Source organism: Nannobrachium achirus, assembly GCF_963921795.1.
Source record: "Nannobrachium achirus genome assembly, chromosome: 19".
NCBI lineage: Eukaryota > Metazoa > Chordata > Actinopteri > Myctophiformes > Myctophidae > Nannobrachium > Nannobrachium achirus.
The window spans coordinates 4,126,439-4,254,084 of NC_137826.1; the positions used below are offsets into that span (position 1 = coordinate 4,126,439).

Genomic DNA, 127,646 nt, shown 5'->3' on the forward strand with positions numbered 1-127,646 from the left:
GAGGGCTCGCCTAATGGGACGCATAAACCCCCGTATTGTGCGAAGTCGAGGCCCATCCGTAAAATGAAAGCGCTATGGAAGGTCAGTGATCCCTCACTGCGATCCACCGTCCTCTTCTGTCGGGACGCGAGAACGAGTTCCATCTCGTCTGTCAGCCACCCCGAGGACTGTGTGCGCTAAGGAAGTAGAGGCCACATCCAGTCTATAGAAACTGACAAAGGTTGTCGAAGACGCCCAGTCAGCTGCTAAACATACGTCCTGGATCGAGGTGCCCCTACAAAGACCCCATGACGTCGACATACCTCTGGTGGAGTGAGCCCTTAGCCCTTCGGGCGGGGTCAAGCCTATCCCAGAGTAAGCCAACCGTATAGTCTCTACAATCCACTGGGAGAGCCTCACCTTGGTGACTGGCTTCCCCATGCCCCTGGAGCTCCAAGAGACGAACATCTGTTCAGCCTGTCTAGTTGCTCGAGTCCTGTCCATATAAGCCCTAAGAGCTCGGACCGGACACAGGCAATGAAGCCTCCTGTCCTCCTCTGACGCAAAAGGGGGCGGATGGAACGAAAGAAGTTCCACCGGGTTACACTCAGACAGCAGGTTCTTGGGTACAAACGCCGGGTTTGGTCTAAGAACCACCCTAGATTCACCAAAACGTGCACACTCTGGGCTCACAGAAAGAGCGTGAATGTCGCTGACACGTTTTGCTGTCACGAGGGCTATTAACATAGCTGCTTTAAGGGACAGGTGCTTCAAAGTCACTGACTCCAAGGGTTCAAACGGGGGCAAACATAAGGCGTCTAACACCACCACCAGATCCCAAGGTGGTACCAGGGACCTTTGGACTGGTCGGATACGCCTAACCCCACTCATAAACCTGGAGATCCAACCATGTTGGCCCACAGGTTTTCCTTCCACACCAACATGACATGCTGATATGGCTGCACGATACACCTTAAGTGTTGAGTATGCCAGGCCCTTATCCAACAATTCCTGTAGGAAATTTACAATTTCCGTAACAGGAGCCTGGAAAGGGACAACACCCTTTGGGGCGCACCACTTTTCGAAGGCCTGCCACCGAGAGTCATATTGTGACCTGGTGGATGTAGCCCTCGCCTCCTGCATCGTGGCAATGACCCCTGCCGATAGCCCGAGAGCCTCCAGATTCATCCGCTCACGGGCCAGGCCCAAAGGTCTAGCCGCTCGGGATGGGGGTGCAGTATCTCCCCCCCTGCCTGAGATAGCAGATTCCTGCGTATTGGCAATTTCCATGGAGAGTCGAACAACAGAGGGGCTATGTCCGACCTCCAAACGCTCCAGGCCGGGGCAATCAGAAGTACTCTCAGACCCTGAGTCCTCACTCTGTGAATGGTGTGCGGGATCAGATCTAGTGGGGGAAAAGCGTAAAGTAGCTCCTTGGGCCAACTGTGCGCTAATGCGTCTATCCCCAGTGGAGTCGGTTCCCTGTCCGCAAAGAAGAGGGGTAATTTTGTGTTTTCCTCTGACGCAAACAGGTCCACCCGGGGCCAGCCGAACCTTTCCCACAGCTCCCGAGCCACCGCCGGATGTAGGGACCAGTTCGCGTACCTGGGCCCTCCCCTCGACAGTAGATCCGCTCCTCTGTTCAAAACACCCGGGATGTGGACTGCTCTGATTGATGCCAGGCGTGTATGGCACCACAGAGTCACCTCTCGCGCCAGGGCATGCAGTTTCAAGGACCTCAGTCCCCCTTGCTTGTTTATATAAAACATTGTCGTCGTGTTGTCGGTTCTGATTAACACATGTTGGTCCCTGATGAGGTGTTCGAAACGCTGCAGTGCTAGGAACACCGCCATCAGCTCCAAATAATTGATGTGTGATGTCTTGAGATGGGGGCTCCACACCCCCATGGCGGACTTGCCATTGTGTGTTGCGCCCCACCCCGACAGACTGGCATCTGTCGTGATTACTTTCCAGGAGGAGACGAGCCCCGCCTTCACTCCTTCTGATAAGATCTCTCTGTTCGACCACCATCTCAGAGCGTCGACACACTGTTTGGTTATCACCACTCGCCGTGACATACTTGTGCACGGGATGCCCAGCGCTCGCACCCACCTCTGAAAAGGTTTCATGTACAATTTTCCCAATTTCGTGAGATGGATGGCTGAAGCTATGAGTCCCTGCATTCTCATGCACGTTCGAAAAGGGAGAACAACCCCTTCCTTGAATAACCTCGTGCAAGCCAAAAACGTTTCCACTCTGTCTTGACAGAGGTGGGCCGTTAACGTCACTGAATTGAGTGTTAATCCCACATAATCTATCACTTGTGTCGGGACTAACGTGCTCTTTTCCAAGTTTATGGTGAAACCCAGGGCTCGCATATGTTCTAGAAAATATGCTGTGTGCTGAGCGGCCTCCCGTGGCGAACTCGTGCATATCAGATAATCGTCTATATATGCGGCCACGCGCAGCCCCTTCTCTCTCAGTGGAGAAATCGCTGCTTTCACGCATTTGACAAACACTCTCGGTGACAGTGACATCCCGAAAGGGAGAACCAGGTATTCGTAGATTCTCCCTTTGAACCCGAATCTGAGAAACTTCCGATGGGGCGGGTACACTGCCACATGTTGATAAGCGTCGGTGAGATCCACACTTGTATAGAACTCGTCCTGGCGTAGCATACGCATTAACGAGGCTGGTGTGAGCATTTTGAATTTGAAAGATTTCATGTACTTGTTCAGGGCACGCAAATCCAATATCGGACGCACACCCCCACCTTTCTTTTTCACTAAGAAGTACCGGGAATAAAAACCGAGACGGCATTGATCCCTCTGTACCTCCCGAATGGCATTCTTTCTCAGCAGAGAACGTATCTCTGTCTGGAGAATTGCTGCGGCTTTCCCAGACGCGTTGGAAAAAATCACTTCTTTTCCCAACGGGGGCTTGCTCGTAAATTGCAATTTGTACCCCCTTGTGATTGTCTTTATGACCCACGGGGGGGCGCCACAGTTCTTCCAAACCTGGAGACAGCGGGATAACGGGCCTAACCCCTGCCCGCTCTTCTCCAGCTGTGGAATAGCGGCCTCTAGCGGATTGATAAAGATTTTGCCAGGAATCGTTTGGTTTGTGATAGAGTCGAGAATTGAACACGTTGTGTGTTTTCTCGTCTTTAACACAGTGCTTAGCTTTACAACATAATCGTCCCCTCTTTTTCTTTTCATGTCTATGGGTGTTATGTCGCAGTCCATGGCCATGCGCCGCTTTTGAGCTTCGTATGGCCGTGGATACTTCACCCCCTTTCTTAGCTTTCTTTTTGCAGACAGTGGAGGCAGAAAAGACACAAGTGTACTGTTTTCGTGCGTGACCGCACCAACCTTTATTGAACACATGTTTAAATCGACATTCTCTTGGGCAGTGCCTCTTGTGCAATGTTCGACTTTTAATCTTTTTCTCGCCGGGCTCCCCTGTCTGGGAGGCGAGGGGCGGGGGAGATGTGCATTCTCCATTTCCCCCAAGCCCCTCAGACCGTGTCATTTTCCCCGGCGCCCGGCTCCTCTCCCCGCATCTCTACCGCCACGCTTTGCGCGAGATGAGGAGAAAGAAGTGTATCCGCGCCCTCGGCGGTTGTTACCTCTTGACTGTTCAGAACGGTCCTGGCTCGAGGACTGACGAAAGTGAGGTTTTTTCCGCTCCGCTGAGAATGAACCACCACCCTGGTAATGAGAAAAGCGAGGCGGGGGTGGTGGTGGGGCTGAGGACGGGCGAGAAGAAAACAGTGGCATGCTAGCTTCGAGTGCCTCCGCCTCCCTTCGCTGATCCTCAAAACCACTTGTTAATAGCTGTAAAGCGTCTGCAAACAAGCCGTTAGGGTTAATGTGTTGATTCAGAACGATATTGCGAGTGTCAACCTTAATCCCTGCTCTGCTGAGCCACCTGGCCCTTTCTAGGACTGCTAGTTGTGCCATAGCCCTGCCCGTCTCTTTGGCAGAGGCTTCGTTGAGGAGCATGGTCTCCTGGTGCCAGTCAGCCAGCTCTTTCAACTGTTCAGGCGAAGGGGTATTATCCGCAGACTGCAGTACTTTAGCCATAGCTGCCTGTAAAATGCAGGAAGCATTGAGTGCTTTGAGCGTGTGTCCCAAACTTACATACGTCTGTTTAACAAGAGTGGAACATTCCTTATCGCCAGCACGTGAAATGAGGAGTTTATCGGCTAGTTTAGACCTGTTATGCTCCCTGTTCATATAGTCTGCCACCGCTTTGTCCACGGGGGGCAGGGAGTCCCAGCCTTTGTCTTTTGCGTGGACAGTACCAAGCCCGCGAAAAACTTTTCGGTCCTCAGCGGATGGATTAAAGTCCCTAGGCTTCTTCCATGACTCTGAAATTAGGTCGTGGAAACCTTCAGCCTCGGGTATAAAGCGTTTCTTTGTGCCCACCTTTTTATTAAGAAACTTGCGGTACAGTGAACCGCCTGGCTGTGGCTCCTCTTGGTCCGACGGCCAAGCTATGTCACACTGCTCCGCTGCCGTTTTCATCAGCCGAAACCTGCTAAAACCGGCAGTATTTTGGGGGGACGTTTCCGCTGCCTCGCTGGGCTGCTGGGCTGACTCGAGCCCGGTGTCCATAGAGGCCTCGCTGGAGGAACTTGAACAGCAAGACGAGCAAGAAGATGATGATGACCCTTCATCCCCGCCGCTGTCTTCTCCGTCGGCGCCGCCCTGTAGTAGAAGCTGAGGCTCCGGTCCTAACTCCTGCCAGGAGGACGCCGAATCATTTCCCTCTCCCCCGTCTGGTGAGACCGAAGCCCGGTGCCTTGAGTGGGGAGGGGACCTGTTTGCCACGTGCCGTGGCGAAGCTGCCGAGGAGCCCGCTCTAGAGCTGTGCCTCGGTGGAGGGTCTCCCTGGTCTGGGTCTCGGTCCCTAGACCCTCGGTTGTGTCTGGTGGGGGAGCGAGGACGTCTGCTTCTCGTCCCCTCCCGCATGGCGGCTTCTCTCTCCACTTTTAGCTTCTCCTCCCTCGCTTCAAGGCGGTCAAGCCGAGTCCTCTTGTACTCCGTCGACATTTTAGCGCAGACGGCACAAGCACCCTTGCGTGTGGGATGGAAAACTGCGTCATACGCATGTCCATAACCCAAGCAAGCTAGGCAGGCGAAATGGTGGTCCCGAAGGGACATGGACACTTCACAAGCCAGGCAGCGCTTTATCTTGGGTCTGTCGGTACGAGACGCCATAATAAAGTGGGGGGAGGGGAAAGCCTTGCAGAGTGAGCCGGTAACCCGGAATTGGGTCGAGGTAGTCGGCGTATCTAGTGGAGAGCACCGCTGACTCTCGAGAGGCCTCGGAGACCAGGTGGGGGCTGTAAACAGCGTGCACCCGTCGCGTTAGCCTCTCTTGGTGTTTTAGAAGTCCTTCTTCTGAAACTGACGGGCTGCTAGGGAGCCATGTCCCCGAGGTCCCGTCGTAGAATTCCTGTTGCTTCTCTCGTCGCCGGGGGAAGCAGCTCGAAGTCCTGAACTGCTATGGAGCTGGCCTCTTGTGGCCGGCAAACCCCGGTGACCACGCTTCAGAAAGAAAACGTGGTAACAAGAAAAACAACGAGCTGAAAAACACTGGGAAGTAAGCCTAGTGGAAATTAATCCTAGCCTAGACTTTGTAAACTCTTGCCTAACTGTGTCTACCAACGAGAAGAAAGGAAGAGGTCGCTCTGCTGTTGGGCTCAGGTATTTATAGACTCCGCAGGGGGCGGAGCATGGAGCAGCAGCAGAGCAGATAGGGCCCAGGTGTATCTCATTCCTTGATTCACTGGGATCATATGTGAATTCTTCTGTCTTCCAACCTCAAGGTCGGAATCCCATTAGGCGAGCCCTCTCGCTAAGGTGTTAAAATAACTTGACTGTATGAGACTTGGGTGAAATAAGAACCTTTATTATCAATTTAAAAGCAATACTATACACCAGTGTAACCACCTGACAGCATATGATTAATGCCTTTGTTCGTAGCATCTGGCACTCCACAGGAACACCTGCAAGTACAATATATGGTTCAATTTGTCAGTGAGTAGTGATTATTATATATTTCATAAATGGACCCTAACACGGGTAATTTTCAAATTGTAGGCAAAAAAAAAATAGAAAAAAGGTTAACATCTTCAACCAGAAAAAATTCTCACGTCTCCCCAATTCTCCGCTCCCTCCACTGGCTCCTGCTTGCGGTCCGCACTGAATACAAAACACTGATGCTGGCCTTCAAAGCAGCCAAAGGTACGGCTCCTCCATACCTCCAAAACCTGATCAACCCCTACAACCCCACCCGTTCGATCAGATCAGCCAACACAGGGATGCTGACAGAACCCTCGCTAAATACCCCAGGACAAAAATCCACTCGTCCTAGACAATTTGCCCTCCTGGCCCCCAAACTGTGGAATAAACTCCCTGTCGCACTCCACCTAAACCCATAGCACTACTGTAACACTCATTGACCATACATGAAGCTAGTTAGCATTTTGAGCCGCTTCCAATGAGTGGCTTTGTGTGTCCCACGCCCATATATGGTCATTTCAGTCCAGAATGAACAGGTTTTTTCAAAAACAAAATGTGTTTTTCATGTCCATATATGGTCATTTCAGTCCAGAATGAACAGGCATTCTCAAAAACAAAATGTCTGTCACCTCATGTCCATATATGGTCATTTCAGTCCAGAATGAACAGGTTTTATCTGTCCTGTACGTCCAGAATATCAGTCCAGAATGAATAGGCTTTTTCAAAAAGCAAAATTTGTGAATATGTATGTAGTGTCCGTCCCGGTCTGATGATTGGATACTTTGAGGATTGGTCAAGCTTCACATGACAATTCGGCCCTCCAGATAAAATCATTCATTCATTCAGAATATAAAGAATGTACAGATCACAGAGTTCATAACTCTAAACACATAGAATAACAGTTCACCGCTTCACTTCGAACCGAGGTTTGATTTTTTTAGGTCTTAGAAACATTTTTTACTGATTAGGTGCATGGTCTACCTATGTTCTTGTTTTTCTAGAATGATATTCCTATGCATTTGTTATATTGTTGTTGATGTACTGACATATTATCTTGCTTATTATAGTGATGTATTACTTGCTTATTGTAAATCGCTTAGGATTAAACGCGTCTGCTAAATGCTTAAACAGTAAACTGTAAACTGTAACATACTGTAGCATGTACATCCGAAAGATAAGATCCCAGATGTTGGACAGAAGAACACATTGAAATAGAAAAGTAGAGTTTGCACACTGGATTGTGTTCCCATAGTGCATTTATTCAGTTATCAAAGGTGATATTTTGGATGTTTTTCTCAGAACCCTTCCAAACCTGAGGAAGAGCCAAGACGCTCGAAAAACATCATGAATTCACTATGCAAGCATGATCCAGTGTGCAGACATTGATTTAAGTTGTTTTAACACAACTACTGCCTCTTAATCTGAAGGTTGCTTGTTGCCTTGGTGCCGCGTCGTTTCCTCCGTCGGCCGCCGCTATTATTTTGAAGGGCCGGAAGGGGGTTATTTTTGTTTTTTTGGATTATCACTTGACGGCAACGATTACGTCATCTAGTCACATGACAGTGTGAGCCCAGAAGACAAACATGGCTGCGCCCTGCCGTGTGTATTGTTGACATTAGATCTGGCTCAAAATGGCTCAAAATGTCTCTTTTGGAGTAAATGAAGTCTCTTTATGGGCCTCTCCATTGACTTAACATGGAGGAGCTTCACTTCGCGTGCACGCCCAACGTGCGTTTTAAACAAATCGCGGACATTACCGGTGCGACCGGAGCGACATTAAAGTTGTACTATGTAACTTTTTTAATAAAACAAATCTTAAAATTCTCCTAACTATTAAATCACAAAAGTTTTAGAAGATCCGCGCCGTGAATTTCAGCCTGTAAAGCCTTCTCTATATGTAAACTGAGATCCTTGCCGTGGACCGGATCTCGCGCCAAAATTGCGTCATCACACTACCGGCCAATCACAGCGAGGGTTATACAACTGCCGGCCAATCACAGCGCATCTTGAAGTGGGGTCGCTATGGCAGCCATATTTGTTGTCGCCCGTTTGTACCATCCCTTCTCTAGGTAATTTCGCCTACCAGGCAGGGTGAAGGAGTCCGTATCTCTGGAATTACTGAACGCACAGGAACAAGGGACCCCTTAAAAGATAGATCTCAGCGAGGTGGAGGCAGACGCGGGGGTCTGAAGGTACGAAAAACGGACGAAAGACGCGGACGCGACCGCGGTTTGCTATAGGGCTAATGACCACTAGTTGGGCAACTTACACAGTATGGCTTTAAGTAAGTATTAATACATTTACTGTAAATACAGTAAGATTGACGGTGAGCGCTGTCAACGGCGTCATGTAGTAGATTTGAATGACGGTGAGGATCGTCAACAGCAGCAGAACAGTTAATATGGCCTTTAATATAATGGACCTCAACTGAGATGTTTGTAGGGGTATGATTCAGCCATGAAAGCCATAATGAATATAGATGAGTAATTAAGTGCAGCGTCTATGGTCTGGATTATCAGTCTAATATTTGATTCTCATTGTTGGTTTAACTTACAGGGCCCCTACTTTCAGGAAACTGCTCCAAGGATCCTGATAACGTACTGTTAAACAAAGTCTACATGGAAATTATTTCTAAGGGCATGTCGGGAAGCATTATGCATTATCACATCTTTCAAAGCTGTTTGTTTAACATGGAAGCGCATAATTGAGGCAATAGGCTATAGGATACAAATACAGAATGTCTCTGCATATGTAATGTAGTGAAACTTGTCTGCATCTTTAGCGAAAGCATGAAAGCCCATAATGGTTGTGTCAGGTAGAGCTAACCGAACGTGTTCAGGGACTTGTTGTAATATCCATTTTCTGAAGATAAAACAGGGTTTATGGTTTGCCAAAAGCACAAGCATGTGGTCCATCAATTCGTCTGGTTTGGCCTCACACCAGGTCCAGGCATGATATTGGAATTTGTCACGCATGCTTGGACTCTGTTAACAAAAACATCTCCCAGAGATAAGCCAAGTGAGATCTCTCACTTTGCTCAGTGTGTGCCTGGCTAGCCGCCTACTTAATGTGTTGGTTAAATATGTTTTCTGTGGGGCTACACTTCGATTTGTCAAATCTCAATGAAACATGTGAATGGGGGATGAAAACCACCTTAAACCCTACAGCAGGGTTCCCCGATAGGCGGCCCGCGGCCTATTTGCGGCCCGTGGGGGGCTACTGTCTGGCCCCCACCAACCCCAGTAATAATGGTGGTATAAGAGCAGCAACAACACTAGTATATCGTTGTTGTCGGGTGGAAACCTCGTATCTCCAAATTGGTATGTTCTTTCGCAAAGTAAAGCCTTGCTTCTTCATGCAAGGCCGTCGCACAAAAGTAGTGAAAACAGCAGATCTACAAGCACACAGCGCCTCGCACCGCGAGGCGCTGTGTGCTTGTAGATCGGTTGTTTTCACTAGTTTAAATCATTTTTTAAATGATAAATGCAAAACGAACGGTTTTGGACATACAAGATTTTCACCCGACAACGACGATATCTGAACTGTTACTGGAGTAGCGGGAACGCCACCATGGAACGCCACCATCGCCCCCTGCAATGTTGTGGCCCTCGGCTTGGTACCCTAGACATAATTCGGCCCTTGAGTAAAAACTAATTGAGGAACCCTGCCCTACAGTATATACTTTGATGACCGGGGTTCCCCAGGGCTCTATACCACAGTAGGTCTGCTTATATATTGTTTTCCTCTTCAAAAGTAGCAGATCTACAAGTTCACAAGAAGGCGTTGTTGTGCTGCGATGCGTTGTGAGTGAGCTTGTAGATCCGTTACATCTGTTCATGCAAGAACAAGGATTCTATGGTTCATGTGGTTAAAACAACGGTTCGTTCTAATCAGACAAAGCAACTATCAATGGGAAAGGGCCTGTGGTCGCTCCCAGGGGCGTCAATTGGGTATGGCAGGGGTATGCAGCTGCCATACCCTGGGTCCGGGGGGAAAATAAAAGTTACTTTTAAATATACATCCATGAATGTCTCTTTGTCTATCTGTGCTGGTTATTATGTTGTTAAATGACAGTAAAATAACCACAAGTGCAAAATGTAACAAAATGGTCACTTTAACAAGGTATTATAATTATATTCTCCACACTTGTATTCTCCCCATCTTGACAAAATGCTATATTCCCAGGTTCCGCAGGGTTTTTTTTCCCCCCAAAGTAAAAGTCAGGAATTAACTCTTTGCGTGCCAGCGCCCTCTAGGGGCCAAAGAATGCCAGCGCATCTCTCATAGGCGAGCGCTTTAGCTTCCAGGACTTCAGCTTCCAGGACCTGACGTGCTCACGTTGATGCACAGCATGGAAATGTCCCGGATGAAGATGCTAACAGAATGGCTATTCCCATTTTGTCATCTAAAAGATCATTTTTGGGCGATTTCGCCGTAAATAAACCTCGCGCCGCTTTCCTAAAACACAAAAAAGAGATATAAGCCTTTAAAGATGCGGTCTTTCATTGGATTAGGCGGAGATTGGCGATTGCGTTCGCAAATTACGGCCGGCCGGGACGTTGTTAGCTTTCGGCTAGTAGCTACAAAAATCAAGCCAGGCTTCAGAAGGCCTCTTATCATTTTATTCATTTAATTAAATAAAGCCGAACTACTTCGGGATCGGCACACTCGTGTACTCATCGGAAGCGGCGCCGAACATCGGGTGAACATTGGGGAGCTCAAAAATGTATTTTAAACCATTTTTAATGGAATATATCGTCGGACAGAGTAGAACGGCTAGCTGGCTAGCGGCTAGCGAGCCAGGACCACCCACGACTCTACAAGCAGCTCGGGGTAAGTGAATTAATAAAAAAAAGATTGTATTGGATTGAAATAAAGCCGAACTAGTTCGGGATCGGCACCAGATGAGTTAAAAATGTACTTGAGTAAAAGTACAAAAGTATTGGTGTCAAAATCAAAAGTAGTCCATATGCAGAATGTCCTGTTTCACAAGTTTTCAAATCTTTTGAAAATAGCAGATCATGATCTGCTATTTGTAACTGTGAGCTTGTAGATCGGCTATTTTCAAATGGCCAAAACACATAGACCTACATGGCTGAAGTGGCTAATGTATTTTTGAGCGGTGGTCACAACGCTCCTATACGTGGCCGTGTGTGTGGGTCTGTCTGTCTGTTTGTCTGTTTGTCTGTCTGTCTGTCTGTCTGTCTGTCTGTCTGTCTGTCTGTCTCCGGGTATGTAGCCTGCAGTAACCTTTTCTGACCACACATGTTAAGGGAGGGGCGCTGTTGTTCAGGATAGGCCAGGCATAGGCCAGGCACACTCACACACAAACACACACACACACACAGGGGGCACACACACACACAGGGGCACACACACACACACACACACACACACACACACACACACACACACACACACACACACACACACACACACACACACACACACCACCGCTCAGTTCACACGAGTGTGATTTTTAGTAATACAAATCTAAATCTACAACGTAACTAGCAATTAAAGTTGTCAATTAAATATAGTGGGGTAAAAGTACAATATTTGGATCCGAGATGTAGTGGAGTAGAGGTAAAAGTATTGGAAATTGGAAATACTCCAGTAAAGTACAAATACCTCAAAATTGTATAAGTACAGTAAATGTACTTAGTTACTTTCCAACACTGAAAATGGCACCATGTTGGGTTGTGATCGTGCCTTGGGAACCCACTGGCTGATGTTGTGGATGCTGTGCAAATAATTGATTTTCTAGCAGTTTGCTTTCAGGCTGTGCTATTGGTGTGTGGTGGACATCTGAATAACAGATAACAAGGATCAAATAGATGCTGACAGGAATCCAGATCCATGGTAAATATTGAATACAGCCAACGTGCCTTAGGAAGATGGGGAAATTGTGCTATTTCCATAATTTGAGCGTTCGGGTTGTCAGGCGGTGGGGGAAAGTCTAATCCTGGATTGTAGCTGTTCAAATATACCAACGCTAGAAGTTGTGAGGTTATTGATCTTTCTCACACATGCATGTATACGCAAGCGCACACATTTACACCTATGCCTACAGACAATATTTAAACTATTATGCCTCATATGTCTGTGGCATTGCATTCCTGGCGAACTACGAGGGTCCTGTCCTGTCAGCTATTGATCTTCACAAACACTTAAACAGAAAATAGGCAGCCTGTATACTTGGACCCATTTAGGATCGTCATGTGTGAAAAGCTCTATACAATATTTGTTTTAATCCAATTGGATCATTGGTAACTTTTCTCACATTAGTGACAATACAGTGCTTACACACAGAAAAATAATGGTTCTTAAATGGTTCTTTAAAAGGCTATATGGTTCTTTGAAGAACCATCACCTACTAAAGAACCATTTTATTTAACAAATGGTTCTTCAGATTCCTCATATGGTTCTTTGGCATTTAAAAGGTTCTTAGGCCTATGGGAGGATGGTTCTTTGGGATTTAAAAGGTTTTAGGCCTATGTGGAGGTTACAGTATGTGTTTTGCAACTGTAAATTATAACCTACATAAAACAATTACAATTTTCAATGTGTGGAAAGATTTATAAAAAAACAATATCCTATATAAAAATTAGCTCTGATGTCACTGACTCAGCCATAACCATGCAACTATGTGCATACAAATCAGTCTGCTCCATATATGGGTACAAAAGGTGGCATGCCCATGGAGATATACTGATGGCATCAGGGATATAAAAGGGATAAGAACTGACAGATAGATCTCCATATAATGGGATATCAGTTGGCTTGGTGGCGCAACAATAGTGTGAGTGGTGGCCATTTTGCTGTCATAAAGACTTCTGAAAATATGCATATAAATTATTATAAACCTGGAACCAAGACATCCAGTCCTGGTGAATCATTACCATAAAACATCTTATTCTGTCAAAACATATTTGAAAAACACCAAAAATGGCCTATTTATTAAATACCCTAACCCTAACCCTATTAAATATTTTATATATAATTTTTATCATGACCAAGCTAGGTGACTGCTTTAAGAGCATGGCATTACATGTATAGCTAGAATTGTTATTGCGCGCTCTCTCTGTCTCTCTCTCTCTCTCTCTCTCTCTCTCTCTCTCTCTGGCATGCGCACGCACGCACACGCACACGCACACACACGCGCGCGCGCACACACACACACACACACACACACACACACACACACACACACACGCCCGGCATTATGTCGGCCCCGCCCACTTTTTCCGTCTCTCTGAATAATTGCTGCGTCACATCTCCTCCTCTCCTGAAAATGGAAGTTGTTAGTTTGTCACTGGTTTGTCATCTCCATTCTTCAACATTTCCTTCATTCTGGAAGTAAGGTAAGGTTTTTTCGACTTTAACATGTTTTAGTTGATGTTAGAATGTTCCACTGCCATGCAGAACGAGCAGTAGTTACATTTGTTTGTTGTGACAGCCAGGGCAGAGGGAGACTGGATATACCATTACTGTTGATTAGCTGTTAGCTGCAGCTGCTAATTCAATTGACTGTTAGCTGAAAGCTAAGAAGGCATGTAGTTGAACTTTTGATGTAAACTAGCATAAAAGTCAAGTTTAGTTGTTGAAGGCATTTTTAGTGGTGTGTGTCCTTTTATATATACTCTATGTGTGTGTCCTGTGTTATTTAAATGACAGGTCAATGTGTTTAAAAAGAGGGGGAAATTGACTCTGTATTTCCTTACAGAACGTGTAAAGGGATTTGCTGGCAGCGAATGAAGACGAGATGGGCTGTGAAAGCAAAGTAAGTTATCCTGTGGAAACTGTGTGTGTGTGTGTGTGTGTGTGTGTGTGTCACATCCACAACTCAAGATAATGGCACAAAATAATTAAATGTCAGTAGGCCTACTATGTAAAATTCTGTTTTTAGATTATATGTCAATGTTGAAATCGATGTTTGACAAGTATTGGACTAATGTTAAATATAAACATTTTGCTGACCCTACTGTACATTAAAGGAGAACTTCACCACTTTTCAACCTAACTTCATTTAATTGGTCCTCACTAATGTTCATGATAAAATAACAAAAATCATAGAACTCCGTCCGTCTACCAGTGACATCCTCGATAGGGAATCAAAACAAATAGAAACTAGGCTTTCTATTCTTGAATTTCTATTCTTGAAAAGTTGCAATGTTATAATGGAAGGCATTGTTCTCACTATAATAAAAATATAAATACTTGAAAAAAGAATCTTCCAAAATCTAAATATTTAAAAAAAGAATCTTCCAAACAATGATGTCATTGGTAGATGGATTTCTGAACTGTTCACAGCCCTCCTATGAGACACAGAGTAGAAACAAAATTGTGAACATTCATGACGATGGGTTGAAAAGTGGTCATCATCAAAAGTCGTAAGGTTTATGCAGTATAAGATGACTTAAAAGGTTTGCAGTATATGCAATTCCAAAGTCAATTTAATTTACATTTTAAAAGAATACTGAAATGAACACAGCATTTATTTTTTATTTTTATCATTTCAAGAGTAGCTGCCGCTGCCAGGAAGGGTTCAGAGGTCAGCACTGTAAGCTGGGTAGCAGTGACCCTGTGGAACCAGAAAGGCAGTCGTCCCTGCTGAGCACGAGAGCTGGGAGGATATCAGAGAAAACATCCTCGACTACAACGTTCTGCATACAAAAGGTATTGGCATAAAAGTACCATTTTCAGAATCATATAAAGTATTTGTATCATGGCATTGGATGTTGGATAAGGGACACAGACCCAAAAAGGGCTGAGAAATGTACTAGATGCATTGAAATCAGATTGGAGCAATCTGTTTCCTCAATTGTAATTCTAAATGTAAACAGGATAATAGATGCACTAATTGTGCATGCATGCACACATGAATCACATACAAGGTTCATTTTAGTATTGATGTCAACTCAGAAATGTTAACTCAAGCCTAGAAAGACCGCTTTGTGGCCCCAGAAAGAGAAAGTGAACATTTAGAACAGTAAGACTAGGAGGTGCTGTTATTCCTAGCGTCTCCACACAAACTTACTGCTAACCATTTTCCATTTTGTATGAAAAGGATAGAATTAACTATCTTAAATGTGACTAACTGAACCTCCCCCTTCTTCAGAACGCGTACGACATCAGAGCAGAAGCGTCCCCTGTGCTCCAGCCTGTCCCAGTCGTCCACTCAAGTCCTCCCATGGCTCCTAGGAGGATGTGCACCCGGCTGGCTTCTCCTGCAGCAGCTCGGGCGCCCCGTACCTCATTCCCCACCACCATCAACACACGGCAAACAGCAGCTGCACTAGTAGTGACGCTGCTTACGACGCCAACGGAACCGGCCACGGCACGAGCGGGGACGTGAACGACGCCCGCTACGCGGATGTCGCCCAGGCAGGACGGCAGTCCCACGTCGACTTCAAGAGCTACATGCCGCGCACTGCTTCAGCAGTGTTGGGATTGGAAGTCTCATCAGGCTCATTTTAAGAACTTGCTGTTGATGAGAAGCTCTGGAAGAGTAAACGCATTCTTTTGAACTCTGTCAAATATGCGGCTGGAGCCTGTATGAGGTGGACTTGCTTTGGATTCTTCTTTTTTACTTGCACAGCACTTAAGAGTTTTAAATATATTTAAATGTTTTGAAACTGTTGTACTGATGTTGAATTTTGATTAAATGATGATTTGATTAAATTCAATGAGTTATAACTAATTGTGTTCATCTTTTCCAACAAATCTGATATATTTTAAAGTGTAATGAAACATTTATTACCCTAAGAAACACTTTTTTAGCTGAAAGAATATTTTTTAGCTGAAGAACCATTTTTTAGCTGAAGAACCATTATAAATTTTCCTTTTCCAAAAGGTTCTTCAGAGAACCTTTTTTTGACATGGTTCTTTGAGGAACCAGAAACGGTTCCTCAAAGAACCATTTTTTGATGGTTCTTTGAAGCACCTTTAATGGTTCTTTATCGAACCATTCGAATAAATGGTTCTTTAAAGAACCTTGGTGAAAAAGGTTCTTTGTGGAACCAAAAATGGTTCTTCTATGGAATCACTCTGAAGAACCATTTTTGGTTCCAGTTGGAACCTTTTTTTTTCTGTGTGTAGTTGACCCCCAGGGGTCTACGTATACTAATCCCCTCCTTTTCCCCCTTACACTAAATATCTTCAGCAAAAATAGACAATCTGCAAGCACATCTACAAGCACACACTATGCGTTACAACAATGCGCTGTGAGCTTGCAGATCTGCTATATTTGGCCAAATGTTTGCCCCTGAATAGGGATCAAGGGATGCTAGGGTATGTTCTTTGTATTTGAGTTTGCTATTGCACATCCCATATTGTTCTTGTCAAACAGTTGAAACCTGTTTCTCTACTGGCTAGCAGCTAGTCAGCTAGACGCTAGCTGGCCCCATTTATTGCCATAAGCATTGCTACTAACCTCGCCTACTCGTTCACAATAGGCTGTTTGGTTTCGCGCGGAAACCACTAGAAGAAGTGGCGTTGCGTTGTTTTGGTTCCCCCCGTTTGTTTCCCCAATCCCTATTAAAATGCTCCAGTAGCCTATAGTGTAGTCTTTCCAGTCGCTAGTTGGACTAAAAGATGCATATACCAAACTAATTTTTCGAAAACAAAACTACTCCGCATCAAGGAGTTTATTAGGTAGGCCCCTAAAAGTATGTCCTTGAGCGCAGGGGAATTATTTTAGGTTAAAACTGTTTCCGGTGGATAGTTCCGGCCAAATTGTCTTTGAGTACACCAACATGACGTGTTGTGGTTTCCGCTCCAGACCAGTTACAAGACCAAAAAGTGAAGTGATCCCAGACTACATTGTAGCTGAACTACAAGCTCACAACACAGTGCGAAGCGACACGTTATGAGCTTGTTGATCTGCTGTTTTCACTAGTTTGGATCCCGGGGAAATGTCTATAATTTCTCTTTTGGGTCTTGAGCTAAAAAGTTTGGGAATCACTGTTATAGAGGCACATTTCGGGTGGACATTTCTCAGAAACTGCATAGTGCTGTAGTGCGTTAAAACAGTTTTCTAATTTGACAAGATCTTTGAGAGATACACCCCTCTTGCACAACAGTATTCGGATGTGCCTTGTGTATGCATTGGAGAGGTTATTTGAGGTTATAAGAAAGGGTTGAAGCCTTCAAGTCATTAAATAAAGGGTGAGTATTTGAAGCTCCTTGGCGTAATGATCCCTGGCAACTCTTAGTGTTCAAAGTAAATTAGCCTGGGGGGAAAAAAGCTTTCTGCCACTGAGAAAAATAGAGGAAATCAGCCAGCTATGTTTAATAGAATTTTCACCAGTGCTCAACTAGTCTCTCAAATGAGTTATCTAAGATAATGGCTCCAAGGGTTCATTACCCCCTTTTCAAATTAAATTTCTCTTTCTCCTCAAGGCAGATGGGAGAGTCGTTAGACTCGTTACAGATCTAACCAAAAGAAGGCAATCTCTCTCTCTCTCTCTCTCTCTCTCTCTCTCTCTCTCTCTCTCTCTCTCTCTCTCTCTCTCATGAATAGAGAAAGGGACATAATAAAAGGAAAATTAGTCTAATTCGTCTCAAGGCTTTTGTTGAAGCATTGCTAATTCACCTCACAAAAAAGACAAGGATAGTCATTTAATGAGGCATTCATTGTTTGTTATTTTATTTCACTTTAATTTTTTTCACTTTAAGGATTTTGAACTTTTCTTATTACACAGGTTGTACCTGCCTATAAAAAGTTTAATAGGTCCCAGGTTTGGGAATTAAAGTTATTCATGTGAATGTACAATTAGAAAATGTCAAGTAGAGTAATGAAAAAGTGCACATGCAGACACAGTAATGCCTAGAAATAGCATTACTAAAATGTGGTCCGGTTGCAAGGCTCATTGAGCTTCAATAAACATTATGGAAAAGAAATGGAAATATACTGTAATTCCCAGGTGGGTCTTGTTACGCTGGATATGAGCATTTCTAAGTGTGCTGTTCATCTCTTACTATCATAATACTGTCAAAAGTAAACTGAATAACGGTGGACAAATCTCAGACAGATCTGGGAGTTTGGGAATATTTCTCTGAGATATGTGATTCCAGTTTTATTATGAAAAGAGAAATAGCCTGAATACTCCATCCATATAACTGAAGGTCTCTTTCTTTTTTTTTCATTCTGGTAGATTTTTACTTGCGGATTGTGTTTTGTTCAGATTTCATCTTATTTCAAAGACTCGAGTCAGTTGCGGGCCATGATCTCATACTTGCTCGCATTATTACTGCGAAAGTGTGGGTCGTGCGGGGTGCACATTCATCTGGACTCCCTTCTAAACAGCGAGCGGCAGTTACACAGAGGGTGAAGGTTACGCGAAATAAGCTATTAGCCTGAAGGATATAGAGATGTGGGATTTGGCTCGTTTAAATGCATCACCTGCCGGGAAAGTGTAGTTACTGGGAGTGGATGAGAGAAATGCTGCCATTCACCTCCTCTCACCTCCTTCCACAAGTGTATTTGATGCAGTGAGCCAGACACTTGAACTCCACCATGTTGTGATGGAACTGCTCATGTGCACACAATGGTAGACTATAATAGACTATGCCAGCATGGTTCTCAACCTGTGGGTGGCTGGTGATTAGCTTAATGTGCAACTTTGTTTTCTCACTCAACAGTAAACAAACCAACATACCGTGTATAAGTATATACAGGGTATTCGTAGCCTGACACTCAGCCTGAATTGGCATTTCGTTTCACTCCATTATTCAGTCTGAAAGTGCTTCCATCTATACAGCAGTTCCTGGGATGGGCGTTGCCAAAGGGCAGTCTTCTGCGGTTGGTTCACCGCCTGGCCAATCACAACAGTAACAAAGCAGACGACGTAGTTTTTATTGGTGTTGTTATGTGGCATGTCTGCTACTGATGTTTCATAGCGAGAGTGCGGCGGGCGACGCGATATTTATGTTTGGGAATGTAAGGTGGGAATCTCAAATGAGTTCTGGGAAAACCCCTGCACCCACGCTGCTCACAGGCCCCAACGTCATCGAGTTGAAAGCTACGCTGATTTGCTCGGTCGGAATTTCAACCGAGGAAAACCTCTTCAATGAGAGCGTCACCAGATGAATCGAAAAAACATATATTCTTAAAGGGGCGTGGCTAGCGATTCAGGGTCTGGAACCAGGCTAGGGTATCCGCACATTTCTAAAGTGACCATTTAGGGCCAAACTATACAATGAAATAATATTACAACGCCTCACAACTTCACATCATTTATAGGTATAGGCCCAGGGGCGCTGGAAGTGCTGAGGGAGCTGCAGCTCCCCTGGTGGTGGGGAGGAGAAAAAATCATTTTTCGATTGAGGAAAAAAAAATCATTTTTTTTTTCTTTTTTTTTCTCTATTTTTTATATAGGCCTATATATACACACACACACAGAGCTATATTAATTATCACATGGTCACCTTGCCACCTCCGGTCAGAAGGGAAGTCGAATTTAAATAAATCCCGCTTTGATGGCACACCAAAGTCTATTTATTTGAGAACTAGAAACTGTCTGTAGGCTCATTATTGCAAACTAACACTGTTGTATATGGGGAATAAAAAACTGTAGAAAACTGTTACAAAAATAATACCCGATTTTGTAGTATGTGCGTGAGTGACTGTGTGTGTGTGTGTGCGTGCGTGCTGTGTGTTGCACTGTGTGCTAAAATAACTAGTAACTATACAGCTCCTTGTTACACCGTTGTGCGGGGAATAAGCACCCGGAACCGTAATACAAATAACCCAATACCGGATAAAAAACGTGAATTTTCGGCCGCACGCATGAACTCCTCCAAGCTCAGCTCCCCTTGGGATTTGGTAGTTCCAGCGCCCCTGTATAGGCCTATGTGTAACGAGTCAAACTAAATGCAATGCCTCAATTCCAAGTGCTTGTCAGGGTCTGGGGTCCCCTGTTCACATTAGTATTAGTCAGGCCATAAACAAATGTAAATCCCTGCAGGCTTCCTTTAAAACGGCATGAAAAGCACACATGTAGATCTACAAGATCACTATGTATTGCGATGCAACGCGTCATGGATTGTTAAACTGATCTTTATGCTATTTTTATCTGGGGAGCCCCTGGAACCCACTCAAGGACCCCTGGGGGTGATAACCACTGGTCTATGATGATGTAGTATAGCCGATACTGCTGAATGGCACAGACAACATCCGCTAAGCTGGCTGGGGAGCACTCGAATTAGCCTGGGAATCAAATGTTGTGAAATTAGATGCAGATACCATTAATCATTGGAACATGCATGCATGAACACACACACACACACACACACACACGCACGCACGCACGCACGCACGCACGCGCACACACACACACACACACACACACACACACACACACACACACACACACACACACACACACACACACACACACACAAACAATGGTCTCTGGCGACATCTGGTGGCATTCTAGGGGAAGAGCCGTGAATGGACGAGGGGATGAGGGATCGTTCATTGATCACAAAATGGGAGAAATCATGAAGATACAAGTATGGCTTTTCTGTCTGCAAAGTTGAAGCTATCGTGAAAGAAAGTTTATAACCACTGATTTCACTCATACCTGGTCGGGTGTCGTGATGGATTAGAATGTAGAAAGGGGTTTGACTTGTATGTTGATGTTGAAAATAATTATATATTAAATGTACACGTTTTGCATGAATGTGATAGATGATCATTCTGTTTGAATTTTATTGGAGTTATGCAAATAGGGCGTGATATCATTACAAAATACGAACTCTGCAGCAGCACGCCTCTTTGATCGCATTGACAATCCCACCCCAGACCCCACCATGATCAGATCGCCTCGTTGTCCAATAGCAAACAACAACAAACCTTTCGTGATGAGGAAGGAACGATTTCACTGGCGGTGAGCTGTGCTACGTAGAGGGGACGTACGTGTCCATTGGCTGGGAGGTATATGACGTAGGGACTAGGGAGGCGTTCCGTGCTATGGTTACATGTCTCTCTGTGGGTCTCCTGTCTGTGTGTGCCTTTTGGATAAGCATTCATTACATTAACAATTCAGGCTTCAAGCTCCTGCGCAGGTACAGTGAAATACAGTTATGTGAGCTATAGCGTTATAATATCACAACACAGCTTACCTTATGTTGATGTTTAATTATCTAAATGTCAATTACTCAGGGCTATCTGATCAATAATGACAACACTATTGGTGTTATAACACTGGGAATAACTGTTCAACGACATGCCTTTGTTATACTGTACTTTTATATCAAGTATAGTTGATAGCCTCAGAAATCTGCGTATATGGAATTAAATACATTTGTGACTATTATGTCGCTGTGCAGGAAGGCTACACTCCTTTTTTGTAGTACAGATGAATAATTTAACTTAAGAGGGTGCATTCATTTATTTGGTTACATTTGTAGGCTACTCTTGTCAGAGTTAGAAGTGGATACATTAATCTTGTGTACTATGTAGCAATTGAAGCAAATGTCATCCTGGCTGAGCATGAACATGTTTTCATTTATAGCTCCAATTTAGGAGAAATGTTGATTGTAACTTGTATGTATAGCTGACATTTCTGTCTTGTGAGAATGACCTATTTAACATGTCACATTTCTTATGAAAACTAATATTTAAGCTCCCATGCTTACAGTTGTTTCATGTAGTTGGGTGGTGAGTAGTAGTGACAGTGAGCACAGACCAGCAGCTGTTGCCTCTAATATTGCTTGCTTGACAATCTTTGGCTGATCTTAAAGGTATATTTCACTTTAAAACACTTCTGTTGTTGGGTTAACGTCCGGGCTTTTGTGTACACCCCAGATAGTTTGTTTTAACTTGCTTGACTCAATATTTAGATGATCAATCAAATGATCAATATTCATTTGATCAGACACGCCCCCTGCCTATATACAGTAAACCCAGTGAACTTCAGACTCTATTTTAACCCTGGTTCTGTTGGGTGATATTGTCATTCTAATGCTTGAGGGGGCAGTGTTTTTCTTCTTTTCTTATATAAATTATTTTGAAAATGAGAAACACTGGCTGTTATGCAAAATAAACTGTGCCACTCTTAGCAATATGATTTGCTGTAGATGCACATATTTACATCATACATTATAACTTGTCTTGGCTACACTACCTGGATAGTTTGCCGACAATTGCAAAGCCTTACTGTGAGGAGATGATGAGCACGTTTTGTGTTTGTTTTGACTAAACCCAGGCAAGTTACAGGTTGTCGCTCGGGGCATGCAAACATCACCTATCCACAAGCTCACAAGTTCACACATCACATCGCAAAAGCATAACAATTGGCCTTCAGTAGTTAGGAAACACATTTATATATTGTCCCTTTGCATACTGTGTGGGGAAATTCTAAATGCTATTCTTCCAATGAAGCTGCAATGGAATTAGACATCAGAAAAAGCACAGAAGAGGCTGTTGTTATAATTTCCATTTGCTTCTAAGTGATATTCGTGACTTTGACCTTTTCGTTCTCTCTCGTCTCTCGCTGTCCTATGAATTCCAGATTCAGCCATGGATCTCGTGCTGGATGTTGCTGACCATTACGTGCTCACCCCGTACGTGTACCCGGCATCGTGGCCCGAGGATGGGGCGCTGCGGCAGATCCTCAGCCTGTTGGTGGTCACCAACCTGGGCGCTGCCATCCTCTACCTGGGCCTGGGCGCCATCAGCTACTACTTCATCTTTGACCACAATCTCATGAAACACCCCCACTTTCTAGAGGTACAGCATCTTGCATGAAAATAACAGCCGAATACTAGGGATGGGACGATATGAAAATGATTATTATTGTGACCAAAGAAATTACGATTTACGATAGTATCGCGATGATCAAATCATCCCCAAAATCCATTATCCTTGGGAGGAACATTTGCCAAAAAATAGCCGATCTACATGCTCACAACGCGTCGTGAGCTTGTAGATCGGCTATTTTTTGGAAAAGAGATTTGGTAGAGAGCGGGGGAAAAAAGTAAAGTATCAAGTACTTTACTTCCAGGTCCGTTTGACCAATTATAGAGGGTTTAAATGGTACCGGATATGAGGCTCGGGAAAAATAAAAGGCGAATTAATCCCAGTGCATGACGGAGGATAATTTTACGATAAATGTCAATCTCCACAATATGATTATCGCGAGTGTTATGTGTTTTTTTTTATCACGATAGACGATAATAGCGATTATCGTCCCATCCCTATTGAATACCATAATCAAATCAAAAATATAAACACAAAGAATATACCATGATTTCTCTGATATTTGTCTATATTGCCTCAGAACCAGGTACAAAGGGAGATCAAATACGCCATGACATCTCTACCGGTGATCAGCATTCCTACAGTGGCCTTGTTTTTCTATGAGGTCAGAGGGTACAGCAAACTCTACAACAACGTCAGCGACTCTCCCATGGGTAAGAGAAGCTTCTCCTCACCAGGCTGCCACCCTGGCCACAGTATGCGCTGGGCGTTGTTCTAACGGAAGTGGCGGAAGTGCTGCGTTTAATGGAAGTTACGTCATGCAGTGCGGGTTTGTTTACATCCCCCAGCGAAACAAAACACAAATAGATTGTAGCTCTTAACTCGCTCTTAATAGGTGCAACTTTGTGCGAATCCATGTTTTGTTTGGATAAGGTTTATTGCGAGCACAACCAACGGAGCGGGAGACGTAGAAATGTTATTTATTTATGTGTTTATTTATTTTTTCGGCAGGGAATACGTTTGCAGGAACACCGCTCTGTTAACATTTATGTTGCAATGATTTTTTCTCTTCAATGTCTCGCGTTGCCATGGTTACCATAGACTTCCATGTAATTGTGCAATTGTGTAAAAAGTGCACGCCCATGCCTAGATGATGCACCACGTGTGTAGATGCTGTTCACAGCTTTCAAAATAAAAAAATCCGCTTGGAAATCCGTTCAGGCATTCATGATTTATCAGCCATTATGTTTTCTTCAGATGTAAACAAACATGGCTGCCATGTTTGAAAGAATGAGTTGGTATGGGGGTTAAACATGCAATTTCGCGATCGCGATCATGCCTAATACATTTCTGGAGGTCCAAAAAAAAAATTGAAAAAAAAAATTTGAAAAAAAAAAAACTTTTTTTTTTTTTCAAAAACGGCCCAAACTCGGGAAACTCGGGGTTGGCACAGCGGTAGTACCAATACAAACTCGGGAAACTCGGGGTTGGCACCATATGTGTTAAATTAAGACAGTCTTCCGGGAAAATTCTCACGGCGGAAGCCGCACTTCCTAGAACACTCTCTGCCTCATATCGTGCACAGGCTTTTCTCTTGGCAGATGAGTACGCCTGGCTACGCGAGGTTACCAGGCTACTATGGAGCTATGTCGTCTATGTGCTACAGTATGTAGTCATACTGTTATAGCACAGCGTTGTTGGCTGGTACCAAACCTTGCACCCACTGTTCATTAGCCTTGGTCAATGTCTTGAATATTAACCACTTAAACCCTATGTACTTCATTGACCAGAGTCCCCCAGGGCTTAATCTTTTTGCTCTACACTAAATATCTTTGTCAAAAATAGCTGATCTACAAGCTGACAATACAACGTCTAAACTTTAAACCTCTCCGCGGCCCGCCAGTCTGACATCTCTGGTTTAAAGGCTTGTTGTGAGTGTGTAGATCTGCTATTTCCGCGGAATGTTCGACCCAGAATAGAGACAGTGAAACACTACTGTTCAAGTGGTTAAATAAATTATGTTACTCTCCAACAAGATAAAGCCAGTTCGATGACACAGTCATTAGTAATGGTGAAATCAGACACTAATGTAAGACAACAAGGCGTTTCAATTCACGAGCAGTGAACTGAGCATGGGTGAGTTTTTGTAGCCTATGTCAGGGGTTTTCAAAGTGGGTGACGGGGACCCCTGGGTGCCGCGACGGCAGTCCAGGGGTGCCGCGAGATCATTTGATAATATTTGGAATTCATTTGGACACTTGAAAAGATATTTAGTATCATTTTAAACTTGAAGTAAAAAGTTATTTTCAGTCAGTTCTAACCAAAATGGCTATTATCTCAACGTTTTCCTCGCAACATAATCACTAAAATATCGTCACTGTCGGGCAGAAACCTCGTATCTCCAAGTTTCAAATGTGTACGTCTTTTGGTAAAGCAAAGCCCTGCTTCATCATACAAGACTGTTGCACAAAACTAGTGAAAACAGCCGATCTAGTTGTGTGCTTGTAGATCTGCTGTTTTCACTAGTTTAGTACATTTTATAGATGATAAATAAAAAACGAACGGTTTTGGACATACAAGGTTTCCACCCGACAACGACGATATGCTATAAATATAAGGTGCTGGGAGTGAAAATTATATATGTAGGGGTGCCTTGGATTAAAAAAATATATTTATGGGGTGCCCTGAGACAAAAAAAGTTTGGGAACCCCTGGCCTATGTAGATGTCAAAATTGTGATTGCATTATTTGTGATGGCAAACACTGTTTGTGTGTCTGTAGGCTGGCCTGGGGTGTTTGTGGGTATGATCTCCTATCTACTATTTACCGACATGTGCATCTACTGGATCCATCGCTTCCTGCACCACAGGCTGATCTACAAGGTGAGCAGAACAACTGTCCATTATGAATTTATTTATGAATGATTGTCAATACACGTATTGTCATCAATATGTGTGTTTGTGTGTATGTGTATTCATTTGAACATGGCATCAGTGCTTGGAGAAAGTATGGAAGTTCAATAATTAAAATGTAAAAGACCTGAATAATTGTATTTTTTTACCTGTATTTCTGTTTCCACGAATCAAAAAAATTCTCCGAATTCTGATTTAAAGCTTCTGCGCAGAATTCGGAATAGCTTTTTAACCGCTTAAAGCTATACTGTGTAAGTTGCTCAACTAGTGGTCAGTAGCTCTATAGCAAACCGCGGTCGCGTCCGCGTCTTTTGGGCGCTTTTCGCGGCGGACCGGGCCTCACACCCCCGCGTCTGCCTCCACCTCGCCGAGATCTATCTTTAGAGGGGTCCCTGGTTCCTGTGCGTTCAGGCATTCCGGAGAAACTGACTCCTTCACCCGAGTATAGAGACACACGGGCGCCTACAAATATGGCCGCCCTATTGTGATAGCGACCCCACTTCAAGATGCGCTGTGATTGTCCGGCAGTGTATAACCCTCGCTGTGATTGGCCGGTAGTGTATGATGATGTAATTTTTCCGCGAAAACCGGGCCCCGGTCAGGATCATAGAAAACATATAAAGAGAAGGCTTTAGAAGCTGAAAATAACGGAGTGGGTGTTTTAAAACTTTAGCGATTTAACAGTTAGGACAATTTTAAGATTTGTTTTATAAAAAAAAGTTACATGGTATAACTTTAACCTATATGTGTGAGATTTTATATTGGCATTTTTTTTAACGATTTGAAAAGTTAGAAAAGAAAAAATAATAAAGTTTCACCTATAATGACATGCCCAAAATATTGATGCCGAGTTGAAAGGCATTAGTTTGGCTGGGAATGGGCTGACAATTAATTGTCACTCAAATAAATGCGATTAATGATTTAACTGTGTTTTTGCCGTTGACAATTACATTTCTGTTTGGCTTGTAGGCTTTGAAGTTGCACATGGCAGATATGACACATAACCTAAATATACAAACAACTTTATACTGTAAAAAAAAACATCGATAGTGGAATTTTCCACTATTTTTTAAATGTTTGAACATACATAAACATTTTTCAACATGTCAACGATTACGACGATTATCACAAAATAACTGCGATTATGTCAAATAACTGCGATTAGACGATCATGTAATAATCGTGACATCCCTAGTGACGACCCCTCCTCCTCCCAACAGTATTTCCACAAGCCGCACCACGTCTGGAAGATCCCCACTCCCTTCGCCAGTCACGCCTTCCACCCGGTGGACGGCTTCATGCAGGGGCTGCCCTACCACATCTACCCCTTCCTCTTCCCGCTCCACAAGGTGCTCTACTTGGCGCTGTACGTTTTCGTCAACATCTGGACCATCTCCATCCACGACGGCGACTACCGCGTCCCCGGCGCGCTCATAGAGTTCATCAACGGCTCGGCCCACCACACCGACCACCACCTCTTCTTCGACTACAACTACGGCCAATACTTCACGCTGTGGGACCGCCTGGGAGGCTCCTACAGGCACCCGTCGGCGCTGATGGGGAAAGGACCGCACGATCTGATCCGGAAACTCGAGGCGGAGGGGAAGTTGAGCAAGGGTAAAGAAGGGCAAACAAACGGCCACGCTAACGGCGACACCAAAAGTAAGGAGGAGTAGATGGGGTGTAGTTGCAGGTGGAATGTGGAACGCTTTTGAAAAGGTGGGATTATAGCAAAGGAATACTTGCTATGATTTGTGGCTGAGCCAGGTATGATTGATCAGTGATTTATCGTTGGATCTCTCCCGTCTACAAACAAACTACAACTGAATCAGACTGCTCCTTCATACAGAATGGGTTTGTTAAAAACCATGTCCCGTGCCCATACACTGTAAAATGATTACAAAACTAATTTGCGTTGCTGTATTTGCCAAACACAAATGAGCCCTTGCGGAATCCGCCGATCAGCATGAGTATGAAGGCGGTGGCCCCATGTATAATTAGAAGGCTTGGAGTTGTTGGGCCTTCTCATAAGGGGAACACACACTGGCGCGGAGGCGACGCGGAGGCGACGCGGAGGCGACGCGGAGGACGCGGAGGCGGCACGGAAGCGGCGCGTCTTAAAATACGGCCCCATTATTTTCAATGAACTAACCCACACCGGCGGCGTCAGACGTGCGCCGCCGTGGGTCTGCCGCCTCGTCTGCCGCGCCGATACGCCGCTGTTCTATTTTCCCAGCGTTGCCGCGCGGTGAACATGTTCTCCCATGGTTCTCCCCACCGGGGGAAATGGATGTGCTGTGTGGCAGCGCGCCACATCCAGTTGGGTGTTACCGCACAGCACTTCACGTGCGTCGATAGCGCGACGCGACGCTGCGCAGCCGCCCACGTCCAGTGTGTGCTCCCCTTTAATAAGCCCCTATCCCACTTTCAATTAAAGCTGCATATCTAATGGCGATGTTCCATATTGGCGTAATGTGAGAACAGGAGATGGCGTCGATGCCCCCACTCTCTACCTAGTATAATTAACGTAACTCTTCAACTGCAGCTGAAGTGGAAATGAAAGCATCAGATATTAATCTATGATGTTTTGTTCTATGAACAATAAATAACAATAAATAAGTAACTAAAATATTTGCTGAAAAACTAAAATATTAATTTTTTTGTTTTTCATAAATCATCAACAGTAACCTATACGGTTCACATACTCTTAATGACAAATTTTCCTCTGTGCCTCATTGTTGCGTATAGTTGATAATAATAAGTGTGTAAAAACTTCGCTCACCAACCAACATTGTTCTTGTGAAGCAGTGTTAACTATTAAGGCAACACAAGGCAGTTACCAGTTCACAGTATACTTTGCCTTTATTATAATCTTCACCAATAAGAACAAAACAACTTCACAACAACAATGTTGTTGTAACATTGCAAATCCACAACATTTGCTGAAAATAAATTATATATTTCAAGCATAGATTTTCAATCACAAATACAACTTTCGCTAGCTGTCATTTCATGGTTTTATAAGACACACGATCATTCTGTCATAGTGACAATGATATGCACATTGACAGTCGGCTCAGTTATATTTTCCAAGTTGAATAAATCAAATAAAAAGTCCTCTTTGTCTTGACTGCATGCTGGGATGAATTCAGTTTGTTCCAAATACAAATACGTTCATATTTGGGACAAATATGTGTTTGAGACAGAACTGTGGTGGTCTCAAGCCTTGTTGCCTAGTCTTGTGTGCTTTAGACATCTATTGCGTGAACATTGTGTACTATCCATAATCTCATCTAATGTGGGAACAGACACTATGTGGAACTCCATATCATTGGATATTTTCTTTCCATTAATGTTATGGATTCCATGTTGGAAATGGTCTTAGTCACAGTGAACATCAGTGACATCTTTGGTTTGAAAAGGCTGACAATGGCCGCCACAAAACAATGCTAGCATTTGAGATGGTGGGACTACATCCTTAAAGGGCCAGTTCACCTCTGGGACAACCAGATCTTATTTTATTTTATCATATGAGTCATCATGCTGCATCATATGATGCAAAATGCATCATCATTCATGCTGAAATACTAAAATATTTCAAAACACAGATTGAACACAAAAATCTACTCAGGATTGTGTTGATCTTGTCCCAAACAACAATAAAATAAGATCTGGTTGTCCCAGAGGTGAACTGGCCCTTTAAGAACCATGCATAATCATTTTCATTTCAAGTTTTTAGTAAAAAAAAAAAAAAGTCTCTCTCAATGTAAGTCAAGTGATCCGAGGAGGTGTTAAAAAAAAGGACAACCTCCTTATTCAATGAATGAGAGACTGACTCAGAGTATGATTTTACAGTTAAGGCCTGCTAAGACAATAAAAGAAAGATAATTTGCGTGTCTTCAAGTTCAAACAGTCTAATGAGTCCATAGAGCTAGTACTGTAACTGATAAGGAAGCTGACTTGAAATCATATCACCACAGATAAGAATCCAGATTCTTCATCTTCTGGAGAAATAATTAATGTTCATAAAGATGGCATTTCTGATTGAGCAAGTCAGTGGATAAAACAGTCCTCATCAAAAAGTGAAGCACTTTTTCAACTAGTTCATCTAGGATGAGTTCTAGGTAGCGGGTGCCTAGATTTCTTTGGGGGAAAAAAAGGTAATCTCTATCTTTGGGTTTTTGTATCTATCCTTTGTATTCCTGCTCTTGTGTGTTCATCTATGCTGACTATTTCTAATGTAAGGAAATACAATGGAAATTGTCAGCATGACCGACCTTGTGTTTTTGTAGATAAACAAAATAAAGCATACAAATGTATCTTTACTAAGGGCATGTCTTGAGGTTTTTGGATGCTGGGTTCATTCTTCCAATTCAGTGTGAAATACAGCGAGAGACCATGTAGTTAAGTTTGTCTTTTAATCTATACCGAAATCATAGTTTTAGGAGAACAAAAGATCACTACTCCAGGACTAAATTAGGACTTTCATTAGATCATATATGAGATATATCTATACTATAATTTTGCGAATGTCTGTCTGTCTGAGTGTCTGTCTGAGTGAGTGTCTGAGTGAGTGTCTGTCACAGCGTTTCTCCTCAGTGGCTGGAGCAATTGATCTGAAATCGCATCACCATTAGCATATGAACACACCTGACATAACTGTGAAGCCCGTTTGTCACTTTCACAAATCGTATGCTGTATATTAGCATTTTTATGGTGTATCTACTATCTATTCTGCATCTAGCATGAGGCACATCTATTCTGCATCTAGCTTGAGGCAAAATGTTTAACCAGCTCTGTGTGTGTGTGTGTGTGTGTGTGTGTGTGTGTGTGTGTGTGTGTGTGTGTGTGTGGGTGTGTGTGTGTGTGTGTGTGTGTGTGTGTGTGTGTGTGTGTGTGTGTGTGTGTGTGTGTGTGTGTGTGTGTGTGTGTGTGTGTGTGTGTGTGTGTGCAGGCAGGCAGGCGGGTGTGTGTGCAGGCGGGTGGGGGGGGGGGGGAACAGTATCTCTGTAGCCATTAAACGAAACAGGTTTCTTACATTGATGCTCCTACATCATGCAAGCACCAGTTAAAGTTACTTTCCATCCCTCATATACTGTGTGCACAGTGCACATCCCATAACCCACACACTGCACATCATTTTGGAGCTCATATCTTTGAACGGGTAAGGGCTAGTAGTCATAAATAATCAAAACCTCAGCTTTTTTCGAGTTTCGAGACAGAATCCTGACTAGCATGGCTCCTGACTAGCATGGCTTTATGTTATCTGTCAAATAATAAATGCTTTTCAGTGCTTGATGTGGGTAAAGTAGTAGCACAGGTTACCGCTGAAGTGCAGGTCTAAGTCAAACCCATCTGAGATTCTGAGTCAAACCCATGTCTCCTGCTTGGGAAACAAACACCTGATTCTCACTTACAGTAGCCTATATTAGTTCCTTGCCTCCACCGGGAAAGTAACCAGATCTGGCAGATAGCCCTCAGTTTAACCAGGTTTGGTCTAGGTCTACTCTACACAGAGTTTGCAGTAATTGGTGTAAAAGGCCAAGCAGCAGATACAAATTAAATCATTAACATGTTCCTTAGAGTATATAAATGCGGGAATACAGTATAGGCTACATGTACTTTACATACAGGAAGATACTGTAGTTGCAGCTTATAGACTATAAACCTGTTCAGCTGACCAAAATAGTATAAAATACAGCCAACATCACTTGAAAGATAAAAAAAAAAGTGTGTTTAAACTAGGTAGACTTAATTAAAGCATCTGTGTCAAGCATCTGTGTCAAGTGCGCGTTGTTGCAAGCTTGTACATCTGCTATTATTGTACATTTTTCAAGAATTGTGAAAGTGTTGAATAACCCTGAATTATGAAAAGGTTTGAGAACTGCTGATTTAGAGCAGTGGTTCTCAAAGTGGATTCCAGGGACTCTGTGGGTCCCTTTAGGGGGGTCTAAATTGACCCAAAAAAGTCTGTAACTCTGACAGTGTACAAAACATTTTTACATTGTCAGAGTTAAGGGGAGACCTTGAAATGTGAAAGTTTGAGAAACACTGATTTAGAGCAGTGGTTCTCAACCTGTGGGTCGTGACCCCCAGGGGGCTCCCCAAATTGTTTGGGGGGGGTCCCCAGATGATTCACGTAATGTGCAACATTGTTTTCTCACTCAACAGTAAACAAACCAACATAAAGTTTAAGTGTATAGAGGGTATCTGCAAATTTCTAAAGTGACAATTTAAGGACCTTTTAATACCTCTAAAATGACAAATTAAACATTGGCCAAATTGTCAAATATTAGAGGCAGAAATTGTGAAAATAGCCGATCTACATGCTCACAACGCCTCGCGTGCGAGGCGTTGTGAGCATGTAGATCTGCTATTTTCACAATAGAACCGTGTTATACAAAATGTAATGCCTCAACTCTTAGTGCTCGTCATGGTGGGGGGTCCCCAGTTAAACTATGATTATTTTGGGGGTCGCTGCCTGAAAAGGTTGAGAACCAATGATTTAGAGGGCATTTGTAGAACCGGCCTCGGGTGAATGCTCATGACATGTGAGGCCGTGGAGCTGTGTAGTGTCGCGTCTCAGCAGAAACAGTACGGCATCCAGAGGAAGGATCGCATGGCCGACCCGGCAGCCATGCCGGCCAGCATCCCCACGGCCACTTGACCCGCGAATCCATCGAACGGGTCCCTCTGAGGATGCTGCACAATCACGTGATGGACACCTTAGAGGGACGACATGGGCATTTCATGATTAACTCATTGAATGGCAAATAAATAAGGCATGCGGAGCATCGCACTCTGCTGGATCTGATGCTGATGAAGATAACCATATTTTTGGGGGATTTAAATTAGGGATGGGACGATAAGCGATGTTATCGTTTATCGTGATAAAAAAACACTTGCGATAATCGTATTGTGGAGATTTAATTTATCGTGATATCGTCCTCCGTCATGCACTCGGATCAATTCACCTTTTATTTGCAGAGCTGCATATCCGGTACCACTTAAACCCTCTGGTAAAAGGTACTTATACATACTTGATACAGTCTTTTTTTCACTCTCTATCAAAAGACTTTGCCAAAGAATAGCCGATCTACAAGCTCACAGCGCATCGCAATGTTCCTCCCCAGGATAATGGATTTTAATTATCGCAATAATATCGTAAATCGTGATTTCTTATGTCTCAATAATCGTGATATAAAACTTTCATATTGTCCCATCCCTAATAGAAATGTTGATCTGCGATCTGTAATAAATGGTTGGAGCTGTGTGACAGTGTGAACTGTGAAGAAGACTATATTTTAGTTTTTACATTTTTTGGCTGAACCAGTTATAGAGTATAGGGAGACTTGACGCTAATTTAATTTATATAGTACTTTGTTGAACTACAAGATTATCCTTTGGACATGGCGGCTTTATTTCAAGCGACAGTGAGACCAGAAAGAGAGGAGTGGAATGACACACAGCAAACAAACCAGTGAAACACTGGTGAAGGAATTTTACACCCATGTGGTAATAGTATGCGCCTTAACTGCTTGACCATTTTGAAGGATTTTGTGCAAAACCTTTTCATTCAGAAATGTGTAGGCCTACTTTTTGTCATATCAGTATAACATAAATCTGCACTAATTTGGAGTACATTGTGACTTCTCCACTGAATGTCATTGTAGTATTAAAATACACAGTATTTTAATAAGGGTTAATGCTTGAGCACATCTTATGCGTTTAATTTTTTTATTCTTCTTCTTCTTCTTTTTCATTACCGATTTTTGCTTGAGAATTTACCAAAATAGATGCTGGCTTGTGGTGGATATTTTTTATCAATAATCTAATATAAATCCATAGTCTAATAATAGGAAGAAGGGATTCATCATCATCATGGCCCCAAATAACTTTTAAATATCTTGCAATTGGCGACGAGTCGAGTCTCTTACAAAATCGGCAAGAGTGCCTCTCAATACATAAAGCTATAAGTATAACCTCTCCATCATCGGCAATAGTCAGTGGTGTGTGTTCCCCACACTCCCACGCCCCCACCGCTGTGCACAGGTTCACTGGGAAATACGCGGTCGCCCCTATGATGTGCGTAAATACGTAATACCAGGGCGGGAATTTCATGGAGGCAATGAAGGCCATGGCCGTCGTTGCCCCTTCAGTTTGGCCTTGTGCCCCTCAAACCTATGGCATGTCCTGAGGCCACAGTGGCCTTAATGCCCCAGCTGACTGTACCACTTTCTCCTCTGTCTCTTTCTTGTCATTATGTAGACACCAGTGTCTCTTTCCTGTCATGTAGACCCCAGTGTCTTTTGTTGAGTCTCCATTTTTAAACCAATCCAGTATCTTTGATTGGTGCAGGGCGGAGCATGAATCAGATTATAAATACCAATACCATCATTTATTTAGTTCACAGCAAATAGTCTACATATTACATTTAAAATCTTCCTTAACCCTTAAATTAAATCTTTCAATGGACTAAAATCTTGTTTTTTTTTATGGCATTCCTGCCCTGGCATTTGGCCTTTGTGCCCTCAAACAATGGACAACACCAAAGGCCAAGTGGCATTGCCCCTAAAATGACGAAATTCCAGACCTGGTACATAGATAAATAGTAAATCAGTGTCATGAAGAAAACCTGCAGACTGACATTCAGTAACTGGGTCTTATTTATGATCATAATAAGAACATAATAACGGTGTGACAAAATCTAAAATATGCCACGGACCAGGCCAGGTCTTGCCACGGACACGGGACATATGGATGACCCCTGAGCATGGAGCAGTGGCACAATGTTAAGTGTGCTACTCCTGCATGTGTAACATGAAAAGGACCATCTGTGTTCTTGTTCCCATTACCTGGTCCTGCTCCCGGGGGGATGTAGACCGTCTGGTGACTGTCCAGCGGGACGCTGTGGTAGTGGTCATCATATGGGTCATATGTGAACACCTGTGTGGGAGAATCAATGTAATGCAGGGGTTTTCAACGTTTTCAGGCCAAGGACCCCTTGCTGAGAGAGACATGAAGCCTATATATTCCATACAATTGTGTTGCAGATTAAACATTTTCATAGATTTCTTAGACAGCGTAGACTTGTTTGACAGCACCGTCGTCAGTGTATGTTGGATTAATTTGTATTTTCATACATTTAACCACTTGAACCGTCAATACTTTGTCTGCTATTCTTTCCCCTCTACACCAAACCTCTTCGCCAAAAATAGGAAATCTGCGAGGTGTTGTGAGCTTGTAGATCGGCTATTTTTGGCTAATGTTCCACTCAGATTAGGGATGCTAGGGTTCAAGTGGTTAATGTAAAAAACATGATCATATCACTCAAAGACTCCAAGTATGACCCTGTAGTAACTCTGAGGACCCCCTAGGGGCCCCGGACCCCCTGTTGAAGACCCCTGATGTAATGTATTTAGTGATGTCATCAAAGTGTTTCTCGACCCTTTTCATTTCAATGAGCTCTAGTTTGATTTGCATTAGGCCACAGGCCACCAACACGGGCCTTGAGGGTCCCTGGACCTCAGGTTAAGAACCAGTAATGTACAGTACTATAATCAATTGTTGCTTCGATGCTTTTGAGCACACAAAAGGTCTTGTCAGCTACATCAGTGGTTCTCAACCTGTGGGTGGTTTTGGAGAGTTCCCAGATGACTTTTGAGACCTTTTTAAAACCTAAAAATAAAGATAAAGTCGATTACTAAACCAAAAATAATCAACCAACTACACTAGGAAAAACTGGTTAAATATTGGCAAAATTGTAATTGTAAAATCTGTGAAAACGGCTCGCAACACAAGGCGTTGTGAGCTTGTATCTGCTTTTCACAATATATTTATCTGTGGAACCGAGTCAAACTAAATGTAATGCCTCAACTCCTACATTTCCCGGTGCTTGTGAGGGGTCCCCGGTTCAAACATGATTATTTTGGGGGGTCGCATCTGAAAAGGTTGAGAAGCACTGCAACATAGGACACGTACTCACCATGCTTATTTTGGTTTCTAGCAGAGTCAGTTTCCAGGCACTGCAAACAACAACAAACAAACAACAATGGAATAAGAATGGAGAGAACATTGAGCCAAGTTGAGCTGTCCAGGAGAGAGAAAGCACACTTACAGTCCTTCATCTTCAGAGTTGGCACACAGGTTGAGAGTGGAGCCGTCTCGGAGGAGCACCGCTATTAGATTGTGTCTGGGATTAGACTCTGGTGGTGTCACACCTGTGGAGCACAAGTACTGTAAGCCAGTGGTTCTCAACCTGTGGGTCGGGACCCCCATGAGGGTCCCCAGATTATTTTGGGGGGTCCCCAGATGATTAACTTAATGTGTAACATTGTTTTCTCACTCAACAGTAAACAAACCAACTTAAAGTTTAAGTGTATAGAGGGTATCTGCACATAATCTAAAGTGACAATTTAAGGACCTCTAAAATGACAAATTAAACATTGGCAAAATAGAATAGTGAAGTGTGACGTAATTTACACATCCTACCTGGTTCGCGGTTTTCTTCCCCCATTCTGAATTCCCATAGACCTTTTTCATATCGCGTCATATAAGAACTGTGTTCCAATTTTAAACAAATTATCTCAGCGGTTTGACTCATATGGACATGAAGAATCAACTGATGGTGAAAAAACGCTAATGTTACTGTCGCCGAATTAGTTACATTTTCGCTAGAAAAAGGCTTTATCACTTATGAGTGACTGACTATCATAAACCATACAGAGCCACCTCGCCGACAATTTCGCAAAGGCTGTTTGTTTATTTTTGGACCACAATGCTTATATGAGACGATTTAAGATGACCCAATGTTATTCTCCATAGAGAATTACTTCCGTGGAACCACGGGATGAGCGAGTCACGTCACGACTTCACTGTTCTATTGTGAAATATAAGAGGCAGAAATTGTGAAAATAGCTGATCTACATGCTCACAACGCCTCGCAGTGCGAGGCGTTGTGAGCATGTAGATCTGCTATTTTCACAATAGAACCAAAATGTAGTGTCTCAACTCTTAGTGCTCATCAGGGTGGGGGGTCCACAGTTAAAATATGATTATTTTGGGGGCCGCGGCCTGAAAAGGTTGAGAACCACTGCTGTAAGCTGTGCAAAAACACAGAGTAGACGGATAGATATTCCTTTGTTGATCCCGAAGGAAATTCAGGTATCATAGCAACACCGCAGTAGGCGTGAAACACAAGAACAAAGACTTTAAGTCTGGCCTGGCCATCTGCACACGGACTGACCAGATTTACAGATGGATAATTATAGGTATATATATTACAGGTATAATACCTGTATTTATCTATCAAAGGATAATCAACAGCGGATATGATGTGAGGTTGAAGTGTAGGCCTAGTCTAGACCAGGGGTTTTCAAACTTTTTTGACTCAGGGCACCCCATGTAAATAACTTTTTCATCCGCAGCACCCCTGAATTACACTGTTATTTTTTATCTTACATCCTATTGGAGAAATATCTGTTTCCATCAGAACTGACTGAAAATAACATAATAGAGGGAATGCGCATGCATAAAGTGATTGGCAAATCGAGTGGCAAAGTGAGTGGCAAAGTGAGTTTAACAACGTTTAACTTTGTTTAATGCAATCAGATAGGACTTTACTTTTTGGACGAAATGGGCTTTCAAGGCCAGAAAGTAGTTTTTTGCCACTCAATGGGTGTTTCCGCATAACTTCCTGGTACGATGATGATGTCACACGCATACCCTCTATACTTGACGTTTAACCACTTGAACCCCAGCATGCCTATTCTGGAGGGGAAGGTTCACCAATAATAGCCGATCTACAAGCTCACAACGCGTCACAACGTGACGCGTTGTGAGCTTGTAGATCTGCTATTTTTGGTGAAGAGTTGTCGTAGAAAGAACTCATCAAGTACAGTGCAAATCAGGTCTGTTTTACTAAGCATAGTGAAGTGATATTGATTGATGAATTCCAAATATTATCAAATGATCTCGCTGCACCCCTGGACTGGCATCACGGCACCCCAGGGTGCCCCGTCACCCACTTTGAAAACACCTGGTCTAGACACACTCATCCACATACATTCTTATGGCAAATGTATACTACTTTGATGGTGTCACTTGCAGACATGAACTAATTTGTTAGCTTGTAATTGAGCTGCTCTTGCCGGCAAGTGACACTGTCATACGTTATATTTACCTATACACTCGAGTCCAGATCTGACGTCCACGCATGAAGTCTTGAGGCGGATGCGGTGCTCAAAGTCTCGTCTGCTGTCTGTCTTGTAGAAGCAAAGACTTCCATCTATCCATACGTCACACCAGTTCAGTTTCCAGCGCTTCAAGATGGAAGCTATTAGGAGAATAAATAGAATGAATAATATTATTTTTAGATATTGTTTTGCCGTTCCTGCTTTATTTCTGATAGTGACAGTGAACAGGAAAGATGGGAGATAGAGCGCGGGGGTGACATGCAGCAAACTGATTGAAGAATTTATTATAAGGTTGCATAGTAAAAAGTACAGTTTCATGACAGTACAAATCACTGGTACAAGGTCAACTAAAAGGAGCTTTTCACCTTATTTACACAGGAACCACTTCATGTATCTCATAGTCTAACAAAGACAGACGGATACTTTGCATAGGATATCATCAACAACAACAGGGTAAAAGATCATTAAAAAAAGGGAAAATAAAATAAGAAAAGGAAGATATTTACAGTGGAAAAGGGGAGGTAAGTATGGGCTTGGTCTACAAGTTTTGAGTAGCAGCCATCTGTAGATGACTTTTCAGACCGATTTTGAAGGAGGTTAGGGATTTACACTCCTTTAGAGCTTGCGGTAGGACGTTCCACATGTTAGTGGTATAGCAGGAGAACGGGAATCGAACCAGGGACAACCAGGAGCTCTGGTTCCTCAGGCAGCTCTGAGCTCCCTTTAACCATTCAGCTATGCAGGTATCTTAGTGGTATTGTGTATCTTGTACACCAGGCCCATTGCCAGATGCTAGACTCTGTCAGCTACCGTGAGCCACCCCACGCTTATATAGTGATAAGCGGTGAGGTGGGCCCGAGAAGGCAGGACCCTAATCAGTTTATTTTGGGCTGTTTTTTTTTTGGCCTGGGATTGGATTCCAACCCGAGCCAGATGCAGGAAACACTAGAGCCTTATTTATGTGGAATGTGCTGTTACTAGTTGAACCACCACGACACCTAAAGAAAAGTGAGTGTGGTTTCTAAAAAATTCAATATAAGAACAAAGTATTTCTACAGTTAGCAACAAGCCAAATTGTGTTTAGCCTCGCAACAGGTCACTAGATGGCAGTGTTAACCAGGAATTGGACCATTTTGTTATTGCAGCCAGCTACACTACAGCATAATACTGTAGTAGAGAGTGTGTGTGTGTGGGGGGGGGGGTCTTATGTGACAGTAATGAAAATAAAAACAACACACACACACTAAAACTTTCACACTATAATGAACTATGCAATAAAGAAAATTAAAAAGCAACTACAGACTCTTAGGTTGACCATGTTAAATAAACAACATTAAAACTCTGTTTGCATTTGTTCAAGAGATACTGTGAATGTGTCCAAAGTACTGCAGAAGAACTGTTAAGTCTAAAATGAATAATATCAGTCAACTTAGCTCCGGTTGCTTATGAAAGCTATTCAAATAGTTGTATAGGTAGGCAAAAAGAAAGTAAGATATCTAAAATATCTTGATGGTAAATGAATGATCCCTCTTAACAACTAAGCTCTTATAAACTATTTAAACTTACAGTAGGCCTATCCACATTTGCATTTGAACATTGCAGTCTGCCTTACTTTTCCATGATATTAAATTATTGATGATAATGACCCATGTATAGCACCCATTGGTGACAGATGACATACAGTATTATAGTTTGACTATAGGAACAAGAATGGGTTTAGTGATGTCTAGTCTTAGAGGTGCATTTCATTTTAAAAATGCTAATAATAAGTCGAAAATCAACTTAGCATGTTATCCAGCTCTGCTCAGCACTGGTCAGCTTGTAAGTTAGCTACTTGTTATTAGCCTTGAGTCAGGCTGTGATATTGTAGCTGAATATTTTAATTAATTCATTTCTAAAAAGGAGTGATCATATAGGTTTGGATGGGTCTGATTTTGTTTTGTTTTGTTTTTCTCTGTCAGATACATCACCCTTGCTAAGCCACAGAGACGTAAACAAAGACAGATAATTGGATTACTGTTAAAGAATAAGGTTGGCGTTTCATAAGAGTCATGATTTCTAATTTCTTAACCCATTTAGAGACCCACGGCTGTTTCTAAAATCACCTTCTAAATCCTGACCTAAAAAGAAATACAAAAAATGTATGTTGCTACTTGCTATATTATAATGTGGGCCTAGGCTACTTAGCAACAAGTATCCCAAAAGGGATTACAGGATTGAAAGGTATAAAATCCCCAAAAGGTGGTCCCGTTCTAAATGGTCTTTAAAAGATGAAAAGAAGCCTGGAGTTTCGGAACACTCAGACATTGTCTTTTAGAAAGTTCCTGATGTTTTAATATACTAATTTTCAACATAATACACAATGTTCCCAACCACAGGAAACAAAACACATGAAAACATTATTGGAAATGCTAGTATGTAGGTTGACTCTTTAACCTTTCACTATAGATACTGTTGGTACGTACGTTCAATATCAACATTTCAACAATACTATAGGTTGGGAATCAGGCGAGTCAACGCACATCATATTTAATAAGCATTATAGTGTTTTAGTGTAATATCACATTAAAAGAAAATGTATTTTAATGTTGTAATATAGGCTAAACATTGGTATGTTAGCAGTGTAATATAAACATTAGGGTGTTAGTGGTGAAATATCAACATTAGTATGTTAGTGTAACATAATCATTAGAATTTTAATTAGTAAATTATGTAAGTAATATATGCCTAAGGCATACATGGGCAGCGGGCGGCTCGGGGGCCACACGCGGCCCCCACCTTCACTTCATGCGGCCCGCAGGTTAATACTTGTATATTATCGATTTCAGCTGTTACAATTCCAAAAATGACCTACTTTAATTCCGTCAGTCTATATTAGTAGCTTAATGACTAGTATAGTAGTATTAAAATGTTTTTTATTTTATTTTTTTATGTCCAATGTATTTGTATTTATAGGTTCATAAAGTTAACATGGGTATATAACTAAATGCGTTTGAAATCAAATCAAAATGTTATATTTCAAAAAATAACAAAAAAGAATTCAGGATTCCAATTCAAAAGAAGCAAAAATAGCAGATCTACAAGCGTTTGGAGCTTGTAGATCTGCTATTTTCGCTTCTTTTGTATGAGATACTAGAATGACAAAGTAGGACGTAGCAATATGCAATGTGGCCCTCTGGAGTGAAGGTGGAAATATAGTGGCCCTCGCCATCATCAAAGTTGCCCACCCCTGGTCTAAGGGTTGACCCCTTGGACGAGAAGCTGATCTGGAGTCTTGATTTGACCAGATCAAAGTGATGATGATATGCCAGCAACAGCCAGTGTGTGAAATAATAGCTCCTAATAGTCATTATATCGTGTGTGCATGATGAACCAATGTGGGTTCATGCTGGGATCCATGCTGTTTTTTCTTTTCTTACCTTTTCATATCCATAGTTTGTCATTACATTCCTAATTCCATGCAACTACTTTATCTGAAATAAATACTGTGAACTCAAGACAGATGATGTAAGCCTTATTAGTTCAGAAAGAACCAAAACAAACACTCACTCTGTCTCCAAAGCCAGCCTGACTTCAGGAGTGCCATGGGTCTGATGTGGAGCTGTCCAGGTTAAGAGTGTCTTCCAAATAATCCAGCCTGGAATAAGGAAGCCTGAAAGGAAAGGAAAGGAAAGGAAAGCAACCGTGGTTTGTGGTTTCAAACCGAAATTGTCTGCCTGCTCTTTGGGGGCTATGGATTACTTCATGTATATTGACTGTGGTCTACAGTGAGGTGTAATGGCGGCTCAGTCTGTGTCTGGAAGTGAGGATTGAGACTGACTCACAAGATAAATCTGGATTAGAAAGCCTGGATTGGCCACTCCCTCCCTCTCCAGGCTCATCCTTTCAAGTCTTCTGTTCAGGGACGTGCTGGGCATTGGGAAAAGCGGGACAACTCCCCAACGGCCGGTTCATTCCCGGCCATTAGGAAAAAAAATTAAAATAAAATGTCGGTGGGGCACAGTGGTGGGCTGTGGGCGCTGGGGGCGTGTTCCTCCACCCGCGTCATCAGCACCCACACCCTAGGTGGGGTTGGCGATAAGGCCTTTATGTGGTGAGTTTGCATGTTCTCCCTGTGTCTCCTTGGGCATAGGCCCTCACACAAAAACATGCAGTAGTCCTGGTTTCTATACTACCTCCCCCTAGCCAGCCGGGTGCTCCCCAATGTCCCCTGGCGCGGCAGGGGGAGAGCGGAAACCAGGACTACAGGTTAGGTAGTCACCGGGTGAGAAAAATGGGTTGCAAAACCGTGGGATAAAAAAACATTAAATTAAAAAAAAAGTAAATCGTCACTGTCGGGCAGAAACCTTGTATCTCCAAGTTTCAAATTTGTAATTTTTTTCGCAAAGCAAAGCCCTGCTTCATCGTACAAGGCTGTCGCACAAAAGATGTGAAAACAGCAGATCTACAAGCACACATTGTAGATCGGCTGTTTTCACTAGTTTAAATCATGAATGGTTTTGGTTTTGGACATACAAGGTTTTATAACTCATGTACAGTAATTGGCCCACTGGCTTGTCACTTGTCATGATCTGAAATGGCAAATCTTTGAGTAGCAGCAGCGCTATAGAGAGAGATCTCTCTCTATAGCGCGCAATGAGGGCCTCTACAACTCTTTTTCCCAGACTGAATCAGGGGCCCAGCATGTCCCTGCTTCTGTTTATCACTCTCTTTCTTTCTTTCTTTCTTTCTTTCTTTCTTTCTTTCTTTCTTTCATTCACCTTTCATCCAGAAGTGGTTTCTTGGCTTTGTGTACCTTTTATTTCATTTTAAACAGGAATTTTACCACAACCAGAACACAAATCCTTCTATTAACCAATAATGTATGCATACAGCATGCCCTATAATCCCAGTACTATAATAACCACGTGTGGATTATTAGTGGAACAGCCCAGGTTAGTCGTGTGTGAACCTTTACAGCATGTTCCCAGGCCAGGCCTGTTAAAGTTTTATAAGCAATGTACCATTGTTATTTCTACAGAAACGTGCCAGAGGAATCTATCTTATTGTGTGAGGTCAGTCATCTTGTCAGTACAGCCTGTTTAGCACAGCCATTTGAAATAAATTCACTGAGTGTGAGTAAAAATAAATGCTGCTATTTGCTCCAAAAAGCTTCATACGCTGTAGGCTGTATATACTGTACATAACGACAAAATGTGACATAGCACATAGCTCTGTTTACACAATGCTGTAGGCCTACCCCCTCCAACTGTATATAATTATGTTCCCCATTTTCAACTGTTTTTATTATATTTTGACACTTGCTTTGGCAATGTAAACGTATGTTTTCTCATGCCAATAAAGCTCCTTTGAGTTTAATTGAATTGAGAATATTGTTAGTGTCTTGACTGTAAACCACAATCAGGCCTGCACACATTTCTATTATAGCTGGCAGTCTGGCATGGGCCACGGTGCAATCATTTCCTCTCAAAGGCTTGTGAAAGGAATTCCTTCACTAGATGGTGCTATTCAAAGCATTCCTGGACAGAAGACGTTTGCCAGGGGAGGGCAGCAGTGATTCAGAAACATGCCTCTTTGCTATCTGACCAAAACAACATGAACAGTGTCAACATAAATCACAGCAACGTTAACTACACCAAAACACCACAACTAGTTCACAACATAAAAACAGTCACATGAACCACAACAGGTTAACAACACCATAAAATACTGCATAAATCACAACAAGTTAACAGCATAAAATACAGCAACATCAATCACAACAAACCACAACTAGTAGGCCTATTCAACAACAACTACATAAAATACAGCCATGCAAAGCACCTAAAATAGAGTAACATGATCCATATCATGTTAACAACACGAAATAAAGCAACATAATTCAAAACAAAAGTAAATACAACAAACTATAAGTTAACAACATAATATAGCTGTAAACCACAACAAAAACCACAAGTTAACAACAACAAACCACAACATAGGCCTACTGTAGCCTACAAAAAAAAAACATAATGTAGCCTACTGAAACGTAAACAACAATGTAGGAAAACACAAACTTTAGAATGCAGTACAACCCGCAAGTTAGCAAGTAAAATCAATTTCAAATACATAAACAACATAAAATATAGTAACCTAAATCACATTAACAAAACTTTGGCACACGTACACCTTAGGTCAACAGGCCTGCCATGGCCATTCTGTTTGACCAATATGTGTTAGAGACATTCAAAAATGTTGCCACATTTTGCTTGCAGAATCCAAATATTGGATTATTATACGGGCTACTATGTAAATCTTGACCACTGTCCCATTGGCTCTGATGGGGTTTTAATGAGCTTTATAATCCCTTTGGATGCATGTACCCCTTTTAGCACCCATGCCTCTTTCACAAAGACCAGCAGCCTACCCTTTTTGTCTCTAAATTTGAGATACTGTTTGTCTCTGTTATGATGAAATTGTTCATCACAATGAAAATGTTTAAAGTTTGAGATCGAAATCTTTCTTTAACAAGCAAGAAGAAGCCTCATTATATTAGTATTTCATTATATCCTGTAGTGAAATCCATTATCCATTTGTACTGTAACTAAATGAATTGCATTTTTATAGCGCTTTTCCAAGTGCTCAAAGCGCTTTACAATGGTTCATTCATTCATACATTGGGAAGTGAAGCTACAATGACTCAAATTGGTTATAGCCTGCATTTGTAGGTCTACACCAGGGTTCCCCAATAGGCGGCCCGCGGGCCATTTGCGGCCCGCGGGGGGCTACTGTCAGGCCCCCACCAACCACAGTAATAATTTTGGTATAAGAGCAGCAACAACACTAGTATATTGTTGTTGTCGGGTGGAAACCTATCTCCAAATTTGTATGTTCTTTCGCAAAGTAAAGCCCTGCTTCATCATACAAGGCCGTCGCACAAAATAGTGAAAACAGCCGTTGTGTGCTTGTAGATCAGTAGATCGTCAGTTTTAAAATTATAGATTCAAAACAAACAGTTTTGGACATACAAGATTTTCACCCGACAACGATGAAAACTGTCGCTGGAGTAGTGGGAACCACACGGTCGCCCCCTGCAATGTTGTGGCCCTCGGCTCGGTACCCTAGACATGATTCGGCCCTTGGGGAAAACTAATTGGGGAACCCTGGTCTACACCAAGTCAAATGAGTGCAAGTGTCTCAAATCATAAATAGTGCATGCATGGAACATGCTATACTGCTATGGCAGGGGTCTTCAACGTTTTCAGGCCAAGGACCCCTTAGTTGAGAGAGAGAGAGATGAAGCAGGGACCCCCTACAACCTTTTCATAGATTCCATATAGTTTAATCGTTTGACAGCACAATCATCCGTGTATTTTGGATTCATGTCAATTTGTGTTTTCAGATATTTAACCACTTGAACCGTCAAAAGGCCTACTTAATAAACTTGACCTTTCACTCTGTACTTAGTCTGCACTTTCCCCCCTCTACACCAAACCTCTTTGCCGTAAATAGCAGAGTAGATCTGCTATTTTTGGCTAAAGTTCTCAGAATATGGACACTAAAGGTTCAAGTGGTTAATATAAAAAAAAGAAAAAAGAATCACAAAGATTTGGAGGCCCCCCTGTAGTAACTCTGAGGACCCCCTAGGGCAGGGGTTTTCAAAGTGGGTGACGGGGCACCCTGGGGTGCCGTGACAGCAGTCCAGGGGTGCCGCGAGATAATTTGATAATATTTGGAATTTATTTGGACACTTGAAAAAATATTATTTAGTATAATTTTAAACTTATCTCAACGTTTTCCTTGCAACATAATGACTAAAATGCTATAAATATAAGGTGCTGGGAGTGAAAATTATAATGTAGGGGTGCCTCGGATTAAAAAAATATTCATGGAGTGCCCTGAGACAAAAAAAAGTTTGGGAACCCCTGCCCTAGGGGTCCCGGACCCCCTGTTGAAGACCCCTGTGCTATGGTGTGTTGGTTTTTGGCAAGTGGCTCTCTTCCCAAGAGGCTTTGGTTGGAAGGTCCTCCCCTTGTGTTTGCACCCCCCCCCCCCCCCCTCCTCCTCCTCTCTCTCTCTCTCTCTCTCTCTCTCTCTCTCTCTCTCTCTCTCTCTCTCTCTCTCTCTCTCTCTCTCTCTCTCTCTCTCTCTCTCTCTCTCTCTGACTCTCTCACACACATACACACACACACACACACACTCAATAATACCATCCCCCCATTTTGTGTGAATTTCTGTCAGTAACTACGACGCTTTTCAGAAAGCACCGGAGCAAACCTTTTGCAGACGAGACTATAGACGGGCCAGCCAGCACTGACTGAACTGAACCGAGGGGAAACGGGGACAACGTTTTGAACGGTGCTTTTCGGAATACAAGACAGCATTAATAACAGGCCTATACTACTAATAACAACAACAACACTACTGCACACATATCGGGTGAGTGTTGATTTCCAGGTGTTTCTTCTTGTTTTTTATGCAAAGAGAACAGATGTTCTTGTCTCTCGTTGTTGGTGATGTCAGTAGAGGCTACGTATCAGGCTATTGCAGTGAAAATATGTTTTTAATGTTGCGTTTAACGCGGTGTTATTGCAGCGTTATTACGATGCGTTGCGTTTCACCAACAAAAAAAGAGTGTCAAGGCTTGGAATTAAAACACGAGCACTGTCTGTCTGTCTGGACAGTTGAGTGCAGAGGAATGTCGGCGTCTTTTTCTCCTTGTGCAAATCACACACATGATGACACAATCGGTATAGGGGGGTTTAAATCACGACCTCAGCAATTATCAGACATGCAGTTTGCAGTGGCAGGCTAGAGATATAGCCTATGTCCTATAGCTACTAGTTTGGTGCGAAAAGGTCTCCAGTAAGAACCAGTTCTGGACTGGCTGGATTGGGCACAATAATACTCAGATCCATGCATGCAGGGGGATGCGTTTATTATTGGGTGTCATGCAGTTTAAATGGACTGCATAGGAATTGCTGCTAGCTGATCTCGGGTCGGTGCTGTGTGTTACTGTACATTTGTGGCCGTGCACGCAGATATAGGCAGCAGCAGAGGCACCGGGGCAGCAGCCAGCAGCAGTCTAGAGGCATTTGGAGAGAAAAAGAAAGGGAGAGAGAGAGAGAGAGAGAGAGAGAGAGAGAGAGAGAGAGAGAGAGAGAGAGAGAGACGCGCGGCTCAAAATGGTGTCGGGGTATTTCACTGTGTGTGACCATTTTAAAAAAGAAAAGGCAAGTGAAATCCTCCTGCGCAGCGATGATGATGATGATGATGATGATGATGTGAAGGGATGATGCATGCATCCAGTCCAGATTCAGGAATAGCTGCGCCGCCGCCGCGGCGGCCGCAAACTTCACGTTCAAGTTCAAGCAGCCTGGAGGAGCCTATTTCTGTCACACACGCCCCGTGTGCCACAGTCAGGCGCTGCTGCGCGTGCGTGCGTGCGTGTGTGTTTGATGCATGCAGCAGCTGCTTTTGTTACAGGACTTTGGCTGCATGGTGGTGGCTTTGGAAAACAGGGCCCCTGGGACTGGACTGTGGCCCCTTAATTGATAGGCCTACTACTCCTACATGGTAAAAAATGTAGGTTCATTTAGGCTACAGATATAAGTAGGCCTATTGGTTGCCAGTTATGAGCCATCTCCCAGAATTACAAATCGACACTTTGACACTGAGGATTTGATTGTCTGCAGCATGCAACAGCAATGATGATGCAGATCATGAACAAGGGGCCTTTAATTTGATTAATCTGCATATCGTCACTGTCGGGCAGAAACCTTGTAGGCTATCTCCAAGTTTCAAATCTGCTTCATCACACAAGACTATCGCACAAAACTAATGAAAATAGCAGATCTACAAGCACACAACGCCTCGCAGTGCGAGGCGTTGTGTGCTCGTAGATCGGCTATTTTCACTAGTTTAGATCCTTTTTTTTTTAAAATGGTAAATACAAAATGAACGGTTTTGGACATACAAGGTTTTCACCCGGCAACGACTTTGTGAATTTTGTGCTTTATTTTGTGTTGTCTGTCCCAGGGAGTTGTCCAGAGGGAGATGGTTTAAAAACATGCATTTTTTTTTTAACCCAGTTGTTTGTATTATTTCTGTCATGTCATTTGAGCTCTCACTGCCTCAGAGAAGTGTATGGAGGGGTGGGTGGGTTGAACCAACATCCTTGGGCTAGCCAACAGAACAAATTCCCTGGCTCTCTATTATTGACGATGTACAGAAAAGGTGGAGACAGCTGACTCTCTCAGCCTTTTGCTCCAGTTTTATTTGAATGCTCTTTCGGCACAATAGTGTTTCTGTGTGTTTTTCATTCCTGATGGGCTTACACTACACCAGTGGTTCTCAACCTGTGTGTAATGTGTCTTTAAATATAAAAGAAATCACACCCAATGTGAAGTGAGCGGTGGTCGTGCTTGCATAACATCTTCAGACTAGGATGTCAGCTATGCTACACACACACATTTTGCTAAGGCAAAACGCTGAGGAAAAAGGCTACAGACATACGACATATCACATCACTAGACAAACATGATGCTACGCACACACATTTTACTATGGCGAAACGCTGAGGAAAAAGGCTACGGACACACGCACAGCCACTTATAGGAGCGGTTTGCACCGCTCAAAAACATGATCCTGTCTCTTGAATAGCTTGTATACATGATTATTGTGCAAATGACAGATTGTTAGTGATAGATTGATAGTATTGACATTGATTCTCGGTTAATAAATGGCAGTGGTACGGCCACTTGTACATGCGTGTTTAAAATAAAAGCATGAATATATTAATCTATTGTTTTAATTGCATAGTATTGAATGCACTGCAATAACATGGTATGTTTATACACATGAAACACAATTTTATACATAAATATACAATTTATGTATAGCCCCACCCCCACCCTACAAGGTAGAGTCCCTGCTCCATCTCCCCATCAGTTTAGGGGTCCCTGGCCTGAAAACATTGAAGACCCCTGGTATAAAGTGACAATTTAAGGACCTTTTAATACCTCTAAAATGACCAATTAAACATCGGCCATACTGTAAAACATTATAGAGGCAGAAATTGTGAAAATAGCCGATCTACATGCTCACAACGCCTCGCGTTGCGAGGCGTTGTGAGCATGTAGATCAGCTATTTTCTCAATAGAACCGTGTTATACAAAATGTAATGCCTCAACTCTTAGTGCTCATCAGGGTGGGGTGGGTTGCCAGTTATAATGCGCTACACGATAGACTCACCGTGGCGTACATTTAATTTCCAGACACCGCCGCCGCTCTTACGTCTCTCTGAATATGTCAGGTCACAGGCAGCCTTTCATCCTGGTTGTTCAGACGGAGGAGATCTCAAGGACGTGTTGTTATAAAAGGCCCTGTGGCAGAACATTCCAAATGTTATGCTCAAAAGAAAATGAGTATACAATCCAAAGTCCTGTTTAACCTCTCCATGAAGTCTTGAATAAGAAATGTATTTTGCCAGGGACGTGCAGAGAATGTTAGAGAGGCTGAAATGTCTAAAAAGGCCCTTTTGGTGAAAATACCTCCAAGCTTGGAGGTCGGCTATTTTCGGTGCTTCATAACACACTAAACTAAGCATAAAAAAGGCAATACTGGAGATGTGGTGTGGATTTCTGGACAGTGAGGGCAATTCTGTCAACATAAGATGCTGCATTCTGCTGCAAGTTCAGGAGAGTTTGGACAAGGCAGTTCTCTTGAATGCTGCCTTCAGGGCAATTCTTTCACCATAGTAAAAACTGCATTCATGTTCTAAAGAGGGCACTTTTTTACAGACAGATAAAAGGGCAGGGTCTCAAGCCCCCTTTGATATCTATGTGTGCACGTGCCTGTGTTTGGTGCCCTTGCAGTCACATCATTCTGACATGACGTGCACTGGGTAACCCGAGGTGTTGTGCTTTCCAAGGCATCATGTGTTGTACACCACCGGGTCCCAAGCAGTGGGTCGGGACCCATTTGTGGGTCGGATTTTTATGGGTCACAACTCGAGTAAAAATCAAATTTTCGTTCCCGACAAAACATTTAATATATATTTAAAAATCATTTTATTGGAGACATTGGGGCCTTTTCCACTGGCAAAGAACCGGTTGGGGTTCTTTCTTCCACCTATGGGATGAACCAGAGGCGAGCTTTTCCACCGAGAACAGAGTTGGTTCCAAACCGAAAAGTTGGTTCACGGCCAGTTCGCAAGAACGAACCAAGGTTCCAAGAAAGTTGCCATCACATAGCCTGGAGAAAGAACCCAAACCGGTTCTTTGCCGGTGGAAAAGGCCCCATTGGGCCCGATTCATCAATCTGGTCGTAAATATAGTGTAAATAAAGTGACTAAATCTGGCTTATATTTCTGTCTTACCTTCAAAATCCCAGACAAAAAACATTGCTGAATCTGACCCCTAACTTGAGAATTGTCCTAAATGCCGGTAAGATCAGAATATTGGCGTAATTTGACCGTAAAGTGCTTGATGAATCGGGCCCATGAAGATTTTTATACATTTTCAAACAAAGAAACAAACACACCTAAGAAATACCGTAAATAAAATGAATATATAATAGCTCTCTGTCGAGGTGCCAACTTGCCAAGGTGCCAACTTGCCAACTTGCATGCTTGCCATATATGGCCTACTTGTGCGCCAGCAGAGCGTGCAAGTAGTACTACTTTCGGTGCTGTCTGTATGTATGTGGGTGGGCAGGTTGGCACTCTGTCGAGGTGCGCTTGTTGGTGGTGACATCACCAAGAACAGTGCTCCCTCATTGGCTAATGGCCCTGCCTTTGTACTGTGTCGACCAAAAACAGACGGCACAGAAAGTAGTACTTGCGCGCTACGCTGGTGCAATAATTGAGAAGTCGTGGAAATAGCCAATGAAAAGCCCTCAGCACGGTGCGAAGTGACGCGTTGTGAGCTTGTAGATCTTCTATTTTCACTAGTTTGGGTCCCGGGCGAATGTGTAATCTCTCTTTTGGGTCACTGGCTAAAAGGTTCGGGAACCACTGATGAACTGACACTGATACAGTACATGGATATTATCTCAGCTCATGTTGGCCACAGAATAACATGCTATATGTGATTTAGAACACCCAGTTCACAAAATCCCTAACCTCGCCTGGGGGAAAGCCTGGTGTTCGTTCACTGCAGGCCGTTTGGTTTCCACCTAAGGCGCGGAAACCACTAGAAGAAGCTGCGTCGCTTTGATTTGGTTCCCCCCCTTTTTTTTACCCAATCCCTTTTAAAATGCTCGAGTAGCCTTGCCTAGTCTTGCCATTTGCTACGAGTTGGACTAAAAGATGCATTTACCAAACGAATGTTTCAAAAGCAAAACTACTCCGCATCAAGGAGTTTATTAGGTAGGCCCTAAAAGTATATCCTTGAGCACAGGGGAATCATTTTGGGTTAAAACTGAATCCGGTTTGATAGTTCCGGCAAATTGTAGTCCTTTGGGGACTACAACATGACGTGTTGTGGTTTCCGCTCCAGACCGGTTACAACCCCGAAAAGTGAAGTGATCCCAGACTACAAAATCCCTACCGTCATTATTATATTAGTAAGTCCTCACAGCCTTTGCCAGCCGAGCACTAAGGCTAAGTCAATAGTTTCTCATGGCGACTGAGCGCGCCACGCTGTGTTGCTGCACCCCACAAGAAGCTCAAACCCTTTGCGTTGACAGTGCTGCAGTGATACTGCTGCATTGGTCTATAGTATTTAAGCAGTAGCCTAATGAGTGCTGGGTTGGTGTGCTTGTTATCTCTGTCATTAGGCTGTGTTTAACCGAGGCAACGGCATCAGAGACAGCGAGGTAAACGCCGTAAATGGGGTATGGTGGCTGCTGCTCGAGAACATAATGATCAGTGGGTTGAGGTTGGTTTAGCGGCATTTTAAATGTTGTAAATGTTACTTTGTAGGGGCCTAATTGTCTCCCCACTTCCACAGTTTTCGTAGCATTAAACCACATAGGCAGCCAGTCTGAATATTCTGGTTCGCCACATGCTTCTGAGCTTCAGTTTGTTGCCACATACAGTGCTGTTATAGTGCTACTGTACAATACTGGCCCCAAGGTACATTTGTCCGTTTTTCGAGCTAAGATTAACAGACATCTCACCTGCTTCGAAGCAAAGTTACAATCAGTCGCTGACACTTGGCAAGTGCATGGGCTTGTAAGCTAGCTGAAAATGGCTGTCAATTTCCAGGGAGGATTGCTTCGTTTGAGTGGGTGCTGGGGGCGCGTTCTCTCCTCCGCCGCTCCGCGTCATCAGCGCCCACACTCTGGGTGGGGTAGGCGAAAGGGCCTTTCTGTGTGGAGTTTGCATGTTCTCCCCGTGTCTCCTATAGGGTTGATACCCTCACAAAAACATGCAGTAATCCTGGTCTCTATAATGCCTCCCCCTGCAGCCGGGGCGCCTGATGGAGAGGAAAGGAACTGATTGGAATAACATGTTCCTTCCACGCGCTACGTCCAAACCGTGCCCTTTTATCCATCTGTAAAAAGTGCCCTCTCCAGACCATGAATGCAGTTTTTACTATGAAAGAAATGCAAATGCCCTCTTTCCATGCCATACCTGAAAGCAGCATTCAAGAGAATTGCCTTTGTCCAAACTCTCCTGAACTTGAATACAGCATTGAAAGAATTGCCCTCTCTGTGTAGAAATCCATGGCGTACGCCACATCTCCAGTATTTTGATTATGCTTAGTTCAGTGTCAAGCACCGGAAAAAGCAGCGACACGTTTGGAAGCTTGGATGTCTGCTATTTTCGATATTTTCACCAGAAGGCCCTTTTAGAAATTTCAGCCCCTGCCTCTTTAACATTCTCTGCACGTCCTTACCCAGCAAAATGTGTTAAAGTCATGTTTTACACCAATACAGTCCAATACAGTACATGTAATAGCAGATCTGCAAGCTCACATGTTATGATCTGCTATTTTCACAGAACATATTCAGATGAGGGTCCGCAGACAACAAACATATTCATTTGCGGGTCCTCGACACGAAAATGTTTGAGAACCGCTTCTTGTCTAGACAACGTAATGTCGGTCATGCTGGTATATAAAGCTCTACAGGCGCTGTCACGAATGCAGCGCATCGCTCTATCTGACCATGTAATGCTGGCCGGTGGCCAGCGTTTGACATGTGGCGAGGAATCTCTTGAACTCTGGTTCACCCTCAGCGGTCCCTAGCCAACCCCCTCGACTTTGCCACGGGCGAGCAGATGAAGAGATATCCACAGTCGCAGACATACCGTTAGCCGTACACCATTTACAGGTGATATGAGCCGTGCAGGCCCTTAGCAAAGAGTAGGAATATGGCCGAGGGAGGAATAATTGCCGTGCCGTTTTGAGACTGATTGGAGACACGGGGAGCCGAAATGAGCAGGAGTTATTTGCTGCCATGCTCCTGCTCTACAAAGACGACGGCGAGCCGTGTTCCTTTGTTCTGCTCCTCTCCCCTCCAGCCTCCTCCTCGTCTCCCTCTTCTTGTTCCAGTTGGAGGCAGAGAGAGAGAGAGAGATGGAGGGAGAGAGAGAGGGGAACCAAACTGCAAAGAGAATGCTTTAAACCAGGGTTCCCCAATAGGCGGCCTGCCGGCCATTTGCGGCCCACGGGGGGCTACTGTCTGGCCCACACCAACCCCAGTAATAATGGTGATATAAGAGCAGCAACATCACTAGTATAATTATCGTCGTTGTTGGGTGGAAATCTCGTATATCCAAATGTGTACGTTCTTTCGCAAATCATACAAGGCCGTCGCACAAAAGTAGTGAAAACAGCAGATCTACGAGCACACAACGCCTCGCACCGCGAGGCGTTGTGTGCTTGTAGATCGGCTGTTTTCACTAGTTTAAATCATTTTTAAAATTATAAATTCAAAACGAACGGTTTTGGACATACAAGATTTTCACCCGACAACAACGAAAACTGTCGCTGGAGTAGTGGGAACGCCACCGTCGCCCCCTGCAATGTTGTGGCCCTCGGCTTGGTACCCTAGACATAATTCGGTCCTTGGGGAAAACTAAATGGGGGAACCCTGGTTTAAACTGTCATTAAGGATATGCAGCACATGTTCCTCTGACAACTCCACACATTATAAGACAAGACAAGACTCCCTAAATCGGGAGATAATCGACCGTCACGTCGCATACACAAACTTTAGAAGGCAACCGTAGCCAATCAGGAGGGAATATGGGAAATGGGACAGATCCATGTTGATGACATGACTTAGGGCAAAATCTGTAGGAGCAGTGTCCAAAAATGTGTTTTGAAAAAAATCGGCCTGATGGTGGCGCTAGAAGAGAAATCAGGAGTGTCTGTGTGTGTTTGGCATCGATAGGGCCAGCGGTGCCAGAGATAAGAGTAGGGGCAAAAGTGTGACGTGACATACAAACAGAGGGACTGACTGACTGACTGACGGAGGGACAGCCGGTGGAGCTTTTTTTATAGTAACTGCGACCTTACGGTCGCGACAAGACAAGACAAGACAAGACAAGACAAGACAAGACAAGACAAGACAAGATAAGTTAAATTAAGATATGACATGACATGACATGACATGACATGACATGACATGACATGACATGACATGGTATAGTATGATCATTTATAGCTGATCCCGCAAATACTCGTGAAATATTAAAAGGTGTCTAGAGTGCCGATCCCGCGATGTCGCGGGCTATTTACAGTATACAGTAAAGCTGGCAATGGCTACGTACCGTCCGTTGAAAAGTGCTGGCACGGGTGGAATCGCCGATTCATCATCAACGCGCATCCACGTGTCGTGCACACAATAGTGATCCCATAACATGGAAGCCAACGGTCTTTCTCATCTTTAATGTCCATTTCTCCAAAAAACACTTTTGATACCAAGGATGGCATTGGATTCTCGCTAAGATAGCAAAAGTATAAAGGGATCCATCTTCCACCCCCTCCGTCAAGTAGGAATTCGTTTAGTTAGCTCGATCTACTTCCGGCCTTCAAAATAAGAGACTGGTCGCGGACGGAGCAGGCGGCCGGCACGCTGGACATTTAACCCTTTCATGTCTGGGCATTAAATGAATTAAAGAAAAGCCTTTATTCAGGTGTCATAGCTGCAACAGCAGTAAGAATGAAACACAGGGCAGGTAAGTATAAGGGTGGGGCAGGGGTAGTGGGTTCGACCACATACAGCCCAGGGCTATGAACGCTCTACAATATGTACAGTCTGTCAATCATGAGTACACAGGAAGATTTATGCTCAGTCTATAACAACCTATCAACACTGAAGGCACTATATATACGTAGGCACTATATGGTCTGTCAACAGCATTCAACAGTGTGTACCTGGTAGCCTGGCGGGCCATCCCACATACTGCGTTGTGCGTTCACTCACTCATTCCTTTCCCAGTATGAAGTCTGGCCTTCGGCCTATAGGCAGCTTGAAAAGTGGGCGGGAGTACTTGCCTTGACAGACAGACTCCTCTAACCAATCAGCGTAGCAAAACATCTGTCATCAAAGTGCAGCCAGTCGGAAGAACGGCAAACAAAGACGTATTTTCGGCCAATGAGCTCCGCTAGCGCATACTCCTGTTCCTTTTTAATTGTTGTACTTGATTCCAACTCTGAAAGAACTTCACTTATTGCTTGTTTTAATGTTTCAGCATTAACTGTTATACAGGGCAGCCATGTTGTGTTGAAAATGCTGCAGCAAGCATCTATGTCACAATCTACACATGTACCAATCAGGGGAAGCTTTTAACTTGTTTTGCGGACAGCAGTTGAAACACAGTCACTGATTGGCCCCGATCAGAAAATGATCGGGCCAATCTCTAATACTCGCTGCCTATACGCGGAAGGCCAGACCTCATACTGGGGTAGGAATGAGTGAGTGAACGCAGTATGTGGGATGGCCCGCCAGGCTATGTACAGTACGGGTGAATATCGGTGGAATTTATCAACATCCATCCTTAACCACCCATTTAGGCCTAGAATTATTGAATGCTTTAACCAGTGAAAAATAGCAGATATACAAGCTCACAGCGGGCACCGAGTGCCGCGCTGCGAGCTTGTAGATCTGCTATTTTTGAAAAAGTCGTGAAAATGTGTGCAAATCTTTGAATATATGTATTTTCAAAGTGAACGTTTGAAACTAAAATTTTGCTTCTGGGGGGTCCCTGAAACTAAATATTTTGAGATGCGGGTCCGTGACCAAATAAATATCATTTTGGGGGTCCTTCACATGAAAAGGTTTGAGAACCACTGACATAGTAGTCTCTCAAGAACAGACTAACTGAGCTCCATTTAAGTGAAAAGGACCTTTTCTTTGACGATGGATAGCCAGATTGCTGATACATTCAAAAAACCTTAGAAAGGATTCAAAAGACACTTATAGAATCGGGTCAAAATTCAAATTTTCACGATTTTTCAAAAATAGCAGATCGCAATAGCAGCGCGGCACTCAGTGCCACGCTGTGAGCTTGTATATCTTGAAAAGGCAATGAAAATGGGTTTAAAGGCACCTGTTATGCAATGTACTGATGGCTCAGCTACTCGCAAAAAGGACTGTCCCTGTTGGCTGAGGTGTCAGACCGCCATTCCGAAACACCGCCATTCCGAACATTGACTAGGGTTAGGGTTAGGGTTAGGGTTAGGGGTAGGGTTAGGGGTAGGGGTAGGGTTAGGGTTAGTTAGGGTTAGGGTTAGGGTTAGGGTTAGGGTTAGGGTTAGGGGTAGGGTTAGGGTTAGAAGTCAATGTTCGGAATGGCGGTGTTTCGGAATGGCGGGGTGTAACCGTTGGCTGAATGTGTTCATCATCATTAGCTCATCATAGAGAGGAAGACTAAAAGTAGCTATCTTGGAATCAACAGGTTCCAGGTTCCATCTTGTTCCTGGCTCCTCCTGGCTGTGTGTTGACAAATGTGACAAGTGTGAATGGGTGAATGTGAAACACATCGTCAGGCGCTTTGGATAAAGGACCCAATGGTCTATATAAGGCCCCCTCCTTCACTATACACCATACATGGGCAACTGGCTGCCCGGGGGCCACATGCGCCGGGCAACCTTCACTTAATGTGGCCTGCAGGTTAATACCGGAATACTGATATATTATTGATTTCAGCTGTTAACAATTCCAAACATGACCTGCTTTAATTCCGTCATGTCTATATTAGTAGCTTAATGACTAGTATAGTAGTATTAAAATGTATTTTTTTAAGTCCAATGTATTTTTATTTAGGTTCATAAAGTTAACATGAGTATATAACAAAATGCCTTTGAAATTAAATCAAAATGTTACATTTCAGGATTCCAATTAACACAATTAGTGCCTCTTAATCTGAAGGTTGCTTGGTGCCTCGGTGCCACGCAGTTTCCTCCATAGGCCGCCGCTATTATTTTGAAGGGCTGGAAGGGGGTTGTTTTTGTTTTTTTGGATTATCACTTGACGGCAACGATTACGTCATCTAGTCACATGACAGTGTGGGACAAGAAGAGGAAGATGGCTGCGCCCTGCCTTGTGCCTTGTTTACATTTAGATCTGCTGCAAAATGTCTCAAAATGGCTATTTTGTTTAAATGACGTTTCTTTATGGGCCTCTCCATTGACTTAACATTGAGGAGCTTCACTTCGCGTGCACGCCCAACGTGCGTTGTAAACAAATCGCCGACATTACCGATGCGGGCGGGACCGGAGCGACATTAAGTAAGTAATAATATCTTTACTGTATATACAGTAAGATTCACAGTCCTCACCGTCAACGGCGCCATGGTATTAACCCTTTCAATGACGGTGAGCGCCGTCTACAGCAGCAGAACAGTTAAGAAATAACAAAAAATAATTCAGGATTCCAATTCAAAAGAAGCAAAAATAGCCGATCTACAAGCTCAAAACGCATCGCAGCGCGATGCGTTTTGAGCTTGTAGATCGGCTATTTTTGCTTCTATTGTAGGCAATACTAGAATGACAACTGTGGCCCTCTGGAGGGAAGGTGGAAATATAGTGGCCCTCACCATCATCAAAGTTGCCCACCCCTGCTTTACACTAAATATCTTCGTGAAAGAGCACTGCTATGTTCGCCCTATAATAGTGACAATGGGGTTCATGTGGTTAAGATGTTTCATTACCCAGGAAATGTCTTTGTATTGCATGTACGTGTACAGTAGTTAGTAGTTAAACTAGTACAGTAGTGTTTCAAAGCTCTACTAAAACTGCTTCTGTGTGACTCTACCTGAGTATTTGTGTATTATGGATGGTTCCCTGGTATCTGATTTATCTTTAGTGTTGTCTGCTTCTGTCAGTGCAGAATTTGATCCCGTAGTTTTCTGCGGAGCTTTGAACACCTGAATTCACGCATGCATCTCATGGGGTGGAGGGCTGAATTGATTCCCATAGCACGTCTTGAAAGTTGTCAGAAAGACGGAATTGTGAAATCACAAGTTAGCTACTGGTAGACAGCTCATAGTGGTAGCAGGGTTATTTAATGGTTTGAGAAGCCATTTCGCAGCTGGAAGTTTATATTTTGTTCAATCTCCACAACAGCCACTAATCAGCAGACAAAGGGTGCGTTCGGAAATGCGCACCCAACGCACTGGTGGGCCATGTTGTCGGTTTGGCGGTGTGTGCGTCAGTGCGGTGTTTTGATTGGTTGGTTTTCATGGCCGTGTCTGCATGCAGCATTTGCAGCTTAATTGGCTGTTTGGGCTTGATAGTTTCACACGCATCAACGTGCAAACTAACAGCAGGTACTGTACGCCCATTTTATGAAAAAAATCTCTTTTCAATTGCAACGTTACGTTAGCAACTGCTGCTTTTCACAAGGTTTTCCTCAGAGTTCAGACTGAAAAAGCGCACAGCTGCTCCTTGTCGTTCGTAAATAAGCCACACCGAATGCATTCACAATGTCACCGCCCACTGCACTCACTACACTGAGCACACACCCGGTGCACATTTCCGAATGCACCCAATGTCTTGTAAAGTTGCCCTTCTACCACTTTTTGTGGTCACATGTTCAGATACTGGAGTCTGATTGGCTTAAAACAGTGGTAAATCAGTCAACAACCTTGAGTTGGCTCATGGACCCCGCCCACTGTTGTGTTGCAGTTGATTGTAACTAAATAACCTTGCAAGTTACAACTGTGTTTTCTTTCATTTATATGGTAGAAGTGGTAGAAAAGCAATTTACCATTCGAGGGTCGTGGGTTGTTGGCTGATTTACCACTGTTTCAGGGTTGTCGCACGAGGCGAAGCCGATTAGCCAACAACCCACTCCCTCTCATGGTAAATGGCTTACTTAATCAAGACACATATCCATTTACAATATGCTTATGGCTTCAGCTGGAAAGCTAATAAAGGGCTAAATGGAGTTGAACAGGGGTATAAATGCCTTTGTATTGTTCTTTAACTGTTTTCTGGATAAAAGAAGCACGACATAACCCCCGAGGACAGTTATCATGTTTCATAATGACAGGGATACAGTGCAATGCAATGACATACGCTACCAATGACATAATACAGTATAATGCGTTTATTAAAGCTACTGTGCTTCTGGGGCATGGTGATAAAGTTTCATTTCCTCGCTCTCTATCTCATTTATTAACCTGCTCTCCACAATGTCAAAGGTCAAATACATTAAACCGTACGTTGCATTTCAAAGAACACAAGGTTAATTGAACAAAAAAGAAGAGACCCCAGTCGTCTACATAATATATGACAAAGCGAGAACTATTGTGGAGATATGAGATATGAGCCTTTGTCAGCAGATCGACTTCTCTTTGGGTGAAAAAAGATTGTGCCGTAGCATTGCAGGGTCCAGGGGCGTCACAAGGGGGGGAGAAAGTGGGACTGAGTTACTAGGGCCCAAGGTGGAGGGGGCCTTAATTATTTTATGCTTTAACTATTGAAAAATAGCAGATATACAAGCTCACAGCGCGGCACCGAGTGCCGCGCTGCGAGCTTGTAGATCTGCTATTTGTGAAAAGTCTTGAAAATGTGTTCAAATCTTTGAATATACTGTATGTATTTTTTAAGCGAACATTTGTAACTCAAATTTTGCTTCGGTGGGGGTCACTGGAACTAAAAACTTTGAGATGAGGGTCCATGGCCAAATACATATAATTTTGGGGGTCCTTCACATGAAATAGTTTGAGCACCACTGACATAAAAACATAGGCTTTTCAGGCACATTTTCAAGATTTTTCAAAAAGAGCAGATCCATATACAGGCTCGCAGCGCAGCACTCGGTGTCGCGCTGTGAGCTTGTATATCTGCTATTTTTCAATAGTTAAAGCACAAAATAATGCGTCACAATGCATTGCAGTCTAAATGGGTTAAACCCCCTCCTCCCCCTATGAAGAACATTCATGGGGGTCCGCAGTGAATCCTTGTACTCAGGGCACAGAAGTTGGTGCGACACCCCTGAATGCAGGGTCACCTCCATCACTTCTACGCCTAGATGTGTGACTGATTGCAGCTGGAGATTAGGTTACAGCACCACGGGAGCATGCTGTTCAATGAAGGTCATAACGGGGATGATGGCAAATAAATGAGCTTGCTGGGCAAAGAAGAGCAGTGGTGGAAAAAGTTACTCAAATGTCTTACTTATACGTAAAAGTATCAATACTGACATGTAGAATAATTACTCTGGTACAAGTAAAGGTCCAGAATGTACTTAAAGTACCAAAAGTAGAAAGTACTCATTATGTACAGTAGAATGTCCCATTTCAAGTTTTCAAATGTATAAACATCTTTTGAAAATAGCAGATCTATCACAACGCAATGACCGCAAATACTGACCGAAATGTATAGGTTTGAATATGGGCATGAAGTGGTTTGATGTGGTTAATGTTTTTATTTATTCATTATTATTATAACGTTTTGTAATAATAATCAATCTACAAAGTAACTACTAATTAAAGTTTTCAAATAAATGTAGTGGAGTAAAAGTACAATATTTGGATCCGAGATGTAGTGGAGTAGAAGTAAAAGTATTGGAAATTAGAAATGCTCAAGTGATCAGTACAAATACAAAAGTACTTAAGTAAATGTACTTAGTTACTTTACACCAGTGGTTCCTAAACTGTTAAGCTTGTGACCCGAAAGAGAGATTAGACGTTTGCCCGGGACCCAAACTAGTGAAAACAGCAGATCTACAAGCTCACAACGCGTCGCTTCGTGCCGCGTTGTGAGCTTGTAGATCGTCTATTTTCACTAAAACATTTCTGTTCTAATTTAAGGAATTTCTCAGATTTTTCATGGATTTCTTCATGAAATTACTGGGGGGGGAGAAAAAATCATTGAATTTAGTTTTTAATTCATTAAAGAAATTGCTTTTTGGGGAATGTTTATTGAAAATGTTTTGAAATAATAATAATAATTAAGAACAAATTGTAGAGAAAAATAAATAAATAAGGGGACCCACAAAAATGTGTCTGCGACCCACAAATGGTTCCCGACCCCAGCATTTGGGAACCAGTGCCTTACACCACTGACAAAGTGCAGTACAGTAATAAGGTGAAAATATATTAGCTTGAAGGACAAAGTATACAGTATAGTGAGAATTAAACTCTCCACATGCTCTAGCGGCTAATTTAGTTTCATTCCCCACGGTGTGTGTGTGTGTGTGTGTGTGTGTGTGTGTGTGTGTGTGTGTGTGTGTGTGTGTGTGTGTGTGTGTGTGTGTGTGTGTGTGTGTGTGTGTGTGTGTGTGTGTGTGTGTGTGTGTGTGCGTGCGTGCGTGCGTGCGTGCGTGCGCGCGCGCGCGCGCGCGTGCGTGCATGCGTGTGTTTGTGTGAATTCATTGCTTAGGTCTCCAAACATTCTTGCATTGGCGCTGCTGTCACTCTCAGCGTTTTGTGATTTATTCCTTTGCCTTTGGTAATATATTGACCTTCCTATGCATCCATCTGCTCTGCTGCGTTTAGCTCATTGACCTTGACTTCCAGTTTCAGGCAATAAAGTTAACATTTTGTTTTTAAAAAATAATATTTTCTACAGCGAGTATTTTCACCTAGATTTGTCAAATAAATGGTAAATGGTGCATTTTATCCAAGATTGTGATTACATAGATTGTGCATTACATTCACCCATCCACGCACACATTCATACGCCAATGGCGGAGGAAATGCGCATGCATGGATATGCTATTCATTATCTTGGTTAGGCAGTGGCAGCGGGCCTAAAGCAGAAAAAACATTAACAACGATATACTGCAATTACTTTGACTATTATTGTGAGTAATATTGTTTTCGAGGCATCTTAAACTAAGATTATCGTTTTCGAGGTATCTTAAACTAAGACTATCTTAAACTACTGCCATTTTTTCTCCTTCCTTCCAGTGGCGTCAGTTCAGCAAACGCTAGGGTATGGCAAAGATGGGAGTCCTCATGCGCACGCCCGAAGGAGCTAAACTTGGCATGTTAGTAAACGTGCCACAATTAGTCCAACAATAATGCTTTGCGGAACCTGGGAATATAGGCCTACCATTTTGTCAAGATGGGGGGAATACAAGTGTTTAGAATATAACTATTGCGACCGAAGGTCGCATTTACCCTGGAAAACCTTGTCGCTTGAGTGACCTTCTGTAATCTTTCCGTACAGGAAGTGATGTCAGTGTGATGTCAGCGAGTTGTGACATCACTTCCTGTATGGGGCGGCTACACAAGACTAAGAAAGACAAAAAAAAGAGAAGGATACACAAGACTAAGAAAGACAAAAAAAGGAGGAGGAGGATAAAGATACCAAAAGGAGAGAGAAGAAAGGGTGGATGAGGTACAATGTGCAGTCGGCAGTCTCTGTAACAAAGGAGGTGGCAACGGGGCGGCCAGATAAAGTTATTAGGCCTGGATCCGACTTTAAGTCGACGCACAGGATTCCAGAAGTGTAGCGCTTATTCGCTCTTGTATCAAACCGGTACTCGAAACGTTCTTAGAATTTAACATATTTTCTAAAGTAAATATGGGGGCGGCTGTGTTAAGAACGTTTCGTTGTCAAGCTCAACGTTGGCCATTTGGACCTATACATGGAGAAATGGAGAAAACCTGTTTGGCCTAAACATGGAGATGTGGAGAACACTATATGGAGATAGTCCAGTCCATCATGTCATATGGGACTACCGTCATAGACAGTAGCCATTGTTAGGCCGGAGTCAATGGCTGTCTGTCTGACTGTCTGTACAGGAAGTGATGTCACATGACATACTTTTTATGCCCATATATGAGTCATCCTGTACCACATCTCCATGTTTAGGCAAACTTCACACAGAAAAGCCCTATCGCCAACCCCAACAAGGGTGTGGGCGATAGGGCCTTTATGTGTGGAGTTTGCATGTTCTCCCCGTGTCTCCTAGGGTTGATACCCTCACAAAAACATGAACAAACTCCCCCCAGAATGACAACAACTAGAATCGTCAGAGAAACGTTGTGGTTGGCCAGATGGTCAAGAATTGGCGTGACCTCGCCCTTTAGGGCGAGGTCGCATGTCACCCTGAGGTCGCATGTCACCCTCAGGTGTCTTACTAGTAATAGCCTACCTTGTTAAAGTGACCATTTCGTAAGATTTTGCATTTGTAGTTATTTTACTGTAGCCTAATTTAACAACATAATAACCAGCACAGATAGACTAAAGGTTTCTCCACACCAAACAGCCTACTTCTAACGGCTCCAAACTGCCAGTCTGTTGTAGTCTGCTGGCATTAGTTGGCAAACTTGGCATTTAAAAGTCAGGCTACAAACACTGCATTAAGATGGCTGGCAGACGCTGGTTAGACAGTGTTGCCAGGTTTGCTCATTATAAGCGACTTTGTTTTTGTTTTCCTGTAAAGTCTCTAGCTGTGGGTTGCTTTTGTTTGGGCTTGTTTCTGAAGTGTAGTTGCTTATTTGGCCTTGCTTTCAACATTCTTTTAGAAATGATCTAATGTAATAGATCTCAAGTGGTGAAACCTGGCTTTGGGCTTGTTTTTGTAGACCTGGTCACTTGTTTCACTCACAGAATCTGAGGTCCATTGCTACAATGATATTCATGGATTTATATTAAAAGGTAAGTTTTATTTTCCCCCCTGGACCCAGGGTATGGCAGCTGCATACCCCTGCCATACCCAATTGACGCCCCTGCTTCCTTCGCTTGTTCTGCTATAATTGCAGTAGATGGACCGATTGCAAAATTCTTGGCCGATACCGATCCACCGGTTTTATGAAGGTCTGACCTGCCAAAACCGATTTTTCCGATACCGATTTCTTTAGCTAAGAACTAGGAAATAGGGTTGCTCCAATACCCTTTTGTTTCAGGCCAAGTAGGCCTACAAGACATACTTCAATTTGAGTACCAATAAGCTAGAAGAACACTAATGCCAAATCAATCACAATAGTACAATATCCAAAATCACAGACAATATCCAGTCTAATATGACCGTCTGGACTAGGCAGGAGGAAAGCAGGTGACGCATGCTTTTTTCCCCCCTTCTTTTTGGAGACGACATTGACACAGGATTATGGAATATATCCTTACATTGCAAAGGTAATCAGCACCATCTGTATTCTGTAGGCTGCCTCCAAGTAGACTGGCTGCTACTTGCTAATGTTTACGTCACAGGACCGAGCATCATGCTGTGCAGTGCAAGAGATACAATTGGCCGATTTTGGCATATTTATGTCAGTGACCTGCCGATCACCGATTTGGCCGGTTTGATATGATACCTGCCGATTTCTGATATTGGCCGATACCGATGTCCATCCCGCACTCATCATTTCCCTTTCCTCTTGTAATTTCACAGATTTTTCGTTGTCATCCCTCACTAGCATTGCCATGAGAATGGCCAACGGGCTGCAATCCGACCAATTCAATTTCTTGTACCAGCCCGAAAGTGCTCAGAACCTGAAGAGGTCAGTGTAGAAAATCTTGAATTTAAATCCCCCCTCTCCCCCCCAATGTTTTTAACATCATCTGTGGGTTGCCACCAGCCTCTGGCACCGGTTTTCAATGGCACATTTCAATGGCTTTTGAACGCATTCAAAGCATGAAACCAAATCATATTTGATCTCTTATGTGGTTTCTGTATGTGAATGGTATTTGGTTTATATTCATATTTGGAAAGACAGAAAATATTGGAATTCTGACAATAATGACACAAACATGTTCTATTAGCAACAATATTAGTAATTCCATTTTATTCTTTTTATTTTTTTTTTATCTGTAAGTCTGCTTTAGAATATTAGATTTGATATTCAGTCAGTATTTAATAATCTTCCTTCTAAAACGGAAGTCTCATCTAAAAGCCATTCTCTACCATTCAGTGAGTAAAGTTAAACATGAGCGAGTTTCTTTCTGTTAGCGACATTGGGAACTGACTGTCTTGACAATGTCATTGAGCGACTTTAGAGTTTTGAATTGAAAATGTGGTAGCACCAGGGATGCAAGGCTGCCACAAGGGGCCCTGGGGCAAGAGTTGTTGTGTGCTCCCCTGCTATTCATGAAGAACTGCACGTTCCTCCGTATTAATTGCACTTTAAAGGAGTAGTTCACCACCAAAATGACTCTTTTTCTATTGATTTCTCACGCCATGGAGACTTGAGTTCAATGATATGTTTTTGTATTTGTCACATTCCTTTGTATTTGTCACATTCCCCCATTGGTTCCGGATGGGGACCCAAATGCATAGAGCAGTGAAGTTTGATGTCATTTAGACTTTTTTCATATCACGTCATATAAGAACTGTGTTCCAAATATAAACAAATGATCTCAGCGGTTTGACTCATATGGATATGAAGAATCAACTGATGGTGAGAAAACACTATGCAGGACCTCACGTGGTTAAAGTAAAAGTTCGCCCTCAATTTTTTTTCTATTGATTACTCACGCCATGGAGACTTATTATAGTAAATTTACCCCCATTGATTACGGATGGGGAGTAATAGAGTAACGAAGTCATGACGTCACTCGCTCATCCCCCGGTTCGCGGAAGTAATTTCTCTATGGAGAATAACAGAGTCATCTTACAATAGTCTTATATACAGTAAGCATTGTGGTCCAAAAATAAACAAACGGTCTCCGCGATATTGTCGGGGAGGTGGCTCTGTATGGTTTACTGTATGATAGTCAGTCACTCATATTTGATAAAGCCTGTTTCTAGCGAAAATGTAACTAATTCTCAAGTGGCTCAAGTGGTTAAATATCTGAAAACACAAATTGACATTAACCCATTTAGACCGGGAAAGCAAAATGCGTTTCTACCTTTCAGGCCGGGAACGCAAAATCAGTAGCGGCTCTTGGTGATTTTGGGTGGTAGGGCTAATGTAACGCCCGGGATTCGAACTCGGGTATCCCGCGTGTGGAAGTCCAATATCTTAACCATTGATCCAAAGGGATATCCCTATGGACTGAGGGAAATACTAGACTTTTGAGGCTATCAGGCTGAGGCAGTGAGCCACTCTGCTACATCAATAAATCCATCACACTATATACTATTACTAGCCATAGTTCACTCTGCAGCAACAGCATCATATTATACTATATGCTAGCCATAGTTCACCCTGCAGCAACATCACATTCCAGATGCCAAGTTACAGCAATGACACTACTGTACTTTGTTATAGCAAGAGATGCACATGAACAGAAGTGCCCACAACAAACAGGGGTTCCACTGCTCCAGTGAACATTATGTTTGTATGTGCAGATAACTATCATCATTATTGGTGGAGTTGACAATACTCATCATTTTAAGCATAGGAATAACACAATCCTAAATTAAGGGTCACACAAGAACATCATGTACTTTTTAAACAAAATATAAGACCAGAACCAGACAACTAATGAAAAGGTTTGATTATTACAGCTTGAGGTGGACCTTATATTGCCAAAGCATTACATTATGATACAAAATAATCTCTGTCTCCCTTTCCATATAACTGCTTTTAAAGTGCCACACTCTCTCTCTCTCTCTCTCTCTCTCTCTCTCTCTCTCTCTCTCTCTCTCTCTCTCTCTCTCTCTCTCTCTCTCTCTCTCTCTCCACCGTGCCACGCCACTGACACAAACCGAAGCACCAAAACACACGCACGAATGCGCGCAATACCGAGGCGAACCCACGCGGTACAGACACGAATCAAAACAAACAGACACACACACACACTGTGTGACACACTAACGCGCGTGCGAGCGGTACCAACGCAAACGCACGCGGTACAGACACGGATCAAAACAAACACACACACACACACACACACACACACAGGCACGCAGTCACGTTGACAACAGCATCTAAAGACAGGCAGCTAATCCACAGCACATTTCCAATGTTATTAAAGCAGCGACCATTCTTAACTTTGTCAGATAAATGAAATTCACGATACCTTTAGAATGACTGGGTCCACTGTGCACTCTCCTCCAAAAGGCAAGCATTTCACACCAAATGTATGATTTTGTGGTCTTTCCTTTTGTATTTGCACCACCAGTCTCTTGACTTCTATTTTTTCTCCCACGAACATGACAGAAAATCGATTAAAAAGTAAATAATAAGTCCATTTGAATTGTCCCGCGACATTGTATTTCTCTTCCTCAAACACAGACATCAGACATTGGTTAAAAGCCAGTCACATGGTGGAACTGCAGTGGGCACGTCCTACGGGCTGAATGAAATTAGCCCAAACAGGGACTAAATGAAGCAGGCGTGGCATGCCAGCTGTCAATCACCCAGCTCAATGATAATCACACAGTGATGTCACAGAACTGGGCGTGTTCTTTGGGCTGACAGAAACTAGCCCCACAATGTTAAGAATATGAAGCAGGCGTGGCATGTAAGCTCACTAAGCTGTCAATCATTCTTCAATGATAGTCAATGAAAGCTGGCTTGGGCTAAAAGAACTCAGCCCATTTGGACATATTTGGTGTTTTTTGTAACTTTTTGATGCTGTTACTGCTTTAGGTTCCACCAGCATATAAAAATAATATTTCTTCTAAAAAAAAAAAAAAACTTTTTATTTTTGATTTTTTTAAGGGATATTTCCCCCATAAGATAGGAGGGGCTAAGCCCCTCTAGCCCATATAGAGGAGCCGCCCCTGCGCAAAATGCTGTTTATCCTTTCAGACCGGGAACGCAAAATGCGTTTCCTGTAGTTTTTACCCTCTTCTGGTCTCGTGGGCAATGAAATGCATCAGGAGGCGATTTGATTGATTGATTGAAGACTTTATTAGAAGTTTGCATAGGAAAAGGTACAGTTTCATGACGGTACAGTTCACTGGTACAAGGTCTACTAAAAGGAGATCCATGAAAAGACTAAGCTTATTTCCACTGGAAACCATTGAAGTATCTCATATAACATTGAATGACAGACAAATAGAACACAGTACTATGCAGTAGATATGTAAAGAAAAACAAAAAAGAAGACAGTAAGTCTAAAACAAACAGTATATACAAAGAAGGGGCAGGGGAGGGTAGGTTTGGGCTAGGTTCATTTTTTACCAGTTGCGAACGGCTGCTGTAAGTGGTTTTTCAGGGCAATTTTAAAGGATGCTAGTGATCCACACTCCTTTATGGCCTTCGGTAAGGCTTTCCACATTTTGGTGGTATAGCAGAAAAACGAGTTTGACCCTTTGTTGGTTTTGACTCTGGGTTGAAAGTGATCTGTGGCGCTGATGACGTATGCTTCCCTGACTACCGCAAAGCATTCTGGGATTTTATTTTTTGGCTTTACATAACTTTATTTGTCGGAGAATCCCAGGCGAAAAGGAAGACGCGTTGAGCGAAGGCAAACCGGACCCGCTGGAATTGGCATTGTTACGTGATATGTTTGAAAACAACGACGATGATGAAGAAGTGTTTCATGGATTTCATGAGGACGCACATATAATAATAATGACAAATGTCGCTCGCCAGATTTACCGTTATATGGAGCTAACAACTAGAATTTAAATATTTCAATAGAAAGTTTTGGTAACTAGAATTTAAATATTTCAATAGAAAGTTTTGGTGCTTGTTGTTTCTTGTCAAAGTGGTGGCCTATGGTGTAAGGTCTCAAATATTTGCTAATTATGTTTCTATGTGCTACATACAGTACATAGGCTGAGAAATGTATTTTTTATTAGACGTTTTATAAGATTTATTCAAATTTTTGAGTTTGCAGATTTTCTTTAAAGAATTGATAAAGGTCTGGACAATGATAAGTAATTTTCCATGAAAGCCAAAGTTGTAAGCTATCAAACAGTTTTGAAATTTTGTTTCTCAGAGGCTGAGAAATAAATGTTTTAGTAGACGTTGACACCTCTGTGAAGTTTTCCAAAAAATCTTAGGTTTTAGCTAATTTAGGGGGTATTTTTCCAATCGTCCATAGGTTTTTAAGGCTTTTTTTCCAGGCGGACTTAGGTCTAAATGGGTTAATCCAAAATACACTGATGATTGTGCTGTCAAACAATGAAACTATATGGAATCTATGAAAAGGGAGTGGGGGTCCCTGCTTCATCTCTCTCTCAACTAAGGGGTCCTTGGCCTGAAAACTTGGAAGACCCCTAATGTAGGCTATATCATAAGCTTTAAGTGAGTTGAATTTAAGAGGAAGTTGGTCATGTTGCAGCGCTGGCTTCCCTCCTCCCCTCCCCTCTTTCTTGCCCCAGCCGGCCAAAAATAGCCATAACCTTCATTCCAGTCCCTATACTCCCACAGTTCTCATGTCCTTTGTAATTCCATCCATCATCCCTTTGTCTTAACTACGGCTGGGTCTCAGCTGCCAGACTAGCCACCGTCCTTCCAAGGTGATGTTTGTGTGTGTGTGTGTGTGTGCGTGCGTGCGTGCGCGTGTGTGCGTGCGTGTGCGTGCGTGCGCGTGTGTGTGTGTGGAGTTACCTGAAAGCGAATATGATTGAGACAGGCTTCCAAAGGCAGCAAGGTCGTCATTAACTTGATTTTTATTTGAACCAGCTTGGTTGTTTTATGTACTGTACATAATCAAGTGTCCTCTTACTTAACTGACAACGTCAGCCATGCACGTGAATTGTATCTGTGTTTAAACAGACTTTTGGTATTTATATGAGGCGCCGTCTCCTTCGAACATACTGAAATAAAAATGGTTCCACTGCTAATAGATGCCATTAGAATATATATATATATATATATATATATATATATATATATATATATATATATATATATATATATATATATATATATATAAAAAGATTTATATTTAAATCTTTAATGAAAGACATTCCAAAACCTCAAGGTTCTGGGTTCAATCCCAGGAACCGCCATCTCAGCGTATGAACAGCATGGCTTGATCTTGTGGTAAGTTATGGCTATGGGAGCTGTAGGACGTACACTATAGAGGTCTAACGCATAGAAATGGGCTTTCTATGCGTTAGACCTGTCCACTTTGAAGTGTTTTCAACGTGCGTTTTTTTCCCCTTGTTTTTGTGCGTTACCAACAATAAGCAGTCCGACCTACTTACTTAATAATGTTACTTTATTGCAATCAAATACACTTGACTTGAATAACGCATGAGTCACCTTTGGCAAATGTTAATTAATTAATGTTCGCAGATATTTGGGATAATCTACCGTAGAAGAATACTGATTCAGCCCAATGAAGGCCATGCATTTATAATGACTTCTTATATATCGTCATTGTCAGGTGGAAACCTTGTATGCCCAAAACCGTTTGTTTTGTATTTATCATTTTTTAAATGATTTAAACTAGTGAAAACAGCCGATCTACAGCGTTGTGTGCTTGTAGATCGGCTGTTTTCACTACTTTTGTGCGATGGCCTTGTATGATGAAGCTTTACTTTGCGAAAAAAACGTACAAATTTGAAACCTGGAGATACGAGGTTTCTGCCCGACAGTGGCGATATGTTACAGTCTGTGTTTTTCTTCAGATTGAGATACGTCGTTGCCTGTCTCCACATCCCAGTGCTGTTGTTATCTTTCTTAATCAGTCGTGTTGTGTTTGATGTGTCGAAATTATTTTTATTGTATATTTTTGTATTCCCTCTTGCTCCAGGGCCTCCTCACAAGTCCCTCCTGTCTTAAACTGACCTTTCCCTAATTCCTCCATCTCCTTCAAGCCTCTCTCCCGCAGCTGTTCTTCCTCTATTAATACACTGATGTTTATCTTTTATTGCCAGTCTTCCCTCTGTCCTTTCTTTTGACTTTGAACCAGTTAATTCACATCACAACTGTATGGCTTTGAACAACTTAACACATGGCAAAAGTGCTCTGTTCATTCCTAAGATAATTGGCTACGGTAGTTAGACTTTAACGGTAGCATAGAGTAATAAGGAAATGAGGTTTCTGCGCGGCACAGATGGTGACTTCATCTGACTTCATTCGTGACTTCATCAGCAATGAAGTTGTTCTTGTAACACAACACTCTTTGAACGTGAACATGTTGGTAGTCTAAAACAGCATGTTCATAGCCAGTGGGAGATGATGCTAGCGGATGCCAACACACAAATGTGAAGTCAAACTTTATCCCTCTGGGTATATGAGGTGTCATTTCCCCCACAGTGCATTTCCCCCGCATTTAGCTTTCATTCAAACCCTCTAAACTAAACTAAACTTGGAGTAATCAACTATATATTTAGCTAACTGATACATTTAGATATTGCCATACTAAATATCTACATTATCTATCTATCTATCTATCTATCTATCTATCTATCTATCTATCTATCTAGTAACTAACTAGTAACTAACTAAAGTTGACAAATAATTGTTGGGGAGTAAAAGTACAATATTGGACTCTGAGATGTATAGTAGAGTAGAAGTAAAAGTATTGAAAATTGGAAATAAGTAAAGTACAAATAACTAAAAAGTTAAAAAAATTGTTTCTGCGATTCAGGGGTCTGGAGGTGCTCTCATTGAAGATGTTTTCCTCGTTTGGAAATCCGTACGGCGAATGAGCATCGCTTCAACTCGATGACGTCGGGGCTTGTGAGCAGCATCGGTGGGATTTTCCCAGAACTCATGTGCGATTCCAAGTAACCCAGCACTGCCACCGGACAGTACCACACATTCCCAAACATAAACATCGCGTCGCCTGGAGTGAAAACGAAATGGCAATTCAGGCTACCATAGGGGAGAACTGGCCCAAATAATTGAACGGAGGTGATGCAACGCTCCTCATATGGCTCTGGGGTGTACTAAGTACTCTGACAACGGGTACAATAGGTGCAGTGGGTACAACGGGACAATGGGTTGCTTAACCAGAGCCGGAGGGGCGTGCACAGGTCTCCGCCAGAACAGGTTGCCTACCCAGGGCTCGCAAACGTTGGAAGGTAGCCAGTGCTGATATGGGCTGTTGCGTCATGATCCAAGGAATCCAGGAAGAAAAAGAGTTATAGGCCAACGTGTGATTTGGGCTGTCATTGCGACCGTAGGTCGCAGTTTAGTATGTGAACCGTCACAGCTTGACTGTATCTCTGTAACGCCTGACACTGTGGTTCCCCTGACACATCACAGTGAAATCAGATACTCAGAGCAGGGATCTCCATATATGGACGTAAAAGGCTGACACATCACAGGTGACATCACAGGTGACATCACATATCAGATACTCAGAGCAGGGATCTCCATATATGGGCATGGCGTGCTGGGAGCGTGCAGGGTCGGCGTAAGTAAAGCAGGTGTGTGCGGCTGTGTGCGCATGGTGTTGATGTTGAATACTGTACTCAAACAGGGGTAGAAATACAGATCCATCTAAAAAAAATAGAACATTGTGTAAAAGTACGTTTTCTTGAAACTTTCATATTTTCCTTAAAACCTTCATATATTCTAGGTAAATTGCACATTCAGTGAATTATTTCAAACCTTTTTTTGTTACAATTTAGATTTTTTTATGGCATACCACATGAATATCAAAAGTCCATATTTCAAAATATTGCAATACACGAGACCAAATCAAAACAAGGATTTATAATAGAAATGTCAGCCTTCTGAAGTCAGAGTTGCTTGAAGTCCAGTGGGAAGTTTCAGTTATTATTTGGGGTGCTATGGCATCTGCAATGCTTTTTTACACAATATTCAAATTTCATGAGATGGATCTGTAGAAGTGGGAGTGTGGACAGTTTCCTAGGCAGGTGGTGGTGTGTGGGTGGCAAAGTCTTGGATAGTCAGTTGAGAAGAACTTGCATGGGCGTTGATTTTTCTCTATTCAATGGGGTGCCTACATTTGCATTTCTATGGGAGTAAGGTGTGAAAATCGGCAAAGTAGCAGGAATGTGGATGAGTGAGACGACTCAGATGAGGGAGAACTGTCTATAACCGGGTGCCTTAGCTACCTGGCGTACCCTATATCTCCGCCCATGAGAAGAAAGGTGATGATGTCTCCCTCGGTGTGCCGTCCCACCCACCCTCTTCGCCGCCCTCGCGTTAAACGGCTCCTTCGTGGAGGGCAGCTGACAGCGGAACATCTGCACAGCTTTGCGATGGACATTTTGAAGCTTAACCTGGGATTTGGGTATGGAGTCTGAAACCACCAGAGTGTGATGGAGGGCAGTGGCGTCAGTTCAGAAAAAGCTAAGGTATGGCAACATGACTGGTGTCTTGCACGCGCGCGAAGGGCATGATACATTTATTTTAAGAAGTACGTTCTATTTTTTCCCCCCGTTTCTACGGTTTCTTGGGCTGGATATGGCAGCCTGGAACGGTTGTTCAAGTGCAGCTAAACTTAGTAAACGTGCCACAATTAACAATAATGCATTGCACCTGTGCAGCTGACCTGTGGAACCTGGGAATATAGCATTCGTCAAGATGGGGAGAATACAAGTGTGGAGAATATAATTATAATACCGTGTTAAAGTGACCATTTTGTTAAATGTTGCATTTGTAGTTATTTTAGTGTAATTTAACAACATGTCAACATAATAACCAGCGCAGATAGACAAAGAGACATTCATAGATTTATATTTAAAAGTAACTTTTATTTTCCCCCCTGAACCCAGGGTATGGCAGCTGCATACCCCTGCCATACCCAATTGACGCCCCTGATGGAGGGTGTGGAAAAGCTTTTGAACAACGAACCGTAGGAGTCGCATACGGATTGGTTATCGCAAGTGTGAGCGTTATTATCGGCTTCTGCTGAACATCTTTAGTTGAGCTCAGAGGATCTGAAGGCAGTGGATATTCAGTCATGGACAGCATTGTTGAAGGCAGGGGCGTTATAGCGTCTTAGATAGTGGGGGGGATGACTTAGCCGCGTCCTCATGCATGCGCGCAGAGCGCGCGTGCACGAAAATGCGCGTGCACGAAAATGATCCATTTTATGCAGTTCTGATCGTGTTTTATTCGGGTTTTCAAAGTGTATTTTTTTGCTAAATGTAACACAATCGGGAACGGCACACTACACTTTCCCTTTGCCTCTCCACATGCACCATCCAGCAAGATATAGTCTATAGTAGATGGATTTCTTGGTACCAACAGACATACAACAATTCAGTTCCAAAAGCTTTTCAGTTAATCTACTTAGTTACTGTACACCACTGTCCACTACAGCAAGCATGATGGTTCCCAAACGTTTTAGCCCGTGAACCAAGAGAAACTAAACGTTAGGGGACCCAAAACAGTAGTAGTGAAAATAGCAGATCTACAAGCTCACAACGAGTCGCTTCGCGCTGCGTTGTGAACTTCTAGATTGGCTATTTTCAGGACCCATACAATGTGTCCGCGACGCGACACACGCATCGGTCCCGACCCCATTGTTTGGATACAGTGGTTCTGGTTCTAGCCACTAGCCCAAACAGTGTAGACTACATTAGCCAGCACCCAGCAGCATAGCATAGCATCCATCATTACTCTAACTCTAATATAGCCACGACTCACCAAGTGCCGACTTAGGATGAGAGGAGCAGAGGACGATGTTTAATGCCTTTATAGCCTACATGGTCTTGTCTTGGTGTTCTGTTTGTATTCCTTTATGCCCGTGTTGTTAATTTCACCATGATTCCATGACGCACGTACGCATGGACGACAGAGAGGAGTTAAACGGGGCGTTCTTTGAAAGCCATTTCCTCTCTGCACAGAAGCACATTGCAAAACAAGAGTCTTTATTTTAACGTTTTCATCTATACAATCGATCATTCAACATGTTTATTTTGAAATTGTCCAAAAAAGGTGGGGGGGATGAGATCACGTTTTTATGAAAGTGGGGGTGTTCCGTCGTACTCACAATGGATGGTCGTGACGCGCCTGGGTGAAGGAAACGCTATTAAGCCTTTGAGCGCCTTCCCTGCATCCTTAAACACTTGAGCCCTTCTGTCTCTATTCTGGGGCAGACATTGTGCAGAAATAGCCGACCTACAAGCTCACAGCACGTCGCAACACGGCACGTTGTGGGCTTGTAGATCAGCTAATGTTGGCCACGGGATTTGGTGGGTAAATGGAAAAAAGGAGCAGACCTAGTATAGGCCTTGGGGGACCTCGTCAACTATTTAATCAATTAAACCCTAATTAGTTGATCAGGGTTGCCAGGGCTCTATATTTGACACCCTACTGTTTGTCTACACTAAATATCTTAGAAAATAGCTATTTTGACCGAATGTTTGACCCCAGAATGGGGATGCAACTTCAAAGGGTAACCATGCCTAAACCACACTCGTAACAGTGTCTACAGTAACCTTACCTCAAATTAATAAATGAAACTAAACCCATGCCTAAACATTGGCCAGCGATGAGGATGACATAGAGACAGTGGAACATTATCAGGAATGATGAGGGGCAGCTTGACTATTAAATGAAGAGCGTTAGTTTATGCAGGACACAAGAGTCTAGCCCCGCCCAGCTGTAGTCAGCTGTCAGTCAGCTCTTCTCCTATTCCTCATTCTCATATTGTCATTGTCGGGTGAAAACCCTGTACGTCCAAAACCATTCGTTTTGCATTTATCATTTTAAAAATGATTTAAACTAGTGTAATACTGAAGGATACTTGCTTAACTTGTAGTTTCAGACATGGTAGAAATGAGACATGGAGACAGGAATTTCATTCAACTCTCTTTGTTGGCAGAACTTTCCCTCCATTAGGGACAGAACGAAATTTATGGAGGGGGGTCACTGGAGGAAATGTATATGCCCTGATATAAAATGCTATGACCCTCCCTCTGTATGTGGGAAAAAATCAGTGGCCCTCCCCAACCAAAAAAAGAAAAGAAGATGGCCCTCCCCTAAAACATAACATTTTATACATGAGTAAAATGATCCCTAAAAACATAAACTTATTCATAAACGCAACTGCAGTAATAATAGCAGTATATACGAGAACATGAATAAAGCAAATTCACCTCCCCCTATGAGACTCGAACCGGCGGCCCCAAGGGGCGAATGGATCGTTAGCACAGCGACTAATGCACTGAGCTATCTTCACAGATAACATTTTGGTGAATAAAAGTGAACTCTAGAACTTAAGCTACCACTTCTATATCATATGATGTTACAGGACTTAGGAGAAGGCTATGAATGTTTAATCTGTAAACTCACCGCTTCATCTATCTGTCTGGGAAATTTTATACGCAAATGTGAAAGTGAAGAAAAATGCTTTCCATTGGAACACTGCCATCCTTTAAGATGATCCACTGCCGGCCGAACTTAACCCTATATATTAAAACAGGGATGCCATATGTTTCATCAATGAGACTATCCCTAAAAGATTCCCGTTGTGGTGGAGAAAGAAAAAAAGACGAAAAAACCTCGAAGCCAAAATCAAAATCCAAACAGCCACACACACGCAATTCCAGTAGGACTTGCCTAACCCCTCTGATCTTCTTGTTGTCCGTGCTCTTCTCTAATTTAGTTTCGAGTCTGACAAGACTCTCCTCAGCAGAGAGGGTCTGCAGCGAAGCTCTTAAATTGTGATCCAAGTAACTTTTAGTACGCACATTTGTTCTCTTGATGTTGTAAGACGCCATGTTTGTTGTGTTCTGAACTTTTCCCTCTGACTAAAAGTATTGTCGCTGCCAGGAAGAGCGTCAGTGATTGGCCAGAAACTGCACACGCCTACTGGCTGGATAGGCCAAGCTAAATGATTGACACATAGAAGGAACAATGGGAAAGGCTCAATAGCCCAGCTGTTGGGAAAAACCAAGATAAGCAACGGAGGGGTGTCAATGACTATTGTTGTACTATTATTCAGGAAAGCTGTAAAGAAAATATGCATATAAAATCCGGGCTCATTTTAAAAATAAAAATTGGATGACCCTCCCTTGGACTCAAAGTAAAATTTGATGACCCTCCCTCAAACTAAAACTAAAAAGACATGACCCTCCCCTATTTTCCTCCAGTGACCCCCCTCCATAAATTTCCCTAGGTCCCTTACAGTCAACAAGTCAACAACACAATAGAACTGGTGTCCCCTCCTCCAGAGTCCGACTATATCCCCCAAACCGAAATATTTGTTCCCTCTTATAACTTACATTGAGATAATCCCCAAAACATTCCCTTTATTACAAAAAGCTACAACACAGAAAGATCCCCTTACACTAGTGAAAACAGCCGATCTACAAGCACACAACGCCTCGCACCGCGAGGCGTTGTGTGCTTGTAGATCGGCTGTTTTCACTACTTTCGTGAGGCGGCCTTGTATGATGAAGCAGGGCTTTACTTTGCGAAAGAACGTACACATTTGAAACTTGGAGATACGAGGTATCCACCCGACAACGACGATATGCTGTTTGTTACGTCACACTGTCACACTCCAATCAAAGCTCTCAGCGGCGGCTCCAGAGAATTGTGACTGGGGGTGCTATGGGGGAGCTGGCTTTTTTAGAGCAGGGGCTGATTCATTTTGGCAACAAACAATAATGAATAGTTCTAATATAACAAACGAGATTCTCTCGCTTCTAGGGTATGGATAACTGAACAGACCAGATCATTGGCAGTTTCCAGGTCCAAATCTGAGGACTGTAGGTGATCGGATAGGGTTTTTGTGAGGCTGAAGATGCTTTCCAGCATAAAAAGTATGATTTTATAGTATGGTTTACATAGAAGTCAGTCAATTGTCTTTCACATATTCATATAAATTGTATTTATTTATTCCTTCAATATATTTTCATCAGTATTGGGTTTGTGGGGTGGGGGGGCTTAGGGGGTGCTAAGCCTTCCACAGGGGGGGCTAAAGCCCCCTGGAGCCGCCACTGAAAGCTCTTGTTCAGTAGGGAAGGCTCCTTTAAATACGGCTCGCTTTCTCTACCGATGCCTGGTTATCTGAAGCCTCGGATACGCACTGCTCTAGTAGCTGCCTCCTCCACCCCAGCCTGCACAAAATTCAAGGAACATCTCCGAATGCGGATCCCTTAACGGCAAGATAAGCTTTATTCCATTCATGCAATAAATGTTTAAATCTACTTTGACGTGAGTGTTCCTGACTAAATTGGGGATGCTACAACAAAGTGCATATTTCTGTATGTGCCGTGTGTGCAGCAGCCTGTGAAAATATTGTGTGCAACAACAATTGCACACACGGGTTGCAGTAAAGTTGCAGGATTCGGGAATAAGTGCCCCTTCATGAATAGCGGTGGGCATATTGTTGTAGAGTGGCTGTAGAGCACACACAATTCAGAACACATTTACTGTGTACAGACTATGAAATCTGGTCACATTTGGCAAAAGAACATCATAATTGATGCTGTAATATGACAGACAGATGAGGACAGCCGTGCATGTGATGTACCGTTGTGTCCTGTTGAAATCGGCACATTTCCTGGAGCAACCAGCCAAGATCACACGTCACACGTAATTTTTTACTCTCAAAAAAGCAGTGCATTTGAAACTAAATTATTTTTTATTTTGTTGCCGTGTGAGGTCAGCAGACAAAGTGACGTGAGTGCGAGGAAAAAACCTGGGTGAAATCTGCCAATCTCAACAGGAAACAACGGTAACTGATGAAATTATCAACTGGTGCTTTCCGACCCGCAATACATTTCATGCAGAATTGCACGTAGGCTAGTTGTGTTCTCCTGTGCACCGATGGGTGTGTTGGTTTTAAAATGGGGTGCGGTCGACGCGTTGCTATCTTAGGTTCAGTGAGAAAAGTCAGACAGCAATTGCGCCTCAGACCAGCAGCTGTGACCTGGTCTGAAGTCTGACACAGTCCCTCAGCGCTGCATTTCTCCCCTGGTTAATGAGGGCATTACATAGTACATTCAGGGACGTGCTGGGCCCCTGATTCAGCCCGGGAAAAAAAGAGTTGGAGAGGCCCTCATTGCGCGCTATGGAGAGATCTCTCTCTATAGCGCTGCTGCTACAAAAATTTGCCATTTCAGATCATGACAAGTGACAAGCCAGTGGGCCAATTACATGAATTAGGGCTATATTTCGTTGTTGTCGGGTGGAAACCTTGTATGTCCAAAACTGTTTGGTTTGTATTTATCATTTAAAAAATGATTTAAACTAGTGAAAACAGCCGATCTACAAGCACACAACGCCTCGCGGTGCGAGGCGTTGTGTGCTTGTAGATCGGCTGTTTTCACTACTTTTGTGCAAACAGTTTAATTTTTACTTTTGTGCAAACAGTTTATTTTTTTCCTAATGGCCCGGCCTGGACCGGCCGAGAATGAACCGGCCGTTCGGGAGTTGTCCCGCTTTTCCCAATGGCCAGCACGTCCCTGAGTACATTGGCCTATATGGGCCGCTTTGGAACACGAGCACACTGCTTGCAATCAACATCAGTCTGAATTCAACACATCGCATAATGAAAATACCTTTCATTATTCTGAGCTCCTCGGAACACAGGTCTCCGCCAGCTCAGGTTATTGTGGCCTCCTGGTAGTTCTATAACAGGCCAATGTGAAAAGGGTGGCATTTCGTCTTCTGCCTTTCACGGCAATCGGACACTGCGTTCCTGGGTGAGGCATTTTGTTGTGCAAAAATCGGCCAGCTGGTTGCGCTATAATAGGCCGATGTGAAAAGGATGGCATTTCTTTCTCAGCCTAGTGGGAATGTGCGTGCAAAGTTTCGCGGAAAACGCACGCTGCGTTTATGATTTGGCATTTTACGGACCAATCTCAGCCAATCAGGATGGAATATGAAAATGCCTTGCGGTGCTCACTTCGCATTGTATCAAACACGACACGCGTGCATATGTCCTTGTATGGGCCATTCTGTCCATAACATCAGCTGTGGTGATGTCAGTTTCTGCGTACTATCTATGACGTGCAGAGAGCTTCCTCAACTCTCATATGTCATATGGCATTATTAATGCTGCGGATGGCTGACGCGCTTTCACTTTGCGCACGAGCAGAGCCATTTCCTCCGTGGAAAACCGTTTTTCCAACTGGCTGAGTCTGTCATTTAAATAGGCAGGTGTCAGGTGCAGCTGCACTTAGCTCTTAAAAGGAACGGGAGATGACTCTGATTGGTTTAATTCATGTTATGCCTCAAACACACATCCATGACTAAATCAGAGACTAAATAGAACCAAAGATCATCTAAATAGGGCTCTCTGTCTAGGAGAGTATTTTTTGCAGGTGTTTCAGCCCGAGTGTATCAAAAAAGCACCCAGGTTAACATTCACCAGCGTCGGCAGGTTAGCATTTCACCAGGTTAGCATTCACCAGCCTTATTTTTACTGAGGTTAGGGTTAAGGTGTATCTCTGTCCCCCTGACTTTCGTCACCTCCGCGCAGCCAATCACAAGCTTCCACTGCCTTAACCCAGTTGCTTTTTTGATACACTCGGACTGAACGACCTGCAAAAAACTCTCCCCTCTCTGTCTAGCATCACAGTCTCACTTCAACCAAGCCTCATCTGCTTTTGATAGACTGCAGTCTCAAGCTTTGGGAAGAATGCTGTAGCCCGTATAGCTCTGTTGATATTTTCATATCCGGCAAAATCCATTCTGAACCCACTGATGCACCAGCTAAGGAGGTTTTACACAAGCAATGAAAAATACCTACTATATCTAAGCAAAAGGTGTTGGTTTAACCATAGAGAAACGGCTTCAAGGAGTGAATAATGGTGCCAGGTGATGTATAGACATTGGGGTAAAAATATCTCAAGGGAAAACGGCGACAACACCCATTATACTGAACCATTCTACCGTTGCTATCCGGTGGAAACTTCATATGTCCAAAACCAGGGTTCCCCAATAGACGGCCCGCGGGCCGCCTACACCAACCCCAGTAATAATGGTGGTATAAGAGCAGCAACAACACTAGTATATCGTCGTTGTCGGGTGGAAATCTCATATCTCCAAATGTGTATGTTCTTTTGCAAATCATACAAGGCCGTCGCACAAAAGTAGTGAAAACAGCAGATCTACAAGCACACAACACCGCGATGCGTTGTGTGCTTGTAGATCGGCTGTTTTCACTAGTTTAAATCATTTTTAATATGATAAATTCAAAACGAACGGTTTTGGACATACAAGATTTTCACCTGACAACGACGAAAACTGTCGCTGGAGTAGTGGGAACGCCACCGTCGCCCCCCTGCAATGTTGTGGCCCTCGGCTTGGTACCCTAGACATAATTAGGCCCTTGGGGAAAACTAATTGGGAAACCCTGTCCAAAACTATCTACGAGCTCAAAACGTGCCGTCAAGTGATGAGTTTTGAGCCTGTAGATTGGCTATTTTTTACTCAAATGTTTTTTACGTAAAAGTAGCAGTACTACAATGTAGAAATACTCTGAAGTCCAGAATTCAAAATTTACCTGAGTAAAAGTACAAAAGTATTGGTATCAAAATGTACTTAAAGTACAAAAGTAGAAAGTCACTTTTGATTTGGACACTGTACTATTTTGATAGTTGTGCTTAATAAGGACACTTTATGTATATTTATATTTATATATTATTTGTTCCCTCTCTTGATGTACCTTGCCCTTTACTGTACTCTGTTCTTGTTTTTCTTTTATCTTTTCCTTACTTCTCTGTAACTTTGTAAATAACCTTATACTGCTGTGCTGCCTCTGGGCAACTGATTTTCCACCTTGGGATAATAAAGGTATCTATCTATCTATCTATCTATCTATCTATCTATCTATCTATCTATCTATCTATCTAATGTAGAAATATTCTGTTACAAGTAAAAGTCCAGAATTCAAAATTTACCTGAGCAAAAGTACAAAAGTATTGGTTTCAAAATGTACTTAAAGTACAAAAGTAGAAAGTACTCATTGTGCAGAATGCAGAAAGAATTTCAAGGTTTCAAATGTATACAAATCTTTTGAAAGTAGCAGATCTACAAGCTCACAATGCGTCGCAACGCCACGCATTGTGAGCGTGTAGATCGGCTATTTTCAAAGGGCCGAAATGTATACAGGGCTGAATAATGTAGCTTTTGTAATAACGATCAAAATCTACAAAGTAACTAGTAGCTTAAGTTTTCAAATAAATGTAGCGGAGTAAAAGTACAATATTTGGATCCGAGATGTAGTGGAGTAGATGTAAATGTATTCGAAATTGGAAACAGTCAAGTAAAGCGCCTCAAAATTGTACTTAAAGGAGTAGTTCACCACTTATCAACCTGTCTTCATATAATAGGTCCTCACTAATGTTCATGATAAAATATCACAATTTTTTTCTACTCAGTCCAAGTCTCCTAGGAGAGCTGTGGGAAGTTCGGAATCCATCATCTTGTGACATCATAATTTAATCAATATTTTTGAAAAAAATATTTAGATTTTTATTATCGCGAGAACAATGGCTTCCACTTTAAAATTGCAACTTTCGTTTCTATAAGCTGGATTGGCAATCGATGATGTCACAAGACGATTGGTTTCTGACCTGCCTACAGCCCTCCTCTGAGAAAAAAAGAAAAAGCTATTTTTGAGTGAGGACCAATTATATGAACATAGGTTGAAAAGTGGTGGAGTGCCCCTTTAAGTGCATTACTTAAGTAAATGTACTTAGTTACTTTACACCACTGGGAACCATACCCTCTTCCCGTCCCGCTGATGCAACACTAAGTGCAGTTTCAGGATTTCACTTCACAGTGATCTCCAGTGGCTGTGTCATCAGCCGTAGCCACTGGCAAACCCGCTACATGTATCTCATAAATCAAAGGACACTAACATCTCAATGGGCTGCCGCCGCGTGCGTGTGGGTGTGCGTGTGCGTGTGCATGCTGTGTGTGTTCGTGTCAGGGACATGCTGGGCCCCTGATTCAGCCCGGGAAAAAGAGTTGGAGAGCCCTCATTGCGCGCTATAGAGAGAGATCTCTCTCTATAGCGCTGCTGCTACTCAAAGATTTGCCATTTCAGATCATGACAAGTGACAAGCCAGTGGCAATTATTATACATGAGTTATATTTTGTCGTTGTCGGGTGGAAACCTTGTATGTCCAAAACCGTTTGTTTTGTATTTATCATTTAAAAAATTATTTAAACTAGTGAAAACAGCCGATCTACAAGCACACAACGCCTCGCACCGCGAGGCGTTGTGTGCTTGTAGATCTGCTGTTTTCACTATTGTGCAACGGCCTTGTATGATGAAGCAGGGCTTTGCTTTGCGAGAAAATGTATACATTTGAAACTTGGAGATACAAGGTTTCTGTCCGACAGTGACGATTTACTTTGTTGGCCGCCCAGCCCCCAAAATGGAACGAAGGCCGACATCTTATTTTTTTATTTTTTTCCTAATGGCCGGCCTGGACCGGCCGTTCGGGAGTTGTCCTGCTTTTCCCAATGGCCAGCACGTCCCTGGTTCGTGGTGTACGTGCGAGTGTGTGTGTGTGTGTGTGTGTGTGTGTGTGTGTGTGTGTGTGTGTGTGTGTGTGTGTCATCCATTCCGTCTCTGTCCTTGCGTGCTGCTGATTCATCGTCCTGAGTGCTCACAGAGGGGTTCTGTGCTGCGTCGGAGCTCTCTCTGCGCTGTTACATTTGTTACTGTACAGTATGTGATTAATTTAACTTCAGGATATCCTCACATACTGTACTAACCTCTACACCAATGGCTCTCAACATTATGCATAATTATCCCTCTAGGAAGGATATGCAAAAAAAAAAAGAAGGAAAAAAACATCTCAACTACCCTGTTATTATAGGTTATAATAAAAAAAAAAATACTTCATTGTACGATGAATAGTGAAAATAGACGATCTACAAGCTCACAACACATTTTGTCATGAAGGTTGAATTGTGGACCAAGCCCCCAGAACCAACGTAAAGCAGCCTTCGCCTGTTGGTCAGATCTGAGATAGCATTTAAAATGCTACTGCGCGTGCGTATATGCTAATGCTACTGGAGCGTTCTTCCGGGTGCTTCAAACGCCACTGAGGAACTTGCATTAAAGTATATAAAGTGACCTGCATTATCTAAGATGTTTGGATTTTCTAAACGTTTCTGAATAAGATAAGTAGGATTGTAGGAGGTGAAAGTTGTTTACTTAAAGCTATACTATGTAACTTTTTTAATAAAACAAATCTTAAAATTGTCCTAATTATTAAATCTCTAAAGTTTTAGAACACCCACTCTGTTCATTTCAGCTCCCAAAGCCTTTTCTTTATATGTGTTCTACTGAGCCCTGGTGGCCGTGACCGGGGCTGTTTTTCCCGGCAAAATATATGCATCATTCTGTACACGTGTCTCCCTACCGGCCAATCAAAGCCCAGATCATACACTGCCGAGCTCTTCAGGAAATACACTGCAGTGTTTACAATGGGCTAGGAGTCTAGCATGTATCTCCCCAACCGAGGCTCGTAGAGGGACACGAAAGACCTCTATGGATAGGTCTCGGCGAGGCGAGGCGGACGCGGTGGTCTGAAGGCCCGGTCCGCTGCGAAAAACGGCCGAAAAACGGCCGAAAAAAGCAGACGCGACCGTGGTTTGCTATAACGCTACTGACCACTAGTTGAGCAACTTACACAGTATAGCTTTAAAATATATAAATCATTTTCACTTTTCTTTTTCTTACTTCCTTACTAACCTTAAACTGCTGTGCTGCCTCTGGGCAACTGATTTCCCCCCGTGGGATAATAAAGGTATCTATCTAACAACAATGACACATGCCCAAAATATTGATTCCAGGTTGAAAGTGGACAGTGAAGTAATTGTTGTTTCTCTCCCGTGTCTGTTTGTGTGTGTCTGTCCATCTGCAGTAAGGCTAGAGTGTCCTCCATCATGAATCCTGTGTACAGTCCAGTCCAGCCCGGGACTCCTTATGGCAACCCCAAGAACATTACGTACACAGGTGAGCCCTGCAACAAGACACGTGAATGTTTATCATCAAAAGCGTGTTCTCTCCTCCGCGTCATCAGTGCCCATACACCCTAGGTGGGGTTGGCTGAAGGGCCTTTCTGTGTGTAGTTTGCATGTTCTCCCCCTGTCCCCTAGGGTACTAGCTACCCTCACAAAAACATGCAGTAATCCTGGTCTCTATACTGCCTCCCCCTGGCCAGCCGGGGCACCTGATGGAGAGGAAATGAACCTGTTGGAATAACGTGTTCCTTCCACGCGCTACGTCCGGGGAACTCCCCTCTGTCAGGTGATAACAAGTGGCGTAATCACTCCTCATGGATTGAAGGAAGCATGAGCTCGGTTCGGGGCTCTCCCCAGGTTGGCAGAGGGAGAGTAGTGCCCAGGATTACAGCTTAAGCAATTGGCACTGGATGAAAAATAGGTTACGAAATCGTTTGATCAAAACTTTAAGAAATACTCTTGGTAAGCGTGATCGTGATATATACTTTGTTGCATGACATGTGTCGCGTGGCACCATTGTACGACGAGTACAAATCAAGCGTTAACTGACAGTCAATACTTTCAGGAACTTTTACCAAACTTTGGTCTGCCTGCTCACCCTTGAAATGACTTAAACGCTGTTGCCTGCATCAATTCCTTCTGTCACCTGCTTCGATGCGTTGTAGTTGCAGGTCCATCTCCTCTCTTGTCAGCTCCATGGTCGAGTTGGTAATGGAATTTAAAATCTGTTTTGGTTCTAGTTTAACGAAACAAACTTAGCGCGAGCAAGAGGGGAAATCTCGCTCTTTCGACAACGCAACATTTCAACAACGGAGCGTCGGCAGGATAGCGCCTCACCCCACGGAGGTTAGGGTTTGGGTTAGGTTAGGTTGTCGAAAAGATGACATGTAGAAACAGCGACACGCTCCCCGAGCAATATATGTAATACACAAATATCCAAATATACCACTAGTCCTTTTACAGCACCTATGGAATTGCTCTAAAGGGACAATACGTCTGCGTGATACATGGAAACAGAAGCCGTCTGCGGGTGCAATATTGAATAGAAGGAACACTATTTGCATAATATTCCCGGACACACTTTTTCATTGTCACAAGACCGCAAAGTGCACGGCTCCTATGGTGTACTCGAGTCAAAACGAGGTCTCGTAATGAATGTAACACACGGCGCCCTATTAGCCAGATAGCGTGCGTGGAAGAAAAGCGAGTCGTGCGGAAAATGCCCTCAGCAACCAGCGGTCGAGTGTGTGCCACTCAGCGCCAGGGCGCATCGCTCTGTTTGAAGAGAGACATGAGAATGCGTGATCATCACACACTGTGTGAATGTGTAAATGTCTCGCTGAGCGCAGGCCAGCTCCTTTGACATTCCCCTAGCCCATTTAGAACGGGTGCACATTATTATTTTATGCTTTAACTATTGAAAAATAGCAGATATACAAGCTCACAGCGCGGCACCGAGTGCCGCGCTGCGAGCTTGTAGATCTGCTATTTTAGAAAAATCGTGAAAATTAGAATTTTGACCCGATTCTATAAGTGTCTTTTGAATCCTTCTAAGATTTTTTGAAAAACGTATGTTTCTATGTCAGCAATCTGGCCAGCCATCGTCAAAGAAAAGGTCCTTTTCACTTAACTGGAGCTCAGTTAGTCTGTTCTTGTGAGACTACTATGTCAGTGGTCCTCAAACCTTTTCATGTGAAGGACCCCCAAAATAATATTTATTTGGCCATGGACCCCCATCTCAAAATATTTCGTTCCAGGGACCCCCCCCCCCAGAAGCAAAATTTGAGTTACAAACGCTCGCTTTGAAAATACACATATTCAAAGATTTGCACACATTTTCATGACTTTTTCCAAAAATAGTAGATCTACAAGCTCGCAGCGCGTCACTCGGTGCCGCGCTGCGACCTTGTATATCTGCTATTTTTCACTGGTTAAAGCATTCAACAATTCTAGGCAGTGGCGAAATTAGACTTTATTCCCCATGGGTTTTCGGATCAAGGGGGCCCTGATCAAAGGGGCCCAGGTCTGTTGTCTTTGCGCGTTTTAAGTGCAAACTACAATGATTACCCCTAATATATTGGAAATTACTAAATACATATAATATCCTAGTATGAATGTATGTAGATATGGGCGCATTGGGCGTATATTTTTATTTAGGCCTATTAAAAACAACATTTTCGCCACTAGGGGGGGCCCTTGGGTTTTTAAAACCCAAAAACCCTATCAAATTACGCTTGTGATTCTAGGCCTAAATGGGCTAGTGATTCATGGGCGCAGCGTTTGCTAACCAGTGTGATAAGGGGAGGTCTTTGGAACAGTGCCCAGTGCCCTCTCATCCTCGGGCTGCCCACAGCACATTACTTTCTGTGTGGCGGAATGAAAACGTCGAGGGAGGGAGAGAGAGAGGAGGGCTTCTCTTGTTTTCGTCTGTCCGTATTATCTTACATGCTGTAATGGGAACGGGCCTCGTGTAGAATAGGATTGTTATTGACTGTTTAGAGACACATTTCTGTACTTCTGCCCTTGTTCATTCCATATCCTCTACCCCTCGCCACATGCTTAACCTCAACCTAACCTTTACACAACTGTAATTCTATTGACTCATTTAGGCAGAGAATTATTTTATGCTTTAACTCAGGGGTGGGCAACTTTGATGATGGAGAGGGCTAGCCTGACACTTCAGTCCGCACATCACCCCCCCCTGCTGGTGGGTGGTTTGTAGTGTGGACTGAAGCTGCACACATTTTAATCTATTTCGAAGGCGCCCGAAGAGCGGGCGCATTGAATGGGCCAATCAGGGTTGTATGCTTGGGGCACGTGGTGTGGCTGCTCCGGTCCCAGCCCCCTCCAAACAGAGCTCTTGAGCTCACGTAAGACTCACTCGTGGACTCTGATTGGTGTCCTCTGCCCACGTGAGAGTCTAGTGGACTCTGATTGGTCCGTGAAAACTGTCATGGCGGAGTCAGACTTGACTTGTATTATTTTAATAAACTATGAAATAGTGCCGTTTCTTCACGTTTTAATACCATTTTGCACTAACGTAAACATGCAGACATATAATATGTTATGAGAAATAACGTATTTTTGCAATGTCACGCCACGTCGCCGTCGCGCGTGTGTGTGTGTGTATGTGTGTGTGTGTGTGTGTGTGTGTGTGTGACGTCAATAGGCTTTAGCCCCCCCCCCGCCGAAATGGATTGTCTGCCCGGAATGTCAGACTCTCTCCCCCCACGTAGTGTGGTGTTGAGATGTCGGACGCTAGCAGTCAGGCAAGGAGAGGGCCACTATTTTTCCACCTTCACTCCAGAAGGCCACATTACATATTGCTGTGTCATACTTTGTCATTCTAGTATCTCATACAAAAGAAGCAAAAAATAGCAGATCTACAAGCTCAAAACGCATCGCGCTGCGATGCGTTTTGAGCTTGTAGATTGGCTATTTTTGCTTCTTTTGAATTGGAATCCTGAATATGTTTTGCTATTTTTTAATTGGAATCCTGAAATGTAACATTTTGATTTAATTTCAAACACATTTAATTATATACTCATGATAACTTTATGAACTTGAATACAAATACATTGGACATATGAAAAAACATTTTAATACTACAGTACTAGTCATTAAGCTACCAAAATAGACTGAAGGAATTAAAGCAGGTCACGTTTGGAATAGTAACAGCTGAAATCAATAATACAGTATTATCAGTATTCCGGTATAACCTGCGAGCCGCATTAAGTGAAGGTGGGGGCCGCATGTGGCCCCCGGGCCACCAGTTGCCCATGTATGCTTTAACTATTGAAAAAGAGCAGAGCTTGTAGATCTGCTATTTTTCAAACACATTTAAATATCTTTTTAAAAGTGAACATTTGTAACTCAAATATTTGCTTCTGGTGGGTCCCTGGAACAACATATTTTGAGATGGGGGTTATAGGGTTAGGGTTAATACATGTAATTGTGGGGGTCCTTGACATGAAAAGGTTTGAGAACCACTGATTTAGAAGAAGGATTTAGAAGACGTTTATAGAATCGGGTCAAAAATATTCAAAGACTTACACAAATGTTCACGATTTTTCAAAAATATCAGATGTACAAGCTCTAATGGCTGAAGTGGTTCAAATCTAAAGTGACACAGATTTGCGTTCAGGCCTAAGGTTAACATTCTTTAGTCTCTAGAGCATTATCAAAGTGGGGTCCGGGGACCACAAAGGGTCCTTGGTGGGGTTCCAGGGGGTCCCCAGCTTAATGTGTTAATATAGTGTCACATTCATTTGAACCCCTTGATCCATATTCCATATTTTGGCTATTGATATACAAGCTCACAGCACCTTCACTCATATATGTATCCTTGTGAGGAGGGAATTGTGTTTCTCAACAAAGATAGAAGTAGAAGTAGTACTACTGCTACTACACACTCACGCACATGCACACACACGCATGCACGTGTGCGTGCGCGCGTGCACACACACACACACACACACACACACACACACACACACACACACACACACACACACACACACACACACACACACACACACACACACAGTGCCTGTCATTGGCAGTCCGGCTACAATCAATTTGCTCCATAAATATGCATCTAATTAGTGGGTCGTATATGGCTGACTGTGTATTTTTTGTGTATAATTTTGTGTGTGTGTGTGTGTGTGTGTGTGTGTGTGTGTGTGTGTGTGTGTGTGTGTATGGGAACCTACACAGTACACACACACACACACACACACACACACACACACACACACACACACACACACACACACACACACACACACACACACACACACACACACACACGCATGTAACGGGCTGGTAAACGTGTGTGTAGAAGAATCAATTGGCAATCCACTTTTATTTTTACATTGAAATTCAATTTGTATATTTATTGTCAGTGTGTAAAGTAACTAAGCCGATCTACAAGCTCACAACTCATTGCATAGCGACGCGTTGTGAGCTTGTAGATCTGCAGTTTTCAAACATTTTGTACTTTTACTTTTATTGCTGTAATTACATTTTCATACTTTTACCCAAGTGCATTTTGAATTCCGGACTTGAATTCCAGCCTGTTTCATATTCAATCAAACATTGTTTGATTTTCAATGAAGCCATTGGTTTCTGTTTGTTTCACTGCGGTATGATGAAAGGCATCTCGCACACTTGAAGCTTGCTTGAGGGGCGATTGTGTTGAGTAAAAGGTGCCCTAGTAAACGTTATGGCACCTTTAAAATTCTTATTTTTTTCCCTCCCCTGGCTCCCACACACATGTGAAGCATAACGTTGAGTACTTAGAAACAGCGTTATATAATTCATTACATTTTTTTAATGCTTTTGTTAGAGGTTATTCTCTATCAGTTTTTTAAACAAATGCAAGTAGCCTACTTTGCTTCATGTTATTACTCACTATAGGTGTTCAAATTAGGGGTGATTATGGTGATAAATATCGTTGAGACGATACAGACGATATGACGATATGCCTTTTCAGAAATATCGTATATACCGGTATCATGATACAATGAGGGAGCTATCGTGATACAATGAGGGAGCCTTATGAAATATCCTGTTGAATTGTTAAAACAAAGATTCAATGCAGAATTCATGTAAACCTGCATTTTGGTCTAAATCAGTAGTTCTCAAACTTTACAATGTCAAGGTTTCCCTTTAACTCTTACATTGTCCATTTGGTTTCATTTGTATACTGTCAGAGTTACATACTTGGGACGGTCCGTTTAAAATGAATAATTGGTATAGTCCATAAGAGGGGGGGGTCATCAAATATTTATCTGAGCAGTTGGGGGGGCCATGGTTTTTTTATTTTGTCTGTAGGGGGGGGTCATGCAACTTTAATTAGTCGAATTTTGTAATTAAAAATGCTTAGCTTTGTTGTTTATCTAAACAACATTAAGTTAGTATATCAAAGTTTCACCCCTACATAGTTGACTCAACTTGGTACATTCCAGTCCTACACGTCCCTCGGCCCCGCCCCCTCCTCTGCTCTCCACTGTTCAATGCGTTGTTGTGGACATTCACTGCGTGCTGTGCTGCTCACACAGGAGTTTCCTGGTAGCAGCTGGATACAGGCTAACAAACACCTTATTTGTTGTCACAACTCGAAATGTTCGCTTACCAAGAGAGGAATATAAGCATACCTCCAGTTTTTCCCCCCCAAAAAGAAAAGCATGTAGGAAAAAAAGGTGTGTAATTCTCTCTCTCACTCTCACACACAGCTGCAGTGGGAAGGAGTCAAGGAGAGAGAAAAGACTCATGCATACTTTGTTTACTTTGCTTGGTTTTCATATCATGGAAAATGGATCACAGTTGCTCAATCTTTCTTTAGTTTGGAGTGTTGTTGTAACCCCAAGAGGGCACCTATGGAACCAAATGGACCCCCAACATCAAATAGTGTGTTATAAAATTTGCCTCTAGGTATTGATAAACCTAGGCTATAGCAGCAATTATGTTAAACTAGTATCTAGTAAAATAACGGGTGGCTCTTAATAGCCGCTTTGTGAGTTTCTGTAACCCAGAGAAGGGATAATATGGACCCTCAAGGCTGTCATGGGTCCAGTGGTGGAAAAAGTAGTCCAATTATTTAAGTAAAAGTATCAATACAATAATGAAGAAATACCCAGATACAAGTAAAAGTCTGGAATTCAAAATGTACTTGAGTAAATGTACAGAAGTATTGGCATCAAAATGTACTGAAAGTACCAAAAGTAAAAGTACTCATGCAGAATGTCCTGTTCTTTTCTGATCTTTTGAAAATAGCAGATCTACAAGCTCACAATGCGTTGCGTCTATTTTCAAATGGCCAAAAATGTATAGGCTATAGGGCTGAAGTGGTTGATGTACAGTAGGTAATCCAAATATACAAAGTAACTAAAGTTTTCAAATAATTGTAGAGGAGCAAAAGTACAATATTTGTCTCTGAGATGTAGTGGAGTAAAAGTATTATAGTATTGGAAATTGGAAATACTCAAGTAAAGAACAAATACCTCAAAATTAAAAAGTACAGGACTTAAGTAAATGTACTTAGTTATTTTACATCACTGCTTGGGTTTCTCCTGTTGTCTTGAATACAAAAAAACATTGTTTATAGTGGGGGGGGGGGGGGGGGGGGGGTCATGCATTTTCCTCAAGTCTCTCAGGGGGGGTCACCCAAAAATATTTGAAGGGTGTGGGGGGGCCAAGGAAAAATATAAAAATGATATCACATGTGAACCAGCACCCCCTAGTGGAAAAAAAACGAATGGTCCCTAAGGGTCAATTTAGACCTCCCCAAAGGAACCCAGAGAGTCCCTGGACCCCACTTTGAGGACCACTGGTCTAAATGGTCTGTTACTCCTTTTTATTTTAGTTTTTGTTACCCTGTAGTTGGTTGTACTGATAAAAAAAAACATAAAAAAAGAATCGTGATAAGATTGTGTATCGTGATACAGCTTGGAAAAATATTGTGATATTGTATTTTTCCATATCGCCCACCCCTAGTTCAAATTGTGAAATCTAACTGTCTGAACTCTCCTCCTATGGGAGTTTTGAACAGTCAGGAGTCCAGTCCAGACCAAGGCAAATTCTCTAATGACAAGCAATTAGAGCTCGTCACATGAGCGTTAAGTCCATTATTATCTGATCCAGATAGCTAGCAGCACAATAATAGTGTTGGAAATTAGGCAAAAAAGATTATTGAACAAGAAAAGAACCAGACATCTCTGCCAGTAGGAGGCATGTCTTACCTCCCTCTGGCCAGTGTTAACTTTTTGATGATACAATTTCAGATGACTTTCAGAAAACTAAATGGTGTGTTATTCAAAAAAGACCATGAGACTAAATCAGAATTTGCTTTCAAATGTAACACTTTCTCTCTCTGCCTGGTGTGAAGACGATGTTTTGGATGTGTATTTTAGTCAGGAACACTCACGTCAAAGTAGATTTAACCATTTATTGCAAAATCAGGGAACGCTTATCGTCTAATCAGACTTTTGGGAACACCCAGGACAGTTTTTGAATTTCTTCATTCAGTATTTAGATATTTGATATTCATTTCCCCCATTTTTCTCCCTTCCAGGACCTTCCTATACGAACCCATTATAACTTCTAACTCCATTTTAACATGATAGATTTAATTAAAACACCTGTCCTTTTTTCTGGTGACTGCTATCACCCTCTGAATACATGAGCAAAAAAAAGTTATTTTTCAATAACTTTTTTCATTTATTTTTTTATAATATTTTATTGTATTTAATCATTTTAATTTCCTCAAAAAATTAATAGAATTCAATGAAAAAAATGTATCGACAAAACACAGCCTGCTCACATATTCGGAGGGTGTCAGGAGTCACCAGAAGAAAAGACAGGTGCTTTAATTGAATCTATCATGGTTAAAATGGAGTTTGAAGTTATAATGGGTTTGTATAGGAAGGTCCTGGAAGGGGGAAAATGGGGGGAAATGAATATCAAATATCTAAATACTGAATGAAGCAATTCAAAAACTGTCCTGGGTGTTCCCAAAAGCCTGATTAGACGATAAAATGACAAAAAGTTGTTTTGAAAGTGAAATATCCCTTTAAATTAACAGGCCTAATCACGAATATCTTAGCTGATTGATTGGAGTATGACAGTGTGACGTAATGACCAGCAGATACGTGAATGAGGAATAGGAGAAGAGCTGACTGACAGCTGACTACAGCTGGGCAAGGCTAGACTCTTGTGTCCTGCATAAACTAACTTCTATGAAAAGACACTGGGTAAGCGTAAGCGTGTGCGTGTTTGTGTGTGTGTGTGTGTGTGGGGGTGGGGGGGGGACAGGCATGATAAAGGACTAACATTACATAACTGTGGTAAAAACCAGAGTGACAGGCTGTATGGAGAGCAATCTTTGGAGGAGAGTGGCATGTTCTATTCCAGACTGATTCTGTATGTCACAGTCCTCTACTTCAGTGGTTCTCAACCTGTGGGTCAGGACCACCAGGAGGGTCCCCAAATGATTTTGGCGGGTCCCCTGATGATGAACTCAATGTTCAATATTGTTTTCTCACTCAACAGTAAACAAACCAACATAAAATGTGAGTGTAGACTGTAGAGGGTATCTGCACATTTCTAAAGTGACAATTTAGGGACTTTTTAATGCCTCTAAAATGACAAATTAAACATTGGCGAAACTGTCAAATATTAGAGACAGAAATTGTGAAAATAGCCGATATACATGCTCACAACGCCTCGCAACGTGAAAATAGCCGATCTACATGCTCACAACGCCTTGCAACGCGAGGCGTTGTGAGCATGTAGATCTGCTATTTTCATACCTCTAAAATGACAAATTAAACATTAGCCAAATTGTCAAATATTAGAGGCAGAAATTGTGAAAATAGCCGATCTACATGTTGCGAGGCGTTGTGAGCATGTAGATCTGCTATTTTCACAATAGAACCATGTTATACGAAATGCAATGCCTCAACTCTTAGTGCTTGTCAGGGTGTGGGGGTCCCCAGTTAAAATACGATTATTTCGGGGGTCGCAGCCTGAAAAGGTGGGGAACCACTGCTCTACATTTCTCTTCAGTTTTCGCTCTTCCACTGCTCATCTCTTGCACGAGTCATCTTCCTTTCCTCCTTCTCGCCTTCGCCCCGGCACTCCTAGCTGTCTGTCCTTATCTCCCCCTTAATCCCTGTGAAATGATGTCAACGGCATTCTTGCAGAGCACGTACCCTAACGCTGTGTAATGTAATGGAGAGACGCTTGTGTGGAGAGAGAGAGCGAGAGCCGAGACAGTCCCGCATTCAGCGTTTAGTCATCCGACCTTAAATGAACCCCTGCTTGGCACAAGCAGACAGTTTATATGCAGCACACGCACTCAAATGCATGCGCCCACGCGTGCACACACACACACACACACACACACACACACACACACACACACTCTCTCTCTCTCTCTCTCTCTCTCTCTCTCTCTCTCTCTCTCTCTCTCTCTCTCTTCCCCGGAGGTGGAAAAAGTACTCGCATTTTGTACTTAAGTAAAAGTATCAATACTGCACTGTAGATGTACTCCGTTACAAGTAAATGTCCAGAATTCAAAATGCACTGAGTAAAAGTATGAAAGTGTTGGCATCAAAATGTACTTAAAGTATACCAACAGTAAAAGTACTAAAGGTTTGAAAATAGCAGATCTACAAGCTCACAAAGCGTCGCCATGCGCCGCGTTGTGAGCTTGTAGATCTGCTATTTTCAATTAGCCACGGTATAAAATAGGGCAAAAGTGGGTTAATGTGTGTTTTATAATATTATGATTTACACCTGCAAAGTAACTAATACCTAGAGTTTTCAAATAAATGTAGTGGAGTACAAGTACAATATTTGAATCCAAGATGTAGAGGAGTAGAAGTAGAAGTATTGGAAATTGGAAATACTCAAGTAAAGTACAAATACCTCAAACGTGTACTTGAGTACAGTACTTAAAGGAGTAGTTCACCCCCAAAATGACTTTTTTTCTATTGATTACTCATGCCATGGAGACTAGAGTTCAATAATATGTTTAGTTTTTTGTCGCATTCCTAAGACAAAAATGTGATAACAAAAAATGTACCCCCATTCGTTCCGGATGGGGACCCGTTTCGAAACGGGTCCCCATCCGGAATCAATAGGGGTAAATTTACTTGAATCAAATTTTTGTCTTAGGAATTTTGGGGGTGAACTACTCCTTTAAGTAAATGTACTTTAGTTACATTACACCACTGATCTTCCCCCAAACTGGAATGCGTCCCCGGAGTAATGTTTCTTGTTTCATCCAGTGATTAGCGCTGTCGTGCAGCTCCCTCGCTCTCACTCTTCTGTCTCTCTCTACATCGCCGCTTTCCCCCTCTCTAAAACACATTCCTCTGCCTCGGCTCGCGCTCTTCTATTATTCATGCAGCAGCAATTGCAGGGTTGAAATAGTAAATCTGTCTTGCGAGCTGTCTGCATTATGAGCAATCCATTGTGCTGTCTGTAGGCAGGGGCGTCACAAGGGGTAGGAAAGTGGGACTGAGTTACTAGGGCCCAAGGTGTTGGAGGGGCCTCAATTATTATTTTATGCTTTAACTATTGAAAAATAGCAGATATACAAGCTCACAGCGCGGCACCGAGTGCCGCGCTGCGAGCTCGTAGATCTGCTATTTTTGAAAAGTCGTGAAAAATGTGTGCAAATCTTTGAATATATGTATTTTTTAAGCGAACATTTGTAACTAAAATTTTGCTTCTGGGGGGGTCCCTGGAACTAAATATTTTGAGATGGGGGTCCGTGGCCAAATACATACCATTTTGGGGGTCCTGCACATGAAAAGGTTTGAGCTCCACTGACATCGAAACATATATAGGTTTTTCAAAAAAAAAACCTTAGAAGGATTTGAAATATTCAAAGATTTTCATGATTTTTCAAAAATAGCAGATCTACAAGCTCGCAGCGCGGCACTCGGTGCCGCGCTGTGAGCTTGTATATCTGCTATTTTTCAATAGCTAAAGCACAGGGGCCCCACAGTGAATCCTTGTACCCAGGGCCCAGAATTTGATGCGACACCCATGCCTGTAGGGGTCTGCTGGTGGCTGGCGAAATACGTCATAGCCTACTCTAGAGGGGAAGGGTTCGCAGCATCGCCAGAGAGTGATCTGTGGTTATATCCACCCTGCCCAGCCACTCCAAAACACTAGACGTATGGTTTATGTAAATGCACGCACGCACGCCAGTGCACGTGCACACATTGACACGAAAGGGGGCTTGAGCCCCTGCCCTTTTATCCATCTGTAAAAAGAAAGTGCCCTCTTCAGACCATGAATGCAGCTTTTACTATGGTGAAAGAAATGCAAATGTCCTCTTTCCATCCCATACCTGAAGGCAGCATTCAAGAGAAAACTCTACTGAACTTGAATGTAGCATCTTATGTTGAAAGAATTGCCCTCTCTGTGTAGAAATCCATGCCGCTACGCCACATATCCAGTATTCACTTGATTATGCTTAGTTTAGTGTGGTATCAAGCACCGGAAATAGCCGACCTCCAAGCGCGTTGTGAGCTTGGAGGTCTGCTATTTTCTATATTTTCACCAAAAGGCCATTTAAAAAAAATGTCAGCCCCTGCCTCTCAAACATTCTCTGCACGTCCCTGACGCACGCATGCATTTATGATACATCACAGTCAGCACTTCTAGTCCCCCGAGAAGGCCGTTATGGACTATTTTCAAATTCTGTCTCTTTCATGCCGACAGAAACCATGCAGTAGCAGCAGCAATCACGCGGTGTAGCTTCTATGATTTAGGCTATGTACTGTATGCTGCAAGCAGGGCTCCATGTGTTAAAACAAAACATAGCCTTACTTCTTCGTACAACACATAGAGACAATAGCTGATTTACAAGCTGACCTGACGTGATGCGTTATGAGCTTAGAAGTTAGATCAGTTATTGTCAATATAAAAAAAAGGGAAAACGCTTGACCACATTTATTTATTTGCAAATTTGCTTTTGTAGGTTGGCTATTTTTTTTAAGAAAAGAATAATTGATAATTGATGCATTTTTTACTATTTTGAAAGATTTTTTTTTCTCCAAAAATAGGGACACCAGTGTTAATATTGTTGATGAAAAAGGATGGCTAATGGCATTCAAAGCCCTATACTGTTACTGTACAGTGTGTCTCTAGAACCAGTGCCTCCAATAGCAACAATAACATGGTGAGTTGACAGAGGATAACAGTGCTCATCGTGTCAATGTTTTCAAATTGTCATTAAAGCAACGTTGAACTTTGGTGGATCCTTTATATCAGAGGCGTCAATTGGGTATGGCAAGTTTTGGCAGCAGCTACCTAGGCTCCGGGGGAAAAAAAAAAAATGTACTTAAAATAAATTCACGAATGTCTCTATGGCTATCCACTTTGATTATTCTGTTATTAAATCAATTTAAACTAACTACAATGCAAATTAGAACAAGATTGTCGCTTTCATAAGGTATTATTATATTCTCCACAACACGATTATTCTGTTATTAAATCACTTTAAACCAACTGCAATGCAAATTAGAACACAATTATTGCTTTCACAAGGTATTATATTCTCCACAACACTTTTATCCCCCCCTATATTGACAAATGTCTATTCCCCGGTTCAGTAGGTCAGCACAGGTGCAATGTATTATTGTTAATTAGCAGCAGCATTTTTCAAGTGTGGCAGTCAGTTGTTTACTGCCATATAATCGTCATGTAAAATGTCATAATCGTGTCAGCCCTAACTGGTTATACAAACATAACTGACACAGGCGATCAACAATCAGACTGTGGATTACAGTAAAATTTGAATGACAGCAATCTGAGAGAGGTAAATGGATGAATGTGTATAAGAGAGATAGAGAAAGAGAGAGAGAGTTAGGACGACAGCTGGTAATCACATGCCATGCTACGCTACTGCTATAGATAGACTTTTCACTGCATACATCACTATTATAATTACTGCATGCCTCCTGGTGGGAATTTGTGCTCTGCTGATGAGAGCACCTTTCTATAGTTGCAGGGGAAAACTATTGCCTATCACAGTGGTTCTCAACCTTTTCAGGCTGTGACCCCCAAAATAATCATATTTTTACTGGGGATACCGATACCCCCACCCTGATGAGGCATTACATTTTCACGGTTCTATTGTGAAAATAGCAAATCTATATGCTCACGCAAGGCGTTGTGAGCATGTAGATCGGCTATTTTCATAAAGTCTGTCTCTAATATTGACAATTTGGCCAATGTTTCATTTGTCATTTTAGAGGTATTAAAAAGTCCTTAAATTGTCATTTTAGAAATGTGGATGTACCCTCTATACACTTAAACTTTGTTGGTTTGTTTACAGTTGAGAGAGAAAACAATGTTTTCTCTCTCAACTCTCACCGCGAGGCGTTGTGTGCTTGTAGATCTGCTGTTTTCACTACTTTTGTGCGACGGCCTTGTATGATGAAGCAGGGCTTTGCTTTGCGAAATAATTTACACATTTGAAACTTGGAGATACAAGGTTTCTGCCCGACAGTGACGATATATAACTATAACTCAAACAACTTCAATGTATGAATTTCACATGACTACTGGCAGACCATAAATATGACATTTTATGAAGGAAGCCACGAGCCATTTAAAATCTGCCCTCGTGACATAATTGGCCCTCGGGCCAGACTTTGGACGTGTCTGTAGATCTACATGCCCAGAATAGGGCCGCCAGGGTTCGAGTGATTAACACAATTATTCCCACTCTCCTATTTCCGACCTCTGCTCACATGAAAGTGAGTGTAAATGAACACATCCTGAACATACGTCTCTCTCTCTCTCACCCTGCATTTCTCTCTGCTCTTTTGTCTCCAGGTTATCCAGGGTATCCCTCTGCGGCTCCCACCTACACACCAGGTCTCTACCAGACTGGCTCCTCGGGATATCCCCCAGGTAAGTAAGAGCATGCACGCACACACACACACACACACACACACACACGCACACACACATGCATGCACGCACGCACACACACACATACACCATATGATTCACAGGTAGACGGGCGAGACAAAACTAAACAAAACATTTAAACCACTGGTTCCCATGCACTGGATGGCGGACACATTTTAGTGGGTCCCATAATTTTTTGTTTTTAATTATTGTTATTTCAAAACATTTTCAAAAAAAAAAATCCATGAATTAAAAGAAAATGCAAAGATTATTCTAAGTAATTTTATTAAAATAAAATAAAAATATAAGAAATTCCATAAATTAGAAAACAAATGTCCTAGGTGGTGAAAATAGCCGATCCCGCCACGTTGTGAGCTTGTAGATCCGCTGTTTTCACTAGTTTGGGTCTAATTTCTCTTTTGGGTCTCGAGCTAAAAGGTTTGGGAACCACTGATTTAAACCACGTGTACGGAGAGTTTTCTCTGTTTTGGAGGATAGGGAGGGATACTACGGATGGGAGACCATGGAAACAGAGGGGGAAGGACTGTGAACACACGCGGAATCGAACCGGGGACCTACATGTAGCGATTATGCGACTGCCGCTCCATCAGGGCTTGCGCTGGCGCGTCTTTCTTGTCTTCTGCTTCAGAAAAGATATTGTCAACTTTTAATTAAGTCCGGCAGTTATACCGTACTGCAGGGGTCTTCAATGTTTCCAGGCCAAGGACCCCTTAGTTGAGAGAGAGATGAAGCAGGGACCCCCACAACCTTTTCATAGATTCCATATAGTTTCATCGTTTGACAGCAGAATCGTCAGTGTATGTTGGATTCATGTCAATTTGTGTTTTTAGATATTTAACCACTTGAACTGTCAATACTTAATAAACTTGACCTTTCACTCTGTACTTAGTCTGCTCTTTTCCCCCTCTACACCAAAGTTCTTTGCCGAAAATAGCCGATCTACAAGCTCACAACGCCTCGCAGCGCGAGGCGTTGGGAGCTTGTAGATCTGCTATTTTTGGCTAAAGTTCTCAGAATATGGACGCTAAGGTTCAAGTGGTTAATATAAAAAAGGAGAAAAAAAAGTTTCTATCACTGGAGTAACTCTGAGGACCCCCTAGGGGTCCCGGACCCCCTTTTGAAGACCCATGCCGTACTGTATCTTTCCGGGTGATGTTACTTTCCCAGGTGTATGTATGTATGAATGTTGGGAGGAATACAGACTTGCACGCACATGAATGAGTACGCTCTCTCTATCTCTCTCTCTCTCTCTCTCTCTCTCTCTCTCTCTCTCTCTCTCTCTCACGGAGACACCCATGCAAGCCACTCGAGGAAATCCGATCCGAACGAACACTCAACATAAAGAGCGTCGTCTTTGTGTTGAAAGCCGCGTTCGGCCCCTCAGGCTACTGTAGATCTTCAAACACACAGACTGTCACTGTACATACTGTAACAGAATGTTCTTTACCGTTGTGGAAAGTACATTCACTAACTGTACTTAAGTACGACTTTGAGGTACTGTTGTTTACGTGAGTGTCTCCATTTATTTGGGTATTATTTATACTTCTACCCATTTAATCTCAGAGGCAAATATTGTGCTAAAAATAGAAATAGTTTCTATAGTTACTTTGCAGATTTGTATTATTAATATAAATAAAAACAATCCAATTCTGTACTTCAGCTATTTGAAAATAGCCGATCTACTGGCTCACAACCACTCACAATGCAACGGGTTGTGAGCTTGTACTGTAGATCTGCTATTTACAAAACAAGAATTGATACATTTCGAAGCCAACACTTTAGTACCTCTACTCAAGTGAAATAGTTAATATAGGACTCTTATATATATATAATATAGGCGTGCGTGCGTGCGTGCGTGCGTGCGTGCGTGCGTGCGTGCGTGCGTGCGTGCGTGCGTGCGTGCGTGCGTGTGTGCGCGTGCGCGCGTTTGAGCGCCGCGCGCATTTGTTCCTGAGTTCATGCGTGTCGTAGTACTTCCATCTCTGTGAGGAGCAGATAGAGAGGACGTTCAGGCTTGTCCTCTGGGTCAGGTTGAGGTTAGAGTAATGATTAAGGCTTGTCATGATGGATAGGCAGACTCCAAGGTCCTAAAGTTTAAAAGTTCAAAAGTGCAAGCGTGCAACGCGCGTGCGTGAATGTGCGTCCACATGCGTGTGTGTATGAGTGCATGTGCGCAAGTGTGTGTGCGTGTGTGTGCGTGCGCGCGTGTGTGTGTGTGTCTGTCTGTCTGTGGTTCTTTCAGTGTATTTTACCGCTATACAACATAATGGTTTCTTTTGAATTTTGCTTGTCTGATATCAGAAGCAGCTTTTCTCAGTGGTGTAAAGTTGATTTTTTTATTATTACAAAAATACATTAACCACTTCAGCCCCATACTATACCGGTACATTCCGGCCATACAAGCTCACAATGCGTTGCCCTGCGGCGCATTGTGAGCTTGCCTTGTAGATCTGCAATTTTCAAAATGTAGAAAACTTGAAATGGGACATTCTGACTGACACAATTTTACTTTTAAGCTAAAGAAATAACGGCACTAGCGGGAGGACAATCCACCGTGTTAGTTATAAGAGGGCCCACAAAATCTAGCAACAGGGGCAGCCGAAATCTAGCAACAAGGGCAGCTATATGAAAAAATCTACTAAAGCAGGTATGAAGGGGTATGATAAAAGGCAGATTTAACCCTATATGTGTTTTGGTCTGGATGCCTCCTTTAAAGGAGTAGTTCACCCCCAAAATGATTTTTTTTTTTCAAAATGTGATAACAATAAATTTACTTTTTTACTCAGGTACATTTTGAATTCCGGACTTTTACTTGCGACGGAGTATGTCTACCTTGCAGTATTGATACTTTTATTTAAATGTGAGTACTTGTTCCACCACTGTCTAATGGGTGAACACTGATGGAGTAGAATGATATGCACACGGATAGCCGTTCATTAGGTGTTCATGAACGTGGACGTGATGGTGAACTTTGGTCGTGCACGTCGTCGAGAGGCGAGAGGAGAAGTAGATTAGTTGTTGTGTTGTCATCGTCGCGTCCAATTTCACGACCAACGATTTAATTAAAGAAAGAAAGAAAGAAAGAAAGAAAGAAAGAAAGAATCAATCTTAATTACTTTTACACAATCAATATATCGTCACTGTCGGGCAGAAACCTTGTATCTCCAAGTTTCAAATTTGTACTTCTTTCGCGAAGTAAAGTCCTGCTTCATCAGACAAGGCCGTCACACAAAAGTAGTGAAAACAGCAGATCTACAAGCTCACAACGCCTCGCAGTGCGAGGCGTTGTGTGCTTGTAGATCGGCTGTTTTCACTAGTTAAGTAAAATTTTTAAATGATAAAGACGAACAGTTTTGGAAATACAAGGTTTCCACCCGACAACAACAATATATATTTAACCATCTTTCTGACAGTTTCAATTTGTTTGTGTTTGCAATAGTACAAATGATTGTATGTGTGTATGTCCACCTCACATTAGACCACTGAAGTCGTGCGTTGCTCCAGTGTGACAACAAGTCAGTGCTGTTCAACGTTCTTATTGCGTCAAGACTGTGCATGTTTTTCTGGATCAGTGGCGTCAGTTCAGAAAAAGCTAAGGTATGGCAAGATGACTGGTGTCTTGTACGCGCGCCTTCGCGCTCGTGCATGTTGCCATACCTTAGCAATATGCATAATACATTTATTTTAAGAAGTACATTTTATTTTTTCCACCCCTACGGTTTCTTGGGCTGGATATGGCAGCCTGGAACGGTTGTTCAAGTGCAGCTAAACTTGGCATGTTGGTAAACGTGCCACAATTAACAATAATGCATTGCACCTGTGCAGCTGACCTGCAGAACCTGGGAATATACCATTTTGTCAAGATGGGGAGAATACAAGTGTGGAGAATATAATTATAATACCTTGTTAAAGTGACCATTTTGTTATGTTTTAGTTTTGCATTTATTTGCAATTTAATAACAACATAATAACCAGCACAGATAGACAAAGAGACATTCATGGATTTATATTTAAAAGTAACTTTTATTTCCACCCCTGTGGACCCAGGGTTTGGCAGCTGCATACCCCTGCCATACCCAATTGATGCCCCTGTTCTGGATGCACCGTATTTCTCCTGTGTCATTCGGCAGCTCGTCCAGTGATCCGTGGGTCAGCGGTTTGGATCCCGGCTCCTCCTGTCCACATGTCGGGCAAGACACTGAACCCCACATTGCCTCCAATGAGTCAGGCGGTGTCAGGGACGTGCTGGGCCCCTGATTCAGCCCGGGAAAAAAGAGTTGTAGAGGCCCTCATTGCGTGCTATAGCGAGAGATCTCTCTCTATAGCGCTGCTGCTACTCAAAGATTTGCCATTTCAGATCATGACAAGTGACAAGCCAGTGGGCCAATTACTGTACAAGAGTTATATTTCGTCGTTGTCGGGTGAAAACCTTTGTTTTGTATTTATCATTTTAAAAATGATTTAAACTAGTGAAAACAGCCGATCTACAAGTGCAACGGCCTTATATGATGAAGCAGGGCTTTGCTTTGCGAAAAGATTTATAAATGTGAAACTTGGAGATACAAGGTTTCTGCCCGACAGTGACGATTTACTTTGTTGGCCGCCCAGCACCCACAATGGAACGAAGGCCGACATTTTATTTTTATTTTTGTCCTAATGGCCGGGCTGGACCGGCCGGGAATGAACCGGCCGTTTGGGAGTTGTCCCGCTTTTTCCAATGGCCAGCACATCCCTGAGTCGGGCGGTGTTAGCTTGCCACCATCGGTGTGTAATGTAAGAAGTGAGGAAGCTGGCGTTGACTGTTCGCCGCTTCACCTCCCAAAGTATGAATGAATGGACCGTTGTAAAGTGCTTCGAGTGCTTAGAAAAGGTGCTATCAGAATGCAATCCATTATATCTCTGGAGAAAACAACAGAAGAACATGGCGTCGCCGGTTCGATTCCCGATCCGGACGACCTTTGCCGCATGTCTCTCCCCATCTCTCCCCCCGTTTCCTGTTGGTCTACTGTACTATCCAATAAAGGCATAAAAGCCCAAAAACAAATCTTTTAAAAAAAAAGAAAACACGCAGATCCAGCAAGCTCACGATGCGTCGGGCCGCGCTTCTTCGCAAGCTTGTTAGATCTTTTTTATACTTTTGGTGTGAGATGCCATGAGGGCAACTACTATAAGTCCAAATTAAGCAATATTACACGATAGGGTGCAATATGGTCAATATCATCACACCTGCGTTGCCTCAGGAAGAGCCCTAAGGGCGAGTTCCGTTGGCAGTGCAGAAGTGATGATATTGACATATTGCACACCCTCGAGTGTACTATTGCGATTATACAACCGTTGCCCTTAAAACCTCAACATTTCATTGTAATTAAGATATTCTATAGAAATGTGTACTTTTGTAATGCCACGTTTAGCTACTATGTCCCTGAACTCCACATGGAAACTGCTAGCATAGCCGCTAGCATAGTGCTGGGACAGGCAGCCCCGGCAGCTTTTTTGGCGACCAGCGCAGCTGATATCTTTGTTTGATGAGACCGTTCCGTAATGCTGGTTATCATCACGGGTAGATAGCTATTTCAACCAATCAGATGAGTTTGTCGGAACTACCTGTTGTATAGTCTTGCGTAGCCAGACAACTATTCCACAATCTCCGAATGCTATATAGAGTCTGGAACGGCAGCTCCCGAACAGCGAGAAGTAGCCAGTGCTGCACTGAACTGTAGTACCATTGGCAACGTAACAGAAACACACTAGCTCAGACAAAGTCATTCGAGCGGCCTATTCTTGTTATGGGTGTATAGTTTAAGAAACCGTTTGAAAACATCATGGAGGTAACACCAATAACACCAGAGAAAGACGAAATAACTCCCCCAGAAATATTGAAAGGAGACATAACGCTTCCAGTAGGACATGTTATTGCTACTGCAAGGGAGCGGTTGCGTCACATCCGCTTTATCTCACACTCATCGTTTCTATTTCCGTTTGCCAGACTGTATGCCGGGAGCATTTGCCAAAAACGCGGAGGCAACAGTCAAGCCTCGCGAGACTACCTGTTGTATAATCAGGCGTAAAAACATGTGTTCATGTGTTTGTCTGTGTGTGTGTGCTTGTGAGTGCCTGCTTGTTTATATTTGCCCGTGTAACGTATATCTTCCTATGTTTGTGCGTGTGGTGCGCGTGTTTGTGCGTGCGTGCGTGCGTACTGTGCGCGTGTGTGCGTGGGACAGTGCTGCTGGTGAAGCAGGGCTGGCCACAGTCATCGATGGAGGTGTCGGGGGCCCAAGAGGGCTCCTATGACCTGGCCCTGGACGGGGGCACCGAGGCCCGACAGTACCAGGCCTCGGCCGCAACCTTCAGTAAATATCTACCTACTTATTTACATGTGCACACACACACACACACACACACGCACGCACGCACGCACACGCACACACACACACACACACACACACACACTACTCATTACATGCAGTAGGGCATTCACCAGATATTCGAATATTAGAATATCAAAGTCACTATTCGATGTTGTTCACCGAAGTCGAATATTCGCTTATTTTCATTTTTTTTTTTTTATTGTTTTCTCTTTAAAATAATATATAGTTTATAAAGCTTGGCTAGATAGGAAGTCATAAGAAGAATGAGTTGTCAATGCCCCTGGTGGATGAATTTGTTAATGCTCTATACCAGGGGTTCTCAAACCTTTTTAGGCTGTGACCCCCAAAATAAACATATTTGAACTGGGGATCCCCACCCTGACAAACACTTGGAATTGTAGGTATTACATTTAATGTGACTCGGTTCCGCAGATAAATATTGTGAAAATAGCAGATCTATATGCTCACAACGCCTCGCAACGCGAGGCGTTGTGAGCATGTAGATCGGCTATTTTCACAATGTTCGCCTCTTGCTTACTTAATATTTGACAGTTTGGCCAGTCCTGTTGAGTATTAGACTATTCGAATACTTTGAGGTCGAATAATTCGAATACTAAAAATCACAATTCGTGAATGCCCTAACATGCAGCGCAATACATTTTTACTTTAGCTCTAGCTCTGGTCCTTAGCGTTAGAAGGAGTTCAATCTCCTTAAGGGCAACTTAGTTTTTTTACAAGGGTTCATTGTTTTCATGTACTGCTTTCTATTTGGCGATTTTAGCAACTTAGATTTCATTGGGTGGGGGGCATGCATACAAGTGACTAAATATCTTCTTCTTTATTACTATTTACAGTTACACTACTAGCCCCCATAAGTCACATCATTGTCAAATGGCTAAAATCTTTTCTTTTCTCTAATTACTAATCTAAAATGTGAACCCCTGTTGTAAAAAAACAAAGCTGTCCTTTAACGCTATGTCAGTGATGCCTGGTGCGCCCGCAGGAAAGGCTGCGCACCCTCTCATCTGTTGTAAAAAATAAAAGAATACAGTTTTGCTACTCATCAAAACAAAGGTGGCTGTTGGGAGTTTTGAGAGCCTATTGAAACTAAGCACTCTGGGCCCCCCACCACACGTCTAAAATATTTTTTAGGGCGAAAGGAAAATTATCTACCGGGCGGAGAGACACCCTTGGTTGAAGACTTGGAAGTTGAAGCTTCCAACGTCCCAGAGCCGAATAACAACCAACGAGACTAATGCTACTGTTAATGCGGTCCTCTGACCCGCGCGGCAGTAGTGAGTTGGCGCCGTGATGGCGATAGCGAAGACGGAAAAACTAGAGGAAGCAGTGTCTCCATCCGGTGGATTATTTTTCATATCGCCCTAGAAATGTATTCTAGAGGTGTGGTGGGGGGCCCAGAGTGCTTCCACTAAGTAGAGTATGCTTTCAAATCCCAACAACAGCAACCTTTGTAGCTAAAAGCGAAACTTTTATTTTATTTTTCTATAACAGACGAGAGGGTGCGCAGCCTTTCCTGCAGGCGCACCGGATCATCACTGACATAGTGCTAAGGAGAACACCTTCTAATGCTATGGACCAGAGCTACTTTAGCAGTGTACACACACACACACACACACACACACACACACACACACACACACACACACACACACACACACACACACACACACGCACACGCACGCACTACACATGCACTGTTAAACAGACTCTGAAACTGTGTGTGCATGTGCCAGCAGTGCATAAGGCATGCGCGCAGGCGATGTTTTTTTTGCACATCCGCGCTGAAACAATCTGTGCGCAAACGTAAAGAAAACTGCTCTGCTAGAATGGGTGTTGGGTGACTTATGATATCAATAAAACTTGCTCAGTCTTGCAAATATGAATGCAAATCCACATTCAGAGAAACGGCTAGAACTGAGAGAGAGAGATGGAGTGGGAGAGTGGCAGCCTGGTCATGCAGTCTCACAGCCAATCAGGGACGTGCTGGGCCCCTGATTCAGCCCGGGAAAAAGAGTTGGAGAGGCCCTAATTTTTATTTTATTTTATTTTATTTTTTTAGTTATATTTTGTCGTTGTCGGGTGGAAACCTTGTATGTCCAAAACCGTTTGTTTTGTATTTTTATCATTTTAAAAATGATTTAAACTACTTTTGTGCGACGGCCTTGTATGGTGAAGCAGGGAAAAAATGTATACATTTGAAACTTGGAGATACGAGGTGTCTGCCCGACAGTGACGATTTACTTTGTTGGCCGCACAGCCCCCAAAATGGAACGAAGGCCGACATTTTATTTTTAAAAAAATATTTTTTTCCCCTAATGGCCGGCCTGGAACGGCCGGGAATGAACCGGCCGTTCGGGAGTTGTCCCGCTTTTCCCAATGGCCAGCACGTCCCTGCAGCCAATTCTCAACACAAAAGAGAACCCACGCACCAACATTGTCAATTGATAACACAAAAGAGAGGAAGCGCTGCCTGGGTTCAATCACAGTGGCTCAAAACAGGTGCTCTTCAGTGGAACAGGTATATAATCATAGAAGCAAAGGAGCCCAAAGTTGCTTGTGATGAGCAGGCAAGTGCGCAGATAGACATAGCCCTATTTCATCCGTCTGTAAAAAGTGCCCTCTCCAGACCATGAATGCAGTTTTTGCTATGGTGAAAGAAATGCAAATGCCCCTCTTTCCCTGCCATACCTGAAGGCAGCATTCAAGAGAATTGACTTGTCCAAACTCTCCTGAACTTGAATGCAGCATCTTATAAGTAAAGAATTGCCTTCACTGTGTAGAAATCCATGCCGTTATTGCCACATCTCAAGTCCCTTTTAGAAATGTCAGCCCCTGCCTCTCTAACATTCTCTGCACGTCCCTGTTGTCAATTGATGCTATATGTGAATGTCAAATGAATATAGCACACAAATAAAAAAAAGAATGCTAATGCTAAAAACAATACATCGTCAGAGATGGCATTTGGCAACACTTTGCCAGCCGTTTCCCCACACATTCTCGCTCAAGTACGACAATCTCTCCAGGTTCCACGGTCCTGTTTGCACAGCCAACCACATACGTCCCACTAACAGGCAACAGAGCCAGTGTTAATTTTGTCGACTAAGACTAAGACTAAAAGACTACAAGATTTTGATATTTTGTCGATAAGACTAGACTAGACTAAAACAGTTTCAAAAGACTAAGACTAAGACTAAGATTGTTATTTGTGTTATTCAAAAGACTAAGACTAAGACTAAATCTAAGTCTAAGACTAATGGCTGCAAAAATTGACATTGGTATGTAACTGCAATGAAATTAAAGCCAAATACATCTTTTATGTATGGTTTATTTTGACCAAGTGACAGGCAGTAGAAGACAATGACTAATTCAGAGTTATGTGGTTATATTAGGCTAAAAAAAAGTATCCTAAAAGACGAAGACTAAAAGTCTGAGACTAATCCCAAAAGACTAAACCCTAAGACTAAAATGTTTTGATATTTAGTTGACTAAGAATAGACTAGACAAAAACAATTTCAGAAGACTAAGACAGGACTAAGACTAAATGGTGTGTTATTCAAAAGACTAAGACTAAATCAAAATTTGCTGAAAGAATTAACACTGAACAGAGCTCCACCTCTCTCTCTCTCTCTGCGGAACAGCCTGATAATCATGCACAGGGTTTACAAACTGGCTGAGAGAGAAGCCTGGCAGCGAGCCTTCTTGGAGAAAGGTTAGCAAAGGGTTCATGGGAAATATCAAGGGAATAAAGGACTAAGAGAAAAGGCTGGGTTTGGTTTGGCGAAAGGTCTTGGTTAGCCGGGATATAAGAGCAATGTTTGTTGAGTGCTTTGGTCTTGCTTTGCGCTGTGGCAATATACTACTACTACTACACGCTTGTGGATGCATTTGTCTTGCCCCATACCTGAGTTAGAAGAATTCAAAAAACATGTTTGATGCATGCGATTTGAGTGAATTAATAATGAATACGTGTAGCGCTGTGTGTGTGTGTGTGTGTGCGCGTGTCGCCGAGCGTCTGTGTGTGTTGGTGCACTTTGTCTTTGACTGCTTAACCCCTCTCTGGCCACACAATATAGCTTTTCCACAAGGGGGCGCTGTGGTTATGGTTGACGTTAGGGATGGGACGATAAGCGATATTATCGTTTATCGTGATAAAAAAAACACTCACGATAATCGTATCGTGGAGATTTCATTTGTCGTGAAATCGTCCTCCGTCATGCACTGGGATCAATTCACATTTTATTTGCCGAGCTGCATATCCGGGCATTTAAACCCTCTATTGGTAAAACATACTTATAATATACGTACTTGATACAGTCTTTTTTTTCACTCTCTATCAAATGTCTTTGCCAAAAAAATTGCCGATCTACAAGCTTGCGTTGTGAGCTTGTAGATCATCTATTTTTTGGCAAATGTTCCGCCCAGAATAATGGTTTTGATTATCGTGATAATATCGTCTTTTGTCACAATTGTTATATGACATTTTCATCGTCCCGTCCCTAGTTGACGTCATGGTAGAGTAAACAGCTATTTGCTTGAGTTGACGAAAAAAGCAATCTTGTTTTGTGCGATTTAGCAGAGCAATTCTTAAATGAGCGATACGTTGTTTCTTTTTTTCTTTTTTTTTTTCGTTTACGCTGCTGTTTTACCAGTCACTGACGTTACCCATTATTGGCCCGGAAATGTGGGAAAAGCTCTATGCATTTCAACCATGAACAAATGCATCTGCTTCTTTTCTTCAGTTGTATCTTTTAGTGCTTCTCACACCTCACAAAGCCTTCTTCAACACCTTGCATGTTGTGTAGGAGACAATTTACCCCAAATGCTTCATTTAAAGACAGGGCAACAGAGAAGCTAACTTCAGCTACTGACATGCTCGTCCATGTCAAGACAACGATATCAGTTAAATATTGTTATATCTGGAAATGACTTTGAACGAGGAAAGTTCTCCATAACTGCTGAAAAAGCAGCTCGTATGACGACTCAGTGGAGGCAGTTTATAGGTCATATGATATTGGCGTATCAACATACTTTGTAAATGTCTCACATTCAAAATAAGCCGTACTTGCACCGCTCTGGAAGTCTTTCTACTAATGAATAAGAAATGAAATGCATATAATGATGATATAGGTAAGATGAGTATTGTTGTAGAGCTTGGGTTAATTTACCAGGGTGGACTTTTTCCACACTTTTTGTGTTTCCTCGTAAATGTAATCCCTACTTGATCACACTACGGGACTCCCTTTTTTCAGGTCTTTCAGTCCGAGTGTATCAACAAAGCACCTCGGTTAAGGCAAGACCTGCCCGTGGAAGCTTGTGATTGGCTGCACAGAGGTGCCGAAAGTCGGGGGAATATTTACTATTTTGGCCCCCTAGTTTACAACTTCTAACGGCGGTTTACACCTTCGCACCGCTCGACACGGCGACTCGCTCGCTACCGCTCACTCGGTGGTGTCTCACGTGGATCAAGGTGGCCTGAGAGGGCCAACTCGTCTCCAACCTTAACCAAGGTCCTTTTTTGATACACTCGGACTGAAAGACCTGCAAAAAAAGGACTCCCATCACACTACAACGTCACACAAAAGTGTCAAAGGTAGCACATCTATCGAGCTTGTCGATACTGTTGCTACTTTCGCTATTTTATCATTTGAATCCTAAAAAGTAACCGTTTTGGACATATGAGGTTTCCACCCGATAGAGACAATATTTATTTTTATGAGAATTTATTTACTTGTTGATGAGAAAGCCAAATTATGTTTTTCACATAGTTAAAATTGTCTGTTGCCCTGGTTTTAAAGGTTTCTGTGCATAGCCATGATAAATACATGTTTATGCAGTGATGTTTTGTATTTATGTATTCATAAATGCTATTAGTCTTCAATAGCTGCTGGGACATATTAGGCATTTAACTGATGAATATGGGCACTTCACATGGTTGAAATGGTATCTGTACAGGAAGTGGATTTTATTCTGTCTAATTTAATTACAACTTTTTTTTCACCGACATAAAAGTATTACAATATATCTTATCTTCAAAGTGAATTAACCCCAGCCCTCAATGAGACAGTAACAAATGATCTGAAAATTGAATCTTGCTCTCTCCCTCTCTCTCTCTCTCTCTCTCTCTCTCTCTCTCTCTCTCTCTCTCTCTCTCTCTCTGTGTCTCTCTCTGTCTCTCTCAATTTTCAATTCAACTCAAAGGGCTTTATTGGCATGAGAAAACATACATTTACATTGCCAAAGCAGAAAATGTACACAATAAAATACAATCAGAATAAAAATACAGAATATGTACAATTGAAAGGAGTAAAAACAGTTTTCATATATCAAGGTTACAACCACCCTAAAGGCTATTAAGTCTTTAGGGTGGTTGGGTTCCATTTGTTATCCTTCTCCTATCACAGCAGCTCACGAATCTTGCTGCTGTATTTGCACATTGTTGTACTTCACCCAGCAGATATGGCAGTTTTTTTATCTCTGTCCCTCTCTCCCTGTCTCTCTGTCTTGCTAGGATACACAGCTGGGACTCCGTACAAGGTGCCCCCCACCCAGTCGAACGGGGCCCCCCCTCCCTACTCCCCGTCCCCCTCCCCCTACCCCACGGCCATGTACCCCATCAGAGGCGTCTACCCTCAGCAGAACCTTTACGCTCATCAGGTAAAACCGCAACCCCGTGATTGTTTCTGCTGCCGTGCCCCGAATCCGCCGGGTATTAAACCATTAAGACCTCAATTTTAACAGCTTTAACCATTATTTTATACTTTGGCTATTAAAAAACGAGCTTGTAGATCTGCTATTTTTTTAAAGATCTTGAAAATGTATGCATATGCAATTTATGCATTATGCTTTGAATATATATTTTTCAAAGCAAACTTTTGTAACTCAAATCTCTGCTTCTAGGGGTCCCTATAGGGGACAACATACTGTATTTTGAGATAGGTGTCCGCAGCCAAATACATATAGTTTTGGGGGTCCTTGACATGAAAAGGTTTGAGAACCACTGATTTAGAAGAAGGATTTAGAATCGGGTCAAAAATATTCTTTTTTCTTCTTCTTTGTTTGTTTGTTTGTTTATTTATATTTTGTTTGTTTGTCTGTGTTCTTATTATTTACTACATATTGTTACCTGCATGTTGTATGCACTCTTTAATACAAAAGATCGAAGACTTGCAGAAATGTAAAAAATAGCAGATATACAAGCTCACAGTGCGGCACTTTGTGCCGCACTGTGAGCTTGTATATCTGCTATTTTTCAATAGTTAAAGCATCAAATAATGGTTAAAGTGGTTCCAAGTCTGACGCGACACAGACACAGGTCTGAATGGCTTAAACCATTACGTCTTTGCATTCAGCAGAGACCTTGTTTTACTGACAGCCCTAACATTGCCCTGTGACAGAAAACTAAATGAATTTCCTCTTCCCTTTTACGCGCCGTCTCTCTCCCGTGGCTGCTGCTGCTGCTGTCCTGACACCATCCAGGGAGCTTACTACACGCAGCCGGTGTACGCGCAGCCTCACGTCATCCACCACACCACGGTGGTGCAGCCCAACAGCATCCCCGCCACCCTCTACCCCACCTCCATGCCTCCCCGCTCCAGCGCCATGGCCATGGGGATGGTGACCGGCACCACCATGGCCATGTCCGCCGGTGAGGACACAGCTAGCATAATCACCACATCATGCAGTGCAGTGTTTAGTTTTTGACAGCAAAGTTTGATTTAGTTTTAGTCGTGGTCTTTTGAATAAAATGTCATTTAGTTTTAGTCATAATTTAGTCACCTGAAAGGTTTTAGTTTTCGTCGCATTTTAGTCAACTAAATATCATAAGATTTTAGGCGACTAAATCTACAGTTGATTTAGTCAACTGAAATGTATTTTGGCAGGCCTTGATGGCATCGTAATCACTGATTTTACATTTGGTTGCGTGCTGAAAATAGCCGACCTACAAGTTGTGAGCTTGTAGTTCTGCTATTTTCAGCACGTAACACCTGAGAGCAACCAAACATAAAATGACTCTCTTTACTAGTCCCTCCCTAACGTTTTAGTCTAGTTTAAAAAAAAATGACGAAATTTTCAATATATTTAGTCTTAGTTTTAGTCATCACAGCGTACTTTTTTATTTTGTTTTTATTTAGTTTTCGTCAGTGGAAAAAACGCAGTCGACAAACATTTTTCGGCATAGTTTTAGTCGACGAAATCAACACTGATGCAGTGGTGTTTGATTGATTGATTGGGGAATTCATTAGAAGTTTGCAATAGGAAAAAGTACAGTTTCATGACGGTACAAATCAATGGTACGAGGTCAACTAAAAGGAGATCCTAGTAAGCTTTTCGGCTTATTTACACAGGAACCACTTTATGTACAGTGTCTCATATTACATTGAAAGACAGACGGATAGAACACAGACGGTACTTTAGGATAGACAGTAATAGGATATCATCAATAAAAGAGAAATAAAAGAGAAAAAAGCTTTCAAAAGGAAGAAAAAATTCAAAGAAAAGGAAGATATTTACAGTGGGAAAGGGGAGGTAATTATATGGGCTTAGTCTATTGCAAGTTTCCAGTAGCAGCCGTCTGTAGGTGACTTTTCAGACCGATTTTGAAGGAGGTTAGGGATTTGCTCTCCTTTAGGGCTTGCGGTAGGGCATTCCATATGCTAGTGGTATAGCAGCAGTGTAAGGGTACAGTCTCACCAAACTATGTACCTATGAGAGTGGATTCCCGATTCCGCCAATGCTTTTCAATGGGAATGAAGCGGTTTCCCTGCCGGTAGCGGATTTCGGCAAAAAAAAGGCTCCATCCTTATTGAAATGCATTGGTGGAATGGGGAATCCACTCTCATAGGTACTTTGTTGTGACCACAGCCTAAAGTGACTTAAGATTTACTTAAGTACTGGACTTGAGTAGACTATTTGAGGTGTTTGTACTTTACTTGAGTATTTCCAATTTCCAAAGCTTTTACTTCGACTCCACGACATCTCAGATCGAAATACTGTACTTTTACTCCACTACAATTATTTGAAAACTTTAGTTGCTATTTTTTAAGTTTTAAGCTTGTGGATCTGCTATTTTTTAATTTGAATCCTGAAAAGTAACAGTGTTGGACATATGAGGTTTTCACCCGACGGAGAGGATGCAATTCTGTCTGTCGTTTGGGCTTAAAGAAACATTGCACAGGGCAAATATGACAAATAACTTAATATACACAGAAATTACTGACATATTTAATCATTTTATACTATAAAATACATGACGGGCGGATTGTATCTCCATATCTCAATTTCTATGTTTTCACGTACATGAATGCCCTAATTCATCATGTAAGATTACATTTTTGATTGCTTGAATTCTTTACAGTCAGAAGTTACAATAGGTATGGTACAATAAGGTACAATCAGACATTTAGGCTAAAAGGGGACTTGTGTCCATTGTGGTCCTATATATATATTCATTATGCATCAACATAGCTTAAATTCAACAACTGTCACACAAAAGTGAAAATATTTTCACAAGGAACAGCTCTAGCAGTGATTTTCTACCATTTTAATTTCAACGACCCCCAGTTTGACATGAATTATAGGCTACAGTACAGACCCCCATTTAATGGCATTTCTATCTATGAGCCCCTTATTTATGTTGTAAAATCAAAGTTACTTTAACTCTGAGAGTATACAAATGGACCCGGCCGATTTGGTTCCATTTCTACACTCTCAGAGTTACACACCCATAAAGGGTCCATTTGGTTCCTAACTATCATTTAACTGGGGACCCCCTGGAACTCCCTCAAGGACCCCTGGGGGTCCCCGGACCACACTTTGTGAACGAATGATATAGGCCAGGGGTCTTCAACAGGGGGTCCGGGACCCCTAGGGGGTCCTCAGAGTTACTACAAGGGGTCCTTCAAATCTTTGTGTGATAGAAACCTTTTTTTGCCTTTTTTATATTAACCACTTGAACCCTAACGTCCATATTCTGAGAACTTTAGCCAAAAATAGCAGATCTACAAGCTCTGTAGATCGGCTATTATTGGCAAAGGTTTGGAGTAGAGGGGGAAAAGAGCACACCAAGTACAGGGTGAAAGGTCAAGTTTTTTAAGTATTGACAGTTCAAGTGGTTAAATATTTGAAAACACAAATTGACATGAATCCAAAATACACTGATTATTGTGCTGTCAAACAATGAAACTATATGGAATCTACGAAAAGGTTGTGGGGGGTCCCTGCTTCATCTCTCTCTCTCAACTAAGGGGTCCTTGGCCTGAAAACGTTGAAGATCCCTGATATCAAGCATCTATACTGGAGCAATTGGTGGCAAACCTAAACCAGAATGTTTAGCTACATATTCTCACAAACACCTCTCACAAACATAGCCACCACATCGAACAAACGTGAAAATTTACAACTGTCCACATTTTAAACATGCCACTCTTTGAACCGCATTTATTTCAATTTAACAACATCTCGCCTCACGCAGAGCAGCCAGTCCTGACATAGTATTCTGAACATTCTGGCCAGTGCTGAAACGTCAAAATGATCATCAGAGTATCAAGTTACAGAGGGAGGGGGGGGGGAGGGAGGGAGGGGGGAGAGGAGCTGAGCAGAGTAGAGTATCGAATTGTGTGTGTGTGTGTGTGTGTGTGTGTGTGTGTGTGTGTGTGTGTGCGTGCGTGCGTGCGTGCGCGTGTGTGTGTGCGCAAGCGTTTTTTTTTTCCCAAAACATTTTTTTTTTCAATTTTTTTTTTCATTTTTTTTTTCAAAAAATTTTTTTTTCAAAAATGTTTTTTTTCAAAAAAAAAATAAAAAAAAATTCAATTTTTTTTTTTCAAAAAATTTTTTTTTTCAAAAAACTTTTTTTTTCTCAATTTTTTTTTTCTCAAAAAACTTATTTTTCTCAAAAAAAAATTTTTTCTCAAAATTTTTTTTTTCTCAAAAAAAGAATTACCCATATTTGGCCATTACACACACCACACTGCCGCAACATGGCGGTGAAGGCCGCACAGCGGCCTGAACTCTAGACTTTTGCGGCCCGAAGGGCCGCAAACTTCTAGTAGGCTATATTTTGCAACATGACTGTGTTATTTCCATGTGGGTGACCCTGTCCTTTGTCTCTCTGTGTGTGTGTGTTTGCGCCCGCGGCCTCCCAGGCACCTTGCTGACCACGCCACAGCACACCCAGCACATGGGAGCCCCCCAGATGAGTGTACCCACATACCGGCCCCAGGGGACCCCTGGATATAGTTATGTGTCCCCTCACTGGTAGAGCCGTCACCTGTGGAGCCCACTGGCAGAGCCAGTCTAATGTAAGTTGACTTTCAAATAAAAAGAAAAAAAAGTTGCAATAGAATCAGTAATCACAGTTTACAGTTTACAGTTTAGGCATTTAGCAGACGCTTTTAATCCAAAGCGACTTACAATAAGCAGATAAAACATCACAATAATAAACAAGATAATATGTCAGTACATCAACAGCAATATAACAAATGCAAATGGATATCTATCTAGAAAAAAAGAAAAAAAAAAACACAATATAATCAAAGTTCTAAAAACCTAAATAACGAATGCTAACTAGCTTCAATATGGTCATTGATTTTCTGTAGTGCTAAGGGTTTAGGTGGAGTCTGAAAAGGTGAGTCTTCAGTCCACGGCGAAAGCTAGCGAGTGAGTCCGTTGTTCTAAGTGCGACAGGGAGTTTCACAACTTGGGAGCCAGGAGGGCAAACTGTCTCGGACGAGTGGATTTTTGCCCTGGAGTTTTTAGCGAGGGTTCTGTCAGCATCCCTGTGTTGGCTGATCTAAGTGAACGGGTGGGAGTGTAGGGGTTGGTTGATCAGGTTTTGGAGGTATGGAGGAGCCATACCTTTGGCTGCTTTGAAGGTCAGCATCAGTGTTTTGTATTCAGTGCGGGCCGCAACCGGGAGCCAGTGGAGGCTGCGGAGAAGGGGAGAGACATGTGAGAACCAGGCCCCTTTTGCACTGGGGTTGAACCGGTTCAGTTATTTTTTCCCCCCGCCTAATATTGAACCAGTTCAGAGTGTTTCCACTGAAAATGAATTGGTTCAGAACTCTAAAAGTTTGTTCAGAACTGGAAGTTTCCAAGAAACTGGAACCGAACCGGTTCACCTACTGAGGTGTTGTTGGGGGCGTGAATTGCCCACTTGCCCACCACAGTCATCTTTTGTCAAGCAATGAGCGATTTATCACTGCAGCTCTAAACAGACATTTGCATGCACATTGTGATGCTCCAGATTGTGATGTTTGGAGGTGTTGGGGGAAGGTGACTTGCTGCCAGGGTACCCGTCCATCTATGAAAATAGCACATATACAAGCTGAGCTTGTAGATCGGCTATTTTTTATTATCGTCTTATATTGTTTGCCAATTTGCCTCAATAGTCCGATGTTCCATTAGTTAGTCACCAGTGTCGGCAGTTTAGCATTCACCAGCCGTGGACTAATGGGACTTACGGGTTCTGTCTCCCTATTTTATTTGTTTGCATTATATATTTTTGCATTCTTTGTATATATTATATACAAAATTAAAATAATCATATTTTAACTGGGGACCCCCCCAACATGACGAGCACTAAGAGTTGTGGCATTACATTTTGTATAAATAACCGATCTACATGCTCACAATGCCTCGCGTTGTGAGGTGTTGTGAGCAATAGTGTGTTCTAGAATTTATATCATATAATCTATGATCCGCGACTATTCGTGTGGCCAGCGCATACGCCAGTGCATAATGCCTATAAGATACGCTACTTTGAAGGGCAGACTCTTTAAAAAAAAAAAAAAAAAATCTTCACAGCATACGGTGTATACCCGTGTGACAGGTAGAACACAGCACTGGTTGTGAGCATTTAGATCGTCTATTTTCACAATTTCTGCCTATTTGACAATTTGGCCAATGTTTAATTTGACATTTTAGAGGTATTACAAAAGTCCTTAAATTGTCACATTAGACACATCAGTTAAACATGTTTGTTTGTTTACTGTTGAATGAGAAAACAATGTTGCACATTAAGTTAATCATCTGGGGACCCCCCAAAATCATTTTGGCCCCCTGCCTCGTTAGAAACACTGTCCTAAACTCATCTTCCTTTCCTTTGGTTCCCATCTCTCTCTCTCTCTCTCTCTCTCTCTCTCTCTCTCTCTCTCTCTCTCTCTCTGTGCTCTCTCAGATCCAGAGTCAGAACATCGCTCAAAAACAACGCAAGTCTTACATTGGTGGTGGACACAGGAGTCAAGAACGCACACTAAAGTGCAAGGGTCACTTTATGCATCCTTTGTCATTCGGAAAAGCTGCTTTTCCCCCTTTTCCCCCCCTTCTTCTTCTTCTTCCTCTTCCTACCAGATGTTTGGTTTGTTTGGTTTCTTTCCTCTCTCTCTGTTCTTCAACCATTTTTTTGTTTTGTTTTCTCTGACACTCTTGACACACTGACCAACCGTGTAGTACATTTCGTGTATATTTTGGCTTTTTAATACGTTGCGTGTTTGTACATATATATTTTTTTGGGGGGTTCTGAAGGCTGGCACGGAGGCGCTCAGCCGGTGACTTCAGCGGTGTGAATGTACATGAATTTGTATGCTGCCAAATTTTTATAATGTTTCAATTTTATTTTTATTTTATTTTGTAAGTTTCGTTTTTGTTTTTGTGGGTGGGAGGGAGGGGGCGGGTTATTTTCCTGTAAATTTCAGACAGGGTATCAGTTACTTTGCGGTCATCCATTGGGGCGGGGGGGGGGGGGGACAGCGCCTGTGCAGGTGGTCTGACCCTTTTTTTGATTTGCCTTTTCCTGGGGGGAATAACGGGGGTCGCATTCAAGCTCTGTTTAACACGTTCGTCTTCCAGCTTGTAGCAGCAGCAGCAGCGCATTAACTTGTGAGAACAGATCCACTCCATTATAGAGTCTCGACGTGGAGAAGCTTCACAGGAATAATACCTTAACCGTATATTATACAAACCATGTAGAGGCGTTTCCAGTATATTTAGTGAAGACCACAACGGACAACTTTATACATTTAATAAGAGTATTATAAGACAACTTACTATAGCTAATATATGCAAATGTATGAGTTATGTCGTCATAGGTGTGTACTGATGTATACGGCGGGGCAGAGGTGTGTTGAGGACCATTTTGTTGCACGTTTGCGCGAAGCTCACCGAACATTCAAAGCGAGAGAGGGGAGAATCATTGTTTCGGCACAACAAGGCGTTCACTTCTTACGCGGCGTTCACAGGTGTACTGATGGAATAGGACGCAGACACACGCATACACACACACACACACACACACACACACACACACGCGGCACTCAGTAAGCACTCCGTAAGCTCGCATATAGATTGGTTCATTATTGGTTTGTCGGTGGCACAAGATGAGATCGTTGTTTTGTTTTTGTTATTGGCCAAATAATCGTCCCTTCTAACTTACCCGCTTCGAGCTAACCCCGGATGTGGGGTGTGTGTGTGTGCGTGTGTGTGTGTGTGTGTGCTTAGGGAGTTTTATCAGATTTTCTTTTTGGAACACAAACCCAACAAAATGACCCGGTGCATTGCAAACATGCAGGCATACAAAACGATGAGTGACTTTAAGAAAAGGGGAGCGGGGGGGGGGGGGGGGGGATATTTCATAGGCCCACGTATTATCATTTGTCTCCCGTGTTCAAATACAGTGTTTGTTTAGGAAGCATCATATGGGCAATAAATTATGCATTAGATACGTTTACATAGAAATACCTGGTGACTGGGAAACCCGATCAGAATAGACTGTTCTCCGAGTCCCTCTCAACGTGACCTTAGAATAGACCGGGGACATTGACCTTCTTGGCTTGTCGATGTCATTATTTGGGGTCCACACAAACGGGACTGGCAAGACGGAGCACTACGATATCCTTAGTAGGGATGGGACGATATGAAAATGTCATATCACGATTATCGTGAGCAAAGAAATCGCGATTTACGATATTATCGCGATTAATCAATATCCATTATCCTGGGGCGGAACATTTGCCAAAAAATAGCAGATCTACAAGCTCACGATGCGACGCGTTGTGAGCTTGTAGATCGGCTATTTTTTGGCAAAGACATTTGATAGAGAGTGAAAAAAGACTGTATCAAATACGTATATTATAAGGACCTTTTACCAATTATAGGGTTTAAGTGGTACCGGATATGCAGCTCGGCAAATAATAGGTGAATTGATCCCAGTGCATGACGGAGATTGATTTCACGATAAATAACGTTTTTTTTATCACGACAAACGATAATATCGCTTATCGGCCCATCCCTAATCCTTAGAAGTAACATCCAGTCATTCCAACGTGTCGGTGTGGACTGCGCTTCAGAGCCAACCTAATATAGACGTGCATGTATAGGATTCCCTTTGGAATGGCCCTGCCTGTAGGCTGCTGCAGGATATGCAGGGACGTGCTGGCCATTGGGAAAAGCGGGACAACTCCCGAACGGCCGGTTCATTCCCAGCCGGTCCAGGCCGGCCATTAGGAAAAAAATAAAAATAAAATGTCGGCCTTCGTTCCATTTTGGGGGCTGGGCGGCCAACAAAGTAAATCGTCACTGTCGGGCAGAAACCTCGTATCTCCAAGTTTCAAATTTGTTAATTTTTTCGCAAAGCAAAGCCCTGCTTCATCATACAAGGCTGTCGCACAAAAGTAGTGAAACCATACAAAACAAACGGTTTTGGACATACAAGGTTTACGCCCGACAACGACGAAATATAACTCATGTAATTGGCCCACTGGCTTGTCACCTATCATGATCTGAATTGGGAAATCTTTGAATAGCAGCAGCGCTATAGTGCGCAATGAGGGCCTCTCCAACTCTTTTTCCTGGGCTGAATCAGGGGTCCAGCATGTCCCTGAGGATATGCCACAGGCTAGCTTCCTGGGTACACAATAGCAGGGCAGGGTGGCAGGAAGTTGGTCACGGCACAATGCAGCCACGAGGAACCCTCACAATGCAGACATGGGTGGATTTGGGGGGCGTGCTCGTTTTTGCCAACGGGTGAGGCCCTAAACTAGCTTAGGGCTTAACTCAAATCTTTGCTTCTGGGGGTCCCTGGAACAAAATGTTTTGAGATGGGGGGGTCCGTGGTCAATTACATGTCATTTTGGGGGTCCTTGACATGACAAAGTTTGAGAACCACTGATATAGCAACATATTTTTTATTTTTATTTTTAAATAAACTGTTAGGATTTAGAAGCCTGGGGCGCCCGCTGGCCTAGTGGTCAAGGTGCATACCACATACTAGGCTATGATGCCTGCTGGCGTCACTGGTAGAAGCCTATAATGGTTCTCAAAGTTTGTCACGTCGATGATATGTATTTGGCCGCAGACCCCCATCTCAAAAAATGTTGTTCCAGGGACCACCCAGGAGCAAATATTTGCGTTCAAAATGTTCACTCACTGAATTTGGGTCTTGCCTTAAGCTGGATGCCGAATAGATACACGCCGCTCAGACCCGTTGGCAAACGAAAGGTCGCAGATTTGGGATGTCGCCGCAGCATGCTGCTGGGAAGCCTGGGGCCTGTGTAGCTCTGAGCAGGCCCCAGGGTTTGGTGAAGGTGTACCTGCAGCTGACGGGCCGGTTCACACACTTCAGTTGCGCTCCGGTAGCCCAGCGCACCAGAAGTAGCAGATCTGCATGAATACAAAATACTTTTCAAATGTGCTTTTTTAAGTAATTTCATGAATAAATATAAATGAAATCAAAGAAATTCCATAAAATAGGAAACGATGTTAAAAAGTAGCGAAAACAGCAGTTCTACAAGCTCATGACGCGGCGTGAAGTGACCCGTCGTGAGCTTGTAGGTCTGCTGTTTTCACTATAGCTTGGGTCCCGGGCAAACTTCTCTTTTTGCTCTTTAGCTAAAAGGTTTAACTTTGGGAAGTTGGAACCACTGAGTTAGTAGACCTGCTATTTCTGGTACGCGACATGATGAATCCAAGTCTAACTCGGGCTTCAGTATTTGGGGTACGAGCAGCGCGAGCAAATGAGGACATAGCAGCTGTTGTGATAGGTCAGGGGTCGGCAACCCAAAATGTTGAAAGAGCCATATTGGAGCAAAAAAAAAACCAAACAAATCTGTCTGGAGCCGCAAAAAATTATAAAAGCCTTATATATCGTCGTTGTTGGGTGGAAACCTTGTATGTCCAAAACGTTGTTTTGTATTTATCATTTACAAAAATGAACTAAACTAGTGAAAACAGCCGATCTACAAGCACACAACGCCTCGCGTCAGTCTTGTATGATGAAGCAGGGATTTACTTTGCGAAAAGAAAAAAAAAAACATACAAATTTGAAACTTGGAGATACAAGGTTTCTGCCCGACAGTGACGATAAAAAAAATCGTTAAAACAAAAAATACTTTTTTTCCCCCCAACTTTTTGCATTTTCATACATTTTTGAAAAAGCTCCAGGGAGCCACTAGGGTGGCGCTAAAGAGCCGCATGCGGCTCTAGAGCCACGGGTTGCTGACCCCCGTGATAGGTGAATGACATTTGCACAAACGCATAAAGGTAATGAAACGAAATCTATGCTACTAAACAGGTACTCTCTCTCTCTCTCTTCAAAGAGACTTATTTTTTAATTCTGGTCATGCTATTTTGATATCAGTGAAGAACACGCTAATATTGAATTCGTTCCACCCCAGAGATAAGGTAAATTAGAATTCTTGCACCACCGCAATTGTAAATTTGACGAAAATATGACAGTGGCCCCCCCTCCCCCCGTCTTGTGTGGTGCCGGATGTGTGTGTGTGTGTGTGTGTGTGTGTGTGTGTGTGTGTGTGTGTGTGTGTGGTGTGTGCGAGTGTGCACGCACAAGTCTGTATGTGCATATACGAGCATGTGCACGCATGCATGTGGTATGTGTGCAATATCCCATGTGACCTCCAAATGGTCAGGCTGGTATTGATCACATAGTTTAGTGCCAACTCCTTTTAGACAGCGACTATAGCCTGCCCTACTGTAACCAGCACATACTCGCACACAGTATAAAATCCTGGGTGTGTATGTAACCCAGAAAGTGAAGTAAGAAAGAAATTGGCTTGGCCGGGCACTCCAACCGAAGTACCGAAGTCATGACGTCACGGAAGTAATTTCTCTATGGAGAATAACATTGGGTCGTCTTAAAATCATGTCATCATATAAGAATTGTGGTCCAAAAAGAAACAAATTGTCCCGGCACTGTTGTTCTGTATCATTTACGATAGTCACTCATATTTGATACAGTCTGTTTCTGACAAAAATATAATTCATTTGTTGGCGGTAACGTTAGCGTCTTCTCGCCGCCTGTTGATTCTTCATGTCGTATGAGTCAAACCGCCTCTGTGCTCATGTGTTTGTATTTGGAACACAGTTCTTATATGACGCGATATTAAACACATTTAGCTCTGATCTCCACTAACGCTATGGACCAGAGCTATGGGATATTCAGAATTGGAGGTGAGGGGACATGTCCCAGGTAGGATGGCTAAGTTACGTCAGACTTCGGTGCTCTATTCACCATATTCCTGGCCCCGCCCCCGGCTTCCTGTTCATATCCTGAAAGAGGCGGAGGCTGAAAAAGCTAGCCTGAAAACCATCATTTGGTTTCCTGTTGTCTTTGCATTAAAGTGTCAGTAGTTGGCGTTCTGGGCTCTGAATGTACCTGGGTTGCCATGTCTGCTTATAATAAGCAATTTGTGTCTTTAAAAAAAAAATAGTATAGTTGCTTATTGGGCTTACTTTCTAATATTTTTTAAACCAGTGGTCACTGGTTCCCAAATCTTTTCATATCAAGGACCCCAGATTAACATTTTGTCCACAGTCGCAGACCCCCATCTGAAAATATGTGGTGCCAGGGACCACCCCACAGATTTATGTTGTTAAAATGTTTCAAAAATATTCAAAATATATGTTTTTTTCCCCTCAATATTTTTGAAATAGCAAACATACAAGCTCACAATCTGTCGCAATGTGACACATTGTGAGCTTGCTGATCTGCTATTTTCAAATGTAAATGTAAAGTAGTATAGCCTAGTTGCTTCTGTTGGGCTTATTTCTTTGGCAACAAATCTGGCAACAATTCCGTGTCACTTCCTTACCTGGGAGGAAGTGAAAAGATGTTTTTTGAAGCAGCACGCAGAGAAAAACTCTCTAGCGCCCTCTGTAAAAGAAAATGGCAGCCTCCATAGAGAGGGCCAGGAATATGATGAATTGTTATCCGCATGTGTTACGCCCCTCCCGGTGAAACTCCTCACTGTCAGGTGAAAGGAAGCTGTCTGGAGACTTCATGTGTCGGAGGAGATGTAATACATATACATATCGTCGTTGTCGGGTGGAAATCTTGTATGTCCAAAACCGTTTGTTTTGTATTAATCATTTTAAAAATTATTTAAACTAGTGAAAACAGCCGATCTACAAGCACACAACGCCTCGCACCGCGAGGCGTTGTGTGCTTGTAGATCAGCTGTTTTCACTACTTCTGTTAGGCAGCCTTGTGTGATGAAGCAGGGCTTTACTTTGCGAAGGAAATTTACAAATTTGAAACTTGGAGATACGAGGTTTCTGCCCGAAAACGACGATATATATAATATATGTAATATAGGCTGTATGCGCAGCAGCCTTATTGGAAAGAAATTGGGCCTCGTCCTTGATTGCTTACGTTACCAATGATATTGATGAGGGCACTGTTCCATTCTGCCCAGAGTCAAGGTGCTGATATTGTGCATGTTGGTTGACTGGAAACACTCTGCTACACCAGTGGGTCTTAAAGTGGGGTCCATGGTTCCTTGAGAGGGTTTCAAATGGACTCTTGAGAGTAAAGCCCTTTGCACACAGGACAGTTGCGTTTTTTTTTTTTTTCGTTTGCGGCATGAATAAAACGCATTGGATTTGGTGTGCAAGGCTGTGCGGAATCGGCGCTGCGGATCCCAAAAGGAGTCATAAAAGGAGTGATGAGTTTTTCACCGCATTGCGACAAGACGCACGAATCGAACTGGGTTCGATCGAGAAAAAAAAACGCGCGGCCGCAGCCACTCGTCGCACGGCTAATTCGGAGCCGGTGTGCATGAGGTCATAGAGAATCATTGTTTTCTTTTCAAAAAATGATATTGTCCGTTTTATCCGTGCGGTTAAACGCGCCTGTGTGCAAAGGGCTTAACTCTGAGATTTTACAAATGGAACCAAATGGACTCGGGAAGTTTGAGAACCAATTTTTGTCCACTATGGCCGCTGCATGTGCATAGAGCCCGTTGTCTGCACACCCTCCTCAAGACCAACCAGTAGGGGTTGACAATGACTATACAATACATACAAAGGGGAATTAGAGAGAGAAAACAACAACAGTTCATTAAAATAACTCAAATCAAAAAACATAATTATTGTGCTAGATATTGAGAGCTATAACAATGACTCCAGGCATTGTCACCTAAAACCAAACCATTATTACTTGTTTTGTTCCTTTCAGAAGTTGTAATGTAATGCAAGACCGAACAATGCATATAATAATAAGACTCGTTGCACAGGCCGGGGTCTATTTGAATGCTATGCTGATTTGTGGATGTTAAAAAAAACCTTGTTGCAATTCAAACTCACCTGTTTGTATAAGCCTTGTGTTTAAAAAGTGTAGGCTCATCATGAATAATGATCTTTTCTTCTCTGTGACATGTAATGCAAGTGTTTTTCTCAACCATAAGTGTTATTTATAGTCGTACCCGATCAGTTGACTGGGCTGAATTCTTTGTTTTTCAAAATGGAGGGCACACGTCACGTTCAAACCGTGCTGTAGCTCCTCCTTGCATCAGTGATTTACGGGGGAATTCATCAGAAAGCAGGTATGCCAAATAATGATTGACACGTGGGCGGGGTTAAATGCGTGACGTGGAGGTATGTGTGTGTGGGGAGAGGGGATATCTTGCAAAGCTTCAGCAACTGGTATGCATTTTTCCCCCACTGTCTACTCTGTTCCTCTGCACACTTAAAAACACTAGATAACATAATCAATGTTTATTTATCACATACACTACAATGACTGCAATGGCTGAACGGAAGATGGTTAAAGCCTGATTCGTCGATCGTACACCGCCGCGCGCCTGCAGCGTCGCCCGTCGAGAACACAGCAGATCTACAAGGCATTTTCGCCCCCAGAGCGTCCGTTCTCAACGAGCGACGCCGGCGGCGCGACAAAGTACGAATTAGGCTTGATGTAGTCGCGTGATGGAATATAAATTATGCTTAATATTGCTCTGAAGCATGGATTTATATTCTGTGCTTGCTTTGGAGATAATGTATGTTATATGTTGTTCTAATGTATTGTTTTCAAGTTTCCTTTGATTATTCAGACTTGTTCGGTTCTAATTTAAATACGTATAGCCCCTTTTCCACTGCAAGGTGGAACCAGAACTTTCAGGAACCTGAACCTATTTTTTTTGGTTCTGGTTTTGTTTCCATTGCGTACGGCCCGGTTCCAGACGAGGTTCCTGGAACCTTTTTTAGGTCCTGCTCCTGAGGTAGAACTAAACTTGAGTTCTGGGAACCTAAGGGAGGGGCCAGCAGCGCTGCTGGTCTTTTTTTGGGACCTTTCCGGCTTGTTCTGGTTATATGGAAACGTAAGCAGAAGTTGCAGAACTTGGTTTCCGGAACTTCACAGGTTCTTGAAAGTTCTTGGTTCTGGAAAGTTCTGGTTCTAGTTCTGGGTTGGCCCTACAGTGGAAATAGGGCTCTTGTTTTCAGAGGGAAAATATACAAATATAAGAAATGTCCCTTGCCCCACGTTGAGTTAAGCATCTTGAAGTCTTGAAATTAGTAACTTCCCAACCCAAAGTTGTTGAACAAAGCAAAGCAACAATGGTGATAGAATATTAACACCGGGTCAGGACCACATTAACGCAGATACTGAGATTTTATTTGACATATAA

At 42.7% G+C, this 127,646-nt stretch overlaps 4 protein-coding genes across 8 annotated transcripts; 3 read left to right on the forward strand and 1 right to left on the reverse strand.

Moving 5' to 3' along the window:
- Nucleotides 1-13,300: 13,300 nt before the first annotated feature.
- LOC308304023 (uncharacterized protein) lies at nucleotides 13,301-15,609 on the forward strand. Of its 4 annotated transcripts, none has more exons than XM_080748581.1 (4): nucleotides 13,301-13,375; nucleotides 13,738-13,794; nucleotides 14,535-14,690; nucleotides 15,133-15,609. In XM_080748581.1, exons 2-4 carry the CDS (start codon nucleotides 13,777-13,779, stop codon nucleotides 15,367-15,369), a joined length of 411 nt encoding a protein of 136 aa, XP_080604707.1. In that variant the 5' UTR covers nucleotides 13,301-13,375; nucleotides 13,738-13,776; the 3' UTR covers nucleotides 15,370-15,609. The 4 variants fall into 4 exon arrangements, with proteins under 4 accessions (XP_080604707.1, XP_080604705.1, XP_080604706.1 ...); XM_080748579.1 differs by having other exon boundaries at nucleotides 13,307-13,375; nucleotides 14,540-14,690; XM_080748580.1 differs by having other exon boundaries at nucleotides 13,314-13,370; nucleotides 14,540-14,690.
- A 5,411-nt stretch (nucleotides 15,610-21,020) lies between these two features.
- On the forward strand, nucleotides 21,021-29,027 carry LOC308304237 (lathosterol oxidase-like). Its single transcript, XM_080748802.1, has 5 exons — nucleotides 21,021-21,083; nucleotides 22,532-22,749; nucleotides 23,300-23,432; nucleotides 25,500-25,600; nucleotides 26,851-29,027. Exons 2-5 carry the CDS (start codon nucleotides 22,540-22,542, stop codon nucleotides 27,304-27,306), a joined length of 900 nt encoding a protein of 299 aa, XP_080604928.1. The 5' UTR covers nucleotides 21,021-21,083; nucleotides 22,532-22,539; the 3' UTR covers nucleotides 27,307-29,027.
- A 3,185-nt stretch (nucleotides 29,028-32,212) lies between these two features.
- Nucleotides 32,213-41,410, reverse strand: plekhb1 (pleckstrin homology domain containing B1; the record flags this gene model as incomplete). The annotated part of the gene is made up of 6 exons (XM_080748708.1): nucleotides 32,213-32,355; nucleotides 34,486-34,576; nucleotides 35,616-35,655; nucleotides 35,748-35,850; nucleotides 37,812-37,964; nucleotides 41,374-41,410. The coding sequence occupies 6 exons, from the start codon at nucleotides 41,408-41,410 to the stop codon at nucleotides 32,213-32,215; spliced, it is 567 nt and encodes a 188-aa protein (XP_080604834.1).
- Nucleotides 41,411-46,096: 4,686 nt separating this feature from the next.
- Nucleotides 46,097-119,330, forward strand: LOC308304329 (protein FAM168A-like). Of its 2 annotated transcripts, XM_080748911.1 has the most exons (8): nucleotides 46,097-46,242; nucleotides 84,781-84,872; nucleotides 99,242-99,319; nucleotides 105,565-105,693; nucleotides 112,241-112,386; nucleotides 113,209-113,377; nucleotides 116,874-117,029; nucleotides 118,907-119,330. In XM_080748911.1, the coding sequence occupies exons 2-7, from the start codon at nucleotides 84,803-84,805 to the stop codon at nucleotides 116,987-116,989; spliced, it is 708 nt and encodes a 235-aa protein (XP_080605037.1). In that variant the 5' UTR covers nucleotides 46,097-46,242; nucleotides 84,781-84,802; the 3' UTR covers nucleotides 116,990-117,029; nucleotides 118,907-119,330. The 2 variants fall into 2 exon arrangements, with proteins under 2 accessions (XP_080605037.1, XP_080605038.1); XM_080748912.1 differs by lacking the exon at nucleotides 105,565-105,693.
- Nucleotides 119,331-127,646: the final 8,316 nt, after the last annotated feature.

Bases quoted from the DNA above. Each gene is read 5' to 3' on its own strand.
- LOC308304329 (XM_080748911.1), top strand. From the start codon at position 84,803: ATGAATCCTGTGTACAGTCCAGTCCAGCCCGGGACTCCTTATGGCAAC. The intron at 105,694-112,240 runs GTAAATATCTAC...CTGTCTTGCTAG, and splicing joins GGCCTCGGCCGCAACCTTCA to GATACACAGCTGGGACTCCG. The intron at 113,378-116,873 runs GTGAGGACACAG...GCGGCCTCCCAG, and splicing joins CACCATGGCCATGTCCGCCG to GCACCTTGCTGACCACGCCA.
- LOC308304023 (XM_080748579.1), top strand. From the start codon at position 13,766: ATGAAGACGAGATGGGCTGTGAAAGCAAA. The intron at 13,795-14,539 runs GTAAGTTATCCT...TTTCAAGAGTAG, and splicing joins AGATGGGCTGTGAAAGCAAA to CTGCCGCTGCCAGGAAGGGT. The intron at 14,691-15,132 runs GTATTGGCATAA...CCCCTTCTTCAG, and splicing joins CAACGTTCTGCATACAAAAG to AACGCGTACGACATCAGAGC.
- LOC308304237 (XM_080748802.1), top strand. From the start codon at position 22,540: ATGGATCTCGTGCTGGATGTTGCTGACCATTACGTGCTCACCCCGTAC. The intron at 22,750-23,299 runs GTACAGCATCTT...ATATTGCCTCAG, and splicing joins AACACCCCCACTTTCTAGAG to AACCAGGTACAAAGGGAGAT. The intron at 25,601-26,850 runs GTGAGCAGAACA...TCCTCCCAACAG, and splicing joins ACCACAGGCTGATCTACAAG to TATTTCCACAAGCCGCACCA.